We start from the raw sequence: 144,179 nt of genomic DNA, 5'->3' as shown, positions 1-144,179 counted from the left end.
CCGGCAGTGTAATAGATAACTTAAACATCAAAAATCAGGTAAATGACTACCCAGCAACTAAATCAAGATTAGTGTCATTACTTATATTTAAGAAAGTTGGAACTGAATTGAATAATATGTCACCGCATAATTCTCCATATTTCAAAATTGGGATGAACAAACCATATATTACTATTGATACGATTCATTTCATTGTTTGAACATTTCTCCAAAAAATGAAATATATTGTGGTAAGTTTTCAGTGTGATAGCAGTGTTTAATTATTAAAGTTGTAAGTTATCTCCCATAATGCATTGTGTATGTGAGTCATAATATGCACAGTGGTGTACACTTTTAATTTGTCTCACATAGGCTTATTTGTATATTTTTGTAATAGATATCTTTAACTTCGGCATTGAAGAGGTCTGCAACTATGTTGGCATTGTTAGTGAAGCAAGAATTTATCGCGTATGACGATATCGTGACTGTAGCAAAAGGTATATATGAAAATACATGGCAATATGCAAATAATCTTTATAGTGATATAGTATGGTTTATAGTGATATACATATAATTATATACGCTCATCAATATTTTATCCATAATCTATAGATATCATTGAAACAGTTCCTATTGGATGTGGTGACTTCGCAAATGCAACAATGGAACAGGTAAATCATATTACTTACTCTATCATTAACTAAAAGTTAATTACATACAGAATTTCAGTGCAAACCAAAACACAATCGTAAAAGGGCAGGGTAATCAGCTTAGGAGAGGTATCGTTCTAGCAAGCCTGTCAGTGCACAGCACAACTTGGTTGTCTCATAGTGAACAACATTGGTTATTATTGTATTGATTATATACGGGTATTCACCGGGGTTACGCAAGGCACTAACTGTTAGTGAAAATCACGGTCTTAAAAAACTTTCAAGAAAAACTCTTTGTAAGAAAATAACAACAAAAAGCCCTGATTACTCAGGATTGTATATTTGACACGAAATCTAAATTTTACACGGTCACATATACACTAGTTGAAAATTATGGTTAAATCTAACTATCACATTTCCACGTCTCAAACACTAGATCAACACTGCAAAACTACGACACCTTTGATTTCTGTAAATGTCAAAAAAACAACGCTTGATCATTGAAAATGTCAACAAAGACCCATTATGAAACATTATTAGTAAGTTAGTAAGTTGCCATTAGCGACCACTCCCCTCTGGATCAGTGAAAAACAGTGTGGCAAGCCATGTGGCTACTAGTATATTCATGGTAGATTCCTGGTGGAGTGGCACAGCGCACCGCTCATAAGTTTTCTAGGTAGAGTTTAAACCTTTACCAAAAATGGTACAGGTAAATCAGTAACATGAGAAATTGGGCAGCCAAAAACGCATTTAAACTTGTCTGAATCACGTTTACACTGAAAAAATCATGATATTACTTGACTATGGGTATGTCTTAAGTGGAGTGTATGCATGACCAAGTTGAAGTAAATATGTAAACTTTTGCTGTTAATTTATGTTTGATACAAAAGCTGTAAATATAGCGACAGTTTTCGAGATGAAAATCTAAACATTAGAAAAAAAAGGATAATATTTCTTTACATTCATCATATCCAGCATTGGTTACTACGTCGAGTAGGAAGACATCCCGCCCACTTAAGTATTATCAGTAGGAATATATGTTCGTAATTCGTGTGTGTATATTCTTTTCAGACTGAGAATATAACGAAAGATGTAATAATAATTCAAGACATGTTGTCCCAAGTTATCATGGCAAGAATGATACCCGGAAACAAAATTGTCAAGCTTACCTCTCGCTGCAGTACAATGGAATTTAAAAGCTCTACATTACACGATATACCTGATGTTATCGGAGTAGAAACTGGTACTTTCACAATACGACCGATTATCACTATGATACAAGACGAGGCTTGGTATATTGGCACTAGGGTACGTTGAATATGTAGTTTACCTATAAACTGGACACGTTAAACAGATATATGCTAAATTGCGCAAATTGATTTTAAAACTATTATTTTCCAGGTTATTACATATACTTTCAATCCATTTGTATGGGATGTTTCCGCGAGTAATGTGAATTCCCAAGTCATATCGTTGGATTTGTATTATCCGAATGGCTCCACCATCAAAGTTAGCAACCTGGAAAATCCAATTACAGTAACAACCACACACGATTCGGATGATACTGATGTACAACTGATCAACGTTGATGGCAGTTATAGCGGAACAGTCCATCACACGTTTTCACTTTCAGATGTCCGTTATGCTCTCAAAATATCTGTACAAATCGAGGGCAAAGTTGAAACGGTTTCCCTATATTTGAAATACTCAAATTTGAGCTTGGAATCTACATATGAGTATACTGCTACGGCTAATGTTATTGATACCTATGAGAACACTGCGCCTTGTTGTGCCGCTGAACGCCATACATTCTCGGCTGATTTCTTCATACCGGGTAACACATTCAGTCGGTCTGGGGTATACAAGATTATGATCACGAAGAACAGAAACGCAAGTAAGTATGGAATTCATTAGTGTCTTTGCGGACGAATTCGTAAAATGTGCGAGCGTTTCCACTTTTATATTTCAATCTCGAGGACTGGTCATTTTATTCATACATTGCATACAGATCACATCTATGGAAACGCAAGTTAAACAATTCGATACAAGATCATTGTTGGGCTAAAAATTCATAACATATTATTGTATTTCCGCCATTCCCGGGACCGGATCTTAGTTGTGTATTGATGAATTTTATTGTTCGGAGCAATATTTCCGACATGCCTCGACCGTTCATGTTCGAACTTCATATATAACGATACACCACGTCGCGCATATGCACATGCATCTGTTTAAAATTCAATTCAAAGTGGTCGAATAATGGATATGGAAGGTTAACATACGTCAGAAATCATGTGTTTAGGAAGTTCTAAACCGAATCTCGGTCGTTCGTGGATAGATCGAATTCAAACTTTGAACACACATTACGAACATCATTTTGCTTTTGTATTTTCCAAATCGATGTTAAAATGCATCACACGGCTTTTTCTGTGGAGCACATTCAAAATGACGGGCATTTATTAACGCATGCTGTTTTAGTACCATATTGTAAACGTCCAAATACTGATTGCAAATGAACATTACATCTAGATTTTACGTAATGTCACTCATATGTTCATTTATTTGTTCTGATTTAAAATAACCAACTCGTTTCAGTTTCGTGTATTAAGTCATTTCGTGACGTGATTTTTTACCTTTCTTTATATATATATGTATATACAGCCGATAGCATCAGCTTTCTTTATTCTATGGGATTATTATCATCAAGTTGTTCGTTCTGGGATGTTACTGATGACTCATGGAAGTCGAATGGATGTAGAGTAAGTATTTTTTGTTATAAAAGAACTTGGAAGTGTATCACAAAACGCTCATTTCAGCATGTTCAATAAGACTAATTCTCACACGATTTTTTTCTCTTTTTTCTTTACAGGTCAGCTCCCTATCAACAATGTCTGAAACTATATGTCTGTGTGACCATCTTACAAATTTCGCAACTATGGCATATGTTCCAGTCAACGAAATTCACTTTGATACTGTTTTTCTGAAATTCAAAACTCTTGACGAAAATGCAACAGTCTTTTGCACTGTCATATTCTTCATTGTTCTATATCTCCTAATGTCAGTGTATGCTCGAAGACAAGACAGAAACGACTTACTAAGAGTGAGTGTCTCACTGTCATATTGTCAAAATATTGTTTAATCACTGGTTGTTATATATTTTTGTGACTTTTTTGGGACTCAAACATTATGTAAATGATGACATATATTTCCTTACAGTGGAAAGCCTCTTCACTATTAGACAATAATCCCGATGACAAATACGTGTATGAAGTTACAGTATGTACTGGGTTACGACTTGGTGCTTCTACTAGATCAAATATTGCTTTCAGCCTTCATGGTGAAGAATCCGGGACAGGTGAACGCTGCCTAATGGATACTCGAAAAAAGGTATTAGTATTATTATTTTGCACTTCTACAGCGTTTAGCTGCGTTTGTATTTAATGCCATGAAACTTAGGAGGAAAGCAACCGAAATAATGTAAATAATTTAAATGTTTTGTATTTACTGTTTTGGTTCGATGGCCATGTATCAGTTATCCTACGTGAAGCTGGGATTGAGGTTTAAGACTTTAAAATTAATATTTCACTTCATCGATCGCAGTTCTATAGTTTAGCATATATAAACATATAAATGTGGTAGAACTCAAAATCTACTCTATGTACTTTTTATTAGAAGTTTCTGTCTGGAAGTGTTAATCGTTACAAACTCACAGTGCCAGAATGCTTGGGGGATTTGCTTTACTTACGAATCTGGCATGATTCATCAGGTCGTGGTAGCTATGCATCATGGTATTTAGAACGTGTCTATGTCACGGATATTCAAACAAATAAAACGTAAGTACTATAATACAAATATTGATCTCGGGTAAGGTCGGTAGTCATTGTTGATGCTCTTTAAGGGTTGACAAATCTGAATATCGACCGCGTTTGGTGTCTTCATGTGTTAGATTTTGTCCTTGCTCTAGTTTATAATGACATCACTAGTACAGGACCTTTTCTGGTAGTTGTTTCCCCGAATCTCTACAAGGTGTACAAGCTATCCTCGGGGGCGGAGCTACGTCACAAGACGTTCCACGTTGCTACGACGCGCACCACTGTATATGCATTTCTATGGGCTCTGTGCGCGCTGCTGTGGAACGCTGGTCGAGCCGGTGAAAATTCGAGAAAACAACACAAACTCAACTTTGAAGTAATCCCGAACAGCCAAATTTATATATGTTAGACACGTAGGGCTAATCTTGTTACACTGTTGAGAGGAGTCTCAACAATCATCCCAAAGTACCGTTTTCAGCGAGTTTTTGGCCTTTGTTTTCACCGCCGTGGGTTGCGAGGCGGTGAAAATGCCCGGATGTCCGCCCCCGAGGATTGGCGACCACCTCACGTATACATTTTGGAAGCATCGTTGATTACACATTACACGCGCGCACAAATATACATTCAAAGACACACTGCACTGGGCCACTCGTTATGTGACGTCACCAAAACCTGCGATGCCGTGCGAAATTGAAGTCTCAGCGTTAGCACCATGATGCAATGTTTCTACCTGTTTATAATATAGAGATGATCTAAACGCCGAGAAATCTCAACGCGAAAACGATCCATGTTAATACTAATCATAACATATGCGCACGTGCAGAATCCTATTTTAACGCTGAGACTATAATATGAACATATTTTGACCTGAACCTGATTGGCTGATATTGCTCTGAAGTATACTTATAAATAATATAACTTAGATTTAATATCATTAACATAATCTTTCAAATTTATATTCCAGTCTTATTCCTACTTTCGGTAACCCATTCTGGAAGATTATATATTTATAATGTACATACATACATTTCGTTTTTCTAGGTACCGTTTCCCCTGCGAGAAATGGCTAGCGGTTGACAAAGATGACGGAAGTGTTGTCCGTGGTTTACCAGTTGCAGGACAATACAACCTTGCTAAAATTGGTACTGTGCTTGGATGGGAGTGCCAAAAGAGTCTGACTGATGACCATTTATGGATTTCCCTGTTTCTTCGTCCACTGAAAGACAACTTTACGCGTTTACGACGTCTGTCATGTTGCCTCTGTTTGATATTCAGTGCCATGCTAACAAACGCGATGTATTACAAAACACGTGATGACGAAGAAGTACGAAGTGATTCAATATTGACTGAAATGTTGGGTCTGGTTTACGTTGCTACCATCAGTGCTCTTATTGTGTTGCCTGTTAACATGGTTATAGTGAAACTGTTTCGTAAATCTGGGAATGCCAAATGGCCATGGTGGGTTGCGTACATTGCGTGGACAATTACGATCATCGTCACTCTCGTCTCTGCGTTTTTCATCATTCTATACAGCATGGAATGGGGACCAATACAGTCTGAGGAGTGGTTGTTGTCGTTTATTACATCATATTTCGAATCAACCTGTCTTATAGATCCTATAAAAGTGAGTAGTATTGAGCCGAACGTCGATCTCATTTTGTACGTGTCCATTAGTACTAACTGCGTTGTTTATCAACATTAAACGACGCTGATTTTACTTGAAACTTCATAGTACATAACCTGATTTTTACTTTAATTTAATCTAATCGGTGGACATAACGTGTTCGATGGTATTCAAATTGACTGGGTCACCTGTAGCTTGAATAGTTATATTTTGCGCTAATATTCTCGCTAATGTATCGTATGTACTGATAATCGTTATGACAGAACAAAACTTTTTGGATATGCTTTTTAAAGCGAGAGGGTCGGCACCTGCGCACGCGTGGGATTTGAGTCCCAAGCGATAATAACAAAACACGCTAATAACGCAAAGGCTCAAGGGTAGACGCTTGTTTGTAAACAATGACACGCTATGGCCACCTGACGCATGCGCCGGTGAGGACTCCCCCGCTTCAAGTAAAGTAATAATGCATTATATTATTATACATCTGTCACCGTAACGCCATAAGTTACAGCGTGTCGTAATTTTGCGGTGTTGCACTGGGTATTTTCATCCTACCATATCAGGAAATGCGAACTCCAAATATGGAACGATTACGCGCGTAAGCATCCTCTAAGAATAAAAACAAACATGGCTGCCTCCAGGGTTTGACCGGACTCCACACAAAGAAGTTGGCTAAATCAGTTCTAAACGTTTCGGTTTTCGGCATTCCCATAGTGTATTCCTGGGAGGAAACGATGTATACTAGACAGTCCACGGTCGAATCGTCCTCCGCATACTTCTGCTGTACTGACTTCGTGCATAATTTGCAGTATCCTCGTAATAACCTCATAGTACATTATAGTTCATAGTACATTATAGTTCATAGTAATAACATTATTATTAACAACTGTATTTAATCTGATTAAGCGCATATTTACTAACGGAATAAATAACACTTATGCATGTTTTCATTTACTCGTATGTGGACTCTGTAAAAAAAGTTTATCCCGGATAATAAATTTGTACTAGAGCACGGGCATTTCATCAATGAGTTTTTGAAATCGAAGTCATATACGCCCTTGTACATTTTGCAGTTTGCATTTCGATAATGTAAACTGTTGGCAAATACGGCATCATATTTGTAGCTAATTTACATATTCTGGTACATATTCAAAATTGATACTATTTTGTCATCTTTCCATGTTCAAGGCTATCTTTATAGCTGTCGTTATTTCAATATGGACGAGAAAAGCTGACAATCTCGACGGCGTTCTAACACCGTCTAGTGACATGCGTGATGTGGAAGCTCCTGTAATGAATGTCTCTAGAGACGGTGAGTGATTGGATTTATAATTTACGATTTATTTTATACTGTTGACAAGCTTATATTTATAAAATTAAATGGATGACAATATTCCACCAGCCTTTGTTTTAATATTCTTACAGACGGACTGACTTCCATTAAGTGTAGTTCATATGTCTTGGATGAGGGAAAAACAAGTCTCATCAGACGTCGCCGTGACAACGAGAAAATGATGGATTATATCCTGCGAGTAATATTCGTATATACATTTTATGTGATGATACTGTTCCTTCAAAGTAGACAATATAGAAGTCCCGAAATGTTCTACGTGGTGAAATCGATCGACACAAGTTTGCAAAATTCCAATCCTAATAAGGTCAATAATTTCTATGTTTTGGTGATCATGTTATAACCGGATTTGATCTTTATGTCTCATTATTCTTAAAGCGGAGAGGTCGTCACCTGCACACGCGCGGGAATTGAGTTCCAAGCGACAATAGCGACGCTCGCTGAAAACGTAAAGGCTCATGTGTAGAGGCTTGATTTTTAACAACGACACGCTATGGTCGTTTGCCGCATGCGCAGATGACGACTCCCGCGTTTTAAAGCATTTGATACATCACTTACGTATTACATAAACAATTTCTTTCCTTGAAATTCAATATGCTTGTCTTTTATACTTAAGTGAATTGGTTACTATGAAGTGCGTTGTTCAATAATGACTGTTCGTATACAGTTTTCGTTGTTACGTTGTCTGATTAATCCATTGTGCAAAATATACGACATAATCAAATTTATCTTGTCAACAAAATTGTATGAGCTCTATATAACCCACTAAGTATATCTGGATATTACGTTTGTAATATTGCGATGAGAGAAACGACAAGCGAGGGCAGTCGAAATATTTGGCGGTATATAAAGACCAAGTGTAAGATTATGCTCGAATATTATTTGCCAAATATTATCATTTTTAGCAATAATAATTCGTATTAGTAATTGTACCAGGTGTCTCTGTTTTGATCAGTTAATAACACACCCATAATCACTATGAATATCGCTCAGTGTTATGTGATCCCGTTTCAATTAAATACTTAAACAGTTTATTCACTTTTGGATGGGATTTCAGGTTTTCTAGTGGCATATATAAGTCCTTGATTTAGCCAATAAGATTGCTAGACTCCAACTAACTGTTATAATGAAATGTGCTTGACACCTGAAGAATATAGACATATTTGATTGGTTGGTCTGGTCATAAAGCTTCAATTCATTGGCCAGAGATTTATTGTGTACAAACCTCTGATACAATACGATGATGTGTGACATCATTCGCCGTAGAAAAAAAACTTCAAATAAATCGACAGTATACGCCAAGGTTCTAGTCTGTGGAGACAGTAACTATTCTCTTTGTCAATAGTGTGCATGTAATAATGAATTTGTGACTAGTCTTGAGTAAAACATATCTAATATCTAGCTGCCCAATGATAATCTCATGTAAGCGCACATGCTTTCAATGATTGACAATTCATAGGGTAACCATGTACTTCGAATTAGAGTTCTGATTATTGCCATCACTAAAATTTGCATGACGTACAGTTAATTAATTACTTGAAATTATCGAGTCGCTGAGAAATCAATGTTCAACGTGTGAGACCTTCGGCACCCTGAGGAATTAAGTCGTTAGCGAGGATAACAACGCATGCTAAAAACGCAAAGGCCAACGAGTAGACGCTTGTTTGTAAACAACGACACGCTATGACCGTCTGCCGCATATGCAGGTGATTACTTCCTCGCTTTAAGGTTATTTGTGTATGCCAATATACCAACTGTTGAAAAGTGAAGCATCGTTTGGAGGTAATTGTGATCGATGTTTACTTTCTAGATTCAAACATTGGATGATTTCTGGGAATGGATTGACAAAGACATTGCACCATCACTGTACAATAATGAGTTGCCATGTGACATGTATCAGCATTTTGGACCTATCACTACTGGAAACACACATCTTTTTGGAGTACCAAGAATTTGGCAGATCAGAAATAAGCAATGTAAGTCAATCGATTCATTGCATTGTATTCAGATATAAACATACTATAAAGTCGTCTATATATTAAGAAATTATAGATATCCAATCGAAAAAAAAATAAAAAAATTCTGTCTTAGTATCAAAATACCACGTGAACCATTTAGAATATTTAGATATAGTTGTACGTATCAATTCCTATTTTGTATTATTTGCTTTCGTTTATTTGTAGCTGATTGTGACGTTGAAGATCAATTAACTGATTCGTTTGTTGGGAAGTGGAATACACTGCCACCTGGTCAAACCGAGTCACCATGGATGTACACAGATGAGAAATCACTGAAATTAACATCAGATTACGGGAACTATAGAAATGGTGGTTACGTGGCCTATCTTGGCACGACCTTGAACGATGCCCTCATCGTCACCCGTAATCTTTCAGATGCAAAGTGGCTAGATGGAAATACCAGTGCAGTACTTATGGAATTCATGCTCTACAACGTTGCTCATAAAATGTTCATTTTGGTCACATGTTCGTTTGAGTGTCTGGCTGTAGGAAAAATCAATTACTCTCGCCACATAAATCTGGTGAGACACATGGATGCTTCTGATACAAAGACATTATCTCTGTCTTTGCTGGTTAACTGGGTAATCCTATTCGGATTCACGTGTTATATGGCATACAGAAGCCTGCTAAGTATGGTACGTTTGAAACGACGGTTTTTCAGCAATTTGTGGAGGTGGTTGGAGTTGTGTACGGTCCTGGCATTGGTGACAACCTTTGGGTTGATGATTGCCTGTGAAGTTGTCACTATGAATATTACAAACAAAGGTGATGCAGGTCAGTGAAATGATTTATCAGATGAAGCGTTGGTCGTAATGTGAAATTAAGTTCTTTGATGTACGTTATTGTCAAAGAAGTTTTTTACAATTAGTATGCCAGTAATCAAGTCGAATAACATACATAACTCAACAGAACACTGGTCTTGGATCAACAATTGTGGCAGTACACAGCTATTTGATGCAATATGTATGCACAGTGCTAACTCTGGCATAACAACTCAGCATATGCACTGGTAGCCCTGGCATAGCAACTCGGCTAGTACCTGCTAATTTTGGATTACTATGCTCATATTCTCATAATGTTTGCTATATATAATAAAATTTAACGCATGGCATATTTTCATAATCTGATATTACCTATTCATAATAGTTATCCCTACTTTAGACATATGATGGAATCAGTTTTAAATATGTGTGTTTTTTTAGATAAATTTACTGCTTTATTCACCGTTTCCGGACTATATGATGGATACAATACAGTGATGGCTTTATTGATGTTTCTTTCCATTGTTCGATATCTTGAACTACTGAGGTTCAACAAACGACTGACGCTGCTTACAATGACTTTGAGGAATGCTCACGATGACATCAGAGGTTTCTTCATCTTCTTTCTACTTATCTTGACTGCATTTGCTCATATGGGATATGAAATGTTTGGATCATATATCGATGTATTCAGCACAATGGCTGGAGCCATGGGTTATTTGGTTACAGTAACAGTAGGCAGTCACCGTTACTTTAACACCATCATGACAGCGTTGGGGGCGTCTGGGAAGTTATTCCTCTTCATATTTGCTACTTTCAACATGACAGTGACTATCAATATCTTTGTGGGGATTATAATATCCGCATTCCAAGATGCAAAATCAGAAAATGAAAATCAAGAAAATAGCTTTGAGATGTTACAATATATGAAAGCCTGCTTGGAAGATACTCTGTACATGTACTTTAATATTGACATCTCTGCAACACGCCAGGATCCAGGTAAAACGCTTTCTTTCTACTGAGTATTTCTAGTACCTTCATCTCGCTCAAGAATTGTGTACGAACCTTCAAAAACACGTGGAATTAAGTATCACGTAGTATTTTTCAAAACATTTGCTGTATCGTTTATAGTCGGTCATGCAACAACCACTAGTCCACGAAACATATGATGTCTCATGTATACAACTGTAACAGAATAGTAATTCAGTTGTATCACTTGTAATGAAGTTAACTAGATACAGGTTTCAGAATCAAAATAATGAATGTAATTTTATTGGTGATAAAATATTGCTTACGAAGTCCTGATCGAGTTTTTTTACCAACATTTTTCTATTATATTCTTCCAGGAAAGAGTAAAACGAATGCGCAAAATGCAGACTCGTCAGACGAAGTTGGAGATCGTTTTAAAGACATGGAGACAAAGCTTGATAAAATAATCTATCAATTAGATAATATTGATTAAGTTATTATCATCACATGATCTCTCTATTGATTGATAAGAAGACCATTTGCTAAATCGATCAATTCAAAACATTGCCATGCGTTAAATACAGGACATAGCGGTTTAGAAATATTCATTTGCAAATTGCAAATATACCGAAGGTTTTATTATTGGAATTGTATTATTGTGCCCTACTTTACCCAACATCATCGTATAGTGAATATTTTTGTCCAAATTGTGACCAATGACGTCATTGTCATCAATTTTGGTAACTGTAAAAAAAACATTGAAATATAATAATAATAATAATAATGACTGGTAGCGTACTGTATTTAGTCAATCTGATTTTCATATTTCAGCTTTCTCAAAGACATTCTGTAAACATGTAAAATAGTCTCATTCTCATCAACATGTGTAGTTAAATATCACTATTTAATGAATATTGTCATTTTCATTTTATAATTGTATTTATTTTTTGAAACGTGCCACCTTGTGTGTTAGGATACGATCATGTTCGATACGCAGACTTGATTAGAATTACAGTGTATTTATATTTAACACTAATTATATACACGTTATCTGCACAAAATTATCAGCTTAAGATTTTACACACACATTTCGAATTTGTTTTCATAGAACTATGACATATGTTTGATCAACGTGATTTGTTTATTAACAAAACGCGTTTAAAGGAAGGGGTATGTAACATTGGCTACCTCTTAAACTGAACGATTGTCTTAATATTACGTTATTATCAAATTAATGTACCTATTTACTTGAAAGGCGTTACACCGGGCGTCATCTAGCACGACTGCAAAACGTCGCACTAAAATGTCTTCTAAATATGCTATTAGACGTGCATTCACTGTGTGTATGTATAGAAATTTTAGAGTTAAGTTGAAATAGCAAAAATAACGACATGCATGTAAAAAAACGTAAAAGCAATATTGCTATCTGATTAAAATAAAACACGTGCATAGTAGTGAAATATAGTGTCATAAAAACATATATGAAATATATTCAAATATATATATATATGTACATTGATATTTACGTGTTGTTGCAAAGAATATTTCATAAATGGGACATTGTATCTCTATCTTTGAATTTTCGTTTCTTTCACATGTTTCATTCACTTGATTCAAAGATGTATTATGTATGAATATATACACTTTATAATATAATTGTTATTTAATATTACTGTTATATTAAATTTGATTATGGTTTATCATAACCTATAACATTGTTTTCTGTAGCACACAAACTAGTATTCATTGAATGAACAGCACATATTTAGTGCACCGATTATGTTGGTTGATACCATCACTGCACATGCGTGATAACATATAATAAATATGTGAGTGTAATGTGCCCCAAAATACAATCATATTTGGCCACCACTTTTAATATTACAAAATCAACCTTTTATATGTTGATCCTTACTGCATCTTATTCAAATGATTTTTACTTGATTCGGTTCAAAATCGTTTGCTCTTGCTTAACAATGTATTCAATCAGAATAAATTCAAATACATGTTGTTATCTTATGTTGAATAAAATAAATTATGCACCACAAGTGTCGTGTTAACTTGTCAAATTGTTGACCAAACTTTCAAAAATACATTCCAGTGCGGTTACTATTGGTCTGCATTTTTTGTAATTTTGTATGAAATAATTGAATGTCTACATCATTATTAAGTTAACGCAACTCTCTCTGTCCCAATAGAGACAATACATTACTATATCGTTATTATCGAGTTGCATAGATTTACATTGGGCAGCATTACGATTATTGTATATAGTCTCGTAATTATAACCTTTCGACCGTATTAGTTATAAACATGTAGATGTCTTATTTGTATGTGTGGAAGTGAGATCGGAATTACGGTAGAGTGAAAGAACTCACGATTTAAGAGTTTTCACAACGGTCAACATCAGAAAATCTCCAGTGATACAGTAGTTAATGTTGAAAAAACATTCAACTAATAGCAACTTTGATGGTGTGAGTGGAAAGAAGGTGTGGTGTTTATTAAAAATTTCACATCGCTACAAAAGCTAGCAGGTCAGCAAGAATTCATTGGAAAAGAAAATATACCAAGTGACTATATATTTAGCTCAAAGAATGATGAAATTATTTCAATAGGGTATACGCTAAAAACATTGCAGCAGACCCAACAACAAATAACATCTAGCGAAACAGGAAACCAGAAGTAAGCAACCAAGATATACGACGTTTCATATTTATTTGTATGCAACATTTAAAACTAAACAGATATATAGTGGTAGGCACACAACTCAACTTCAAAATTAACACTGTAGCCAATCTAAGCCTCAACAATATTTTATAAAAGACTGGGCGAATTATTCAACAGCTGGGAGCAGTAATAGTCAATGACACACATAAACTATAACGTCTTTGTCACAAAGCAAAACAACTGCTCAATTAGGTATAAACACAGCGATTGACGTACACTTGCCAAAGTATAAATTCAACTCATAATATTAATGCTAGCAAGTTTGAGCTACATATGTGCAACAGAAACGCAAATAAAATCGATTTCGCAATAGTGTTTGATGGTAAACTAGTCCAGGACTGTACAATATCAAACATGTAGAGGCAAAAATAAATTCCCCACAAAATCACAAACTGTAAATAAATTCAAGGGGCTTATGTTATTTAATGGTGATTGTCACAAAGGACTTCATTATAACATTATATATGTTTGAATAACAGATAAAACAAAACTACCAAAGCATTGGCCTTTAAAAACAGTTAATCTGGACGATTTAACATAGTATATTTACTTGAGGTTGTAATGCCCATATGGCCAACAGTATAACATATTTCTACAAATACGTATATGTATACATATATAAATATGTTTATTTCAGATTTGTTATTTCAGTGCTTTTATATATTTTTGCTGCGTTAATCTCGTATCCAGTTACTTGTTCAATATTTGTTTCACATTTCATAATGATTTAAATAGATTCCATGATTGGTATAAGACTTGGTTTCCCAAGTCCAATCCCCAGAAGTGTAACGTTATCCCGTTCACTAAGAAACGCTTGACTCTCTGTCACCAGAAATCTCCGCTCCGTATATCCCTTCAAATTACCTCTTTGTCACAGCAATCTCAGAAAATATTCTTTTATCCCTCGTTGTATTTTATGAGTTGTTGAAAGCCGTTGGTATCTCAAATAAATAAATAAATAAATAAATAAATAAATAAATAAATAAATAAATAAATAAATAAATAAATAAATAAATAAATAAATAAATAAATAAATAAATAAATAAATAAATAAATAAATAAATAAATAAATAAATAAAAGTACTAACTGAATTTCTGCATGAATGCTGCAATGTTCGCAGCATGATTTTCGATAAATCATATCTTTTTGTTCTTACCGACATGCAATACAATTGTAATGAAATATTTTATTATTGTAAACATTGTGATGTTGAGCCTGGACGTGTTATTATCAAATTATTTGCTTATAATAACATTCCAAATCTGCCGACTAATAATTTCTCACAGTTTTTCTAAAAATACTGCATTCATGTTACTGCTTACCGCAGTCAGTTCTGGTGTTAACACATGTACACATACTGTGATTCAAAATTGATTTGTTGATGACTTTTTGCTTATTTAAATAGCAGAATTCGAAAACATCACGCATGGATGAATCTCTGTCACACGCAACTTAATATTACCGTAATTGGTATAGTACAGGTGTGATGGTTCAAATACCAAAATGGCAACAGTAACAAAAAGACTTCCCTGGCGGCGATGATAAAATACGAACACGGAACCAACAGATGAGGTTTCAACTGGTACTGGTATTATTATACTCTGCAAACATCAAGTACAATAACGCTGTAAAACTCCACTACTCCAATAACTAGATACTTAAACTCCAATACAATTCAACGAGATCCCCGATCTGAACTCAGTGCTGAACAACTCCCCTATATATACCCATACTGTCTATAAATAGACCATTACATCAGCATATATAATGAGTCTGGAACTTACTACACATTTCTAGAATGTTCCATTACCTTCTATTGCCTTCTACAGTGTCCTATTACCTATTCAACCAACTTCTAAAAATTCAACCCAGACACAGTACTATCAGGGGATAAATCTCTTTCTCTCGGGTTCTCCACACTTGCCAGGGGGGGAACTCGTCTCGTCTCTCTATCTCGTCCCCTTGAGGTACGGGATCGGGAAAGTCACTTTAACTTTACAGTCAAATAAGGCACACACAACGAAATACGTTTCAGCTCTCGTCTTAGTCGATCAATCCGAGCACTCTATAAGACACAGCGCCCTGGGGAAAAAATCCCCAAGACTCTCGCAAGGCTGACCCAAGACTAGCCCAAGACTGGACTGCCTCAAGGCTCGCCCCTGGACTCTCTCGGACTGCGTCTGTCGTGGAGTATTCGCCAAGACCAACTCAAACTCTCTTTATTCATTTTCAAAACTCTAACCAATTACAAAGCAGTAAAAAGACTCTAGGGCGTAACCTTCAATCATAAAGCCAATCACACTAAGTACTGAATACGTCATATCTTTTGATTAATCGTTCACTACATTAATAACTACGGTCGTCAGAATAGCGACGGTATCTTGTAATTAGTTCCAAACCACTGAGCCAAGTTCCGTCCAAAACTTCAAATAGGCCTAAACGATGACAGACATAACACAGCAATTCGCTAATAATCAACTAATTAAGTCGGTCAACAGATACGCGAAAACAAATTCATGACACATCCCTTCACCCAAACTGAGATATGCCTCTCGGCATTGCACGTTCACAAATCAAAGATACCGTCAGCCACTCATCGTCATACGGGTTAAATACAATACTAATAATAAAAAGTATAAATCAAAAAGAGTAAAACACACTAATTAAGTACAATGATTATAAAGTCTAAATACAATGGTTATAAAGTCACAAATATCAACGGTTATGAATAAAAAAAAACAAGGGAAAGGCTACCAATCGACTCGTTTTTCTCAAACAGGTCGCCGAGGGAAACCCTTCGCTGCACTGTCTCCGTTACTAAAGTTACAAACTCTATATCAAAAGGTCAAAAAAAACTAAGGCGTGGCGGTGTAACCAAGCGATCAGCCAATCGCTGCAGTCGACAGCATGATCACGTGATTACCAGGGATGCGTCTCTGGTTAAAGCATTGCAAAGCGGTAACTAATAAAGAATGAATAAAAAGCTATTAATCAAACTCCTGTCATATACGCTTATAAACTTCAACTGAACTCAAAAGTCGTTAATCTAAACAAAGTCATACGGCGTGGAAACAGAATGCAAAGACAAATTCGCTTTCATAACACATTACTCCTCTGGCAAAAAGACGGAAAAGCAAAACGATAGAAACTACTGAGTTACATATAATCCTGTCAATCATGAACAAAAGCTTGCGTTATCAAACAATACGTATATAAGCGCACCAAACTTTCACCCCAAAAAGACATTAAAAAACGTTACAAAGGTGCTCTCCACTCAAAAAAGCGTCAGAAGTATTCCGGAAACAACACATAAACAAAAACAACTCTTAAAACGTCGATATCTCTGTACTCGACAAATCTCAAAACTCTTAAAAAAAACACGTGGGGGCATCACTCTCCCCATCATAATCCGTACTCATTAACTCATTAAAACTCCATAAAACATCACACAACTCAAAACACTGTTTTGCAAATACTTGTCCACTGAAACGCGCTTAAATCGTTATAAAGGACCTCGAACGTCACTAAATATCATTTCAAAACAAAGATCTGGGCGCTTACATAACATACAATTCGACATCACTAAAAGAAACGGTAAAAACGATAGAAAAAACCAGCAATACATTACATTACTGAGCAATAGTGTTGGGATTGTGAAAAGAGTTCAATGTCCTTGAGTTACACAGTGTCAGTTACAGTGTCCAACGAGCGGTTCTCTAAGCAAATAGCTAAAGTCAAAGTCTATAAGCGTCTCTTCTCTTGTCATCGCGTTAGCCGGGTCGTTCTTTCATCTTCTTGTCTTTAATGTCGCTCAATTCTTAATTATACAGTCCTATCCGGTACTGGTCCTTCCGAAGGGGTTCTGAAATCTTCATCTCTTCAGCGTTGTACATCGGTGTCGTTCGGGTAAAGTCGTTAGTCTTCAAACGCAGTTTCCGAGTCGTCTCTGCCATCGCTGCTAGTTAGTTCGGTTCACAAGAAAGACACATCTTCGCCATTTCACTTTTCTTCACAGGATGTCAATGTGCGTAAGACGCAATGCCCAGGGTTCTCACACCACGTATCAGGGGATAAATCTCTTTCTCTCGGGTTCTCCACACTTGCCAGGGGGGGGGGGAACTCGTCTCGTCTCTCTATCTCGTCCCCTTGAGGTACGGGATCGGGAAAGTCACTTTAACTTTACAGTCAAATAAGGCACACACAACGAAATACGTTTCAGCTCTCGTCTTAGTCGATCAATCCGAGCACTCTATAAGACACAGCGCCCTGGGGAAAAAATCCCCAAGACTCTCGCAAGGCTGACCCAAGACTAGCCCAAGACTGGACTGCCTCAAGGCTCGCCCCTGGACTCTCTCGGACTGCGTCTGTCGTGGAGTATTCGCCAAGACCAACTCAAACTCTCTTTATTCATTTTCAAAACTCTAACCAATTACAAAGCAGTAAAAAGACTCTAGGGCGTAACCTTCAATCATAAAGCCAATCACACTAAGTACTGAATACGTCATATCTTTTGATTAATCGTTCACTACATTAATAACTACGGTCGTCAGAATAGCGACGGTATCTTGTAATTAGTTCCAAACCACTGAGCCAAGTTCCGTCAAAAACTTCAAATAGGCCTAAACGATGACAGACATAACACAGCAATTCGCTAATAATCAACTAATTAAGTCGGTCAACAGATACGCGAAAACAAATTCATGACAGTACGGTTCTCGAACATTCTCAGTCACACGGAAGTGGTAAACAAGTCGTATGCGACAATCTCAGAGTTGACATTTTGGATTTAACCACAGACTGACACCTTCGTCAAGATGTTTTTATCTGTCACCATAAAATTTGAAATACCAAAAGCAGGCATAATAAGAACTTTTATTCCAATAACACTAGTAAACAGCAGGACAGCAAGAGTTTTCGGGGCAATCGTCAACCATGGAAGTCTGATATTGTTTTTCACAGGTTTTCGTGGTTTATTATTAAAGATGTAAGGCTGAAGGTCATGACATAAGTACTGTAAAATACTTTATTTTCGCTTGGAATTAATTTTCTCTATTTTCGCTGAAGGAATGATTCAGTGAAAATAAAATCCAGCGAATATACCTTTTTTCCTATACTTTACATTCAACTTCTCAAAAATCAGTGAAAATATATTCCATACAAAACACCAATAAAGTCTTTTCAGCGAAAATTAATTCCAGCTAAAATAAAGTATTTCACAGTAGTTTATTAAAGTGCTGTTTCATTGTGGTATACTTATTGTGGCAACAGTGTTTCCGAAAGACCACAATCTTCTTGCTTGACGATGAACGATGACTCATTTCTATGAGATGGTTGCAAAAGGTAAGTACACTGATTTAGTCAAGGCCCTTGAGATTGTATTCCTATATCACTGGTAAAATAGTGATTCCCATGCTAATGTTAAATTGCCACTGGTTTGGAAAACCTGGGGTGCATTTGTACACAAGTTGTTTGTTTTTACACAAGAGTATTGTGACTAGCCCCATGACTAGCCCCATGTTGTTGAGATTCACAGTCAATTCGCCCCAATTCACATTCGTCCCAATTTACAATCGTTCTATTTCACATTCGTCACATTTTTTTGGTCAGCATTACAATCTTGCTGTTGACATCGACGTGTGGTATACGCTATGTCTCGTCGGTTTACGTTGCAGGTTAAGCCAACTGTTACTGACACGCTTGCTATATACCGCGAAATATGACTACCCAGCAACACAATACTGACTTGTATTTACCGTGGGGGTGGCAGGTCAATCGGGTCATTCGCGCCCAATTTTTCGCGCATAGTGTAATAATTTATATTAAATATAATACGCAGTGATTGGCTTTCGCAATGATTGGCAGAAACTTGTCTTTTTATCTGAGTTGAGAATCTAATGCTGTATGTGTCATTAACAATCTGGGAATACCATGTATAATTAAAATGATAGAAAGGATACGAGATATGTAATTTTATGCATAAATGATACACACTATTGGTCGCCTTTCGCGTTAAGTGTTATTTACGAAAATATTGTTCACAATTTTATAAACTGACTTAGAAATTTCCACCACCAATGCAAATTCACATAATTCTGTTTACTTTGCATGTATACTATGATTGCATATGTCAGTTATTACATACACACTCAAAATATTTATAATATAACCTGGACAAAAGAAAGCATTATTTTTCATGCCATGAGACGTTTCTCTTATCTGTGTAACTTCATAATTTAGTATGAGGTAGTATGTGTATGTAATCAAATATGCAGTCATAGTACACATGCAAAGTAAACAGAATTTTGTGAATTTGCATTGGTGGTGTGAATTTCCAAGCCAGTTTATAAAATTGTATTTTCGTAAATAATACTTAACGCAAAAGGCGTTTTCTCATTAGCGTGTATCATTACATATCTCATATACTTTGTATCATTATACATGGTATTCCCAGATTAACACATACAACATTAAATTCTGCAACTCACCGCGAAAGCCAATCATCGTGAAACTATTACACTATGCGCAAAAAAATGGGCGCGAGTGATCCGACTGACCTGCCATCCCCACGGTTAATACAAGTCAGTATGGTGTTGCTGGGTAGTCATATTTCGTGATATATAGCAAGCGTGTCAGTAACAGTTGGCCTAACCAGTTATTAGCGTATACCACACGTCGATGTCAATCCTTTGCACACAAACATATGAATTGACCCTGCCCAAGATCGTAATGCTGACCAAAAAAAAAAAATGGGACGAATGTGAATTGGGACGAATCGACTTGTGGGACGAATATGAATTGAGACGAATTGACTTGTGGGACGAATGTGTTGGGACGAATGTGAATAGCCTATTTTCCGCTTCGGTCGAGATCTCGCGAGACCGTTAAATTTGCCTATCAACCGGTTGCTTTGAATCAAAACAGCACTAAGTCGTGCGTGTGCCTAGTGTCGTAGGTTACATTTCTGAGTGATCTCTTTCACGTTTTCGACCATGGCTGACTTCAACAAGATGACTGTGCCACAGCTCAAAGACTTCCTTCGTAAATTCGGCGTTTCATCGTCCAACTATAAAAAGAATATCCTTCTTGCGATCGCTAAAGCTGTACACCATTTGAAGCTCGAGGAAGACCCTGATTTCTTACGCCATGATCCTAAAAATGACGTCGCTTCAAGACTTTTACCGATCCTCTGAAATTACCGGGCTACTCTAGTGATTTCGAGAATGTTCCAGAATTCGGCTTGTCCGATGTTTTCAATTATTTAATGTGTCATTGGTCCGACTATGACCGGAAGAAGCTCAGGCCCTATAAATCGTTCGAAGATTTCAAGTTGTTTGGCGATGTGGTTGACCTGCAGTACACGGCGATTTCCGGAACAAGTTCACTTGGTTCTTTCAAGTCGAAGGTAAAACCTACACAAAAAGATAAAATGTATCTCAAGAAATGCAGTTATGACTTGTGGTTCTTGATGGAGAAGGAGCACTCTGAAGTCGTAGCTGCCTATTGTGAATGTCCTGGAGGGTGAGTTACGTAAATAAGTGTCATGCATTTTTTAAACGTCGTGATAGTAATTACGCATCTAAATTTAGCACTGAATCGTTCACATACATTTTAGTTTACACTCGATGTATTTATTAAAAAACAACGCTGTCACGGTTCCATTGAAATCAATGTCTTAGAAATGCAAATGTGGATGCCATTTTATTTTTAAAATTGAATTGCATTTATGATTTATGTTGTTTCTACTCAACCCCATATCAATTATAAAGTGTTTCTCATGGGTTGCACTGATATTTTTTCTCTTAATGTTGAATTCAGTGTCGTATATCTGTAGCCTTTCACTGTTGGTTACGATTAATATTTTTCCATCAGCAGATCCTACCAAGACTGTTGATATGGTTATTGGATTATTGCCTCCTCCTCCCGCTGATTTACCGGCCCTTCAATGGGGACGTAAAAAAGAAAATAAGGCAAGAGAGATTTATAAACTCATTAAACGGAAAATACACAGACATATGAAAATGTGTGTACCTGGTCTTAGGGTGGATGAGAGTAAGCCATTTATAGGCTGTTCTGCTGATGGCGTGGTTACATGCTCATGTAAACCACATCATCAACCCAAACTACTTGAGATCAAGTGCCCATATGCATGCAGACTGGAGTCCCATAAGGATGCTGCCAAGAATAAAGGTTGCAAAGATGTAGCAGGAAGGTGGCAAGTTACCGAAACCTCACCATACTATGCGCAGATACAAGGTCAGCTCGGTATTTACAAACTTGCTGCGTGTGATCTTGTTATTTACACAAAACTGGGTATACAGATCATTACTGTTCCTTTCAATGAACAGTATTTTTCCAGCATGGTGCAAAAGTTGATTTGTTTTCTACAAGCAGTGTGTGCTGCCCAGACTCTTCGCTACTGCATGAGTTACTATGCTGTAGTATTCATGAAACGTTGTCAGCTTTTCATCACACAATATCCACTAGATACAAAATCAAATCCACTAATACGCATGTATAGTAACTGCACTAAAGCAACCAGTGCATGTGTGTATGAGTGAGTTTTATAGAAGGAATATTTTTATGTGTCACAAAAACAACATTTTATGATAAACCAGCGAACAACGTATTCACCAACACACAGTACTAAACAACAATATTAAAAATGACATGTACCCATTCATATGCATCTTCAAAACCCGGTGAATATACTCAAAATAGTGAAAATAAATGGTTTGCAGGAACTTTGGTCAACATTCTATTAACAATGTATTCTGGATACCAGTATTTGTATCATACATTTGCAGGTGAAACTCTGACTTGTTTGGTTAAAACATGTAATACATATTTACAAATTAAAAATAATCAATAACATATATTGAAAACTATTTGACTAAAACCTTATCCAAATTACATAGTTGAGCACACCGGTCTACTGTCTGATTCATAATTGTTTTGGAATTTAAAGGGAAAACACCCTGAAGAATTTTCAAGTATTTCAATCGCCCAATTGCCCTTTCTACATGGATGCGAGCACTTGCAATTCTCCTAGTTTTAGTCACAGCTGAGCTACTAAGTTGATTTCCATGAGCAAAAGGAGGATTATTTAGTGTTGCACCTTGCAAAGCCAACAGGTCGCGAATTAAAAAACCACGGTCAGCCATGACATCACCTGGCTTAATATAGTCCATAAAACTACTGCCTTGAACGATGCGCTTATCAGATACAGAGCCTGGCCACAAGTCTGACAAAGAGATTATTGTACCACATGGAGAGATTGCAATCAGGGGCTAGAAGGTGTTGTGAAGCTTGTATGATGACCAGGTTATCCTTTGTGATGATGGGAGGGATGTTTTTAGTACAACAAATTCTGTACAGTCTATTATGGCAATAGTTCTTTTAAAATTCCGGAATGCGTTTGGTAGTGATGCTCGGACATGATCCCTTAATGGCCACTTTATGAGAAACGCTAACTCCTTGCATAAAAACTCCACCAAGGTATTGCTATAACGGCTGGCAGTAGCATTGGAAACTCCAAAACAGTCAGCAAGATGCTCCACATCCATACCTCTCCTCAGTCGAACCAAAACCAGGACAAGTGTCTCATATGTAGAGAGTACTCTTCCATGACCATTGTCATTATTGACTGGATTGTCTTGAAATAAAATGTAAAACAAAAATTGAAATAAAGAATATGTACATTTTGGGAGTGGAAGATCAGTTAAATGTTTATAATTGCTTCTCATCCAACAAAAAAATGACATGATTCAGAGACTGTTTAATTTTTTTTCCATTGAGATTGATCAATACAACAAGAACAACAATTTTTAACATTAATTACAATGTATGAGAACAGTGATTTTTCTTTGAATTGATGTCATATTCTAAATGGATACTTACAGGAGTGTTTTCACCTTTCCATAGAGTCAGTCGTTTGCCTTTGGCCTTTATCCTTTCAAAGAAATACAATAGTATTTGCAAAGATGCCAGTCTTAGGGATAAAATATATATATTCATTTATAGACATGCAGTTGAAAACGGGTGCAGGTCAAAGATCTCAAACCTTGTTAATTTTGCCAAACACAAATAAAAACAAAACTACACAATTGTAATAAAATATTAAACATTGAACAGTGTTGTTCTTTTGCATGGCTTCTCCAGATGTGAGTAAATTCACTGTGACTGGTGTGCTATTCATTTTTTATTGACACATATTTATAAATAAGTAAATAATGTTACTTTATTTTTTCTAACGAAAATTTTACATATCATTATGCTACCTGGGTTTACAGTGTAGCTAACCAACTAATGGAGAATAAACAAATGAAATAAATAGTGGTGAAATAATACAAATCCGAAATTACCCTGCTTGCAAACACTAATAAATACCCACCAGTGTAAAATTTACAAGATTTATCATCTTTCTCAACATCTTTCAAAAACAGCTCTCTCTTCAGTAATTTTGTATTGCTCAGTGCCTTATCTGTATATACTTGGAGGTGTTCAAATGAAACACATTTGTCTGTGTACTGGCATCACACATCAAAGGCACATACTTCACAGGACTGCTACTTTCACCATTACTAGTAGTGTGGACAGCTTTTGGGGTTCCTAACAAATAACGAGAAATGGCCAATATTGCATAATTCACACCTTAGTTCATATGGATAATAGGAAACTGTCGACACTGTATGATAGACACAAGCATAAATACAAATAACAGAAAACTGTCAATATGGCTTATTGTGCACAACAAGCATGCTTTAAAAACACAAAGCTTGAAAACTCATCACTTTTCGATATAGAAGGGAAGTTAAATACAACTATTATTAAAATCCGGTATTATGAATATTAAATTGTACAAGTAGTAAATATTACAATTTATTTCTGCACTTAGAATTAGAACTAGTTCACTTACCAACAATCGGCTTGGCTCGTTGTCAGGAGAGGTATTCCCTAACTCTGTGGCAACATTGTTATTAAATGTGTAGCTATTCGCATTTAAATCCTTTTCAAATTCCGAGGTAACAGTAATGTCAGGAATCTGGTTTTCATCGGGATACTAATGATAAGATAATTTAAGAAGTACACTTGTGAGTTTCAAATAACAAAAAATGGACAATCCCATGCTAAACCACATTTTATTAAATAAATAAATAAAATACACGATCATAAAATTAAAACAATATTGATGGCATGAAAACAAACAGGGTAATGTTCCGATCAGTACAAATTGCAAGAGAAAGTTAAATGAAAGCTTAATGTACTCGCCGTATCAACAGACTTCAACGTCTTCCGGCGCTTCTCTTGCTTTGCCGCTCGGCGATTTCCTCTTCGTCGGTGCCGATCTAATCTTCCGCGACTCGAATATACGGCGTTCGACACCTCTCGCAGTCGCTGGTATTGGGTCTGGATGCGACTCCGTAGGACCTTTTCCTCCCACAAAGTGCATGGAACAAACGTAAGTGTCCTGGGTGTATGATTCTGTGTCGACCGAAACTGTCTGTCCGAGAACAGGCGCTGATCCATCGATCACACTTTTCAGACTGCGTTTTTGATTTAGGGAATCGCAAAAAAAAAAACACACCATTCATATAATCTTTGTACTGAAAGCGAGAATCACTCTTACATTCGCCGTAAGCGCACCGTTTGACTCCCATTGTAGTTTCAAAGGACAGATATTGTTTCGTGAAGAGGTTTACAATACGTAGGACAACGTGGTTGCTACCATATTGAACTGAAAGCTTGACCTGTATCACGCGACTCGACTGGTTGCTAAGGTGCGTGAACCGTGGTCACGCGTGATCTCGCAGCTTGCGAAAAATGGCTTATTGGGACGAATTGACTGAATCTCAACAACAGAGTATACATATAAGATGTTTGGTAGTAGTGTTAGCGTTTAAAACTCTAATTTGAGAGTGATCTCCCCGAAACTTCGATCCTTAGAAAAGCTGGGATGATTTATCAAGGTATAAAGTAACCGTTTTATAATTTTTTGAAAAATCAGGAAGAAAAAAAAATGAAACTTTCCTTTCTCCGCTACCTTAAGATCAAAATGGGTCATCAAAATTTGGCTTTCATTTAAAAAAATAACCCATAATTTTCAGTAATACTGACTTCGAAAATTATGATACATAAATAATTACATTCATACCAAACCTTTTTTACAAAGTATTTCATTTCTGATGGTTAAAATATCAGCAGATCGATCGTAGACCACAAGTGTTTATTTTCCTGTTTCGAGTCCGTTTATGATATAAACGAAGGCAGACGCTTGCTAACAACTGCTGGCACGGCAAAACGTTGCACATTGTGAATGTTTGAGCTTTACAACACAGTGAGTGTTCCCATACTCCCTCCCTTCATTGAGTTCCACAACACAGCCAGTGAGTGCTACCATTATATAACCCTTCATCGACTTTCACAACACGGCGTGTGTGTTTTCAAATTCCCCTACGCTTTATTAACATACACAGCACTTCTGCACGGCCAGTGAGTGTTGCAATCACCCCTCCCATCATTAGCATACACGTATGGCCAGTGAGTTCTCCCGTTCCTCCTCCCTTCATTGACATACACAATACAGCCAGTGAGGGCTCCCCCTCCCACCGGTGAGTGTTCCCATTCTCCCTCCTTTCATTGACTTTCACAACACAGCCAGTGAGTGCTACCATTATCCCTTCGCTTCACTGACTTACACAACACGGCCATTGAGCATTTTGGTGAATTTACATCTCTAAGCTTTCACAGCATAAACAGCTAGTGTTTCAATCAATCAATCAATCAATCAATCAATCAATCAACACATCCTCACACCTCGTCCTCCCTCATTGAGTTATACTTCTTACATGGCTTGTTATGCTACTTCCTGACATGTCATTTCTTTTAGTCCAGCCAAGATTTAATTTCCATGTATATCGTCACAGAAATTTGGCATGGCTAACCTGATAGTGGTTTTGAAATAACAAACTTACTCACATTGAAATTTGACTTTGAATACTTTCATATGAAAGATAAACTGGCTCCATTTGATGCAATATGTACCACATATAAAATTTCATTGGTCCTTTTATTATGTCCTCATTTGCTGAAGGGCATTTGATCAATCATACATTATTTATGTTTTCCTTTCCTTATCTATGTTACGAGTGCTTCCAAGGACTTAATCCCTCACAGTCATGTTGCCCGAGATTACTTCTTTACTTTTGTTTCGTGGTGTCCTTTGCAACTAGCAGTTTGCTATCCATGGGATGGTGATCGGTAGCTCCTTGTGGTGAGAAATGGTATATCTGGCCTATATACAGGGTATCGTCTTGTCTTCAGTGTCTTGTTTTTATTTTATGTTATTTGCCCTTGTATGATTGTGAATTAAAAATGACACCAGCATGAAGTTTACCCATTTGGATGACCATATCTGCCAAACGTTATGCCAATCTCATCAGTTTGTACATCACTCTGAAACACAATCTACATGGAGTTCGTCATCTCAACAGCAGGTAATGTATGGTTTGCCAAACATGGGACTGGTCGAAATACTCTTGCGTGAAGAACAAACAACTTATGCACAAATGCACCCCAGGCTTTCCAAACCACTGCCAATTTGACAGTAGCATGGGAATCACTATTGTACTAGGAGTATACATATAAGATGTTTGGTAGTAGTGTTAGCGTTTAAAACTCTAATTTGAGAGTGATCTCCCCGAAACTTCGATCCTTAGAAAAGCTGGGATGATTTATCAAGGTATAAAGTAACCGTTTTATAATTTTTTGAAAAATCAGGAAGAAAAAAAAATGAAACTTTCCTTTCTCCGCTACCTTAAGATCAAAATGGGTCATCAAAATTTGGCTTTCATTTAAAAAAATAACCCATAATTTTCAGTAATACTGACTTCGAAAATTATGATACATAAATAATTACATTCATACCAAACCTTTTTTACAAAGTATTTCATTTCTGATGGTTAAAATATCAGCAGATCGATCGTAGACCACAAGTGTTTATTTTCCTGTTTCGAGTCCGTTTATGATATAAACGAAGGCAGACGCTTGCTAACAACTGCTGGCACGGCAAAACGTTGCACATTGTGAATGTTTGAGCTTTACAACACAGTGAGTGTTCCCATACTCCCTCCCTTCATTGAGTTCCACAACACAGCCAGTGAGTGCTACCATTATATAACCCTTCATCGACTTTCACAACACGGCGTGTGTGTTTTCAAATTCCCCTACGCTTTATTAACATACACAGCACTTCTGCACGGCCAGTGAGTGTTGCAATCACCCCTCCCATCATTAGCATACACGTATGGCCAGTGAGTTCTCCCGTTCCTCCTCCCTTCATTGACATACACAATACAGCCAGTGAGGGCTCCCCCTCCCACCGGTGAGTGTTCCCATTCTCCCTCCTTTCATTGACTTTCACAACACAGCCAGTGAGTGCTACCATTATCCCTTCGCTTCACTGACTTACACAACACGGCCATTGAGCATTTTGGTGAATTTACATCTCTAAGCTTTCACAGCATAAACAGCTAGTGTTTCAATCAATCAATCAATCAATCAACACATCCTCACACCTCGTCCTCCCTCATTGAGTTATACTTCTTACATGGCTTGTTATGCTACTTCCTGACATGTCATTTCTTTTAGTCCAGCCAAGATTTAATTTCCATGTATATCGTCACAGAAATTTGGCATGGCTAACCTGATAGTGGTTTTGAAATAACAAACTTACTCACATTGAAATTTGACTTTGAATACTTTCATATGAAAGATAAACTGGCTCCATTTGATGCAATATGTACCACATATAAAATTTCATTGGTCCTTTTATTATGTCCTCATTTGCTGAAGGGCATTTGATCAATCATACATTATTTATGTTTTCCTTTCCTTATCTATGTTACGAGTGCTTCCAAGGACTTAATCCCTCACAGTCATGTTGCCCGAGATTACTTCTTTACTTTTGTTTCGTGGTGTCCTTTGCAACTAGCAGTTTGCTATCCATGGGATGGTGATCGGTAGCTCCTTGTGGTGAGAAATGGTATATCTGGCCTATATACAGGGTATCGTCTTGTCTTCAGTGTCTTGTTTTTATTTTATGTTATTTGCCCTTGTATGATTGTGAATTAAAAATGACACCAGCATGAAGTTTACCCATTTGGATGACCATATCTGCCAAACGTTATGCCAATCTCATCAGTTTGTACATCACTCTGAAACACAATCTACATGGAGTTCGTCATCTCAACAGCAGGTAATGTATGGTTTGCCAAACATGGGACTGGTCGAAATACTCTTGCGTGAAGAACAAACAACTTATGCACAAATGCACCCCAGGCTTTCCAAACCACTGCCAATTTGACAGTAGCATGGGAATCACTATTGTACTAGGAGTATACATATAAGATGTTTGGTAGTAGTGTTAGCGTTTAAAACTCTAATTTGAGAGTGATCTCCCCGAAACTTCGATCCTTAGAAAAGCTGGGATGATTTATCAAGGTATAAAGTAACCGTTTTATAATTTTTTGAAAAATCAGGAAGAAAAAAAAATGAAACTTTCCTTTCTCCGCTACCTTAAGATCAAAATGGGTCATCAAAATTTGGCTTTCATTTAAAAAAATAACCCATAATTTTCAGTAATACTGACTTCGAAAATTATGATACATAAATAATTACATTCATACCAAACCTTTTTTACAAAGTATTTCATTTCTGATGGTTAAAATATCAGCAGATCGATCGTAGACCACAAGTGTTTATTTTCCTGTTTCGAGTCCGTTTATGATATAAACGAAGGCAGACGCTTGCTAACAACTGCTGGCACGGCAAAACGTTGCACATTGTGAATGTTTGAGCTTTACAACACAGTGAGTGTTCCCATACTCCCTCCCTTCATTGAGTTCCACAACACAGCCAGTGAGTGCTACCATTATATAACCCTTCATCGACTTTCACAACACGGCGTGTGTGTTTTCAAATTCCCCTACGCTTTATTAACATACACAGCACTTCTGCACGGCCAGTGAGTGTTGCAATCACCCCTCCCATCATTAGCATACACGTATGGCCAGTGAGTTCTCCCGTTCCTCCTCCCTTCATTGACATACACAATACAGCCAGTGAGGGCTCCCCCTCCCACCGGTGAGTGTTCCCATTCTCCCTCCTTTCATTGACTTTCACAACACAGCCAGTGAGTGCTACCATTATCCCTTCGCTTCACTGACTTACACAACACGGCCATTGAGCATTTTGGTGAATTTACATCTCTAAGCTTTCACAGCATAAACAGCTAGTGTTTCAATCAATCAATCAATCAATCAACACATCCTCACACCTCGTCCTCCCTCATTGAGTTATACTTCTTACATGGCTTGTTATGCTACTTCCTGACATGTCATTTCTTTTAGTCCAGCCAAGATTTAATTTCCATGTATATCGTCACAGAAATTTGGCATGGCTAACCTGATAGTGGTTTTGAAATAACAAACTTACTCACATTGAAATTTGACTTTGAATACTTTCATATGAAAGATAAACTGGCTCCATTTGATGCAATATGTACCACATATAAAATTTCATTGGTCCTTTTATTATGTCCTCATTTGCTGAAGGGCATTTGATCAATCATACATTATTTATGTTTTCCTTTCCTTATCTATGTTACGAGTGCTTCCAAGGACTTAATCCCTCACAGTCATGTTGCCCGAGATTACTTCTTTACTTTTGTTTCGTGGTGTCCTTTGCAACTAGCAGTTTGCTATCCATGGGATGGTGATCGGTAGCTCCTTGTGGTGAGAAATGGTATATCTGGCCTATATACAGGGTATCGTCTTGTCTTCAGTGTCTTGTTTTTATTTTATGTTATTTGCCCTTGTATGATTGTGAATTAAAAATGACACCAGCATGAAGTTTACCCATTTGGATGACCATATCTGCCAAACGTTATGCCAATCTCATCAGTTTGTACATCACTCTGAAACACAATCTACATGGAGTTCGTCATCTCAACAGCAGGTAATGTATGGTTTGCCAAACATGGGACTGGTCGAAATACTCTTGCGTGAAGAACAAACAACTTATGCACAAATGCACCCCAGGCTTTCCAAACCACTGCCAATTTGACAGTAGCATGGGAATCACTATTGTACTAGGAGTATACATATAAGATGTTTGGTAGTAGTGTTAGCGTTTAAAACTCTAATTTGAGAGTGATCTCCCCGAAACTTCGATCCTTAGAAAAGCTGGGATGATTTATCAAGGTATAAAGTAACCGTTTTATAATTTTTTGAAAAATCAGGAAGAAAAAAAAATGAAACTTTCCTTTCTCCGCTACCTTAAGATCAAAATGGGTCATCAAAATTTGGCTTTCATTTAAAAAAATAACCCATAATTTTCAGTAATACTGACTTCGAAAATTATGATACATAAATAATTACATTCATACCAAACCTTTTTTACAAAGTATTTCATTTCTGATGGTTAAAATATCAGCAGATCGATCGTAGACCACAAGTGTTTATTTTCCTGTTTCGAGTCCGTTTATGATATAAACGAAGGCAGACGCTTGCTAACAACTGCTGGCACGGCAAAACGTTGCACATTGTGAATGTTTGAGCTTTACAACACAGTGAGTGTTCCCATACTCCCTCCCTTCATTGAGTTCCACAACACAGCCAGTGAGTGCTACCATTATATAACCCTTCATCGACTTTCACAACACGGCGTGTGTGTTTTCAAATTCCCCTACGCTTTATTAACATACACAGCACTTCTGCACGGCCAGTGAGTGTTGCAATCACCCCTCCCATCATTAGCATACACGTATGGCCAGTGAGTTCTCCCGTTCCTCCTCCCTTCATTGACATACACAATACAGCTAGTGAGGGCTCCCCCTCCCACCGGTGAGTGTTCCCATTCTCCCTCCTTTCATTGACTTTCACAACACAGCCAGTGAGTGCTACCATTATCCCTTCGCTTCACTGACTTACACAACACGGCCATTGAGCATTTTGGTGAATTTACATCTCTAAGCTTTCACAGCATAAACAGCTAGTGTTTCAATCAATCAATCAATCAATCAACACATCCTCACACCTCGTCCTCCCTCATTGAGTTATACTTCTTACATGGCTTGTTATGCTACTTCCTGACATGTCATTTCTTTTAGTCCAGCCAAGATTTAATTTCCATGTATATCGTCACAGAAATTTGGCATGGCTAACCTGATAGTGGTTTTGAAATAACAAACTTACTCACATTGAAATTTGACTTTGAATACTTTCATATGAAAGATAAACTGGCTCCATTTGATGCAATATGTACCACATATAAAATTTCATTGGTCCTTTTATTATGTCCTCATTTGCTGAAGGGCATTTGATCAATCATACATTATTTATGTTTTCCTTTCCTTATCTATGTTACGAGTGCTTCCAAGGACTTAATCCCTCACAGTCATGTTGCCCGAGATTACTTCTTTACTTTTGTTTCGTGGTGTCCTTTGCAACTAGCAGTTTGCTATCCATGGGATGGTGATCGGTAGCTCCTTGTGGTGAGAAATGGTATATCTGGCCTATATACAGGGTATCGTCTTGTCTTCAGTGTCTTGTTTTTATTTTATGTTATTTGCCCTTGTATGATTGTGAATTAAAAATGACACCAGCATGAAGTTTACCCATTTGGATGACCATATCTGCCAAACGTTATGCCAATCTCATCAGTTTGTACATCACTCTGAAACACAATCTACATGGAGTTCGTCATCTCAACAGCAGGTAATGTATGGTTTGCCAAACATGGGACTGGTCGAAATACTCTTGCGTGAAGAACAAACAACTTATGCACAAATGCACCCCAGGCTTTCCAAACCACTGCCAATTTGACAGTAGCATGGGAATCACTATTGTACTAGGAGTATACATATAAGATGTTTGGTAGTAGTGTTAGCGTTTAAAACTCTAATTTGAGAGTGATCTCCCCGAAACTTCGATCCTTAGAAAAGCTGGGATGATTTATCAAGGTATAAAGTAACCGTTTTATAATTTTTTGAAAAATCAGGAAGAAAAAAAAATGAAACTTTCCTTTCTCCGCTACCTTAAGATCAAAATGGGTCATCAAAATTTGGCTTTCATTTAAAAAAATAACCCATAATTTTCAGTAATACTGACTTCGAAAATTATGATACATAAATAATTACATTCATACCAAACCTTTTTTACAAAGTATTTCATTTCTGATGGTTAAAATATCAGCAGATCGATCGTAGACCACAAGTGTTTATTTTCCTGTTTCGAGTCCGTTTATGATATAAACGAAGGCAGACGCTTGCTAACAACTGCTGGCACGGCAAAACGTTGCACATTGTGAATGTTTGAGCTTTACAACACAGTGAGTGTTCCCATACTCCCTCCCTTCATTGAGTTCCACAACACAGCCAGTGAGTGCTACCATTATATAACCCTTCATCGACTTTCACAACACGGCGTGTGTGTTTTCAAATTCCCCTACGCTTTATTAACATACACAGCACTTCTGCACGGCCAGTGAGTGTTGCAATCACCCCTCCCATCATTAGCATACACGTATGGCCAGTGAGTTCTCCCGTTCCTCCTCCCTTCATTGACATACACAATACAGCCAGTGAGGGCTCCCCCTCCCACCGGTGAGTGTTCCCATTCTCCCTCCTTTCATTGACTTTCACAACACAGCCAGTGAGTGCTACCATTATCCCTTCGCTTCACTGACTTACACAACACGGCCATTGAGCATTTTGGTGAATTTACATCTCTAAGCTTTCACAGCATAAACAGCTAGTGTTTCAATCAATCAATCAATCAATCAACACATCCTCACACCTCGTCCTCCCTCATTGAGTTATACTTCTTACATGGCTTGTTATGCTACTTCCTGACATGTCATTTCTTTTAGTCCAGCCAAGATTTAATTTCCATGTATATCGTCACAGAAATTTGGCATGGCTAACCTGATAGTGGTTTTGAAATAACAAACTTACTCACATTGAAATTTGACTTTGAATACTTTCATATGAAAGATAAACTGGCTCCATTTGATGCAATATGTACCACATATAAAATTTCATTGGTCCTTTTATTATGTCCTCATTTGCTGAAGGGCATTTGATCAATCATACATTATTTATGTTTTCCTTTCCTTATCTATGTTACGAGTGCTTCCAAGGACTTAATCCCTCACAGTCATGTTGCCCGAGATTACTTCTTTACTTTTGTTTCGTGGTGTCCTTTGCAACTAGCAGTTTGCTATCCATGGGATGGTGATCGGTAGCTCCTTGTGGTGAGAAATGGTATATCTGGCCTATATACAGGGTATCGTCTTGTCTTCAGTGTCTTGTTTTTATTTTATGTTATTTGCCCTTGTATGATTGTGAATTAAAAATGACACCAGCATGAAGTTTACCCATTTGGATGACCATATCTGCCAAACGTTATGCCAATCTCATCAGTTTGTACATCACTCTGAAACACAATCTACATGGAGTTCGTCATCTCAACAGCAGGTAATGTATGGTTTGCCAAACATGGGACTGGTCGAAATACTCTTGCGTGAAGAACAAACAACTTATGCACAAATGCACCCCAGGCTTTCCAAACCACTGCCAATTTGACAGTAGCATGGGAATCACTATTGTACTAGGAGTATACATATAAGATGTTTGGTAGTAGTGTTAGCGTTTAAAACTCTAATTTGAGAGTGATCTCCCCGAAACTTCGATCCTTAGAAAAGCTGGGATGATTTATCAAGGTATAAAGTAACCGTTTTATAATTTTTTGAAAAATCAGGAAGAAAAAAAAATGAAACTTTCCTTTCTCCGCTACCTTAAGATCAAAATGGGTCATCAAAATTTGGCTTTCATTTAAAAAAATAACCCATAATTTTCAGTAATACTGACTTCGAAAATTATGATACATAAATAATTACATTCATACCAAACCTTTTTTACAAAGTATTTCATTTCTGATGGTTAAAATATCAGCAGATCGATCGTAGACCACAAGTGTTTATTTTCCTGTTTCGAGTCCGTTTATGATATAAACGAAGGCAGACGCTTGCTAACAACTGCTGGCACGGCAAAACGTTGCACATTGTGAATGTTTGAGCTTTACAACACAGTGAGTGTTCCCATACTCCCTCCCTTCATTGAGTTCCACAACACAGCCAGTGAGTGCTACCATTATATAACCCTTCATCGACTTTCACAACACGGCGTGTGTGTTTTCAAATTCCCCTACGCTTTATTAACATACACAGCACTTCTGCACGGCCAGTGAGTGTTGCAATCACCCCTCCCATCATTAGCATACACGTATGGCCAGTGAGTTCTCCCGTTCCTCCTCCCTTCATTGACATACACAATACAGCCAGTGAGGGCTCCCCCTCCCACCGGTGAGTGTTCCCATTCTCCCTCCTTTCATTGACTTTCACAACACAGCCAGTGAGTGCTACCATTATCCCTTCGCTTCACTGACTTACACAACACGGCCATTGAGCATTTTGGTGAATTTACATCTCTAAGCTTTCACAGCATAAACAGCTAGTGTTTCAATCAATCAATCAATCAATCAACACATCCTCACACCTCGTCCTCCCTCATTGAGTTATACTTCTTACATGGCTTGTTATGCTACTTCCTGACATGTCATTTCTTTTAGTCCAGCCAAGATTTAATTTCCATGTATATCGTCACAGAAATTTGGCATGGCTAACCTGATAGTGGTTTTGAAATAACAAACTTACTCACATTGAAATTTGACTTTGAATACTTTCATATGAAAGATAAACTGGCTCCATTTGATGCAATATGTACCACATATAAAATTTCATTGGTCCTTTTATTATGTCCTCATTTGCTGAAGGGCATTTGATCAATCATACATTATTTATGTTTTCCTTTCCTTATCTATGTTACGAGTGCTTCCAAGGACTTAATCCCTCACAGTCATGTTGCCCGAGATTACTTCTTTACTTTTGTTTCGTGGTGTCCTTTGCAACTAGCAGTTTGCTATCCATGGGATGGTGATCGGTAGCTCCTTGTGGTGAGAAATGGTATATCTGGCCTATATACAGGGTATCGTCTTGTCTTCAGTGTCTTGTTTTTATTTTATGTTATTTGCCCTTGTATGATTGTGAATTAAAAATGACACCAGCATGAAGTTTACCCATTTGGATGACCATATCTGCCAAACGTTATGCCAATCTCATCAGTTTGTACATCACTCTGAAACACAATCTACATGGAGTTCGTCATCTCAACAGCAGGTAATGTATGGTTTGCCAAACATGGGACTGGTCGAAATACTCTTGCGTGAAGAACAAACAACTTATGCACAAATGCACCCCAGGCTTTCCAAACCACTGCCAATTTGACAGTAGCATGGGAATCACTATTGTACTAGGAGTATACATATAAGATGTTTGGTAGTAGTGTTAGCGTTTAAAACTCTAATTTGAGAGTGATCTCCCCGAAACTTCGATCCTTAGAAAAGCTGGGATGATTTATCAAGGTATAAAGTAACCGTTTTATAATTTTTTGAAAAATCAGGAAGAAAAAAAAATGAAACTTTCCTTTCTCCGCTACCTTAAGATCAAAATGGGTCATCAAAATTTGGCTTTCATTTAAAAAAATAACCCATAATTTTCAGTAATACTGACTTCGAAAATTATGATACATAAATAATTACATTCATACCAAACCTTTTTTACAAAGTATTTCATTTCTGATGGTTAAAATATCAGCAGATCGATCGTAGACCACAAGTGTTTATTTTCCTGTTTCGAGTCCGTTTATGATATAAACGAAGGCAGACGCTTGCTAACAACTGCTGGCACGGCAAAACGTTGCACATTGTGAATGTTTGAGCTTTACAACACAGTGAGTGTTCCCATACTCCCTCCCTTCATTGAGTTCCACAACACAGCCAGTGAGTGCTACCATTATATAACCCTTCATCGACTTTCACAACACGGCGTGTGTGTTTTCAAATTCCCCTACGCTTTATTAACATACACAGCACTTCTGCACGGCCAGTGAGTGTTGCAATCACCCCTCCCATCATTAGCATACACGTATGGCCAGTGAGTTCTCCCGTTCCTCCTCCATTCATTGACATACACAATACAGCCAGTGAGGGCTCCCCCTCCCACCGGTGAGTGTTCCCATTCTCCCTCCTTTCATTGACTTTCACAACACAGCCAGTGAGTGCTACCATTATCCCTTCGCTTCACTGACTTACACAACACGGCCATTGAGCATTTTGGTGAATTTACATCTCTAAGCTTTCACAGCATAAACAGCTAGTGTTTCAATCAATCAATCAATCAACACATCCTCACACCTCGTCCTCCCTCATTGAGTTATACTTCTTACATGGCTTGTTATGCTACTTCCTGACATGTCATTTCTTTTAGTCCAGCCAAGATTTAATTTCCATGTATATCGTCACAGAAATTTGGCATGGCTAACCTGATAGTGGTTTTGAAATAACAAACTTACTCACATTGAAATTTGACTTTGAATACTTTCATATGAAAGATAAACTGGCTCCATTTGATGCAATATGTACCACATATAAAATTTCATTGGTCCTTTTATTATGTCCTCATTTGCTGAAGGACATTTGATCAATCATACATTATTTATGTTTTCCTTTCCTTATCTATGTTACGAGTGCTTCCAAGGACTTAATCCCTCACAGTCATGTTGCCCGAGATTACTTCTTTACTTTTGTTTCGTGGTGTCCTTTGCAACTAGCAGTTTGCTATCCATGGGATGGTGATCGGTAGCTCCTTGTGGTGAGAAATGGTATATCTGGCCTATATACAGGGTATCGTCTTGTCTTCAGTGTCTTGTTTTTATTTTATGTTATTTGCCCTTGTATGATTGTGAATTAAAAATGACACCAGCATGAAGTTTACCCATTTGGATGACCATATCTGCCAAACGTTATGCCAATCTCATCAGTTTGTACATCACTCTGAAACACAATCTACATGGAGTTCGTCATCTCAACAGCAGGTAATGTATGGTTTGCCAAACATGGGACTGGTCGAAATACTCTTGCGTGAAGAACAAACAACTTATGCACAAATGCACCCCAGGCTTTCCAAACCACTGCCAATTTGACAGTAGAATGGGAATCACTATTGTACTAGGAATCTAGGAATACAATCTTAAGGGCCTTGACTAAATCAGCGTACTTACCTTTTGCAACCAGATCTCGAAGCTAATTTGTAGCAATAAAATGAGTTCATCATCAAGCAAGAAGAACTGTGGTCTTTCGGAAACACTGTTGCCACAATAAGTATTCCACAATGAAACAACACTTTAATAAACTACTACTTACGTCATGGTCTTCAGCCTTACTTAAATAATAAACCACGAAAACCTGTGAAAAACAATATCAGACTTCCATGGTTTGCCTTGAAAACTACTGCTGCCCTGCCGTTTACTAGTGTTATTGGAATTAAAGTTTTTATTATGCCTGCATTTGGCATTTAAAATTATATGGTGACAGATCAAAACATCTTGATGAAGGTGTCAGTCTGTGGATAAATCCAAAAGGTCAACTCTGAGATTCATACTTCTTTAATATCATGAGAGATGTTTTTGAATTCTGCTATTTAAATGAGCAAACAGTCATCAACAAATCTAGAAGCTCAAGCAGTAACAAGAATGCAGTATATTTAGAAAAACTAAGAATATTGATCAGCAGATTTGAGTTTTATAATAAGCAAATATTTTTGATAATCACACGTTCTGGCTCAACATCACAATGTTTACAATAATAATTTGTTTCATTACATTTGTTTGATATTGCATGTCGGTAAGAACAAAAAGACATGCTGCGAACATTGCACTTTGTTACCATTTTAACGATTAAATACTCCGACGTTTTCTGCAAAAACAAGATTGCCTTTTTGAAAAATGAGATTGCCTAAAAATATTGACACGAATAGAGTTAGCTGCAACAAAATGTCATAAAAAACTTGATGTAAATATTGAGTTAGTATGTTTGATTATATGTATTGAACAAATAACTGGATATGTGATTAACACAGCATATTTCGCAATTATATATATATATATATAGCATTGAGCATTACAACCTCCAGTAAATACACTATGATAAATCGTACAAATATTGTCTGATTTTGAACGCCAATGCTTTAGTGGTTTTGTTTTATCTGTTATTCAAACATATATAATGTTATAATGAAGTCGTTTATGACAAACACCATTAAATCACACACGCCTCTTGAATTTATTTACAGTTTCTGATTTTGTGAGGCATTTATTTTTTGCCTCTACATTCGCTGTTCGATATTGTATTGTTTTGGACATTTGCCTGGTGTGCCATCAAACACTATTGCGAAATTGTTTTTATTTGCGTTTCTGTTGCACCTTTGTAGCTCAAACTTGCTAGCATTAATATTATGAGTTGAATTATCAGCTAAATATATAGTCACTTGGTATATTTTCTTTTCCAATGAATTCTTGCTGATGAATTCCACACCTTCTTTCCACTCACACCATCAAAGTTGCTATTAGTTGAATGGGTTTTTTTACGTTAACTACTGTATCACTGGATATTTTCTGATGTTGACCGTTGTGAAAACGCTAAAAATGTTAGTTCCCACTCTACCGTAATTCTGATCTCACTTAAATACACATACGAATATGAAATCTACGGGTTTATAACTAACATGGTAATAATTACAAGACTATATAAAATACTCGTAACGAACTCGTGGAGCGCTGCCCAATGTAAATCTATGCAACTCAATAATAACGATATAGTAATGTAACGTCTCTATGCAGTTTACCTGACAGGTATTTTAATTAGTTAATTAGGAAACCAAGATGACCTCCCTTGTCCACAAAACTATCTATTTTCGGAAAGCTTATTGTATGAAGTTTGAAATATGCACAAAAATTTGCTTTTTTGGTCAAAAGTGATTTAAAAAAAATTAGCTTCTAAACCATGCTTCTGTTTCCTGTCAAAATTGGTGTATGGGTACATCTGTTTACTATGAAGAAATTGCAGTCTTGAAAACTGTATACCAGTTGTAAATCTTGCAGGGCAGCAGCTCAAATTTCACTACTTCAAGTTTATGCATAAATTAACACTCAGACTAGTTGTCTGTACGATTGTTGTAACACTGTTCAACCAAAAACAATGCCCCAACGGCGTTCTGAAGATAAATACATTGTCAATCATTTGTGAACATTTCAAAACAAAAGGTCAAAGCGTCTAGGAGCTATTTTTTCAAAGTTCTGGGATGTGCACCAAAAAGGAGCTGAGATAATTGCTAATTTTGCATTACAATTCACTCAGTAAAAAGTTTGATAATGCTCATAATTAAAATGGCTGTAACAGTTCCAAATTTAAATGTATTATCGTTTTGTTAAAAGTTAAATATAGTGCATAATATGGAGATCCCGTCATTTCTTTTTTTCACCATGTTTCTTTTTTATTATTTATGTACAGCCTTGCTAAATCTTGCTGAGCATTCAAAATAGAGAATGTTTGCACCTGTTATCTATATTTTAAAATCGTTTTTTGAGTATGTTCCACTATTCATAATTCTCCAAAATTTTAACAGTCTATAGCCAAGACTGTTTGGATAATAAAAAGCAAAACAAACAAAATTCACTCCCAAGTGCCCTCGAACCTGCATCTATACCTTAACTTAATAATGATGTAGACATTCAATAATTCTAACAAAACAATTTGATACAAAATTACAAAGAATATGTTATCACCAATAAAATGACATTCATTAAAATGAAATGAAAATTCTGAAACCTATATCTAGTTAATTTCATCACAAGTGATACAGTTGAATTAGTATTCTGTTACAGTTGTATACATGAGACTATAAATGATACAGCAAATGTTTTGACGTGCTCGATAAAAATACTACGTGATACTGAATTCCACGTGTTTTGAAGGTTCGTACATAATTCTTGAACGAGATAAAGGCACTAGAAATACTCAGTTGAAAGAAAGCGTTTCACCTGGATCCTGGCGTGTTGCAGAGATGTCAATATTGAAGTACATGTACAGAGTATCTTCCAAGCAGGCTTTTATATAATGTAACATCTCAAAGCTATTTTCTTGATTTTCATTTTCTGTTTTTGCATCTTGGAATGCGGATATTATAATCCCCACGATGATATTGATAGTTACTGTCATGCTGAAAATGGCAAATAAGAAGAGGAATAACTTCCCAGACGCCCCCAACGCTGTCATGATGGTGTTAAAGTAACGGTGACTGCCAACTAGAACTGTAAACAAGTAACTTATGGTTCCAGCCATTGTGCTGAATACATCGATATATGATCCAAACATTTCAAATCCCATATGAGCGAATGCAGTCAAGATGAGCAGAAAAAAGATGAAGAAACCTCTGATGTCATCGCGAGCATTCCCCAAAGTTTGTTGAACGTCAGTAGTTGGAAGGAAACATCAATAAAGCCATCACTGTATTGTATCCATCATATAGTCCGGAAACGGTTAATAAAGCTGTAACTTTATCCAAAAAAACACATCTATAACACACATATACAACTGATTCCATCATATGTCTAAATTAAGGATAACTATTATGAATATGTAATATCAGATTATGAAAATATGAGCATAGTAATCCAAAATTTGCAGTAACAGTACTTAGCCGAGTAGCTATGCCAGGGCTACCAGTGCATATGCTGAGTTGTTATGCCAGAGTTAGCACTGTGCATACAGAGTGCATCAACTAGCTGTGTACTGCCACATGTATTGACACAGTACCAGTGTTCTGTCGAGTTACGTCTATTATTGGACTTGAACACTGACATACAAATAGTAGAAAACTTTGCTGACAAACGCCATAGAACTTATGATAATTTCACATTACGGCCAACGCTGCATCTGATAAATCATTTCACTGACGTGCATCATCCTTGTTTGTAATATTCATAGTGACAATTTCACAGGCAATCATCAACCCAATCTGATTAAAATCTGATGTAGTGGCTTTAATTATTTTGGCTATAAACTTATTTTAATTTTGTTATTACTTTTGTTATTAATGCCTTTTTATTTTATTATTTTACTTTGATTTTGATTTTGTGATTTTTTTTTTAATTCCGCCCTACATACATCTGACCCGATGCCTATGTAACGAGATTTCAACGAGACCCACTATCGACTATTTTAGTCAACGAATCACAGATCTCCTTCTATAGCGCACATGATGACGTCGCCGGGCAGAGTCAGATGGTAAACACACTCAAATAAAATGGTGGATTATACCGACGTTAGCGACCGAGAAAAACACGGCTTTTCGGTAAGTTTATCATTGTCAAATGCAACGAAAGTATTTTTTTATGTTTATATCGTGGCTCGAATGGTTCGTGTTTAGATTGTTATTTTGCGTAGTTATTCTGGGAGTGTCGATTTTGTTTCCACCAGTTCGACCGAACACCGGTGTCTTTTTCCAGTGGCTTGCCCTGGAGACAGGTGATGTTTTGTTGACGATCGAACCAAAATCTTCCACGGTATTGAAGCCGTAGCTGTAAATATTCATCAAATTGTATCAACATTTTGTACATTATACATCGCAATTGATCAGGAAATATTTTGTTTGCTCCAATTTTCCGCATCGATGCCGTGGGCCGGTGACCGTTATACAATTTAAAATCAGTTTGCATTGTTTACTATAGCTGTTTACAATGTTTTAATCATTACGATTTACTTATTTTTTCCTTCCATTCTAGATAATTATGCTCAGTGTTTGATGTAAAATTGAAGCGATGACTGAATAAACGAATCTTGGCTGGCGAAGATGTGTACACATTTGAAAAAAATATTCAATGTAATGACAAAAATTGTAAAATGCTGTGGAATTTCTTTTGTAAATAAAAATATACTAGCAATTTTCTATTAATGGTTTATTCAAGTGGGCAAAATATAATGTACAGAAAGATTGCCCGTAGAGTATCGCTACACTGAAAAGTACGCAACCGACAGCCTGTATAAAAAGGGGGCTGTGATTGGCTGTTACTTACGCGAGATTTGAACCCAAAAGTTGTCACCAATGCCAGGACAATACACAACTCCAACCATCTCCAAAACTTACTGCAAAACCGTCGTTTCAAACGTACCATACTCAGCTGGCTTATGTATGCCATATAACACGTGAATCCAAATAGGATTACCCAGTTAACCAGCAAAGACAGAGATAATGTCTTCGTATTAGAAGCATCCATGTGTCTCACCAGATTTATGTGGCGAGAGTAATTGATTTTCCTACAGCCAGACACTCAAAGGAACATGTGACCAAAATGAACATTTTATGAGCAACGTTGTAGAGCATGAATTCCATAAGTACTGCACTGGTATTTCCATCTAGCCACTTTGCATCTGAAAGATTACGGGTGACGATGAGGGCATCGTTCAAGGTCTTGCCAAGATAGGCCACGTAACCACCATTTCTATAGTTCCCGTAATCTGATGTTAATTTCAGTGATTTCTCATCTGTGTACATCCATGGTGACTCGGTTTGACCAGGTGGCAATGTATTCCATTTCCCAACAAACGAATCAGATAATTGATCTTCAACGTCACAATCAGCTACAAATAAAAAAAAGCAAATAATACAAAATAGGAATTAATACGCACAACTATATCTAAATATTGATGATTCACGTGCTATTTTGATACTAAGAAAGACTTTTTTCTTTTGGATATTGATAATTTCCTAATATACAGACGACTTTATAGTATGTGTATATCTGAATACAATGCAGTGAATTGATCCACATACATTGCTTATTTCTGATCTGCCAAATTCTTGGTACTTCAAAAAGATGTGTATTTCCAGTAGTGATAAGTCCAAAATGCTGATACATGTCACATGGCAACTCATTATTATACAGTGATGGTGCAATGTCTTTGTTCATCCATTCCCAGAAATGATCCAATGTATGAATCTAGAAAGCAAAACATCTATCACAATTACCCCGAAAACGATGCTTCATTCCTCAACAGTTGGTATATTGGCATATCCAAATAACTTTAAAGCGAGAAAGTCATCACCTGCGCATGCGCAGACGGCCATAGCGCGTCATTGTTTACAAACAAGCGTCTACCCGTTGACCTTTGCGTTTTCAGCATGCCCTGTTATCTTCGCTAACTACTTAATTCCCAGGCGTGCTAAGGTTCCGAAGGCCTCGCACGATAAACATTGATGTCAATCATCGAAAGTATGTGCGCTTAGATGAGATTATCATGGGGCAGCTAGATATTAGAAATATTTTACTCAAGACTAGTCACAAATTCATTATTACAGGCACACTATTAACAACAACGAGAATAGTTACTGTCTTTACAGACTAGAACCTTGGCGTAAACTGTCGATCTATTTGAAGTTTTTTTTTTTCGATGGCAAATGATACCACACATCAGCGTATTGTATCAGAGGTTTATACACAATAAGTCTATGGCCAATGAATTGAAGCTTTATTACCAGACCAACCAATCAAATATGTTGATATTCTTCAGGTGTCCAACACAATACATTTCATTATAACATGGTTAGTCGGAGTCTAGCAATCCTAATGGCTAAATCAAGGACTTGTATATGTCACTAGAAGACCTGAGATCCCATCCAAAAGTGAATAAACTGGCTTAAGTATCTAATTGAATCGGGATCACACAACAGTGAGCGTTATTCATAGTGATTGTGGGCGTGTGATTAACTGATCAAAACAGGGACACCTGGTACAATTACTAATACGAAATATTAATGCTAAACATGATAATATTTAGCAGATAATATTCGAGCATAATCTTACACTTATTATATACCGCCAAATATGTCAACTGCCGTTTCCACAGATGCTCGTACAGTTGTATCGTATCATCGCAATATTACAAACGTAATATCCAGATATACTTAGGCAAGTAGGTTATATAGAGCTCACGCAATTTTGCTGACAAGATAAATTTGATTATGGCGTATATTTTGCACAATGGATTAATCAGATAATGTTACTGACCATGAACATGTTATGGTCGTAACAACGAAAACTGTATACGAACGGCCATTATTGAACAACGCACTTCATAGTAACCAATTCACTTAAGTATAAAAGACAAGCTTATTGAATTTCAAGGAAAGACATTGATGATGTAATACAAGTAATGTATCCAATGAGGGGGAATCGTCATCTGCGAATGCGGCAAACGGCCATAGCGTGTCGTTGTTTACAAACAGGCGTCTACCCATGAGCCTTTGCGTTTTTAGCGTGCGTCGTTATCGTCGCTTGGAACTCAATTCCCGCGCGTGCGCAGGTGACGACCTCTCCGCTTTAAGAAGATGAGACATAGAGATCAAATCCAGTTATAACATGATTACCAAAACATAAAAATAATTGACCTTATTAGCATTGGTATTTTGCAAACTTGTGTCGATCGATTTCATCATGTAGAACATTTCGAGACTTATATAGTGTCTACTTTGAAGGAACAGTATCATCACATAAAATGTATATACGAATATTACTCGCAGAATATAATCCATCATTTTCTCGTTGTCACGGCGACGTCTGATGAAACTTGCTTTTCCCTCATCCAAGACATATGAACTACACTTAATGGTAGTCAGTCCGTCTGTAAGAATATTAAAACAAAGGCTGGTGGAATATTGTCATCCATTTAATTTTATAAATATAAGCTTGTCAACAGTAGAACAAAATAAATCGTAAATTATAAATCCAATCACTCACCGTCTCTAGAGACATTCATTACAGGGGCTTCCACATCACGCATGTCACTAGACGGTGTTAGAACGTCGTCGAGATTGTCAGCTTTTCTCGTCCATATTGAAATAACGACAGCTATAAAGATAGCCTAAATTTTGAGAAAGAATATGTAAATTAGCTACAAATATGATGCCGTGATTGCCAACCGTTTACATTATCGGGATACAAACTGCAAAATGTACAAGGGTGTATATGACTTCGATTTCAAAAACTCATTGATGAAATGCCCGTGCTCTAGTACAAAGTGCAATTTATTATCCGGGATAAACTCCACATACGAGTAAATGAAAACATGCATGAGTGTGATTTATTCCGTTAGTAAATATGCGCTTAATCAGATTAAATACAGTTGTTAATAATAATGTTATTACATTATAATGTAATATCAACTATAATGTACTATGAGGTTATTACGAGGATACTGCAAAGTTTGCACGAATTCAGTACAGCAGAAGTATGCGGAGGACGATTCGACCGTGGACTGTCTAGTATTCATCTTTTCCTCCCCGGAATACACCATAGGAATGTCGAAAATCAAAACGTTTAGAACAGATTTAGCGAACTTCTTTGTGTGGAGTCCGGTCAAACCCTGGGGGCAGCCATGTTTGTTTTTATTCTTAGAGGATGCTTACGCGCGTAATCGTTCCATGTTTGGAGTTCGCGTTTCTTAATATGGTAGAATGAAAATACCCAGTGCAATACCGCAGAATTACGGCACGCTGTAACTTATGGCGTTACGGTGACAGATATATATATAATAATATAATGTATTATTACCTTACTTAAAGCGGGGGAGTCGTCACCTGCGCATGCGCCAGGTGGCCATAGCGTGTCATTGTTTGCAAACAAGAGTCTACCCATGAGCCTTTGCGTTATTAGCGTGTGTTGTTATCATCGCTTGGGACTCAATTCCCACTCGTGCGCAGGTGCCGACCCTCCACCTTTAAAAAGCATATCTAGAAAGTTTCGTTCTGTCATAACGATTATCAGTACATACGATGCATTAGCGAGAATATTAGCGCAAAATATAACTATTCAAGCTATAGGTGACCCGGTCAATTTGAATACCATCGAACACGTTATGTCCACCAATTAGATTAAATGCAACATAACTTGTGTTAATTGGTTTACCCGCCAAGTGATTAAAGTAAAAATCCGGTTATGTACTATAAAGTTTCAAGTCAAATCAGGGTCGTTTAATGTTGATAAACAGCGCAGTTAGTACTAATGGACACGTGCAAAATGAGATTGACGTTCGGCTCAATACTACTCACTTTCATAGGATCTATAAAACAGGTTGATTCGAAATATGATGTGATAAACGACAACAACCACTCCTCAGACTGTATTGGTCCCCATTCCATGCTGTATAAAATGATGAAAAACGAAGAGACGAGAGTGACGATGATCGTAATTGTCCACGCATTGTCCACGCAATGTACACCATGGTCATTTGGCATTCCCAGATTTACGAAACAGTTTCACTACAACCATGTTAACAGGCAACACAATGAAAGCACTGATGGTAACAATGTAAACCAGACCCAACATTTCAGTCAATATTGAATCACTTCGTACTTCTTCGTCATCATTTGTTTTGTAAAACACAGCGTTTGTTAGCGTGACACTGAATATCAAACAGAGGCAACATGACAGACGCCGTAAACGCGTAAAGTTGTCTTTCAGTGGACGAAGAACATGACAGACGTCGTACAACCGCTAGCCATTTCTCGCAGGGGAAACGGTACCTAGAAAAACGAAATGTGTGTATGTACATTATAAATATATAATCTTCCAGAATGGATTACCGAAACTAGGAATAAGACTCGAATATAAATATAAATATGAAAGATAGGTTGTTAATGATATTAAATCCAAGTTATATTATTCATAATGACTGTGAAGTGTAGGTGTAGGTATGTACGTGTAGTATATGTATGTCATGTAAATGTTTAATATTTTCCAAGCAGTGTATGTGGCGTTATTTACTTGCACATGTAAAATAAAATTATTTGCATTCTGCTCTCTTTTAATTCACTTGTATGAACAACTTTGGAAAAATATGCATCGTGCAACATTGTGTAAAAAATGTTAAAGACCTTATAAAGCATATATATTTTTGTTTGTTTGTTTGTTGTGCATCACCCTCCAGTAATGGTTACTCTTTCCAACAAATGTAACAAAATCAAACAACACATGCCAAAGATGGTTCTACACATGTCAATATTTACCGAAAATATTGACAAATATGTGTGTGTGCATGTCACGATGTACTATCTATATTTTTTGTTTGAAGTTATTGCTCAAAGCATGAATGAGATAAGATACATGTCTAAAATAGAAATTGTCAAAAACAAAATGGCCACCAGGTGGTCTTTTTGAGTTGAATTTAAAAATCATGCATCAACTATTCATAATGACTAATTCATAATAACTAAGATTGATGTGAATTGGCATTTAAAAAAATCAATTTTAGTTTATTTTTAGTCATGAATATGTGTGTTTCAAGCAAAACATTGAGACATAATGGCAGCTCTCACTGATGTAACGAACACTGTTGCTTTGAAAATTACCAGTTTATCGACATGATTGCCATCCATATATACTATATAGCGTGATTTTTCTAGTGTATACATTGTAGATGATTGTTGTTGATTTTCTGATGTGGACAGGCCATTTAAAATATTATTAGCATGGAATTTGAACATTGATAGACACGAGTTTATAATTTACTAAACAATTACTTAGTCTGTATTATGAGTATTAGTGATATTATATTCGCTATTTAGTTATGTTATACATGTAACGTTCAGAGTTTTAAAAATGATGTTTGCTGCAAATTATGCTCATAAATAAATAAATAAGTATTATTTATTATTGAAAATTTAGGATTTCTGGGACAAGCACCAAACATTTACCATAGTTATCTAGCAAGATTACTAGCTTAGTTGGGCATAATTAGAAATGTTCATGTTATGGTTTTGATAGTTGAGTAATTAGTATTTAGTTTTATATTACAGGATTTAATAACCTGCGATGATCATCAATGCTGCTAAACTGTGATATTACTTTGATGATAACCAGAAACGTCTAACCTGGAATTATATCCACAGTAGTGAGTACAAATTTATTAGTAATTTTAAGGTCATTAGTCATTTTTTTTTATTGCTATATCATAATTGAATGGTGATCAAAAACATCTCTCGTACATTAAGACTGGGTGCTATTTTATGCAAGCTTATCTTTCTGTCAGCCTTGCCAATGTGCAAGGTTGGTCAAGGTATGTCTGAGATAGTTATTGTAAACATGCATAAAGAGTTCTACCGGTAACTCATAAGACTGCAATGTAACAATCTCTCCAGTGTGCTCTTCCATTGCACAGTACTCACAAGATGTTTTTAAATAATGATAATTTTTCAAACCACAATACAACACACATATATACAACCATAAAAATTACAATAAACAGAAAATGAAAAAAAAAATATTTTAATAATAACTTTAGTTCTAAGTATTCCCTGAGATACATACGAATTATATATTAATTGAAAACTCAAACCATTTGAAGTAGTGACAACAAATTTCAACTTGAGTCATCGTTCACAAAATAAATTTGTATATATTTTTTACGACAATGTTGATCAAGCCCTTGTAGCTAATAAGAAATTACTACAATTTTGTCAAAAATTAACAAAAAAAATATTAGCAAAAATACATGAATATATGCAAAAAAAAATGCACGAAAACATTATTGGGGAAAAAAGCTGATATTAATCATTTTCTGCCAATGATAATATATTCCAATACTATTATGGTGATTAGTCACAGTTGTTGTTTCATCACCACAAATAGGAAAGACTGTTTTTATGACAACATACATTATGCATATGATTTGCACTATTTCTACTAAACATAATACAGGAGAGATACAAGTAAAATTCTATAATCAGTGCTCTCAATTGGCACAAAAATCAATAAAAGCTCAAAAAAACTCTGTGCTGAGCGTAATATGACGCAGAAACGGGAAATATTTAAAATAATTGAAACTTTATCAGATTCAGAGAGGTGCTAATGTGTCATTTTATATAGTGAAACTATACTTACCTTACCCCAATCAATATTGATATCTGTATATTGATTGGTTTTAACGTAACTATGGCATAATGTAGTGAAATTTTATACAAAAAACCTGGTGATTAATTAAATCTGATCTTTTAGAGATGCACAATGTGAAAATAAGTATTAAAATTTGTTATACTAAAAGAAATATGTTACTGCAGCATAAGAAAACAATGTTGATTGAACATCTGTGGTTTGCAGTCTGTGATTTATCCTAGTCTGCCATGTGTTTAATTGTGACCACCTCTATATAATACTACCTGTCTATAGTGACCACTTTTAGGCAGTCTCAAGGTATAGCTTATGAGTACCTTGTCTATAAAAAAAACACCTATCTTATGTTGACCATTCTTTCAGTAATATTTTTTGACAAATTTTCCGTTGTTTAGAGAACAAACAACAAAATAAATTGTTGCAGTAGTACCATCTCATTTTACGTCGAATGTATGAATTGGTGATCCCAAAAAAATATAAAAATCAATATTAAGATCATTTTAATACAAGACTCTTGGATGTTCCTTATATGCAGAAAAAATGTCTCGTTGTAAATAGTAAAATGGTTTTCATTCTTGTGGCTGTTCCTGGAATGTTTGTTTGTTTGTGAACACTTCATAATCTTGCACAAGAAAATGATACTCCCCCATCAGAATATTTGCGACAGGATTGTTGTCATGTTTACCATAGGAATGTGGAAAGTTTGAATATGACTGTTTGTTTGTATGGCAGTTGCTTGATATGCACAAGTCAGCTCCACCTCCAAATATTGGTCCATACCTGTTAGAAATGTATGTAATAATTCATTTGACCATGACATTGATAATCAGTTTGGTTGTGATGAAGACATGGAAATCAGAAACATGCACAATACATTAAAAATGATGAAGAATTCCACAGAATCATAAGTTATCACGATCATTTCATGAAGTATCTATACAAGGAAAAACAAACAAGCTGCTTTCTGATTGGTCTAACTGGTTTTAGTGCTTGGTAGCCAATCAGGTGCCATCTTGTAAGTAGCTTTGCATTCACTCTCATTATACAGATTGCAACTGAACATTAATAGATCATTTTCTGTTCACTGCAAGATCCTGCGGTTATGCGTAAAATGCGTGGTCAATTTCAATGAAGTAAGGGTATTCAAATGCAATAATCCCCTGTCAAAGATCGGCCCTTCGATGTGAGCTATGAAATAATGAAATTCAAGTTCAAAATCAAATCCTTTGATTTTTGCGGCAGACGTACGGCGTGTGTCTTTCACGCAACTTGCAATCTCTCGCAGTTGAGCGAAAAATCAACTATTTGTATTAGATAATTACACTATATAAATACATACATATGCATGTGTGGGTAAACAGGTGTGTAGATATATACATCATCTATGTATCAGTAATAACAAAAACAATCATAGTCTTTACCAAAAATGATGAGGCAGTGCAAACCCAGGTCATAATACTGAAAACATTAGAGACTGTCTTCAGTGACACCTAATTTGGTACATTCTTATATATGAGGTATATTTTATTTTATTTTTTTAAATGTTTTTTTTGTGCCAGGCGACAGTTCCGAACATTGAATGTCACTGTTGTCTCTCCTGACTTTTATTTTGTATGTGCAAATTGCAAGTGCTAGTGCTGACACATGGTGCATTTTTGCCACAGAAGTCATATTCATATTTGGGACTACATGACAGGGCAGCCATCTTCCTATCAAATGGCAATTTAATGCACTATCTTGGCGTCAACCAGGCTCGGTCGAACACAAGCACCTGCGAGCCTTAACCAAGATTCCCCCAAAGTTGCATTTGTTAGTGAATGAATCTCGGCCAATGGAATTGGCCTTCCCATTGAGTCTGTGGCACACTCACCCAGGGTAGGGGTCAACCCTTTGATGTTCAGTCTATGGTAGGATTTGAACTCAGATCTACCGATCATAAGTCTGATGCGACAACCACTATGCTACCAGTGACAGGTTAGTTATATTTTATTTTAAATATCATCCCTTTTAAAAGTAGATCAACACAGTTCCAAAATATTTCTTGAAAATTGACAGATACTTTGTGCATAGATTATTGCCATATAATGTCACATGTAAAAACAAAAATGTTTGACATAAACATGATATTATTGGATGCACAATACATGCGAAAACATAAAACATTACCCATGCACTTAGAAAATTTAATTTGAAACACAAGATGACAAAACAATGTGTCAGAAACTTTGTTTTCAAAAAAAATATTCAAGACTGCAGAACACTCATTGTTCACTAATTTTGCCTTATACTTATGCCTAAAATAAAAAATATATATATGTAGGAAAAATATATAAAAATAAATAAATATATATATATGTATATAATGATAAATGGGCTTTATCAGCCAACAGAAGATGATATTGGGCTAATGAATTATTTTGGGATGACGTGACAGCCAAAGCGCCCTCCACTGGCCAAGAAGAAGTAGCTTGTGGGTACCGACAGTGAAATTGTCCGGTCTCTTTTTATGCCCCTTACAGACAAGCCAACTGATGAAGCTGGTCAGTAGAAATTATAAAAGTAAGGGCGAACAGTCTTTGGTTGAAATGCATGGGTTAAGTGTCAGTGTTTTATTTACATCCACATAGTTTTAAAGCTGCGTATATGTATACCAGTATGTGGCTCTTATTTTCAAACGCTCTAGGTGTGTTAACGAAATGCCTGAGAGACTGTTATAGCATGTAAACGCCCTCATGCAGCTTTACGTGGAAAATGCCCGGTGATGTTCCTGTTGTCACTCATACTACGTCATACACTGATCAACCAACCATGAGCGAAATGGGTCACCAATAAACAGGAAGTAGTAGTAGTTTGAGTGACAAGTTTACACTCTGTAAAATAATAATTTATAAGTCTTAACCCTTTCACCACCAGTTCCCTCTTTTCATCACAAATTCACAAAATAGTCACGTTTATAGTCTGTACTTTCTTTCAAAAGATTAGGACAAAAATAGCCACATTTTTTGATTAAAAACTGAAAATTGACTCAAATTATGTCTGTTGGCTGTAAAAATTAGGGTTCATTTCCAGAAATATTTAAGAATTTGGGTGAGGAAGTCTGGTGATGAAAAGGTTAAATAACATGGTGGCATATTTAAAAATTGAGCTGTTTTTAGAATACTAGTATATAACAGTAAAAATATAGTGAATTAATTAATTTAAAATAAATAATACAGAAGACTGAATAGGTTAACTTACCTGGCATGATGACAAACTGCCAACTTGTTATTATTAATTTTGTATTTTACTGGTGGTATTCCTTCTGTATTAACTAGACTAAACAAATATGTCCTGTTATGAATATATAATGAGATAGTGTTAGTTTGGAATGTCTCTATTTGAACACAGAGGGCGCCATTTGAGTTATGTTCAGTTTCAAACCATCTACCTTGTTATATGAATATATATATAGCATGCCAATAACACAAGGTATAACTCCCTTATGGTGGTTGAATAGACCATCATCCAGCTCACTGTGAGATTCTGCGTTAAGTATGAAATCGAATATTTTGACGGTCATAGACAATACCTGTGAGCGGGAGTTGAAGATATTGTTTGACATATGCGATGTCGACAGATTTTATCTAAACAGTAGTTGGGACCAGTGTTGACCACATTGAACTCATTGTATTGGTTGGCCTATTGCTAAGAAATGCTACTCCATGCGTAGAGTTTTTTGAAACCTTGAAAAATCATTGATTTGGAGTTGACAGAAAGTTGTAAGAGGGGGGGGGGGCAAGGTAGGTAGCTGGTACAGTTTTACAGGAAATAAAAAGGGATTTTTACAATTTACAAGGAAAAAAAGATTTTTTTACAGTTTACAGTGAAAATTGAATTTTGCAATGAATTGTGTCATCTAGTCATTTTACAGTTTCGAAAATGTAATTTCCCTGGATTATTCTTTACGACTTTTTTTATTTGGATGTAAATTTTTGTACGTACCGAGAAAAATGACACATATTTACAGTGTACAAAAAAATATTTGATTGATTACGTTGTACGTCTAGCCTGTGATTACAGAATTACGGAATTTATTTTTTCACTTTACGCTGTACGAACAAAAATTGCAGTTACGTTGAACGAAAATAACCCTTGCCCCCCCTCCCCCGCCCCTGTAAGGTTATATTATAACAATTCCATAGACCATATAGAATGACAACGCCAGTGGTGACATCATTTGCTATTAATAATCTTAACGGAAGTCTTTACAATTGGTTTAATGTCCTAAAGATTATAAGTCACTGTTTTTTTGTTTGTTTATTTTTAATAATTTTTTCGTGCCAGGCGACAGTTCTGGACATTGAGTGTCACTGTTGTCTCTCCTAAATTTGTTTTCTTTATGAGCACATTGCAAGTGCTAATGCTGACACCTAGTGTATTTTGCCACAGAAGTCATATTCATGACTACATAACAGGGCTGTGTGGCCATCTCTCTGTCAAATGGCAATTTGAATGCGCCATCCTGGCGTCAACCAGGCCTGGTCGAACACAAGCACCTGCGGACCTTAACCAAGGTTCCTCCAATGTTGCATTCGTTAGTGAATGAATCTCGGCCAGTGGAATTGGTCTTCCCATTGAGTCTGTTGCACACTCACCCAAGGGTAGGGGTCAACCCTTTGATGTTCAGCCTAAGTCACTGTTATGTGATTGGTCGTTTAGTGCAACTTCAGAGGGCAGGGTTTATGTTAAAAAATGTATCAACTTTATATGTTTTTAGTGAGTAGTAGAAGTAAACAGAAAAGAGTTTTAGTTTGCGTTGGTTGGCTTCAGCAGCCAGATAATGGAGAAGTTGTTACAAAGCAACAACAAGAAATGACAATTTTCATCATCACAGAACTGTTAAGGAATCATCTATCAAATGGTCTTAGAAACGATTGACTCATGTTTAGTAATCTAGAAACCAGGAAACTTTAAATATTAGTTTCTTATATACCTTTCTGATGCGAAATATTTTCCCCTAGAACCATCACCACTGCTCCATGGTATGTCAGTAAAACCACCACATATACACCCATCATTACCCTATCGTATAAAGACAGTGGAACAGGTCAGTCATTATCCCTGGATTAACAGCATGTCAAAAGGGGGCAGTATTTACATTCAGTGATTAGCAGAGCACACAAATACTGTAATAGATCCTGCTATAAGTCAAACAGGGTGGATGTGTGATACAGAAACCCTCATTTTATTCAAAATTGTTATCAAGATTTTTTGTCAATAAGAAAGGGTGTTAATTTCACCCGAAATTGTCAGAAACAAATTATGAAAAATGACATTAAAACAGGAAAAAAATGTTGCACAAACATTTTGTTAATAATTTCACTAAATTGTGCTATATTAGAAGTTTAATCTAAGTAATAGTTTCTGGTCTGAATTACCGTAGTTTGCATTTGGTTTATCTGTTCGAAGAAGAGATTGCATCATTTTGCTGCACATCCAGCCAATTCTGCCATACATGGTGATTTTAATTAACATAATACATTTACATTCAGGAAAAGGTAATGATAATAATAATAAATAATTTATAGATAATAATAATATAATAATTACAATTTATATAAATATAACTTTTTGTGCACTGATAAGGACCGTGAAAAATAGTTGGGTAGAGCTAACAGACATCAAAAAATGTGATTTGATTGGGATTTTGGATCTACCCCTGTGATCACAGACCCTTTAATTCATCCACCCCTAGATACCTGTATTATAATGTATGTCGGTGAGAAGCCATCGCAGTGATCATGAAAATTATCAGCACTATAACCATTCATGGAGGCTCTGTACAATAATCGCCATTCAACAATAGGATTACCATACCTAATAGCAAAAAAAATTATCTGCCTTTCAATATTTTTTGGAAATTCCCAAAATTTTAGTTTCCCTATTATGTGTAGTATTAAGTATGTCCCTAGCAATAAAATGGCAAAACATTTTACCATGACAACAATATTTTACCATGACAGCAATGTTTTACCATGACAACAATATTTTACCATGACAACAATGTTTTACCATGACAGCAATGTTTTACCATGACAGCAATGTTTTACCATGACAACAATGTTTTACCATGACAACAATGTTTTACCATGACAACAATGTTTTACCATGACAACAATATTTTACCATGACAACAATGTTTTACCATGACAACAATGTTTTACCATGACAACAATGTTTTACCATGACAACAATATTTTACCATGACAACAATGTTTTACCATGACAACAATATTTTACCATGACAACAATGTTTTACCATGACAACAATATTTTACCATGACAACAATATTTTACCATGACAACAATGTTTTACCATGACAACAATGTTTTACCATGACAACAATATTTTACCATGACAACAATGTTTTACCATGACAACAATATTTTACCATGACAACAATGTTTTACCATGACAACAATGTTTTACCATGACAACAATGTTTTACCATGACAACAATGATGTTCTACCATGATATTTTACTTTGACATTAAAGCATAAGGGTCATCATATGCGCATACGCGGGAATAGATTCCCAATCGACGATAACAACACACGTTAAAAAACGTAAAGGCCCAGGGGTAGACACTTGTTTGTAAACAATGACACGCTATGGCCATCTGACGCATGCGTAGGTGACGACTCCCCCACTTTAATGTCACAACAATGTTTCACCATGGCAACAATGTTTTCTCATAACAATAATCATTCTTCCATGGCAACATTGTTCATATATCATGCTATTCCATGACAACCATGATCCACCAAAGTGATGTTTCACCATGGCAACAATGTTTCAATGAAAAAAATGTTTGTATCATGTTTTACCAAGATAACCGTATTTCACCATGACAAAATTTAACTATGATAACAATGTTTCACCATGACAAGCATGTTTCACTATAACAATAACCATTTTTCCATGACGATGTTCTACTATGGTGTGTTCACCATGACTATGTTTTCCATAAACACCAAGTTTCACAGTGACAGTGTTTTCCCATGGTAACAATGTTTTACAATAATTTTATTCTTCCATAACAACAATGATATTACACTATGGTGTTTCACCATGGCAACATTATTTTACCATAACAATAATAATTTTTCCCATGACAACAATAATGTCCTACCCTGCCAATAATCATGTACTATTTTTATTCTAACAATAGTACGCAGTTATGTTTTTTTTTAAAATTCTATGGAGGACAGAATGTGCAATGTGGAGTGGACTATGTCTAACGATGACCTACCAGTTGTTAAGGTCACGTTGGTACTTTAATTTATCGTCATTTAAGAGCTTGGTTCCATAAAAGAATCTATTGCAAACTCTTGGCATCAAATATAAATCCTCTGTTGAGTCGAACTGCGTCGGCATGGCAGCAATGCGATACCTGAAACAAACACAAATGTAAACATTTGTAACGTTTTACGAAGATGTCAACCAAACAGAGTGTTTGAGTGATATTGACTGACACTGATGTGTTTTGACGGTGGCGACCGGGTCAAATTTGTAGAGTATTTAGATTTTGTCCACGATAAATATATACAAATATATGTTTTTTAAATAGCTTGCTTTGTGAGCGGTTTTTGAACACTACTGCTGGAGGTGTGATCAGAATACATCAGTCACGATATCTCAAAAGTTATAGTTACAACATGAAAAAAATCATGCAGGGAAAGTTTTAAAGATTTTTTACTATTTTGCTCAGTTCAGGGCTTCCTAAAGCAGTTGGATCAAGAGATAAATAATAAACAATTAGTATTTCAAGTGAAACTTAATTTCTGAACATTGAAAGCGCCCTCTAGTGCTGAAAACAAAAACGTAAATTCAAAATGGCAGCTCACACTGACGTAACGGTGTTACTTTAAAAATCATAGAACATACCAGTTTATAGAAACAATATGGTACTATATAGGGCAAGTTTTCTAGTGTATACTAGTGATCAGCTATTTTATTTACCAAGATAGACTTTGGCGATCAAAATGAAGTTACAGAAAAAAAAAATCAGCTTCATTCTCCTGATTGTTGGATCACTCTAGAGACAGTCTTCGGAAATATGGACCCCTTTTCAGACAGAGGTGGTGAATTTGGTACCCCTTTTGGTGGCTCATATATATATAGCACTTCAATGTGAGTACCAATGGGTAGGGGTGTGGAGTCCGGTCAAACCCTGATGGCAGCCATGTTTAATATTAGAGGCTGCTTACGCGCGTAATCATTCCACATTTGGAATTCGCATTTCCTTATATAATAGGATGAAAATACCCTGTAAAATACCACAAAATTACAGCACACTGTAACTTATGGCATTATAATAACAGATGTATAATAATAAAATTTACTCGTCCAAATAATGTCATATAACTGCGTTAAAAAATGTGAAAATGTGAGTGCCTTCCTTTTTTGGAAAAATGTGCATTATCAGCATTTACATCGCATTTAAACATTTTCCTTTGTTTACTTCAGATGCAGAAGTGCCACCAAATAAAAATAGAATCATGTCACTGTATGCAAATGTTCACACAGCATGAAAACTGCTGTTACCTCTCATTAAATTATTACTACATGCAAAGAAAAGATGTATAATACTAAGGTTATCTCGAGAATACCTAAAAGTATGCACTCAGGCAGTACAGTGTGAAACTTTCTTCATTTCAGGCTATATCTCTCATTAAATTATTACTACAAGCAGGAAAATAATACTAAACCCAAATGTGTAATAATAAACTAAGGCAGTATGGTAATGCATCAACCTCTGCTACGTGCCAGTCCATACAATCACAGTACTGCCTTTGTACATACTTTGCTGTATTCTCGTAATAACCCCACAGTATGTGTAAAGATTTGATGTGATTCGTCAAGACATGTCCCAGATATGACTCCAGAGAGTGTTTCCATACAATCACAGTACTGTCTTTGTACATACTTTGTGGTATTCTCGTAATAACCCCACAGTATGTGTAAAAATTTGATGTGATTCGTCAAGACATGTCCCAGATATGACTCCAGAAAATGTTTCACGATAAATATATACAAATATATGTTTTTTAAATAGCCTGGTTTGTGAGCAGTCTTTGAACACTACTGCATTCATTAAAACATCCATTAAAACAGTTCAGGAATAATTGTGAATAATTAAAGCAAAATTAGGTTGAAATAAGATATTAGTTCAAAACTCTTAAAGACATACAATTATGCATTTCTCAAGTTAGACCCCAACACCTAAAACTACTCCTCTGGGGGTTATACCTTCCTTTCTTGAAGCTTGGTTTAATTGTATCACAATATACTGCTCAGAAAGAATATTCACTGGGTTTAATTTTAGTGGATTTAAAGTTGCAGTCATGTCCACTATAGTTTTCAAATTCATTGGCTCATGAAGGAAACAATACATTATACTGGTAAATCTGAATAGTCACTGGTATTTTATCAATCAGGGTAAAATATTAAATGCAGCAAAATAAAAAGAACACCTTCAAAGATAGCAGGATCCATAGCACCAAGAGCCAAATGATTTCCAAGAATTTTCCAGATCTTTTATCAAACTTTCTTGCATTTTTCCAATTAAGTCATTTTGACCCTTAATTCAGGCCAACATCATCACCAAAGCTCATCAATTGGGGTAGAATCACTTTATAAAAAAAGACTATGCAGAGAAAACAGGCTTTTCTAAAATGAATTAATAAACAATGAAGAAATTTATTTATATTATCAGAGGTACATTACTTGGGGTTTGCAACTCGCATAGTACTGTATTATGACATCATGTCAAGATCCCATTCAAGTCTCATCTCGTAGATAGCGAGACTGAGGCTACGACCTTCTGACATGAAATGTATCCCCCGCCAGCACTATATACTGGGGCATAATTAAACCTCCATACCATATTACCTTTGTAGTGATAATTCCATTGGTACAGCACCAGTTGGCTCAACTTCCTCAGCAAACACTGAACTATCTATCAGTAATAACTTGACATGGTTGATTACACCAGACAGTTGCTGCAACCAATCAGAATACAAAACTCACAACTAAAAGTTTATAGAATAACCAATCAAAATTAAGATATAGAAACTAGCAACCAATCAGAATAGAGAAACAGGAGTTACTGACCAATCACAATAAAAAGTAGAAACTAACCAATTGTGAAAAATATATACCAACAGCATTAGAATAATTTGTATAAAAAGCAGCCATATTACAGATATCAAATGACTTACCTGGCCCACTTTCTTCCTGTCTTCATCTGACCATTCAATGGTATCTTTGTTAACATTGGCTTGCCGTTTAGCCCAAGACAAAACACATCGCCAAACATCATCTTCGTTTAAAGAAAACTGACAAGAAATGTATAATATCAGAGGTACATTACTTGGGGTTTGCAACTACGGTGACATGATACCAAGATCCCGTTACAATCTCGCTATCGCATAAGCGTTCCAACTCAGAAAAATGCGAATGCGCATGCCCGAGGTAACTAGGATACTGGGATGTCCAGGTGGATCAAAATAGCTGCCCACGATATGACGGATTACGAGAACTATATTTTCTGTACATTTTCGATGTATTACATTTTTCACTATGATAGTGACAAGAAAAGTTTTATTTTTTCATTACAAACCTTGAACATTGATATATTTCATGTCAGAAGGTCGTAGCCTCAGTCTCGCTATCTACGAGATGAGACTTGAATGGGATCTTGACATGATGTCATAATACAGTACTATGCGAGTTGCAAACCCCAAGTAATGTACCTCTGATAATATATATGAAAAGCTTTAGAATCAAAATTACAGTTGTATTAAATAACCAAGCTTTGTGACACTGAGTATGGCTTTTAGTAAAATATAGCAGCCTAGAAAGCACAGATAAACCCATACACAGACACTGACATTAATTTACAAGCACTTCATTGGGGGTGCTAATTGAAAACAAAATAATGTACAACAATAACTCTAAAATTTCATATTGCAGACTATCATAATTTTCTAAAGTTTCATCCATGACGGAATTGTGCTGTTGCTGCTACTCCAAAAGTACTTTCCTAATACCATGTGTTAAAACCAATGGAAAAATGAAAACGCCTAGCAAAGAATATCAAGTACATAGATGTACACAAAAAATAGTCACTTTTTTTCGAATTTCAAACAATCATTCATTTATGGTTTGAAAAACAAAAAATGTTAATTTAGTAGTTTGCAATACAAATGTATATATATGTAATTTTCAACTTTGATCTACTATGAGAGAATATTTTAGAACACTTGATAGATTCTGTACAAAACCGAGATGAGATGTTATCTCAGGCGCGAGTTGTTCTGCCGTGGTGTCCTTCGACGTGACAGGTCAAGAATGCCATTAACAATTCAGAATGTGGTATTACCATCAACAGAGATATCTTCTGAATATTGGCAATCACAAGAAACACACTGCAAAAACGACTTGCATTATTATCAAAAATAGAGTATGACCTGTTAGCGACAATTTTGATAATAAAAAATCTTTGAAAATTATACATTGAGCACAGAATTAATTTACAGATATGGTCGTTACATCTTACTTATTTAAAAAACGTACATCTAATTAATGCAACATCCAGTAATTTTCCTTTGTCCATATCAGGCACTGATTGCAATCTTACCTAATAGAATCTTCAGAGTTGTCAATCCAATTAGATTGCAAAAATACAGAGGGTGAACAGTGAATATCAGATTATGCATAATTAACATACTGGACATCCAGGCATTTTCACTGCCTGCCAAAAATCACTGGTGAAAACAAAGGATGATAACTCTCAGGAAACTGTACTTTGGGCTTGTATTGTTGAGATTACTTCTCTGAACATTGTAACAAGACTACCCCTACATCTTGACTTTAGCTGCTTTCACCAGCTGTTCAACTACCTTTCCATAGCAGCTCAAACAGACCCCTTTGAAATATCTACATGCCATTTTAGCAAATTTGATTTAAGACACGAATTAACATAATCCTAATTTAGCTTAATTTGGAGTCTCAACAATCTCTTTGTGAGAATATATTTTCTTTTAAATTAGCAACAACTTGAATTATCAAAATTATGCATTAGCTAGAATAATATGCTGAAGAGCCATGTTTTACAGTACATAAAACAGTGGTGTCTGTCTGTGCGTCTGAATGTTCTGTGACATAGCTCCGCCTTGCGAATAGAAAATTTCAGCATATGAATATTAATAGCAGCTCAATTTTGTTCACATATGAAAAGAGTGAACATTTTCAGGCTGACAGTACTCGCATGGAAACTGGTGTGAAGAATTTACTTACTTGGTCACTTTTTATCAGTTTGATTAGTGCCTCACGTGGTAAAAGTAAAAATTCCTCTGTTTTTGTGCATTCTGCAGCATTTTCTTCTATGAACTCACAACATCGTTCAATGATACCATGCAACATATCTGTATTACAACAATATGGAAACTACATTCAAATTGTGACAGCGCCACCAATTGACAATCTTGAAAAAAAACAGGGGTATTTACACTTTTCACCAATGGTGGTGCCATTCATGAAAGCCCTATTAAACTATGTCAGTGGTTGATTGATAATTATATTCACAATTATTATTCTTTTCGATACAATTATAAAACACTGCTTTCAAAACAAACCTAAGCCTAATGTAGTGAAAAATTCACTGTGGTTCACTCAGCCATAGTCACAGTGGCATTTTCAGAAATAATATATTTATAAATATTATGATAATATAATAACATTTTATTTGCCAATAAAGGTCTGAAAATTTCTTTTTTGTATTAAGATTATTAAGAAGTTTTCTCAATAAAGATTGCTCTAGATTGGAAACCTTCCCCCGAAACAGAAAATAAACATTTCCCTGTTCTGCTATATGTGAAATACTTTACTGTACTAGACACAATATGGCATAAAATAAATGTGTTAGGCATAGGTTTTAAATTGACGTGCATGATGACAAGAAGCACAACCTTTAGGGGGCAGAATATTGAATAGATTTTATTCAGATGATTTTGACAACCTGGGCATATGGTGCAGTGATTAGTGGATTCACCTTGTCAGGAGGTCAACTGCTTACTAAGAAGCAAAATTGGAGTACGAGTACATTCTGTCAAAACCACCAACCAATGTTGTATTAAGTGTGACAGAATAGCCTATCGAGCTATTGGTCCTATAAACTAACAGTCTAAGTTAAGTGCTAAGGGCATAATAAAACAAGTAACAGATTGTGCAATGATTAGCTCCTTTCTATCATGTATCAGGCACCAAATGAAACAAGCACATGTGTACTAGCGTTTTTTGAAAACATATTTAGGACATCACTGATGATAATGTCTACTGTATGCAGTAAAGTGTGCATAGAATGATACATTGCTTGTTCCTGTTCAGCCGTAAGTTTCTTCTTGGTGTTCCTAGTATAACTGGCAGTTTTCACCGTATCATCAATTTGTATTCTAGCCAGATTTGATGAAAAATTGGGTGATGATTTTACCTGATCAGAAAAAGCATGTTATATAGTTCAATCCAATTAAAATATTAAATAAAATATTAATATCTTTTTTATTTTTTTAACTATTCATATATATTTATATTTATTTTATTAATTCTAATTTTGTTAATTTTTTGACAGCAAAAGTTTTTGGGGTTTTCGCGACCAGACAACTACAAAAATTGGAATTAAAGAAATAAGTTTTAAAAATAAGAATAAAATCACCAAAAAAAAGAAATAATTAAAGAAAATAAGAAGACAATAAGGTCTTTTAGTCAGTTTTGTTACACTATTGGTTCCTTTTCTTTGAGATGAAACATACAAGAACTAAAAATGGTTTGTTTAGAACAAAAATACATTAATCAGATTTGATTATGAAGAGCACGCTGAACAGGTAAAATTGACATAGCACCCTCTAGTGGCAGTTACCTGTATTATGTTGGGATGAGCTCATTTGCATAGCTTTTGTCAGGAAGTGACAAGCGTTGTGATTGGTCAGTCCATCTATGATGTAACCATGACACAGTGACTGCAGATGTTCAATCCCAAGAAGCTGAGACACTGATAATAATTCAAACACATTGCAATCTTTCATTTGGATCTAAAGGTATGGAAAAAATTATGAAAAAAAATCATTTTTTGTTCAAATTTGTTTTCAAATTATCACATTATAAAATTAAAATTTAATGATTCTGAATAAAAGTCGAGGAGTTTTATAAAACTATGAACTGCAAAAGTTTTGGTGAAACATTTTGTAAGTTTTTCTATAATTTTTCTATAATTTCTGTGAAAATTTTGGACCAACTGGACATCATTTCATTATATTTAAATATCTTGATCAACATTTAAAAAAAAAAAATTGAATTATGCAGATAATTTTGCAAATATTGACAAAAGTTGACATTGACGTTCAATCAGATCAGCTTCTTTGGCTGTTACATCTATTACTGCTACCCTTGTGAATGTTTTATGAGTAAATACATAATGGAATCTACTATGAAATGACAATTAACAATGTGGGTGTATTGTGTAAACGATTCCAAACCACGTGCAACGTGATGCGTCATACGCTTATTGACAGCTGCCATTCGCATGCTGTGGTTTAAAAAAAAAACGTGTTTGTGAACATCGTTTACAATGATAATAGATAATAGATTGGTTTTTTTTTTGTCATTTATTGTTAAAAATTTGAAATCGTTTTTTAAAGAATAGGTGTGCCTTATTTGGAAAAAACGTTTCCAAAAAAAGGAAGTACGTAACTCTGCGTGCATGCTCGTACGAGTTCATGTGATGTACGTGATGATTTTATGTAATGTCATACAATACAAACGTGTAGATTTATGTAATACATTTCACATGTATACGTTCACGAAATGCAGCAGTTTGATTTGAGTATTGCTCGCTCATGATGTTGCACGTTTTCCAAAATCCACCGTTCATTTCTGTAATTACAAACAATAATGGGATTCTATTTTCAAACTTTAATGTCATCAATTAGCCCAGCTAATTACAATATCTAATTAAATATTTCTGTTATTTATTTTTCTCATCAAGTTTATAATGTGAAGAGGACTGCATACTCTATAATCAATGCTCCACATAGAAATTATAAATGACGTTGATTTTTAAAATGAGACGCGACAGAATAACAGAAATCATCATTTTGGTATTTTTCTGCAAATGTGCCACACAACAGTTTCCATCATCCCACGTCACTATTGTCTCCCCTACAAGTATTGACAGCACATATAATGCATTTTGCCACAGAATATGTATTCCATGTTTGAGACAACCACAATGTGAAGGGCTTTGTGAGCATTTTGCTATCATAATGGCATTATAGTAAGATGATGAGTTATCCCGGCGCCAACCAGGCCTGGTCTAAGAAAAGCATCTGCACACCCTAAACCAAGGCCGTCTGTCAGAGAATGAATCTCAGCTAGTGGCTTTGGCCTCCCTATTAAGTCTGTGTCATCCATCTAGAGTTTGGGGCAAACCTTTTTTTTATTGTAACCAAGGTAAGATTAAAGTAACAATCCTGAGTAGAATGCAAGAACCATTGTGCTACTGGCGATTGTTTTTGTACACTTTACAGAGCCTACAATAAATTAATGAGACTCAAAATGTATGAATGGCATGGGCAAACCTGTTAATATTATGAGGTTATTACAAGGATACCTCAAAATACGCACGAAGACAGTACAGCCAAAATCCAAAAAGTTTAGAACAGAATCAGCGAACATCTCTGTGTGGAGTCGGTCAAACCCTGGTGGCAGCCATGTTTGTTTTTATTATTAGAGGATGCTTATGCGCATTTCATTCCATATCTGGAATTAGCATTTCCTTACATGTTAGAATGAAAATACCCCGTAAAATACCGCAAAATTACGGCATGCTGTAACTTATGGCGTTACGGTGACAGATGTATGATAATATTATATACAAAGTGTACAACTTTTTGTAAATTAGTTTGAAGAACATCCCAAACTGACTTGAGAATGACTTGTCATTTTGACCAATGTGCAATCTGCTAATCAGAAATGTCAGTTGCATGCACTGTGGTGTGGCATAGCTGACAACAGTGCATGGCAGATTTGGAGGGACAGCAGAGGGCACCCCCGTAAAACCATTGTGAGGTATACAACATCCAACATCCCATAATGCAATGTGGCAATGACATTATTGTAAAGGAGCTCCCCTTCTAACTGAAAATACTGCATTCATCAATGGTTAAGAACTATCAATAATGCACAACCAATATGACATTGAGAACGGTCAATGACACATGGCACAATATAGTATATCTGTTGGGAACTGTCAATGACACATGGCACAATATAACATATCTGTTGAGAACTGTCAATGACACATGGCACAGTATAGCATATCTGTTGAGAGCTGTCAATGACACATGGCACAATATAGCTTATCTGTTTAGAACTGTCAATGACACATGGCACAATATAGCATATCTGTTGGGAACTGTCAATGACACATGGCACAATATAGCATATCTGTTGGGAACTGTTAATGACACATGGCACAATATAGCATATCTGTTGGGAACTGTCAATGACACATGGCACAATATAGCATATCTGTTGAGAACTGCCAACGACACGATATAGCATATCTGTTGGAAACTGTCAAAGACACATGGCACAATATAGCATATCTGTTTAGAACTGTCAATGACACATGACACAATATAGCATATCTGTTGGGAACTGTCAATGACACATGGCACAATATATCTGTTGAGAACGGTCAATGACACATGGCACAATATAGCATATCTGTTGGAAACTGTCAATGACACATGGCACAATATAGCATATCTGTTTAGAACTGTCAATGACACATGGCACAATATAGCATATCTGTTGAGAACTGTCAATGACACATGGCACAATATAGCATATCTGTTGGGAACTGTGAATGACACATGGCACAATATAGCATATCTGTTGGGAACTGTCAATGACACATGGCACAATATAGCATATCTGTTGAGAACTGTCAATGACACATGGCACAATATAGCATATCTGTTGAGAACTGTCAATGACACATGGCACAATATAACATATCTGTTGAGAACTGTCAATGACACATGGCACAGTATAGCATATCTGTTGAGAACTGTCAATGACACATGGCACAGTATAGCATATCTGTTGAGAGCTGTCAATGACACATGGCACAATATAGCTTATCTGTTTAGAACTGTCAATGACACATGGCACAATATAGCATATCTGTTGGGAACTGTCAATGACACATGGCACAATATAGCATATCTGTTGGGAACTGTCAATGACACATGGCACAATATAGCATATCTGTTGAGAACTGCCAACGACACGATATAGCATATCTGTTGGAAACTGTCAAAGACACATGGCACAATATAGCATATCTGTTTAGAACTGTGAATGACACATGGCACAATATAGCATATCTGTTTAGAACTGTCAATGACACATGGCACAATATAGCATATCTTTTGAGAACGGTTAATGACACATGGCACAATATAGCATATCTGTTGAGAACTGTCAATGACACATGGCACAATATAGCATATCTGTTGAGAACTGTCAATGACACATGGCACAATATAGCATATCTGTTGAGAACTGTCAATGACACATGGCACAATATAGCATATCTGTTGGGAACTGTGAATGACACATGGCACAATATAGCATATCTGTTGGGAACTGTCAATGACACATGACACAATATAGCATATCTGTTGAGAACTGTCAATGACACATGGCACAATATAGCATATCTGTTGGGAACTGTGAATGACACATGGCACAATATAGCATATCTGTTGGGAACTGTCAATGACACATGACACAATATAGCATATCTGTTGAGAATGGTCAATGACATATGGCACAATATAGCATATCTGTTGAGAACTGTCAATGACACATGGCACAATATAGCATATCTGTTGAGAACTGTCAATGACACATGGCACAATATAGCATATCTGTTGAGAATGGTCAATGACATATGGCACAATATAGCATATCTGTTGAGAACTGTCAATGACACATGGCACAATATAGCATATCTGTTGAGAACCGTCAATGACACATGGCACAATATAGCATATCTGTTGAGAATGGTCAATGACATATGGCACAATATATCTGTTGAGAACGGTCAATGACACATGGCACAATATAGCATATCTGTTGGAAACTGTCGAAGACACATGGCACAATATAGCATATCTGTTGAGAACTGTCAATGACATATGGCACAATATAGCATATCTGTTTAGAACTGTCAATGACACATGGCACAATATAGCATATCTGTTGAGAACTGTCAATGACACATGGCACAATATAGCATATCTGTTGAGAACTGTCAATGACACATGGCACAATATAGCATATCTGTTTAGAACTGTCAATGACACATGGCACAATATAGCATATCTGTTGGGAACTGTCAATGACACATGGCACAGTATAGCATATCTGTTTAGAACTGTCAATGACACATGACACAATATAGCATATCTGTTTAGAACTGTCAATGACACATGACACAATATAGCATATCTGTTGGGAACTGTCAATGACACATGGCACAATATATCTGTTGAGAACGGTCAATGACACATGGCACAATATAGCATATCTGTTGGAAACTGTCAATGACACATGGCACAATATAGCATATCTGTTTAGAACTGTCAATGACACATGGCACAATATAGCATATCTGTTGAGAACTGTCAATGACACATGGCACAATATAGCATATCTGTTTAGAACTGTCAATGACACATGGCACAATATAGCATATCTGTTTAGAACTGTCAATGACACATGGCACAATATAGCATATCTGTTGAGAACTGTCAATGACACATGGCACAATATAGCATATCTGTTGAGAACTGTCAATGACACATGACACAATATAGCATATCTGTTGAGAACGGTCAATGACACATGGCACAATATAGTATATCTGTTGGGAACTGTCAATGACACATGGCACAATATAACATATCTGTTGAGAACTGTCAATGACACATGGCACAGTATAGCATATCTGTTGAGAGCTGTCAATGACACATGGCACAATATAGCTTATCTGTTTAGAACTGTCAATGACACATGGCACAATATAGCATATCTGTTGGGAACTGTCAATGACACATGGCACAATATAGCATATCTGTTGGGAACTGTTAATGACACATGGCACAATATAGCATATCTGTTGGGAACTGTCAATGACACATGGCACAATATAGCATATCTGTTGAGAACTGCCAACGACACGATATAGCATATCTGTTGGAAACTGTCAAAGACACATGGCACAATATAGCATATCTGTTTAGAACTGTGAATGACACATGGCACAATATAGCATATCTGTTGAGAACTGTCAATGACACATGGCCCAATATAGCATATCTGTTTAGAACTGTCAATGACACATGGCACAATATAGCATATCTGTTGAGAACTGTCAATGACACATGGCACAATATAGCATATCTGTTGAGAACTGTCAATGACACATGGCACAATATAGCATATCTGTTGAAAACTGTCAATGACACATGACACAATATAGCATATCTGTTGAGAACGGTCAATGACACATGGCACAATATAGCATATCTGTTGGAAACTGTCGAAGACACATGGCACAATATAGCATATCTGTTGAGAACTGTCAATGACATATGGCACAATATAGCATATCTGTTTAGAACTGTCAATGACACATGGCACAATATAGCATATCTGTTGAGAACTGTCAATGACACATGGCACAATATAGCATATCTGTTGAGAACTGTCCATGACACATGGCACAATATAGCATATCTGTTGAGAACTGTCAATGACACATGACACAATATAGCATATCTGTTGAGAACTGTCAATGACACGATATAGCATATCTGTTGGAAACTGTCAAAGACACGTGGCACAATATAGCATATCTGTTGAGAACTGTGAATGACACATGGCACAATATAGCATATCTGTTGAGAACTGTCAATGACACATGGCACAATATAGCATATCTGTTGAGAACTGTCAATGACACATGGCACAATATAACATATCTGTTGAGAACTGTGAATGACACAATATAGCATATCTGTTGGAAACTGTCAAAGACACATGGCACAATATAGCATATCTGTTTAGAACTGTCAATGACACATGGCACAATATAGCATATCTGTTGAGAACTGTCAATGACACGTGGCACAATATAGCATATCTGTTGAAAACTGTCAATGACACGATATAGCATATCTGTTGGAAATTGTCAAAGACACGTGGCACAATATAGCATATCTGTTGGGAACTGTCAATGACACATGACACAATATAGCATATCTGTTGGGAACTGTTAATGACACATGGCACAATATAGCATATCTGTTGGGAACTGTCAATGACACATGGCACAATATAGCATATCTGTTGAGAACTGCCAACGACACGATATAGCATATCTGTTGGAAACTGTCAAAGACACATGGCAAAATATAGCATATCTGTTGAGAACTGTCAATGACACATGGCACAATATAGCATATCTGTTGAGAACTGTCAATGACACATGGCACAATATAGCATATCTGTTGAGAACTGTCAATGACACATGGCACAATATAACATATCTGTTGAGAACTGTCAATGACACAATATAGCATATCTCTTGGAAACTGTCAAAGACACATGGCACAATATAGCATATCTGTTTAGAACTGTGAATGACACATGGCACAATATAGCATATCTGTTGAGAACTGTCAATGACACATGGCACAATATAGCATATCTGTTGAGAACTGTCAATGACACGTGGCACAATATAGCATATCTGTTGAGAACTGTGAATGACACAATATAGCATATCTCTTGGAAACTGTCGAAGACACATAGCACAATATAGCATATATGTATCTGTTGAGAACTGTCAATGACACATGGCACAATATAACATATCTGTTGAGAACTGTGAATGACACGATATAGCATATCTCTTGGAAACTGTCGAAGACACATGGCACAATATAGCATATATGTATCTGTTGAGAACTGTCAATGACACATGGCACAATATAGCATATCTGTTGAGAACTGCCAATGACACGATATAGCATATCTGTTGGAAACTGTCAAAGACACATGGCACAATATAGCATATCTGTTTAGAACTGTCAATGACACATGGCACAATATAGCATATCTGTTGAGAACTGTCAATGACACATGGCACAATATAGCATATATGTTGAGAACGGTCAATAACACGATATAGCATATCTGTTTAGAACTGTCAATAACACATGGCACGATATAGCATATCTGTTTAGAACTGTCAATAACACATGGCACAATATAGCATATCTGTTTAGAACTGTCAATAACACATGGCACAATATAGCATATCTGTTGAGAACTGTCAATAACACATGACACAATATAGCATATCTGTTTAGAACTGTCAATGACACATGGCACAATATAGCATATCTGTTGAGAACTGTCAATGACACATGGCACAATATAGCATATATGTTGAGAACGGTCAATAACACGATATAGCATATCTGTTGAGAGCTGTCAATGACACATGGCACAATATAGCATATCTGTTGAGAACTGTGAATGACACAATATAGCATATCTCTTGGAAACTGTCAATGACACATGGCACAATATAGCATATCTGTTGAGAACTGTCAATGACACATGGCACAATATAGCATATCTGTTGAGAACTGTGAATGACACAATATAGCATATCTCTTGGAAACTGTCGAAGACACATAGCACAATATAGCATATATGTATCTGTTGAGAACTGTCAATGACACATGGCACAATATAGCATATCTGTTGAGAACTGTCAATGACACGTGGCACAGTATAGTGTATCTGTTGAGAACTGTCAATGACACATACTTTTTATGATGTTGGCATTTTCAAATAAACAAACAATATCTGACTGTGATTATGTTTATCAATTATTGTGCCTACAAATACATGTATGCGTTATTTGTTGATGTGTTGAAGACTTTAGAAAACCATGGATCCTAGCCTAGAATTTGAATTACAAGTACCTGATTTATGTGTACCGATAAAATGTAGACATTTTAAAAGCACCAACAATTGTTCGTGTTTTGCTGAGTGACCAAATTCAAATCTGAGATATCTGAACATTGACTTTGTAATCGTAAAAACAAGTACCAGTAATCCCATCAACGTTTTTGAATAAAATCGTGAAACAAAATCATATGCATCAGTAATCTACCATGAAAGATGTCAATGCCAAGGTTAAATGAAATAACCCAAGAATGCCTAAGAAACAGTTGATGACATGTCTAATGTTGTTTTTTGAGACAATTCTCAACCAGTCAATCAAGGGTCATCAGAATGTGAACAAACCAGCATACATTTTTATACCATTATGTCTTGTTATTGTACCTACCTTCAACAAAATTGTTTAAAGGATGTCTAATAATTAGACACATGAAAATAAAACAAAGATGGCCGTCAGTCAGCCATTTTTAATCAACTAACCAAACAAATCATGTGTGATATCCATACCTAGTTTGACCCGGCATGCATGAGAAACAGTTGATGAGTTTTAGGAGGGAGAGGGGGAAATGGCCACCAGTCAGTCAAAGATCACAATTAAATGAAATGAAACAAAAAACAAATTAGCATGCATGTTTTTCATTATCATTTTCTGTGTACCCACCTTTGAATAAAATCAGTCATGGCATGTCCAAGAAATAATGTCAGACAAAAGAACAAATGCACAGACTAACAACAAGATGATTATTTGGCTTGTAAACAACAAACTTATAAAACACATCTCCTCCACCAGCAAATGAAAGTAAGTTGATTCACAATTTTATTAAATGTGATAACAAAGTTTATCAAGGAACGATAATGCAGTTAGTGAATTCTCACATATAGTTGTACATAGTACATATAGTTGCCATGGAAACAACTGAACTGAATGAACTGCACGAGGCCATCAGATACGACTCTCTCTATCATGAAATGTATACTTAATTAAATAATAGATACAAAAATGAAATCTTCATACTTCTTTTCAGTGGTTAGAATTTTACAAAGGGCGGTGGGGTTTTTTGTGACATAGCGTCTTCAATAAGGGTGTCATATAAAATACAAAATAGTTGTAACACAAAATCCAAAAGCGTACTGTGTGATAAAAATCATCTTTTAGTTTCTATTCATTACATAATTTGTTAACAACAAAATGGCCGCTCTGAGTAAACAGTAAGACACACAGACATATTTTTGCCATCTCTTACTTTCATTATTACAGATTCATGCCATCAGGATGCAGAAATCAAAAACAAAATATAAGTCAATGAAAAATTTTTCCAGATACAGAGTCTGAAATGTCATAGAAAATTGTCTGAATTGTCAGTTTTACAGTGGGTTCTATGGCGACATAATATTTATACATATCTAAAAAATTTGCTTGATGACATAGAATGAAAAAGTCGTCTATAATCTATATTAATATTGTTAAAACATTTAAAAAATTGACATAATTTAGTAAATTTTCGATATGATACTTATATATAAAATGTTAAGTTTTCTCCTGCATATATGTGCAGTAACATGCTCAGTTGTACAAAATTTGAGTTCTGCTTTGAATAGTGAAAAAATGTGCATGTATCCCACAATGCATTTACAATTTGCTATCTACTACCCTGTACCTTCAAGTAAACAGTTATAGACACACAGACTTACAGAAAAGAAAAATGGAATCCATGTCATGACATAAGTACATGCTGGGATTTGATTGGCTGTCGCAGGCACCAATTTAAGGAAGGTGATTGGTTAGATGAGATGTTACAGTTATATTATAAACCAATTTGTGACTTTTTCTGAAATTCTGTGTCACATGACATGTGGACACATCTGTAACTGCACAGACGGAATCTTCCAACTTGATCCCAATGGGACTTTAAATCAGTGAACATCACAATATAAGTACGTGCTTAAAAGCAGTCATCTCGTCAAGTTGTATACGATGTGGGTTCCATATAATTGTTTATATTTACACAAAAATTAAATGTTGCGCAAAAAAAAATAATGGTATTCTGATTTTTTCGTTAATTTTTACTGGTGTGGCAATGCTGGTTTATACCATCAAATATGAAGAATAATAAGAGTCAAATGGAACCAATTATTTCCATCTCATTAGTCATTAAACCAGGAATAGCTAACCTCTTTTCACACCGATCGATACGTCTGAGTCATCTCTGAGAAACTACCAACAATAGACGAAGAGAATTCTTTACAAATACTGACGGGAAAATCTGTGTTACCAGCTGACGGCAAAAAATAAATGCTTATCATTACTTGTGAGTTTATGGATTGCTTTACTTCATCACATTTCTTTTCATTTTTAAAAGCAGCGTTTATCGACGTTGTGTGCGGTTTTATCCAGTAGAATAACTGAAGTATGAATAGTTTACGGAAAATACCACTGCGACATTAGCTTGTCACTTTATTTCCTAGTCTCGTCAAATGAAGGCGGAAATTAATATCCCAAGTTCAAAAAGAAAAGAAAAAACAGTAGTGAAAAGTCAATATCAATTAAATCGCGGTTATTCAAGATTTTTCAGTTATACGTAGTAATTTATGTTAGATATTAAAAAATCAGATTCATTTTGCAAAATATACGAGTATAAAAATAGTGGGCAAAGATGAGTAACTCTGCAGCTGTCTGGAAAGGAGAATTATCAGAATCTAAATAGGTTTGTGACATGGATAATTGAACCAATTTGTGGCCCTCTAATTGCATTGCGAATAATGGTACAAAATGTGATTGGCATCCGCGACTCTTTGTCAGTCTATTACAGATATACAATTGATTGACAAAAATGTAACTAGAACTAATTTGAATATGGGAGAATGGACGGTAACATTGTTATCGACGAAGACAACTCAGTCTGACATCTAAACTCTGGGTAGCATGTCAGCTGCCAATAATATGTTTGCTTTTTAATTACTCCAACTAATGTTGGTTGTTTAATTACTCCAACCAATGTTTTTTTTATTATTTCAATTAATATTTGTTTGTTAATTACTCCGACCAATGTTTTTTTTTTAATTACTCCAACCAATATTTGTTTGATAATTATTGCCACTACTGTTTTGTTGTTTAATTACTCTAACCAATGCTTGGTTTTTAACTACTCCAACAACTGATTGTTTGTTTGTTAATTATTCCCACTACTGTTTTATTTTTTTTATTTTAATACTTCAATAAAGTTTTTTTTTTGTTATTTTAACTATTCTTTTAAATTATGTGTTTGTTGAACAAAAAAATTAAAACAAGGTACTGATGCAAAACAGAATGTGCAAAATAGATACAAGATTATGATTTCCTGTAAACCATTAGACCATTTTCACTGGGTTTTAGGTTCATGAACTTGACAGGGAAACAATAATTTCTGTTGTAATTTTACATGTTTACATAGATTTAATTTTGACAAATTTAATTATCAGCAAAATTAAAACCCAGTGAATCATTAATGTCTCCATATTAATTTTTTTAAACTTTTAATTTTTACACATTTTTCATGTTTTTTTCTATAATTTCTTTGTTAATTTTAAATCAAATGGACTTCAGTGCTCGGGGAGAAAAAATACTTTAAACAAAATAAACTTTCAATCGAGTAATTGAAGCTGCACAAATTATGTTACATTTTCTCATACTAATTTTTATTGTATCTTTGAAAAAAACATAATTACTATTTTAGGCCAAACTTTCACAGTTTTTTTTCATTCATAAGAAACATAATTACATTTTCATGACAAATTTTTCAGTTCCGTTTTTCATTGTAATTTAACAAAGAATAATTAGTATTTTATCCTTTTATTTGAAAGTTGAGTAAATTCGCAAAATAAAAATTTCAGAAAGTGTCATCAGACACTGAGAGAGAAATATATGGAATCTAACAGTACACATTTTCACTGTGTATATACCGGTATATGTATAAGAAAATAACCATTCCACCACCAGCTCCCTCTTTTCATTACAAATTAAAAAAAAATAGTCCTGTTTATAGTCTGCACTTTCCTTCAAAAAATTGGGACAAAACTAGCCAAATTTTTTGAGTAAAAATTGAAAATTGGCTCAAACTTTGTCTGTTGGCTCCAAATTTGGGGTTAATTCCCAGAAATATTGAATAAGATAAAAATTTGGGTGAGAAAGTAATATCGTATTGTAATATTTTCTTTCAACCTTTTAAAAGCCTAGGTCAACTTTGGCAACCTTTTAGAAATGTAATACCTTTTATCACACCTCGTATTGCAAGATTTAGCGATTCAATTTTCACATTTATATTTATTTTTCACTCTGTTGTTAATTCTGGATCGGATGGACATAACATCCTATTGACTTGATCAATTTTTTTGAAAAATTATGATGATTATTTATTTATTATCAGCAAAATTCATGAATTTGAAAGGCAGGGAAAACCCAGTGAAAAACATAAAAATAGTAAAATTAAATGCCAGTGAAAATAAATGGTTTTACTGTAACAGTAACGAAAATGACATCTGTCATATATTGAAAAAAAATACTCATTTATTTATTATTTAACAATTTATTTAATTTTTGCAATGCTTTTCAATAATTGGTATTTTACGGGTAGGTTTTGTCTAGCAACATACTGAAGTTTGAAACCAACAAAGTGAAAAATCCTTGAGTTTAAGTGCACTCAGAAAGTTTTCACTTGATTCTTGAAAACCGACTGAAATAGAACTGATACCAATCAAGAACACACAATAAACATGACATGTTAGAAAGGTCAAGCCAGGGCTCAAACGAGCAGCATCACACGATATCTGTACCAACATGTTTTTAACGGAATATTTATTCAAGCTTCAACAGTTGGGGTTCAATTGTATTTTGAATTAAAGAAAACTGATCTGTGTATATAATAATTAATTTTTCCATCTTATACACTTGTCGTTTAATGTACACAGCACGAGATAGGAAATCCACTCAGTGAATAGAGTGCAATGTACGCTGCTGGGACATTGTTATTACATATGAATATTTCTAACATAGTGGTGCAGAGAATGAGCCATTGTATTTCTGATAATTGAGCACCAAATCCGCTCTGACAATACATTTCCATGCCACACATAAAAATTGCATATGCTACACCCACCAGAAATTGTTAAAGAATTTCCCTCGTGAATTCCGTCATTAGGTCAAATTCCGTCATTAGGTCAAATTTCCTTTTCAAAGCAGTTTGTAATCATAAATTTTAAATTTTTTTTGCAGATAATATATTTTAACAGTTTTGTAAAAAAACAATTATATTTATACAATGCAGGACACAAATAATTATAATTTTTACTTTAAAAACAATTTAACCTTTTCACCACCAGTTCCCTCTTTTCATCACAAATTCACAAAATAGTCCCATTTATAGTCTGCACTTTCCTTCAGAAGACTAGGACAAAAATAACCAAGTATTTTGAGTAAAAACTGTAAATTGACTCAAATTTTGTCTGTTGGCTCCAAAATCAGGGTTCATTTCCCAATATATTGAAGATTATGAGAACAAATTTGGGCGAGAAAGTTGGGTGGTGAAAAGGGTAATAACAAAACTGATTCTCCAAGGTTTCAATATTTGTCTACACATTACAATAAAATATTCAAATATGAAATAGCTCTGTAATGAAAAAAAAATATTTAAACAATTCTTGTTACTGGTCCATGTAAATTAAAAATGTTAACATCCAATTTGTGGTGAATTGGTTTTCAAAAATAATAAAAAAACTTGCATCTGTTTTGAAAAAAAAAACCTTTGATCTTAGGGCTTTGAGAAAATTATTGAAAAGCGAATATAAAAATGAAATGACCCCGAATTTGATAAAAATAATTAGCTTATTTGCAATATTTATATTTATGTGTACTGCCCAAATAAACATAATATCTACTCCCCTACAGGTGTAATTTAAATTGAATTAAAATTTGTGAAAAACATGGGTGAACAAATAAAAACTGCAGTTTTATTAGTTGCTGCATATTACCTAATTCACTAATTTGAATTATTTAAATATAATATAAATCACAAAAAATATTGGTTTTTGTATCACAAATCCTTTCGACCAAAACAAAAATTTACAGAGGGAAGGGAGATATTAGAAGTTATGTCCTCTTGTGGCCAGCATAGCTCAGCATTCTGGGTGATCTCTTTCAAATATCAGTTATCTCCTTCCTTTGTGTTAACCCAAAACTGACAAATGTAATTAAGGCAATTGCTAATTTAGTGAGTGTAAACAGAGAACATCATCAATAAGCAGTGCTTCGTGATGTCCCCTTTTTCTTGTAACAATATTTATTTATTTTATTTTTTATATTTTGTGCATACCGGTAATGTATTAACTGCAGATGGAGACAAGAAAATAAAATTATTGTCATTGTCATTGACAGATGTAAGAGCTACCTGCAAAAGATGGGTGGGGTGTAAGTAAATGGTAGCATATAATTTTGTATTGTCTCGCAGTTTTCTAGTTTATGCCATTACTATCTAGTTACTACTACTAATTTTGTATTATTTATCGTCTAAATCAGTCAAATGTCGGTAGAGTTTGACTGATGACATGCAGGAGAAACTTTTGTAACAGAAATCCATGCAAGACAATAAGATATAATGCAATTATAATCTAGTACCATACCAATCACCACATTTTTTCATACCACATCTTACATCAAACAACTCTTTAATAAGCATTGCCAGGAAGCACAGAATATTCATTATTATTAATAATGATTCTAGAAATAAATATGTTGAATTATGATTGTGTGAGTTTTTTTTCCTCTGGCAAGGCTATACTATCTGTGTAGCGGTCTTTAATATAGTGGGAAACAAATGTGTTTGTGATTTCAAATAACATGCTACAAGGAAATGATCAATGGCGGCTCTGTCGCTGAACGGCAATGAGTCGCCCAGAGCATATAGATTGTGCATTTACATACGCATGCCGAATGGTTTCCAAAACGGAGTGAGGCCTCCACATGGCAAATGAATATTAGAGACTGAATGTTCTTGTGAATGTTAATGACTGTGCAGCTAGTTGTGTTGCACACTGCCTTAATAGGGAGGACAGCATCTAGGGTAACTATTTCCATTCCCAGGTAAAGCAAATGTTGGGGTACCTCTAACTGAGACCTTCCCAAGGTGAGTTGCTTACAAACCCCAGTGACTGCAGGAATGGCAGTGAAAACTGGAAATATTCAGGGTACGCTCCTGAGATGGATGTTGGAGAAACCAGTGATCTTTCTAAAGACTCACAGAGATGCCTTTGGCATGTACCGGTAGTTGAACTACCATTGCCACGCATACCTTTGTTAACAAAAGTCAAAACAGAAGAACTTTGGTCCCCGTACCCTCAGCCGTAAACTTTGGGAACGGTTGGCTGACAGGTTACATTGGTTGTGTGAGCGCCCTTCGGAAAGTCTTTCAGTTTGACAGTGGGACCATCCTGAACTTATCAAACAGGTTCAGGGTTTGTATATCCAACACAGGCCTCAGCTCACTTGATGCCTTGGAACAAGGAACAAGCGTAAAAGCAGGATCAGGTTCCATAAAAAATGATGATCGGCAATCAAGGCTGCGGTCCTCGTCTGGACTACCCACATTTTCTCTGAATCCCTTAGCAATTGGAACGGTACCTTCGGCATCCGAGGAGGTTGAGAAAGAAACATTTTGTAGCTGTTTTCTATCACTGAGAGTTGGTAACTGACCTCGCCATTATACTGCACAAAACTGTAAGTCAACAGGAATGAAGAGTAGAGGTGACAAGCGCAGGATCTTGGTATGCACTGACCAGGTCCATATTGTAGGTGTTAATTACATCAATACTGATAGGTTTCTAGGTTGGAACTGATCCTGTAGCAGATCTCCATAATGCTGTGTGTGTAACATATGCAGTGTGGTGAGCCCTTCATAATAATAATAATAATAATAATAAGTATGCACTTATATAGCGCCATATATCCAAAATAAATGTTCATAGGCGCTTTACAAGACAAAAAATAAATAAAAATATTAAATCATGGAGAGCATGCAAACTGCGATGCAGGCTGTATGGAAGAGTAGGGAAACTGTATCAATCTGTAAGGGGTCCGAGTGGACTCCATATGCAGGTGTGATGCTGGGCGAGTTTGAAAATAAATCAGATGAAATTATGCCAGGAGACTGTGCGATTCTGGATGCTGTGTCAAGTATTAACACCATATTAAATGGGTTACAAACAACAAAAGACACGTGTGTGGCTAGTAGGACGGTATCCATGCCGATTGACAAATATTGAATTAGAATCTGGAAAAATTTCTTGGCCTGTTGGGATGGGATGGAATGTAAGTTGAATCAAATCAACATACAAGCTGCTTTCTGATTGGTCAGACTGTTGAGTGATAGAGTTCGGTGGCCAATCAGGCACGATCTTACAAATAGCTTCGCATTGACTTTGAGTGTGTACAATATGAGAAGAGCCTATCCTATCAAAATTCTTGTCCCAGTATCATGTTTGTATTATTTGTCATTTGATTCAAATGATATCTAAATAATGAGTAAACAAGTCATTGAAAATGACACAGTCCCCGTTAATTTTTTGAAAGTTCTCTTTGTGCTTGTCATATTAAAGCAGAGGGGTTGTAGCAAGCGTGTCCAAGTGGCGTATACAACAGATTGTTTATTTACATCAAAACACGTGTTCCGTGTAGTAGTAATATGGCCAAAAATAAAAACAGTCGTTATTCGGCCATATTTGATCTGATTATGAAACACACTGATATGTATGATGTATGTGCCAAATACGAATGAAAATGGTACATAAATTGTGGAAATATGGTAGTAAGGCCAAAAAGTCAGATGGCTGTCAATCGGCCATCCTTGACCAGATTTTGAAACAAATTGTCATCCTAATATGTATGTGCCAAATTTGAATGAAAACTGACAGAGCACGTCTAAGATACCGCATAAAAACAAAAAAACATGTTGCCTGCCAGTCGACCATCTTTGATCCAATTGCGAAATAAATCGCCATGGACATGTATCCTAACATGTATAATCTATGTACCAAGTTTGAATGACAACTGACATAGCATGTCCAAAATACAACATTTTCAAAAAACGAGATAGCTGCCAGTCGGCCATTTTGAATTGAATCGCTAAACCACTGCATGTGCACATGTCCCACATAAGGTACTAGGCACATGCAAAGAATGAACGGAATCGGTCCACACGATTCTGAAATATGACTCTGGACAGACTGACGCACGGACGGACGGACGGACGGACACACGGACGCATGGACGGACAGACTCACGGACGATCGGGGACATGTATTCTAACATGTATGATCTATGTATTAAATTTGAATGAAAACTGACAAAGCATGTCCAAAATACAACATTTTCAAAAAACAAGAGGGCTGCCAGTCGGCCATCTTTGATCCAATTGTGAAATAAATCGTCATGGACATGTATCCTAACATGTTTAATCTATGTATTAAGTTTGAATGAAAACTGACAAAGCATGTCCAAAATACAACATTTTCAAAAAACAAGATGGCTGCCAGTCGGCCATCTTTGATCCAATTGTGAAATAAATCGTCATGGACATGTATCCTAACATGTTTAATCTATGTACCAAGTTTGAATGAAGACTGACAAAGCATGTCCAAAATACAACATTTTCAAAAAACAAGATGGCTGCCAGTCGGCCATTTTGAATCGAATCGCTAAACCACTGCATGTGCATATGTCCCACATAAAGTACTAGACACATGCAAAGAATGTACAGAATCGGTCCAAGGGATTCTGAGATATGACTCCGGACGGACGCACGGACGGAGACCGAATTATAAGTCCCCGGGGACTAATAAATGGCCTTCAACAACATTAACAAGTTGAATTTTTTGCACAAACTCAAATTTTAAACAGCAAAAATGAAATCAGGTTTGTTAATGATGAAACAGAAATAATTGTTATAGCTATGGTACTGTTTGTTCTTGAACCAAGTAAATGAAAGTTTCTGCATAGGGAACCATTTTAAGTGAAAATGTGTTTTTAAATAAACCGATTATTGGCAAATGTTCATGAGTGATGCAGCATCGTATATAAAGGAAAGTTAAATACAATTATGAGATCAGAATGTAATTTTCGGTGCATAGTTGAGTGGAAATCAGTCAATTTTGCAATTAAAGCCTTCTACCATTGGTTCATTTGGTAATAATAATACATTAGGCTATCATCAAAAATTTAGCAAGTGACAAGGGGTGTAGAAAATGTAGATATGATAGTACTAGTAAGTGACAGGCAAGAAATTTATTGTCATTTTAGCAAATTAGGAATGCTTGCACTGAGACCAGAGGGGGATTGGAATTTTAAATTTCAGTATAAAATAAGTTTTTGATGTACGTAGTATTACTTATTAGGTTTTCTTTTCACAAATTCTGATTAACCGCTGAAACCAATTATGCATTTTCAGGATTGCGTGACCGTACTTCAACCCTCCAAACATGAGTACTGCAAAGCCCATGGGAATTCGTCAGTGTTAAATGCCAATTTTTCCATTATGTGTGTTGATGGTTCGAGTAACAGTAACTATGAATATATTTTTGGTTGTCTACAGCACTTCACTTTATTTCGTAAATATAATATTAACAATTTTGAGGTCATAAGAATACCCTAAAGATCATGTAAACATACAATCCTCACTCAAGTAAAAAAAAAATGTAATAAACTTTTAAAGAGATATTTTTCAGAATTTACTAACATCTTAAGATAATTAAATAATGTATAATGTATGGAGAGACATTAATAAACATATTAAATAATAAAAACGATCGCATAATTAAAGACATTTCAAAACACATTTATACTTGCTTTATGCTTAGGGAGCAAAAAATCAAACAATAACTTCAGTACCAGCTGCCTCAAAAAAAACCCCCACAAAACACAGATTTACATTTATTTACATTATATTACAATTATTCATTTATCTCTTACTGTGAGATATGTATTTATTTCATACATTTACAGTATTTTTAGTATTTCCTTTTATTTTCATTTTTTTTATTATTACATGTTTTTGACTTTATTGTATTTTATGTCAAGATCTCAAATGGGATACGATAGCAATAAAGAATTACTTACTTACTTACTTACTTACTTACTGTATATGGGAGATGGGGAATGTTTGCTATTTCTTGTTTTCTGTTCTCAATTATAGTGTTTATAACTTTCAAAAAATTCCAGAGCACTGTCAGAATTATTCCGTGGGAAAAGTCAGTGTTTCAGTATCTGATTTGTACAACTTATATAAGTATACAAGTAAGACTTCTAGATAACAAAACATAAAACCATCATTTGATGATATTGGCACAGTGTTCACCTGTATTGCAATGCACCAGTGGAAAAAAAATACATTCAATTAATTAATTATGCAAATGAGATTAAATAATATGCATGATACATGTAAAAATGAGAAGAATATCAAACTAAATAAAATTAGCCATAATTTAAGGTAGAATGCTAGATATGCTTATATTTTTTTAGTTTTGTGTAAATATTAGTCTATAATTAAATATCTATGTAGGTGATATGCCATGAAGAAATTGGGAAGTCTCATCTTGTGTGTTCCATGCGAGCTTCTATTGAATGTTTAAAATGTTGAATAATTGCTACAACCAAGCAATAGCATCACATAGCACAGTGATTGCTTGGAAACAATTGACTGCATTTTTAAATCAATTTAGTGTGATTACTGTGATTACAAAAACTGTAAAACACACATGCTTTGAGCATAAGAAATACACAAGTAAACGCTTTTGAGATGAGCACCATTTCCCAGAATCATTTATTTGCATTTAGGCCAGACTTTTTTTATTCGCGAGTTTTTATAAGGCAATTTTTTTGAGGAGGGCGGAAAAAAAATAAAATTTATTCTTTTTTTTCCATTAGATTTGTGTAATTCTCAAAGAATTGTAAGTGAGATCATTGATCGGAGAGAAGAAATGAAATAAAATTGTATTCCATGTATAACCTTGTTTCTCATCTGCGAGAGACTTCGGTACTTTGATCATGATACTCCCACGAAAATGCGACTTGGATTTGTTATGCGGCGGGCGGTAAAAAAAATAACGATAAAAATAATATTTTTTTAGCATTTTTTTGCGCGAGAAATTACGCTGAAATAAAATTATATTTTTATTTCATTTTCGGCTCCTGTTCATTCGACGAGTTCGCGAAACAAGGGATAATAAAAGTCTGACCTTAGTATTTCTAAAAAATTTACGTTCGTCTTGCAATTTTGTGATCAATTGGCAGTTCGCACCACTATGCATCTTAATATTAAATCCTCAATTTACATCATGATAGGCTGTTGTACATGTTATCAGTAACTGGTTGGCAAGGATTGGACGTTCGCACATGAAGATAAAATAACGGTGTTATTCGCTGCTGTTGTTATTAAATGTACATGTATGTGTTCCTGTCAATAAAACAACATATGGACAATGTTATTATGTGCTAGCGTTGATCATAATTACTATCGCACTGTTGCATGGTGGTTAATAGCAAAAATGTAAACGTATGGAGTCACAATGCAATGTCTTACAGATGAAAAAAAATCAAAAACAATCCACATAAGTAGCTCGTTTCATTAAAACAAAATGCGGCAATATAATTAAAATAAAAAAAATGACTGAAAAAAAGTTGTCAGAGACTTTAACAGATTGTAGACAATTTTGATTGCAAAAGAAAGAAAACAAAATGGTAAATTTGTTAAAATAAGATTGATTACATTTTTGCAATAAATATAGGATTTGCATTTTTTTTTTGTAAATTTTACCCGATAGCAAAAAGCTGGCAATTCACCAACCGTAAAAATATTCCATTACGCAGAATTTAATAGCATGTAAGAAAGCAACAATAGAAAATGACACTACCAGTTGAAATACTAATCATGATTCGTTTTGACGGGCCGCAATAACGAGAGATTTAAAGGGGGCAGATGCAAAATGGAATTGACGCCGTAGGAAGTGGAAAATATCTAATCTCAGTAGGGTAACAATAACAATGTCAATTTCGAGCTGATTGTCTGCTGCTCTTAGAGCTGATTAAGCCCTCCATACCCGCTGTCATACCAGACAACTATTTCAATTATATCAACAAAACGCCATTAATGGTGAAGCCGAGACTCCATCACAAAGTATACCTTGTCACTTCACAGACTTCATCAAAAACCATGTCCTGTCTACTTACTTTAAGATGATTAGATTTGATATTTTGTAAAAAGAAATTTTTCATATTTTAAAGGGACAGTAGTCGTCACGCTATCTGTACATTGCATGGAACCCATGTAGTATGACCACCGAACTTCATCTCCCCATGGAGGAAATTTTGCAAGTGTAGCTATGGCTGTCAACGTTTTAAGCACTCCAAAGTTCTGATACAAAATTTGGCAATTTTCCAAGACAAACCTGATTTGTGATGATTCATCTTTTCTCGAATTAAAGCAATTTAAAGCATAGTATTCACAGGTTTTCATTGTAATTTGCATATATTATGATTTTAAAAATCAATATCAATCACTATTATAGTAACAATGATTATTCAATAATAGATCATTACTAACAATTTAAAAAGTAATTACCAGGCTATAGTAATTTCAGTAATGCAAATATTTTCTTTTATGCGTTTACTTTTCAAAATAAAAATATCGGAAATGGTGATAAATTACTTGTCAGTTTCACTTCTCATAGATTGATCAACAATAAATGTCAGTTTACTATTACTGTCAATTTCTTGCTCAGATGTACCCGGAACACACAAACATTTTTTTATGATACATATACAGGTATTCCAAACGATACTAAAAATTATTTGGTATGGCCGGCAATGTTTATTTATTGTTTATACGTCAGTTTAAATTCTCTAAAAAATCTCGTAATCCGACAAACTTAATGACTTGAATTTCTAACCATCATAATCCATTTCTTAAATTTTATTTTCAGTAATAATTATAGCGGCTGGTTTCAAAAATGTTATTGCGTATCAGAGACATCGTGCAGTGTTTTGTTCGATATGGGTTCTACACAACAATACACAATGCATGCAAAGAAAAACACATTGTTCTTTTACACAAAAATTAAAAATGTGCTATGCAATAACTGCGGTTTACCAAACATTTTGGTAAATGACACAAATGGCTATGTAAAATTAACTTTTATTTCATTATGCAAATAATAAAACACATTTCTCAGTACAGTACTCACGAAAGGGAATAATACATTATCTTAAAACGAGTGAGAGATGTACAGCTCTCCAATAATTGATTAATCTCTCTACGCCTATTGTAGTAAGTCCTTCCCGTGACTAATTGAACTTCTCAAATCCATTAGCTGGATTTACACATAATTTACCGACTTAAAAACCAGACAAAAAAAAACCTTTAACTCAGCTGGAAAAAAATTATTACTGTAGAATAGTCTTCACACAGTAGGTCCCTATTTGTAATCTAATTACAACAAGTTATTACATCCCACGGCCATGAACAGTTTATTTTATGAATCATTAAATCTCTATTACATGATTGCCACAAGCACCTTCAATCATAAGTTAACTGGGTGTCACATGATCACTTAATTTGCATACACAAGTCACATGACTCATCAAGTGCATATCAAGATTATCAAGGACAGAACATTGAACAATCGTTCGTTGATAATCAGATTATTGGCACGGTGTCCATCTGTCCAATGCACCAGTGGGAGAAATACATTTTAATAATTAATTATGCAAATAAGATTATTAATATGGTTGATGGACAAATGAGAAGAATACTAAACCAAACAAAATAAGCCACTAATTTACGGTAGAAATGATATGCTAGTCATGCTTTTATATTTTTAGCAGTAGCGATGTTTTGCGTCAAAATTTGTCTATAATTAAATGATTCATTATTAATCAACAGTACGTGAAAGTTATTTTGTTCACTGTCAATCAGTTTTTTTGAGAAAAACTGTCAAATAATATGCTCAAAATAAAAACCCAGTTTGTCATTAAAAAATGTCAAATATTTAAGATATCTAGACATGAATGTGACACTACCATAAAAATTAAATTAATTTGCAGAAAAGTTTTAAACTTGTATCCTTTTAGTTTGTGCTGTGACTTCTTATGCATAAGATGGCACAGAATATAAAAAAAAAAAAAAAGATGGCACAGAAATCATTAAATCAATAGATTTTGAGGCAAAAATAAAGTATGTTGCAAAAATTGACATTTGCGTAAGGTTTATAGAAATTAAGTTCACAATCTACTTTCCCAGTAATCCCATCCTAAGAACACAACCCTCTTCACCAGTAATGATTTCACTAAAACACGAACACAAATCTTCGATTCACGACATAAATGAAACCATGGGCAATTGACCTTTAACCTTTTGAGCGCTCATTTTTTCCCTGCTCAAATTTGTTCAGAATTTCTGTAATTTTCACTGAATTAATCCTAATTATGAACTAAAAAAACAAAATGCGACACTACTTCAAGGTTGTGATCAAGGAATTTGAAATTTGAACATTTTATGTGCGAAAAGAGCAGACTATAAATAAAACTATCATGTGGATGTTGCCTGAAGTTGACTTTGGTGTTTAAAGGGTTTTGGACAATGAATACAGATTGAAACATTTTCTTAAAAAACACAGACAAATCAAATCTTGCTGAACTTTCTTCTTTCTTTTTCATTAATTTAATTTTTTTTTATTTTTATCATATTTTTTTCAAAATTATATTTTTAATTATAGTTTTTAATTTTCTTAAAGATTTGAACAAACTCCAGAGAAAATCTTGTTTGTGAGATCTTGAATAACCAGATTAGGAAACCAATCAGAGAAGGTCTTGTATACAGTGATTATGCCATTTGTCCAATAAATGCTGTATATAAAGCCTTCTCTGATTGGTCATTGAAGTTTGCGAGAGTTGTACAAAATTTGTTTCTATAGAGGTTGTTCAGATCTGTGTGCTTTCGAGTTCAGGCAATTACAAAAAATTAAATTTAAAGTATAATAATAAAATTACACACCATAAAAAATAATTAATATTTAGTAAGGCTTCTGATTGCAGACCTTGATGTGTTAACTTAATTCAACATTAATAAATTCCTAACCTTATTAACTAGCCAGTGTCTGCATTGTTCCACACTCCTTGGTATTAAAACACGTACTTTTAAAAACCAAATTGTAGTAGCTATAAAGCACTGACGTGGCTAATCTCATAAGTGGTATTACTCCCTCTGTAGAAAAATATTCAGGCTGTTCTAATAGTCACTTACCTTCCCTGTATATATGAAATACAGTACGTCACCAAATAACTCAGGATCCAGATCTGGTAAGGGTAACCTGGTCACATCGTCGTCATTATTCGAATGAAGGAAATCATGAAAGAGCTGGCATCTGGCGTTAAGTATTAATTTATGTGCATAATATAATACCTAATAAAAAAAAAATAACAACATTTTTTAATATTTATTATATATTTTTTCATGCAAAAGTTTTCAATTATTGTTTTGTTATGTGTAAATATGTTGATAGTGTTGATATTTTGCTACAAAAACAATATTTCATGTTTGGTATAGCATGACGTCCTATGCTATCATAACGGCATAATAGCAATTTAACATGTTATACTGATGTCAACCAGGCCTGGTTGAACACAAGCACATGCGGACATGAACCAAGGTTCCCTCAAAGTCGCATTTTGTCCTTGGTCACATGATTGAAGAAAAAAAAAGATCTCAGTGGATTTAATTTCAAATTGAGAAATTATAAAGCGTTGGAACACAGAAAGACACAAAAATGTCAGTATTTTTATGCAGTATCGCATCGGTCGATACCATCACCATACTAAATAGTACTCTTATAATAAAATCTTAATATACGAGTTTGATATGAGAATATGCAAGAAGGCAGTATGGTGATCATTTCGACTGACATGCTGCAGAGGTGGATGTGATCCCATACCGCCTGAATGCAGACTTTGTGGTATTCTCGTGATAACTTCATTATTACACATATTTCCCTGGAAATGTCAGCGACTACTATTTATGTTTACGCAATTGTTTGTGTTCAGTGACGTGATTCTATTTCAGCCACATTCTTGTTGCATCAGATGTAAACAAAGGAAAATGTTGGAATCTGATGTAAAAATACGACATACATTTTTCAAATGGAAAATACATCCCTCAGACTTTCTGGCTGGCATGTACCTGAAAGTATTTAATTGAAATATCCCCTAAAATTACAAGACCAGTATATCTCTCAAAACACAAGACAGGTACACCCCCCCAATTACAAAAGTGGTACATCCCTCACAATACAAGAATGGTACATCCCACACAATACAAGAATGGTACATCCCTTAAATACAAGAATGGTACATCCCATGAAATGCAAGAATGGTACATCCCTTAAATACAAGAATGGTACATCCCATGAAATGCAAGAATGGTACATCCCTTAAATACAAGAATGGTACATCCCACGAAATACAAGACTGGTACATCCCTCAAAATAAAAGGCTGGCACGCCTTCAAATAACTAGACTGGTATATGCTCTCAAATTACAAAACTGGTACATCCCTCAAAATACCAGGCTAGCATGTCCCTCATAACGGAAGACTGGTATACCTGTCAAAATAGTAAATAAACTAATATGTCCCTCAAAATATATGACTGGACTGACCCTCAAAATCTTTTTCAGGGATTTCAGGAGCAAATATAGAAAAAAAAAGAAGAGAACTCTGTCCCTTCCAACTTCTACCCTTCCCCCCTCCAGAACAATTAAAGATAGTTGATTCTCTGTTGACAGACTTATTGATGTAACACTACAAGACATTCTATTAATCCTGGGGGAGACAACGAGCAGAGAGGTGCCAGGAAAATCTTATTATAACCGAAAACTGCCAAAGTAATGATATATATGTAAATTGCATCCAACCCTATGGACTCATTATATTTTATAAGAAAGATGACCTACATGAGGAGGTCTTGGATCCCCCAACTTTGCAATAATTTGTATGTTTACAACAAATGTCATTATAAATCAAATAAATGAGCCTGGAAGTCTAAAAAACAGTAGAGCAACTATCACCATTGGAAATTCACTGAAAGGCGAAAAACACTGCGAGAAATGATAAAGCAGCGTAAAAGGAAAGTTAAGATTCCATTTTACGATGTTATAATGACAAAATTGAATTGTGCATTTGTGGTAAATGTAATAAGCCTAGCGAGTATATTGACGAATATTTAGTCAGACGTGAGCCGCAGGCTTGACAACTCTTGATAGAGCTGCAACATGACCTTTAAAACTCATTCATCATGAAATGTACATTTTATTATATTTGATGAGTTTATGACAACTTTCCATAATTTGAACTTTTTTTCAAGTAACATCGTTTTAAATCATTATAACCTGGATATTAGCATGTACTCGCTGTAAACAATAACTGAAGTAGCAGTATATTTTCGTATTTGAAGTACAATCATAGAGTAACTATCGTTCGCATAATTTAGAAGAGCACCTGTTACGTTTTCTGAATCCTTTTTATTTTATGTCATTGTTCATAAAATCTAACATAAAAGTATGGTTCACAAACTATTTTTCAAACAGAAAATAGGTCAGCCATGAAAATGGTGCTTTTTTCAGCTATTTGGTTTTTAATGTTTATGATAAATCATAATTTAGTTTTTATGTGAATGCAGGATGGATACATACGGCTGACATGTTACTGTAAATGCATTATTAACCTTTCTACCATCGGTTCCCTCTTTTCATCACAAATTCATAAAATAGTCCCATCTATAGTCTGCACTTTCCTTCAGAAGATTGGGACGAAAATACCCTAATTTTTTTGAGTGAAAACTGAACATTGGCTCAAATTTTGTCTGTTGGGTTCATTTCCAGAAATATTGAAAAATATGAGAAAAAAGTGCAGAAAAATTTGGGCGAGAAAGTCTGTTGGTGAAGAGGTTGATTTCTGCTGATAAGTGAAATCAGCTAAATTAAATCCGCATAAACATGTGAAACACAATCCCTCATCAACAAATTTGTTGTTGGGGGACTTCGTGTGAAATAAGAATAGTACTCATTGTTTCTCAGTGAAATTGCTCGAAACGTAAAAAAAATAAAAATCAATGGTTTTAAAAGATACAATGTTTGTTTAAAAAAATTAAAAAAAACCAAAGCAATAAAGAAATAATATTTTGGCATTTGTCATATTAGAGATAATATTTCTTTCCAATCTGTTTGTTTCATAAAAAACAGTAATAACATTTTTCTGAATATGTCTTTTAATTATTGTGCCAGGACTCCACAATCACCAATGACAATAACAACTATGAAATGACGACTGAAATTCTCCATAAGCTTGGCAAATACAAATCTAATAAAAATAATTCTAGCTATTACTAGTATTTCTGAAACTAGTAGTCAAAAACAACTGCACATTCAGAAAAACCAAAGCTAAATCGAGTTCAACGAAAAAATACATCATTGGAAAAATGAAGATAGGCCATATATTCCTTTCGTTCGTTCGTCCGATCTTATATGTCACTGTAGCATCAAGAGAAATACAGAATATTTTTATATTTGACATCGGATAATTACCGTTTGGCTAATACATATAAGCCTCAGAAAATTTGGTGTTCACTGTTTGATAATTTTGTTGCTAAAAAAAATCAGGTAGGTAAGATAAATGAATACACATCATTTGACAGAAATGCATCATGGGATTGCGTTCAATTTGTCAGCAGCAAAAGAAACAACAATGAACCCTGGGAAAACAATTAATAATTACAAAACACATTTCATGGAATTCAAATACAAGCGGAAACGAAAATAACCCAATGAATAAAACATTTTTTGTTATTTTCAACATAAAAGACCTTGCAGACAAAAGAGCGAAATTGACAGCAGCACTTACGCAAATGAACAAGTTCGCGGTGATGAATAAAACTCCAGAGTATCATTTATTGTCATAATAATGAGTGGACAGACAAAAGATTCCAAACGACGCAGCAGGCAATTGAGACTCTCCAAAAAAGTGGGTTAAAAGAGTGCAAGAGGTAACGAGACAATACTAGATGCGTATCGCAGATTGAGACTCGACATGGTCCTAGGTCTAATACTGTATATTAGCTCCATCTTCCAATTGCTTAACAAACTCATTACATTGCTAATTGGAATATTAACAATCATAAAACGTGAGTTAATAAAAGCCAACATAATTCAATTCAACTCAATTTAATTTGTATAGAGTCGCGTCTCTAGCCCGGTCGCCTTCATGTAATATTCATTGCTTTCTTCAATGTGTTTTCTGTTTGTAATTGCTAACGGTTTGAATCAAATTGTATGTGAAGCTGTCACCTTTATCTATCACAACACCTATATACTTAAGTATGCACAACATGTTTTATATTTAACAAGATTTTTAAATAATGTTGAACTCAACATGTACATCAAAGCTGGGTAAGGAATGTTTATACTTATAAACATGCTTATAAAATTTATATACCCAACTATTTCCCTTTCAAAATCAGCAAAAAATATTAGATAGTGCTCATGCATAAATTAGAATGCGTTAGAACTGCCTTTGGCACTGCATACGCTAATTCATGCTAATTCATTGTTCTATGATTTAAGTTTATGAAGAGTTTATAACATGCCCGACCTCATCTGACCTTGGTGTATAATCCAGGTCCAAAAATTTGTACATATTTTACATAGTGACTTCTCTTGTTATGTTCCACATGACTTTCACAGTTTTTTACACATTCTATAAATTTTGTGTTCAACAATCTGTTTTACATGTTTTACATTCTCCTTTTCATGTTTTACATTCTGTTTTTCATGTTTCACGTTGTTTTTCATGTTTTACATTCTGTTTTTTTATGTTTCACATTTTGTTTTTCGTGTTTCACATTTTGTTTTTCATGTTTCACATTCTGTTTTTCATGTTTTATATTCTGTTTTTAATGTTTCACAATAATATTTTATGGATTAAAATTCTGTGATATTCACAGAAAAACATAAATGGTTAAATTGAGATGAGCAATTGAAAAATATGAAATATGAATGTTGATCATCAAGTGTCTGTACTCACCTCTTCATTACCGACAACAAACACAACATCAGCAGTGGTTTTATCATTCATCAATTTTTCCAAATCTTTTTGTAGACCAGGCAAGCCATTACATGCATATTTGTTATCACTGGGAAACCAATATGAATCAGCCAATCTCATCCCCATGGCAACCAATTCACATGCTGTAAAAAGTATCAGATGATGCAATACTGTTTTTATTTGATCTTTCAACCCCATTGTCAGTTTGAGCCACCTTCTGCAACTAAGTGTTGATGTCAGCTTAATTTCACAACTCAAATGTCAATCAGAAGTAAAAGGGATTCAAATTTGTATACAGTTATATATATTGCCATACACCCAGTAACACATACCCAGGGTAAGAGTGCCATATACCCAGAAACCTATACCCTGGGTAAGAGTGCCATATACCCAGAAACCTATACCCTGGGTAAGAGTGCCATATACCCAGTAACACATACCCAGGGTAAGAGTGCCATATACCCAGAAACCTATACCCTGGGTAAGAGTGCCATATACCCAGTAACACATACCCAGGGTAAGAGTGACATATACCCAGAAACCTATACCATGGGTAAGAGTGACATATACCAAGCAACCTATACCCAGGGTAAAAGTGCCATATACCCAGAAACCTATACCCTGGGTAAGAGTGACATATACCAAGCAACCTATACCCAGGGTAAGAGTGACATATACCAAGCAACCTATACCCAGGGTAAGAGTGCCATATACCCAGAAACCTATACCCTGGGTAAGAGTGACATATACCAAGCAACCCATACCCTGGGTAAGAGTGCCATATACCCAGTAACCTATACCCAGGGTAAGAGTGCCATATACCCAGAAACCTATACCCTGGGTAAGAGTGCCATATACCCAGAAACCTATACCATGGGTAAGAGTGACATATACCAAGCAACCTATACCCAGGGTAAGAGTGCCATATACCCAGAAACCTATACCCTGGGTAAGAGTGACATATACCAAGCAACCTATACCCAGAGTAAGAGTGACATATACCAAGCAACCTATACCCAGGGTAAGAGTGTCATATACCCAGAAACCTATACCCTGGGTAAGAGTGACATATACCAAGCAACCCATACCCTGGGTAAGAGTGCCATATACCCAGAAACCTATACCCTGGGTAAGAGTGACATATACCAAGCAACCTATACCCAGGGTAAGAGTGCCATATACCCAGAAACCTATACCCTGGGTAAGAGTGACATATACCAAGCAACCTATACCCAGGGTAAGAGTGCCATATACCCAGAAACCTATACCCTGGGTAAGAGTGACATATACCAAGCAACCTATACCCAGGGTAAGAGTGCCATATACCCAGAAACCTATACCCTGGGTAAGAGTGACATATACCAAGCAACCTATACCCAGGGTAAGAGTGCCATATACCCAGAAACCTATACCCTGGGTAAGAGTGACATATACCAAGCAACCCATACCCTGGGTAAGAGTGCCATATACCCAGAAAACTATACCCTGGGTAAGAGTGACATATACCAAGCAATCTATACCCAGGGTAAGAGTGACATATACCAAGCAACCCATATATTGTGTGGGAGTGCCACACATTCACCAACCTCAACCTGGAGTGAGAGAAATATGGACTCTCCAATCCACATTACAGATGTGAGTGTCACATACAGTACTTAATAACCATACCCCTAGTGATAGTGCCAGACTTACCAACCCATACCCCTAGTGATAGTGCCAGACTTACCAACCCATACCCCTAGTGAAAGTGCCAGACTTACCAACCCATACCCCTAGTGATAGTGCCAGACTTACCAACCCATACCCCAAGTGATAGTGCCACAGACTTACCAACCCATACCCCTGGTGATAGTGCTAGACTTACCAACCCATACACCTAGTGATAGTGCCAGACTTACCAACCCATACCTCTAGTGATAGTGCCACAGACTTACCAACCCATACCCCTAGTGAAAGTGCCAGACTTACCAACCCATACCCCTAGTGATAGTGCCAGACTTACCAACCCATACCCCTAGTGAAAGTGCCAGACTTACCAACCCATACCCCTAGTGATAGTGCCAGACTTACCAACCCATACCCCTAGTGATAGTGCCACAGACTTACCAACCCATACCCCTAGTGATAGTGCCACAGACTTACCAACCCATACCCCTAGTGATAGTGCCAGACTTACCAACCCATACCCCTAGTGATAGTGCCAGACTTACCAACCCATACCCCTAGTGATAGTGCAACAGACTTACTAACCCATACCCCTGGTGATAGTGTCAGATTTACCAACCCATACCCCTAGTGATAGTGCCAGACATACCAACCCATACCCCTAATGATAGTGCAACAGACTTACCAACCCATACCCCTGGTGATAGTGTCAGATTTACCAACCCATACACCGAGTGATAGTGCCAGACATACCAACCCATACCCCTAGTGATAGTGCAACAGACTTACCAACCCATACCCCTAGTGATAGTGCCAGACTTACCAACCCATACCCCTAGTGATAGTGCCAGACTTACCAACCCATACCCCTAGTGATAGTGCCACAGACTTACCAACCCATACCCCTAGTGAAAGTGCCAGACTTACCAACCCATACCCCTAGTGATAGTGCAACAGACTTACCAACCCATACCCCTGGTGATAGTGCTAGACTTACCAACCCATACACCTAGTGATAGTGCCAGACTTACCAACCCATACCCCTAGTGATAGTGTCAGATTTACCAACCCATACCCCTAGTGAAAGTGCCAGACTCACCAACCCATACCCCTAGTGATAGAGCCAGACATACCAACCCTTACCTCTAGTGATAGTGCCACAGACATACCAACCCATACCCCTAGTGATAGTGTCAGATTTACCAACCCATACCCCTAGTGATAGTGCCAGACATACCAACCCATACCCCTAGTGATAGTGTCAGATTTACCAACTCATACCCCTAGTGAAAGTGCCAGACTCACCAACCCATACCCCTAGTGATAGTGCCACAGACATACCAACCCATACCTCTAGTGATAGTGCCATAGACTTACCAACCCATACCCCTAGTGATAGTGCCACAGACTTACCAACCCATACCCCTAGTGATAGTGCCACAGACTTACCAACCCATACCCCTAGTGTTAGTGCCATAGACTTACCAACCCATACCTCTAGTGATAGTGCAACAGACTTACCAACCCATACCCCTAGTGATAGTGCCACAGACTTACCAACCCATACCCCTAGTGATAGTGCCAGACTTACCAACCCATACCCCTAGTGATAGTGCCACAGACTTACCAACCCATACCCCTAGTGATAGTGCCACAGACTTACCAACCCATACCCCTAGTGATAGTGCCATAGACTTACCAACCCATACCTCTAGTGATAGTGCCACAGACTTACCAACCCATACCCCTAGTGAAAGTGCCAGACTTACCAACCCATACCCCTAGTGATAGTGCCAGACTTACCAACCCATACCCCTAGTGATAGTGCCAGACTTACCAACCCATGCCCCTAGTGATAGAGCCACAGACTTACCAACCCATACCCCTGGTGATAGTACTAGACTTACAAACCCATACACCTAGTGATAGTGCCAGACTTACCAACCCATACCTCTAGTGATAGTGCCACAGACTTACCAACCCATACCCCTAGTGAAAGTGCCAGACTTACCAACCCATACCCCTAGTGATAGTGCCAGACTTACCAACCCATACCCCTAGTGATAGTGCCAGACTTACCAACCCATACCCCTAGTGATAGTGCCACAGACTTACCAACCCATACCCCTAGTGAAAGTGCCAGACTTACCAACCCATACCCCTAGTGAAAGTGCCAGACTCACCAACCCATACCCCTAGTGATAGTGCCACAGACTTACCAACCCATACCCCTAGTGATAGTGCCAGACTTACCAACCCATACCCCTAGTGAAAGTGCCAGACTTACCAACCCATACCCCTAGTGATAGTGCCAGACTCACCAACCCATACCCCTAGTGATAGTGCCACAGACTTACCAACCCATGCCCATAGTAATAGTGCCAAAGACTTACCAACTAATACCCCTAGTGATAGTGCAACAGACTTACCAACCCATACCCCTAGTGATAGTGCCACAGACATACCAACCCATGCCCATAGTAATAGTGCCAAAGACTTACCAACTCATTCCCCTAGTGATAGTGCCAGACTTACCAACCCATACCCCTAGTGATAGTGCCAGACTTACCAACCCATACCCCTAGTGATAGTGCCAGACTTACCAACCCATACCCCTAGTGATAGTGTAATAGACTTACCAACCCACACCCGTAGTGATAGTGCCAGACTTACAAACCCATACCCCTGGTGATAGTGCCAGACTTACCAACCCATACCCCTAGTGATAGTGCAAGACTTACCAACCCATACCCCTAGTGATAGTGCCATAGACTTACCAACCCATACCCCTAGTGATAGTGCCACAGACTTACCAACCCATACCCCTAGTGATAGTGCCACAGACTTACCAATCCATACCCCTAGTGATAGTGCCATAGACTTACCAACCCATACCTCTAGCGATAGTGCCACAGACTTACCAACCCATACCCCTAGTGAAAGTGCCAGACTTACCAACCCATACCTCTAGTGATAGTGCCAGACTTACCAACCCATACCCCTAGTGATAGTGCCACAGACTTACCAACCCATACCCCTGGTGATAGTGCTAGACTTACCAACCCATACCCCTAGTGAAAGTGCCAGACTCACCAACCCATACCCCTAGTGATAGTGCCACAGACATACCAACCCATACCTCTAGTGATAGTGCCACAGACATACCAACCCATACCCCTAGTGATAGTGTCAGATTTACCAACCCATACCCCTAGTGATAGTGCCAGACATACCAACCCATACCCCTAGTGATAGTGTCAGATTTACCAACCCATACCCCTAGTGAAAGTGCCAGACTCACCAACCCATACCCCTAGTGATAGTGCCACAGACATACCAACCCATACCTCTAGTGATAGTGCCACAGACTTACCAACCCATATCCCTAGTGATAGTGCAACAGACTTAGCAACCCATACCCCTAGTGGTAGTGCCATAGACTTACCAACCCATACCCCTAGTGATAGTGCCACAGACTTACCAACCCATACCCCTAGTGATAGTGCCACAGACTTACCAACCCATACCCCTAGTGATAGTGCCATAGACTTACCAACCCATACCTCTAGTGATAGTGCAACAGACTTACCAACCCATACCCCTAGTGATAGTGCCACAGACTTACCAACCCATACCCCTAGTGATAGTGCCAGACTTACCAACCCATACCCCTAGTGATAGTGCCACAGACTTACCAACCCATACACCTAGTGATAGTGCCACAGACTTACCAACCCATACCCCTAGTGATAGTGCCATAGACTTACCAACCCATACCTCTAGTGATAGTGCCACAGACTTACCAACCCATACCCCTAGTGAAAGTGCCAGACTTACCAACCCATACCCCTAGTGATAGTGCCAGACTTACCAACCCATACCCCTAGTGATAGTGCCAGACTTACTAACCCATACCCCTAGTGATAGAGCCACAGACTTACCAACCCATACCCCTGGTGATAGTGCTAGACTTACAAACCCATACACCTAGTGATAGTGCCAGACTTACCAACCCATACCTCTAGTGATAGTGCCACAGACTTACCAACCCATACCCCTAGTGAAAGTGCCAGACTTACAAACCCATACCCCTAGTGATAGTGCCAGACTTACCAACCCATACCCCTAGTGATAGTGCCAGACTTACCAACCCATACCCCTAGTGATAGTGCCACAGACTTACCAACCCATACCCCTAGTGAAAGTGCCAGACTTACCAACCCATACCCCTAGTGAAAGTGCCAGACTCACCAACCCATACCCCTAGTGATAGTGCCACAGACTTACCAACCCATACCCCTAGTGATAGTGCCACAGACTTACCAACCCATGCCCATAGTAATAGTGCCAAAGACTTACCAACTCATTCCCCTAGTGATAGTGCCAGACTTACCAACCCATACCCCTAGTGATAGTGCCAGACTTACCAACCCATACCCCTAGTGATAGTGCCAGACTTACCAACCCATACACCTAGTGATAGTGCCACAGACTTACCAACCCATGCCCCTAGTGAAAGTGCCAGACTTACCAACCCATACCCCTAGTGAAAGTGCCAGACTCACCAACCCATACCCCTAGTGATAGTGCCACAGACTTACCAACCCATACCCCTAGTGATAGTGCCAGACTTACCAACCCATACCCCTAGTGAAAGTGCCAGACTTACCAACCCATACCCCTAGTGATAGTGCCAGACTCACCAACCCATACCCCTAGTGATAGTGCCACAGACTTACCAACCCATGCCCATAGTAATAGTGCCAAAGACTTACCAACTCATACCCCTAGTGATAGTGCAACAGACTTACCAACCCATACCCCTAGTGATAGTGCCACAGACTTACCAACCCATACCCCTAGTGATAGTGCCAGACTTACCAACCCATACCCCTAGTGATAGTGCCAGACTTACCAACCCATACACCTAGTGATAGTGCCACAGACTTACCAACCCATACCCCTAGTGAAAGTGCCAGACTTACCAACCCATACCCCTAGTGAAAGTGCCAGACTCACCAACCCATACCCCTAGTGATAGTGCCACAGACTTACCAACCCATACCCCTAGTGATAGTGCCAGACTTACCAACCCATACCCCTAGTGAAAGTGCCAGACTTACCAACCCATACCCCTAGTGATAGTGCCAGACTCACCAACCCATACCCCTAGTGATAGTGCCACAGACTTACCAACCCATGCCCATAGTAATAGTGCCAAAGACTTACCAACTCATACCCCTAGTGATAGTGCAACAGACTTACCAACCCATACCCCTAGTGATAGTGCCACAGACTTACCAACCCATGCCCATAGTAATAGTGCCAAAGACTTACCAACTCATTCCCCTAGTGATAGTGCCAGACTTACCAACCCATACCCCTAGTGATAGTGCCAGACTTACCAACCCATGCCCCTAGTGATAGAGCCACAGATTTACCAACCCATACCCCTGGTGATAGTACTAGACTTACAAACCCATACACCTAGTGATAGTGCCAGACTTACCAACCCATACCTCTAGTGATAGTGCCACAGACTTACCAACCCATACCCCTAGTGAAAGTGCCAGACTTACCAACCCATACCCCTAGTGATAGTGCCAGACTTACCAACCCATACCCCTAGTGATAGTGCCAGACTTACCAACCCATACCCCTAGTGATAGTGCCACAGACTTACCAACCCATACCCCTAGTGAAAGTGCCAGACTTACCAACCCATACCCCTAGTGAAAGTGCCAGACTCACCAACCCATACCCCTAGTGATAGTGCCACAGACTTACCAACCCATACCCCTAGTGAAAGTGCCAGACTTACCAACCCATACCCCTAGTGAAAGTGCCAGACTTACCAACCCATACCCCTAGTGATAGTGCCAGACTCACCAACCCATACCCCTAGTGATAGTGCCACAGACTTACCAACCCATGCCCATAGTAATAGTGCTAAAGACTTACCAACTAATACCCCTAGTGATAGTGCAACAGACTTACCAACCCATACCCCTAGTGATAGTGCCACAGACTTACCAACCCATGCCCATAGTAATAGTGCCAAAGACTTACCAACTCATTCCCCTAGTGATAGTGCCAGACTTACCAACCCATACCCCTAGTGATAGTGCCAGACTTACCAACCCATACCCCTAGTGATAGTGCCAGACTTACCAACCCATAGCCCTAGTGATAGTGCCAGACTTACCAACCCATACACCTAGTGATAGTGCCACAGACTTACCAACCCATACCCCTAGTGAAAGTGCCAGACTTACCAACCCATACCCCTAGTGAAAGTGCCAGACTCACCAACCCATACCCCTAGTGATAGTGCCACAGACTTACCAACCCATACCCCTAGTGATAGTGCCAGACTTACCAACCCATACCCCTAGTGAAAGTGCCAGACTTACCAACCCATACCCCTAGTGATAGTGCCAGACTCACCAACCCATACCCCTAGTGATAGTGCCACAGACTTACCAACCCATGCCCATAGTAATAGTGCCAAAGACTTACCAACTCATACCCCTAGTGATAGTGCAACAGACTTACCAACCCATACCCCTAGTGATAGTGCCACAGACTTACCAACCCATACCCCTAGTGATAGTGCCAGACTTACCAACCCATACCCCTAGTGATAGTGCCAGACTTACCAACCCATACACCTAGTGATAGTGCCACAGACTTACCAACCCATACCCCTAGTGAAAGTGCCAGACTTACCAACCCATACCCCTAGTGAAAGTGCCAGACTCACCAACCCATACCCCTAGTGATAGTGCCACAGACTTACCAACCCATACCCCTAGTGATAGTGCCAGACTTACCAACCCATACCCCTAGTGAAAGTGCCAGACTTACCAACCCATACCCCTAGTGATAGTGCCAGACTCACCAACCCATACCCCTAGTGATAGTGCCACAGACTTACCAACCCATGCCCATAGTAATAGTGCCAAAGACTTACCAACTCATACCCCTAGTGATAGTGCAACAGACTTACCAACCCATACCCCTAGTGATAGTGCCACAGACTTACCAACCCATGCCCATAGTAATAGTGCCAAAGACTTACCAACTCATTCCCCTAGTGATAGTGCCAGACTTACCAACCCATACCCCTAGTGATAGTGCCAGACTTACCAACCCATGCCCCTAGTGATAGAGCCACAGATTTACCAACCCATACCCCTGGTGATAGTACTAGACTTACAAACCCATACACCTAGTGATAGTGCCAGACTTACCAACCCATACCTCTAGTGATAGTGCCACAGACTTACCAACCCATACCCCTAGTGAAAGTGCCAGACTTACCAACCCATACCCCTAGTGATAGTGCCAGACTTACCAACCCATACCCCTAGTGATAGTGCCAGACTTACCAACCCATACCCCTAGTGATAGTGCCACAGACTTACCAACCCATACCCCTAGTGAAAGTGCCAGACTTACCAACCCATACCCCTAGTGAAAGTGCCAGACTCACCAACCCATACCCCTAGTGATAGTGCCACAGACTTACCAACCCATACCCCTAGTGATAGTGCCAGACTTACCAACCCATACCCCTAGTGAAAGTGCCAGACTTACCAACCCATACCCCTAGTGATAGTGCCAGACTCACCAACCCATACCCCTAGTGATAGTGCCACAGACTTACCAACCCATGCCCATAGTAATAGTGCTAAAGACTTACCAACTAATACCCCTAGTGATAGTGCAACAGACTTACCAACCCATACCCCTAGTGATAGTGCCACAGACTTACCAACCCATGCCCATAGTAATAGTGCCAAAGACTTACCAACTCATTCCCCTAGTGATAGTGCCAGACTTACCAACCCATACCCCTAGTGATAGTGCCAGACTTACCAACCCATACCCCTAGTGATAGTGCCAGACTTACCAACCCATACCCCTAGTGATAGTGTAATAGACTTACCAACCCACACCCGTAGTGATAGTGCCAGACTTACAAACCCATACCCCTGGTGATAGTGCCAGACTTACCAACCCATACCCCTAGTGATAGTGCAAGACTTACCAACCCATACCCCTAGTGATAGTGCCATAGACTTACCAACCCATACCCCTAGTGATAGTGCCACAGACTTACCAACCCATACCCCTAGTGATAGTGCCACAGACTTACCAATCCATACCCCTAGTGATAGTGCCATAGACTTACCAACCCATACCTCTAGCGATAGTGCCACAGACTTACCAACCCATACCCCTAGTGAAAGTGCCAGACTTACCAACCCATACCCCTAGTGATAGTGCCAGACTTACCAACCCATACCCCTAGTGATAGTGCCACAGACTTACCAACCCATACCCCTGGTGATAGTGCTAGACTTACCAACCCATACCCCTAGTGAAAGTGCCAGACTCACCAACCCATACCCCTAGTGATAGTGCCACAGACATACCAACCCATACCTCTAGTGATAGTGCCACAGACATACCAACCCACACCCCTAGTGATAGTGTCAGATTTACCAACCCATACCCCTAGTGATAGTGCCAGACATACCAACCCATACCCCTAGTGATAGTGTCAGATTTACCAACCCATACCCCTAGTGAAAGTGCCAGACTCACCAACCCATACCCCTAGTGATAGTGCCACAGACATACCAACCCATACCTCTAGTGATAGTGCCACAGACTTACCAACCCATATCCCTAGTGATAGTGCAACAGACTTAGCAACCCATACCCCTAGTGGTAGTGCCATAGACTTACCAACCCATACCCCTAGTGATAGTGCCACAGACTTACCAACCCATACCCCTAGTGATAGTGCCACAGACTTACCAACCCATACCCCTAGTGATAGTGCCATAGACTTACCAACCCATACCTCTAGTGATAGTGCAACAGACTTACCAACCCATACCCCTAGTGATAGTGCCACAGACTTACCAACCCATACCCCTAGTGATAGTGCCAGACTTACCAACCCATACCCCTAGTGATAGTGCCACAGACTTACCAACCCATACACCTAGTGATAGTGCCACAGACTTACCAACCCATACCCCTAGTGATAGTGCCATAGACTTACCAACCCATACCTCTAGTGATAGTGCCACAGACTTACCAACCCATACCCCTAGTGAAAGTGCCAGACTTACCAACCCATACCCCTAGTGATAGTGCCAGACTTACCAACCCATACCCCTAGTGATAGTGCCAGACTTACTAACCCATACCCCTAGTGATAGAGCCACAGACTTACCAACCCATACCCCTGGTGATAGTGCTAGACTTACAAACCCATACACCTAGTGATAGTGCCAGACTTACCAACCCATACCTCTAGTGATAGTGCCACAGACTTACCAACCCATACCCCTAGTGAAAGTGCCAGACTTACAAACCCATACCCCTAGTGATAGTGCCAGACTTACCAACCCATACCCCTAGTGATAGTGCCAGACTTACCAACCCATACCCCTAGTGATAGTGCCACAGACTTACCAACCCATACCCCTAGTGAAAGTGCCAGACTTACCAACCCATACCCCTAGTGAAAGTGCCAGACTCACCAACCCATACCCCTAGTGATAGTGCCACAGACTTACCAACCCATACCCCTAGTGATAGTGCCACAGACTTACCAACCCATGCCCATAGTAATAGTGCCAAAGACTTACCAACTCATTCCCCTAGTGATAGTGCCAGACTTACCAACCCATACCCCTAGTGATAGTGCCAGACTTACCAACCCATACCCCTAGTGATAGTGCCAGACTTACCAACCCATACACCTAGTGATAGTGCCACAGACTTACCAACCCATACCCCTAGTGAAAGTGCCAGACTTACCAACCCATACCCCTAGTGAAAGTGCCAGACTCACCAACCCATACCCCTAGTGATAGTGCCACAGACTTACCAACCCATACCCCTAGTGATAGTGCCAGAATTACCAACCCATACCCCTAGTGAAAGTGCCAGACTTACCAACCCATACCCCTAGTGATAGTGCCAGACTCACCAACCCATACCCCTAGTGATAGTGCCACAGACTTACCAACCCATGCCCATAGTAATAGTGCCAAAGACTTACCAACTCATACCCCTAGTGATAGTGCAACAGACTTACCAACCCATACCCCTAGTGATAGTGCCACAGACTTACCAACCCATACCCCTAGTGATAGTGCCAGACTTACCAACCCATACCCCTAGTGATAGTGCCAGACTTACCAACCCATACACCTAGTGATAGTGCCACAGACTTACCAACCCATACCCCTAGTGAAAGTGCCAGACTTACCAACCCATACCCCTAGTGAAAGTGCCAGACTCACCAACCCATACCCCTAGTGATAGTGCCACAGACTTACCAACCCATACCCCTAGTGATAGTGCCAGACTTACCAACCCATACCCCTAGTGAAAGTGCCAGACTTACCAACCCATACCCCTAGTGATAGTGCCAGACTCACCAACCCATACCCCTAGTGATAGTGCCACAGACTTACCAACCCATGCCCATAGTAATAGTGCCAAAGACTTACCAACTCATACCCCTAGTGATAGTGCAACAGACTTACCAACCCATACCCCTAGTGATAGTGCCACAGACTTACCAACCCATGCCCATAGTAATAGTGCCAAAGACTTACCAACTCATTCCCCTAGTGATAGTGCCATAGACTTACCAACCCACACCCGTAGTGATAGTGCTAGACTTACAAACCCATACCCCTGGTGATAGTGCCAGACTTACCAACCCATACCCCTAGTGATAGTGCAAGACTTACCAACCCATACCCCTAGTGATAGTGCCATAGACTTACCAACCCATACCCCTAGTGATAGTGCCACAGACTTACCAACCCATACCCCTAGTGATAGTGCCACAGACTTACCAATCCATACCCCTAGTGATAGTGCCATAGACTTACCAACCCATACCTCTAGCGATAGTGCCACAGACTTACCAACCCATACCCCTAGTGAAAGTGCCAGACTTACCAACCCATACCCCTAGTGATACTGCCAGACTTACCAACCCATACCCCTAGTGATAGTGCCACAGACTTACCAACCCATACCCCTGGTGATAGTGCTAGACTTACCAACCCATACACCTAGTGATAGTGCCAGACTTACCAACTCATACCTCTAGTGATAGTGCCAGACTTATCAACCCATACCCCTAGTGAAAGTGCCAGACTTACCAACCCATACCCCTAGTGATAGTGCCAGACTTACCAACCCATACCCCTAGTGAAAGTGCCAGACTTACCAACCCATACCCCTAGTGATAGTGCCAGACTTACCAACCCATACCCCTAGTGATAGTGCCACAGACTTACCAACCCATACCCCTAGTGATAGTGCCACAGACTTACCAACCCATACCCCTAGTGATAGTGCCAGACTTACCAACCCATACCCCTAGTGATAGTGCCAGACTAACCAACCCATACCCCTAGTGATAGTGCAACAGACTTACCAACCCATACCCCTGGTGATAGTGTCAGATTTACAAACCCATACCCCTAGTGATAGTGCCAGACATACCAACCCATACCCCTAATGATAGTGCAACAGACTTACCAACCCATACCCCTGGTGATAGTGTCAGATTTACCAACCCATACCCCGAGTGATAGTGCCAGACATACCAACCCATACCCCTAGTGATAGTGCAACAGACTTACCAACCCATACCCCTAGTGATAGTGCCACAGACTTACCAACCCATACCCCTAGTGATAGTGCCACAGACTTACCAACAACCCATACCCCTAGTGATAGTGCCAGACTTACCAACCCATACCCCTAGTGATAGTGCCAGACTTACCAACCCATACCCCTAGTGATAGTGCCACAGACTTACCAACCCATACCCCTAGTGAAAGTGCCAGACTTACCAACCCATACCCCTAGTGATAGTGCCAGACTTACCAACCCATACCCCTAGTGATAGTGCAACAGACTTACCAACCCATACCCCTGGTGATAGTGCTAGACTTACCAACCCATACACCTAGTGATAGTGCCAGACATACCAACCCATACCCCTAGTGATAGTGTCAGATTTACCAACCCATACCCCTAGTGATAGTGCCAGACATACCAACCCATACCCCTAGTGATAGTGTCAGATTTACCAACCCATACCCCTAGTGAAAGTGCCAGACTTACCAACCCATACACCTAGTGATAGTGCCAGACATACCAACCCATACCCCTAGTGATAGTGTCAGATTTACCAACCCATACCCCTAGTGATAGTGCCACAGACATACCAACCCATACCTCTAGTGATAGTGCCACAGACTTACCAACCCATATCCCTAGTGATAGTGCAACAGACTTACCAACCCATACCCCTAGTGATAGTGCCATAGACTTACCAACCCATACCCCTAGTGATAGTGCCACAGACTTACCAATCCATACCCCTAGTGATAGTGCCACAGACTTACCAACCCATACCCCTAGTGATAGTGCCATAGACTTACCAACCCATACCTCTAGTGATAGTGCAACAGACGTACCAACCCATACCCCTAGTGATAGTGCCACAGACTTACCAACCCATACCCCTAGTGATAGTGTCAGACTTACCAACCCATACCCCTAGTGATAGTGCCACAGACTTACCAACCCATACCCCTAGTGATAGTGCCACAGACTTACCAACCCATACCCCTAGTGATAGTGCCATAGACTTACCAACCCATACCTCTAGTGATAGTGCCACAGACTTACCAACCCATACCCCTAGTGAAAGTGTCAGACTTACCAACCCATACCCCTAGTGATAGTGCCAGACTTACCAACCCATACCCCTAGTGACAGTGCCACAGACTTACCAACCCATACCCCTGGTGATAGTGCTAGACTTACCAACTCATACACCTAGTGATAGTGCCAGACTTACCAACCCATACCTCTAGTGATAGTGCCACAGACTTACCAACCCATACCCCTAGTGAAAGTGCCAGACTTACCAACCCATACCCCTAGTGATAGTGCCAGACTTACCAACCCATACCCCTAGTGATAGTGCCAGACTTACCAACCCATACCCCTAGTGATAGTGCTACAGACTTACCAACCCATACCCCTAGTGAAAGTGCCAGACTTACCAACCCATACCCCTAGTGAAAGTGCCACAGACTTACCAACCCATACCCCTAGTGATAGTGCCAGACTTACCAACCCATACCCCTAGTGAAAGTGCCAGACTTACCAACCCATACCCCTAGTGATAGTGCCAGACTCACCAACCCATACCCCTAGTGATAGTGCCACAGACTTACCAACCCATGCCCATAGTAATAGTGCCAAAGACTTACCAACTCATACCCCTAGTGATAGTGCAACAGACTTACCAACCCATACCCCTAGTGATAGTGCCACAGACTTACCAACCCATGCCCATAGTAATAGTGCCAAAGACTTACCAACTCATTCCCCTAGTGATAGTGCCAGACTTACCAACCCATACCCCTAGTGATAGTGCCAGACTTACCAACCCATACCCCTAGTGATAGTGCCAGACTTACCAACCCATACCCCTAGTAATAGTGTAATAGACTTACCAACCCACACCCCTAGTGATAGTGCCAGACTTACAAACCCATACCCCTGGTGATAGTGCCAGACTTACCAACCCATACCCCTAGTGATAGTGCAAGACTTACCAACCCATACCCCTAGCAATATTGCCAGACTCACCAACCCGTACCCCGAGTGATAGTGCCATAGACTTACCAACCCACTGAGAGTCCCACTGACTCATGAAACCATACTCTGGGTGAGAGTCCCACTGACTCATTTATCCATACCCTGGGCGAGAGTCTCACTGACTCATTAACCCATACCCTGGATACCCTGGGTGAGAGTCCCACTGACTCATTAACTCATACCCTGGGTGAGAGTCTCACTGACTCATTTATCCATACCCTGGGTAAGAGTCCCACTGACTCATTTACCCATACCTGGTTGAGAGTCCCAATGTCTCATTAACCCATACCCTGGGTGAGAGTCTCACTGACTCTTTCACCCATACCCTGGATGAGAGTCCCACTGACTCATTTACCCATACCCTGGGTGAGAGTCCCACTGACTCATTTATCCATACCCTGGGTAAGAGTCCCACTGACTCATTTACCCATACCCTGGTTGAGAGTCCCAATGTCTCATTAACCCATACCCTGGGTGAGAGTCTCACTGACTCTTTCACCCATACCCTGGATGAGAGTCCCACTGACTCATTTACCCATACCCTGGGTGAGAGTCCCACTGACTCATTTACCCATACCCTGGGTGAGAGTCCCACTGACTCATTTACCCATACCCTGAGTGAGAGTCCCACTGACTCATTTACCCATACCCTGGGTGAGAGTCCCACTGACTCATTAACCCATACTCTGGGTGAGAGTCCCACTGACTCATTAATCCATACATTGGGTGAGAGTCCCACTGACTCATTTACCCATACCCTGGATACCCTGGGTGAGAGTCCCATTGACTCATTTACCCATACCCTTGGTGAAAGTCCCACTGACTCATTAAACCATACCCTGGGTGAGATTCCCACTGACTCATTAACCAGTACCCCAGGTGAGAGTCCCATTGACTCATTTCCCCATACCCTGGGTGAGAGTCCCACTGACTCATTTACCCATACCCTAGGTGAGAGTCCCACTGACTCATTAACCCATACCCTAGGTGAGAGTCCCATTGACTCTTTTACCCATACCCTGGGTGAGAGTCCCACTGACTCATTTACCCATACCCTGGGTGAGAGTCCCACTGACTTATTTACCCATACCTTAGGTGAGAGTCCCACCGACTCATTTACCCATACCCTAGATACCTTGGGTGAAAGTCCCATTGACTCATTAAACCATACCCTGGGTGAGATTCCCACTGACTCATTAACCAGTACCCCAGGTGAGAGTCCCATTGACTCATTTCCCCATACCCTGGGTGAGAGTCCCACTGACTCATTTACCCATACCCTAGGTGAGAGTCCCACTGACTCATTAACCCATACCCTAGGTGAGAGTCCCATTGACTCTTTTACCCATACCCTGGGTGAGAGTCCCACTGACTCATTTACCCATACCCTGGGTGAGAGTCCCACTGACTTATTTACCCATACCTTAGGTGAGAGTCCCACCGACTCATTTACCCATACCCTAGATACCTTGGGTGAAAGTCCCATTGACTCATTAACCCATACCCTGGGTGAGAGTCCCACTGACTCATTAAACCATAGCCTGGGTGAGATTCCCACTGACTCATTAACCAGTACCCTAGGTGAGAGTCCGACTGACTCATTTACCCATACCCTGGGTGAGAGTCCCACTGACTCATTTACCCATACCCTGGGTGAGATTCCCACTGACTCATTTACCCATACCCTGGGTGAGAGTCCGACTGACTCATTAACCCATACCCTGGGTGAGAGTCCCACTGACTCATTTACCCATACCCTGGGTGAGATTCCCACTGACTCATTAACCAGTACCCTAGGTGAGAGTCCGACTGACTCATTTACCCATACCCTAGGTGAGAGTCCCACTGACTCATTTACCCATACCCTGGGTGAGATTCCCACTGACTCAATAACCAGTACCCTAGGTGAGAGTCCGACTGACTCATTAACCAGTACCCTAGGTGAGAGTCCCACTGACTCATTTACCCATACCCTGGGTGAGAGTCCCACTGACTCATTTACCCATACCCTGGGTGAGATTCCCACTGACTCATTAACCAGTACCCTAGGTGAGAGTCCGACTGACTCATTTACCCATACCCTGGGTGAGATTCCCACTGACTCATTAACCAGTACCCTAGGTGAGAGTCGGACTAACTCATTAACCAGTACCCTAGGTGAGAGTCCCACTGACTCATTTACCCATACCCTGGGTGAGAGTCCCACTGACTCATTTACCCATACCCTGGGTGAGATTCCCACTGACTCATTAACCAGTACCCTAGGTGAGAGTCCGACTGACTCATTTACCCATACCCTGGGTGAGAGTCCCACTGACTCATTTACCCATACCCTGGGTGAGATTCCCACTGACTCATTAACCAGTACCCTAGGTGAGAGTCCGACTGACTCATTAACCCATACCCTGGGTGAGAGTCCCACTGACTCATTTACCCATACCCTGGGTGAGATTCCCACTGACTCATTAACCAGTACCCTAGGTGAGAGTCCGACTGACTCATTTACCCATACCCTAGGTGAGAGTCCCACTGACTCATTTACCCATACCCTGGGTGAGATTCCCACTGACTCAATAACCAGTACCCTAGGTGAGAGTCCGACTGACTCATTAACCAGTACCCTAGGTGAGAGTCCCACTGACTCATTAACCCATACCCTAGGTGAGAGTCCGACTGACTCATTTACCCATACCCTAGGTGAGAGTCCCACTGACTCATTAACCAGTACCCTAGGTGAGAGTCCGACTGACTCATTAACCCATACCCTGGGTGAGAGTCCCACTGACTCATTTACCCATACCCTGGGTGAGATTCCCACTGACTCATTAACCAGTACCCTAGGTGAGAGTCCGACTGACTCATTTACCCATACCCTAGGTGAGAGTCCCACTGACTCATTTACCCATACCCTGGGTGAGATTCCCACTGACTCAATAACCAGTACCCTAGGTGAGAGTCCGACTGACTCATTAACCAGTACCCTAGGTGAGAGTCCCACTGACTCATTTACCCATACCCTAGGTGAGAGTCCCACTGACTCATTAACCCATACCCTAGGTGAGAGTCCCATTGACTCTTTTACCCATACCCTGGGTGAGAGTCCCACTGACTCATTTACCCATACCCTAGGTGAGAGTCCCACTGACTCATTTACCCATACCCTGGGTGAGAGTCCCACTGACTTATTTACCCATACCTTAGGTGAGAGTCCCACCGACTCATTTACCCATACCCTAGATACCTTGGGTGAGAGTCCCATTGACTCATTAACCCATACCCTGGGTGAGAGTCCCACTGACTCATTAAACCATAGCCTGGGTGAGATTCCCACTGACTCATTAACCAGTACCCTAGGTGAGAGTCCGACTGACTCATTTACCCATACCCTGGGTGAGAGTCCCACTGACTCATTTACCCATACCCTGGGTGAGATTCCCACTGACTCATTTACCCATACCCTGGGTGAGAGTCCGACTGACTCATTAACCCATACCCTGGGTGAGAGTCCCACTGACTCATTTACCCATACCCTGGGTGAGATTCCCACTGACTCATTAACCAGTACCCTAGGTGAGAGTCCGACTGACTCATTTACCCATACCCTAGGTGAGAGTCCCACTGACTCATTTACCCATACCCTGGGTGAGATTCCCACTGACTCAATAACCAGTACCCTAGGTGAGAGTCCGACTGACTCATTAACCAGTACCCTAGGTGAGAGTCCCACTGACTCATTTACCCATACCCTGGGTGAGAGTCCCACTGACTCATTTACCCATACCCTGGGTGAGATTCCCACTGACTCATTAACCAGTACCCTAGGTGAGAGTCCGACTGACTCATTTACCCATACCCTGGGTGAGATTCCCACTGACTCATTAACCAGTACCCTAGGTGAGAGTCGGACTAACTCATTAACCAGTACCCTAGGTGAGAGTCCCTCTGACTCATTTACCCATACCCTGGGTGAGAGTCCCACTGACTCATTTACCCATACCCTGGGTGAGATTCCCACTGACTCATTAACCAGTACCCTAGGTGAGAGTCCGACTGACTCATTTACCCATACCCTGGGTGAGAGTCCCACTGACTCATTTACCCATACCCTGGGTGAGATTCCCACTGACTCATTAACCAGTACCCTAGGTGAGAGTCCGACTGACTCATTAACCCATACCCTGGGTGAGAGTCCCACTGACTCATTTACCCATACCCTGGGTGAGATTCCCACTGACTCATTAACCAGTACCCTAGGTGAGAGTCCGACTGACTCATTTACCCATACCCTAGGTGAGAGTCCCACTGACTCATTTACCCATACCCTGGGTGAGATTCCCACTGACTCAATAACCAGTACCCTAGGTGAGAGTCCGACTGACTCATTAACCAGTACCCTAGGTGAGAGTCCCACTGACTCATTAACCCATACCCTAGGTGAGAGTCCGACTGACTCATTTACCCATACCCTAGGTGAGAGTCCCACTGACTCATTAACCAGTACCCTAGGTGAGAGTCCAACTGACTCATTTACCCATACCCTGGGTGAGAGTCCGACTGACTCATTTACCCATACCCTGGGTGAGATTCCCACTGACTCATTAACCAGTACCCTAGGTGAGAGTCCGACTGACTCATTTACCCATACCCTGGGTGAGAGTCCGACTGACTCATTTACCCATACCCTGGGTGAGAGTCCCATTGACTCATTAAACCATACCCTGGGTGAGATTCCCACTGACTCATTAACCAGTACCCTAGGTGAGAGTCCGACTGACTCATTTACCCATACCGTTGGTGAGAGTCCCCCTGACTCATTCACCTATACCCTGGATGAGAATACCAGACTCTTGACACTCATTTGACCATAAATAAACTGTCTGTATACTTTATTCAGGAATTAAGTGGAAGCAGAATTACTGTGGGATGATTCGGCAAGGGCACATTGTCTTTGGGTACTTCCACTTCATCACATGCATTAAAATAGAAAAAATCAACAAAATACAATTTAATGTAATTGATACGTAATTCATTCATAGACTTAAATATATCTTTTTTTTTCCCAATGGTCAGAGATCAAATCGTACACTAGGCTACACAATAGTTCATGCATGTCTGAAACTGCACACATCTGACAGGAAATCTTTTGATCAGTCTCGGCTACAACTTACAGGAAAGAATTTAGTAGCGGGCCCCTGTAGTTCTAATTCCCATGACACGACAAGCCAATTTTACAATAACAGCGAATGAAAAAAAAAATAACCCCATTTGCCCTATAGGCCAGTTAAGCCGTTACAACCTGTCTAGCTGATCTTGATAAGAGTAAGTGAGATCATGCAATTACTCATCTCGGCATGTTAAATTGAAAACTCACTTGCCCAATGGCTAGCGGATACTTTTAAAAAATTGCGTTTTTTATCAGATTAACCCCCAGCAACTTTACATACTGTATCAAATGTTCAACGGGGGAAACAAACGACAAAGTGGCACAGATATGGTACATAGTGCAAGCCCAGGGAATGACAGTTGTCTCTTCATAACGATTTTCAATGCTGAAGCATTACAGGGAAAAGACTAAGCCATTATGTGCTACAATGAGTGAATTCTAAATATCACAGCATGCCCACTATCAATATTCACACTAAGTGCTGTGTTACACTGTACAACAATGCTTATTACGGCCCTATTATGTAGCGTATAATGTCTTCTATTGTCTCTCTCAAACGAAGGAGGAGAAAGCTTAATTAGTCATTGAAGTCAATGAATAGAGTGGATAGCTGCGAATGGAGTGGTGCAGATATCTTTTAATACCAATCCACACAGTTGCATACTATGTATGCATGCAGAGTTACTGGGTAGATGCATAAAATAAAAAGGGTGGGGATGTTCTCTTTTTATTTAGATACATTGTACAATAGATTTCTCCAGGAAAAAAAAAATATTTTTTTTTTTTTCATGATTTGTTTTTCTACACCTTAGGACTTGCATGTTTCTACGAATATTCCATAATTTACAGAAAACACATGTGCACAAAACTGATGTTCTCTCTTACATGGCAGACTATAATAATTTCATTTCTGCATTGTAATAAAGCTGTTATCTCATAGTACACTGCAACTTATAGAGTTAAGAACCTGCATTAAAACTTACAAAGTTGAGCACTAAATGTAAAAATTTTATTGTCAACGCAATTATTCAGTACAACTGATCACGAGCATAATGGTTGCTGCATCAGACTCATCTTCAGTAAACCAGAGTCCAAATCTCACTGTGTTAAAAGATGTAATTCCAATATGGCATCCGTATTTAAAAAGGATCTGTTTATTATGAACAAGTTCTGCCATCATACACTTCTGAGATTTGTACACCAAGCATGAATTCGACCAGGAAAATGTTATATAATAGGAATATAATAAGAATGTACAAGCATACAACAAAGTATACAATTAGACGACACATAGTCGCATAATCCAGCTATACAATCTATCACAATACTGTAAGAAATTGAAATTTTCACTGCTGGAAATATTTGCCATTTTGGGATATTATGACATTTGGGAAGACAAAATTGTCATTGCTACAAAATTTCAAGATTTTCACTGGAGTATCTTTATGTTAATTTATCACAAAAAAAACAACAACAAATTCCAGCACCAACAGATTTACTTGATTCTAAGATCTGAATGCGATACAGCTGCAGTGGGGAATGCATGGCAAAACAATAATAATTAACAAATCTTAAAGTTAATCACTGGTAGCATAATGGTTGTCACATCAGATTCATGATCGGTAGACCCAAGTTCAAATCCTTCCTAAGGATGAACCTCAAAACAGGTCGACAGGGTGAGTATGCCATGGACTCAATGGGAGCGCCAATTGACCAAGTTCATTCACTAATGAATGCGACTTTGGGGGAAGGTTCTTAAGCAGGTGTTTGTGTTCGGCTGAGCCCGGTTGCCATTTGATAGGGAGATTAGCCACACAGCCCTGTCATGTAGTCCCAAACATGGGGACAGTAACAGTGACTGTCGCCTGGCACAAAAACATTTAAAAAAAAAAAAAAATCTCAAAGTTCATTTTCAAATAAGCAGTTGTGAATTCCAGTTATATAACATGATCTAAAGATTTTAATACCACAAAGCTTCACACTGCATGGGTCTGCAGCAGTAATTAACAAATCCTGAAGGTTGCATCCATGCTGTGTATAATCTCTAGAAAACCTCTCACATGACCTTTGAATTTTGTATAGTTCATGAGAAATCTTATTCAACAGAATCCTGAAATCAAATTTAGAAGTGTCTCCTAAAATAAAGTAAAATTGGAAGTGAAGACTAGCTTCAGCATTTCAATTTTCCAGGATATGCTGCCAAATCGACCGAAAATATCACTTTCCAAGGTGATCACATTAATCTATGGGGGTGTTCTGCATATTCTGCAACTGCAAATTCTTTTTTTCAACCAAACAGTCATAAATTAGTAAATAACTCCAATTCCATTCTACCTATTTTATAAATAAACTTGAACTGTATTATGTCGCGTATAATGTCTTCTATTGTCTCTCTCAAACGAAGGAGGAGAAAGCTTAATTGGTCATTGAAGTCAATGAAAAGAGTGGATAGCTGTGAATGGAGTGGTGTGTGGTCAGTGTTTTTGGTAAAGGTGATAAGGTGAATGGTACTGAAGACCTTCACATTTATTATCTGTGTTTACAACATACATATAAGTACAACTTTATCTGCAATGTGTACTTCCACTCTTTCCCAAAGGGGATTCTTAGTTTTTGAAATCCAGCCAGACTGGTAAAAACTAAGACTTACATGCCCCATTGTTAACATTTTCTATGGTCTTGAAAATACAACAATACTGTATAGGGGGTAATTATTCACAGGGTTTTAATTTAGCTTATTTCGCTGACTGGAAAATGTAAAATTTAGCATAGAACACATTATCTAAATGACGAAACCGTGAATTTAAAACCCACTGAATATGCCTGAAATGGTAAATCAGTGAAATTTAAACCCAGTGAAAATTAATCATTTTACAGTATTATATAAAGTTGAATGCCATTCTCCTCCAATGGCAATTGAAAACAATTTACAGATGCATGGCAGTAAATCGACCAATGGCTGAGGAGAACCTGGAAAGTCTCATGAATAATGGACATTACCAAATGAATTCCAAAGCCACTTTTTGCTACTTTTTTAGATTTGAATAAAGTGCGAGTCCAGGTTTCCAGCATAAATGTTTAATTAAGATTTTATAAATTCTATAAAAAATACATTCCTTCATGAAATTTACTGTAATTTTTTCGAACAGTTAATATTTTACAAGAATAGTTATTTAATATAATTTCATTTAAACACCAGACCATTAATATTATCTTATAGATTACATGTGGTTTTTGACAATTCACTGAAAATATATCTTGCATGTGTTATTACAAATAGCATGGAGAAATCCATTGTATTTAAATAGAAAAAGAACATCCCAATTATTTTCCTTTGATGCATCTGCTCTAGATCAGTTGTACTGAATAATTGCATTGACAATTAAATTTTTACATTTAGTACTCAACTTTGTAAGTTTTAATGCAAAGTTTCTGCAGCTTCTAAACTCTATTGCAGTGTACTATGAGATAACAGTTTTATTACCGTGCAGAAATGAAATTATTATAGTCTGCCATGTAAGAGAGAACGTCAGTTTTGTGCACATGTGTTTTCTGTAAATTATGGAATATTTGTAGAAACATGCAAGCCCTAAGCTGCAGAAAAACAAATCATGAAAAAAAAAAATTTTTTTTATTTGCCTGGAGAAATCCATTGTATCTAAATAAAAAGAGAACATCTCGCCCTTTTCATTTTATGCATCTACCCAGTAACTCTGCATGCATACATAGTATGCATCTGTGTGGATTGGTATTAAAAGATATCTGCACCACTCCATTCACAGCTATCCACTCTATTCATTGACTTCAATGACTAATTAGGACTTCTCCTCCTTCATTTACAAGAGAAAATAGAAAACATTACACATTGCGTTTCAAGTTCATGTATATAACAGGTCAAGTGTATACTGGTAAGGGACGACGTCAATTATTGCAATTGAAGTTATTCACTAATTTTGACTGTTTGATTGAAAAAAGAATTTAAATTTGCATTCCCACAATGCATTGTATGCAGAACACCCCATAGGTTATCGTGATCACCATAGAAAGCGGTAAGTTTAGTCAATATTGCGACAAATTCTGAAAAAATTGAAACACTGAAGCTTGTACTTGCCTTTAAATCAATTTTATTCGATTGTTCAAATGTAGCTATTATGAAACAGTCAAATTCTGGCCAAAGGTTAGGTTCATTTGTCGTTATCTTTGATTCCAAGTTGAAAGTTACATGTACATAGCAGTTATTAATGCAATGTAGCTGCAGTTTTTTAGTCATACATTCCAAAGCACTTGGTTGAACAAAATCGATAAAATGCAGCAAAAAAATTATAACCTGTTGTTCAAGAGGAACACCAATTCTGTGTGAAGGTATTTTCTGTAAGTACCGGTAAGGGTAAATAAGCAATCTGAGCATGGTTATAAGTTGTGCAGAAAAGGAAAATCTGGTCCTCATTAAAGATATTAATGCTCACTAATATTGAGTTTTTTGTATTATTTTATGAATATAACTATTTTTAATCACTTGAACATTTTGGCTGCATTTTATTAATTTGGTTGGTGACAAAAAAAAATGAAAATAGTTCATAAATGTGTAAATTAACACAATTTGTATGGATGTTTGGCAAAATTAAAGTTCGGGGAAATCCATCATACCTGAATGCAAATAAACTTAAATCCAAACTTTTTTTTTTATGTATCTATACCCAGTAACGCAGTACACTTACAATGTGCATAGACTGCAACTGTAAACAGCTTAAAGGACGGCAGTTGTCCCGACGCGTCCTGTTCGATATGAGACTCCTAGCAACGTATACAACGCTTGTAACATACTGTAGAATACTTTATTTTCGCTTGGAATTAAATTTCGCTGAAGGGAATGATTCAGTGAAAATAAAATCCAGCGAATATACATTTTTTCCTATGTTTTACATTCAAATCAGTGAAAATAAATTCCATACAAAATGCTTAAAAAGTGTTTTCAGCGAAAATTAATTCCAGCTAAAATAAAGTATTCTACAGTACATTGTTTGTTTACATGAAATACGAACACGAGCTGCGCGCGATGACTGTCGCCCATTAAACTTCAAGGGTTGAGGGGAAATGAAACCAATCAGCATACATATATTGGAACCGGGTTGCCTGGTTCAATAGATGCACCTTTAGGTGTACAGCTACACAAGCAATGCAGTTGACTCACTAACTTGGTGTTAGATTTTCTATATGTGTGTGTCTCACAATTAATCGTTATGAGTGCGATCTTAACCGCATATGTCACCCCACAACTGCAAACCCTTATTTTTATCCACCTTTGATTTTATGATTGAAGTGCAACCTCAGGGGTCTACATTTGTGCATTTGGTCATAGGTCATTTGCTGCATTGGGGAAGTTGACCAAGGTCAAGACGCTTTCACTTTTTGTAAAAATTGCATTGCATTTTTACGTACGTCGGGGGACTGACCCACATAAATAACGGACCTTAAAGACGACCGTATATTTAACCGCGACACGGTACCTGTAATTCCGATACCGAAAATAGACAACCTTGCCTAAAACGGACGTGATTATTAACGGGGTATACAAGTAAATACGACTTTATTTTGACCAGTATTTGCAACCAGCGCCCGCTGCATTTGTGAACTTTGACATTGAGTTCATCGGTATCATGTATTTTTCGCCCCATGCTCCCAAACTGGTACAATTCGAAGATGCAATGCATACACAGAATACAGCCAACCATCAATACATACACACTCTACTGTAAACATTAGAGAATCTTACCTAAAACTTTGAATTGCAATGGCGCTTCTGGATAAAAACATTGCCGTAAATGAGAATAATTTTGCGACAATTTTGACTATTCGCCTGATTTCTATTTACTGTCTGTCAAATATTGTCATATTGTGATACACTTCTCACAAAGTCATTAAGTTTTTTTACAATGATAATCGACTTTAGTTCCGTTTGTAAAGTACTTGGTCAGTATGCGAAATGTCGCAAATGTGTAGTCGTAAAAGTCAAGGTGTTTTGCCTTGACCTGCGGTTGATACCAGTAGAAAAACAACAGTAAGTCCGACAGCGGTCATAGAGGGACTATCTAGAAATGCAGTGACCAGCCACCTCGGCTAGACCATTCAACCTTACTCCATTCCTTTCATTTTTGTTCCACGAAAATTTAAATAACCAACCAGAAATACGACGATATTTGTCTTTTTACACCTGTTCATAGGAGACGAGTGATCAATTATTGTTACCGGAATGTCTATATAAAGCTAGAATTTGAAGAAAATTTCATAAAAGTGGGAAAAAATATTGAATTTACCAAAAGGGAGACTCGTGATTCACAAAAATCCTTGGAATACAACAAGATAGCATGTGGAAATAGCTGTTTTAGCTCAAACCTTTCTCGAGCGATGTTTTCTTTCAATAATCACGAATGTAACCGTGATTTTACGTACGTTTAGTTTCAAAGAAGGAGCCATATACACATAATCAAGACACTGATGGTCGACTTCCTTGTTCAACAGAATTTAGAAAGTCACTGGCAATAAGTCGAAGAAAACACAGATTTGATCGCCATTAGTAGCTTACTATATAACACCAGGCAAAATTATTGGACTTCTACAAGATTATTTTCATAGGGCTGATTTTCAAGAAGTTACGAAACTTTGATCATGGTACTATTATTTGAATTTTCAGCCTAAATGTGAACCGTAATTCAGTACTGCTTACTTCGCTGAATGGAAAATGCGCTAAATTAAAACCCAGTGAATATGTAAAATTGAGCATAGAACACATTATCTAAATGATAAAACCGTGAATTTATACCCACTGAATATGCCTGAAATGCTCAATCAGTGAAATTTAAACCCAGTGAAAATTAGTCATTTTACAGATATATAGAAGATAATATTTGGTAATCGTAGTCCTAAATAACTATTAAAAATAGCTAAAGTCATTTTACAGTATCACAGTCACGCACGCCATCATTCTGGGAAAGAGTACGTTGTTGTGATAATAATACGTGACGCCGTACGTATTACAAATTTGGGAATTTTTTTTTTTTGTAGATCCGGAATTGTATTATCTCGGTATTTTTTTTTCACGGGTCAAATAGTAGCAATAGGCGTCAGTGGGCTACCAGTAATGGAAGTGATTTCGACTGGTCAATCCGCGTTGGAAACTGTAACTTAAATATATACGTTATCTCAACGTTAAAGCGCGGTGGTCGTCTCGCAGCGCGTGTTTGAATTTCATATAAATAAACAATGTATTTTACACGCGTTGTATACGTCGCTATGAGTCCCATATCGAACAGGACGCGGCAAGACGACCACCGCCCTTTAAAATAATGCGTCATGTCATGTGTATTGATGTATGGCTAAAACTTACTAAACATTTATATATTGACAAATATCCGCGAAATGTTGCACACATACGTTTAGCCCCCTATGGGCAACCATACACGAATGAATGCGTATCACATAGTCAGAGGTAATCGTTACACAGTCACGTGACTACAGCCGATACAGTGTGTCACCTTATCGCGATTCATAATTTCCACTTAGTTCTCGGCGCTGTCTGGTCGCTATGGCAACTGATCTCTGAGAGCATCCCCGCTATTGAAAAGATGTTTCTCTGTACGGGCTGTGTTAATTTGATGGTTGTATTTACTGTGTTAATAATGACGAGTTAAGTGGCGTTGTTACAAGGAAAATAACCTACGGCTACCCTAGCTCGTTTTATTGAACTCTTCCCGTTGGAACACGTTGCTATTATATCCCATTTCTATATACCAGCATTTTGACGTGAATTGACGCCGTGGATGTATGGGGAATTATCCAGAGCGTTGTTGGAGGAACTCAGAAAACAAAATAATTACTTGCATACGGAATAATAACAAAAATGCATATACAAAAATTGGGGAGTGACATGTTGATTGCATGGATAGGGACAATTACCCGTCGTCTATCTTAATGCATTAATCCACCCGCACCACCCGTAGAATACACGAATGCTGTAAAGAAAATAATAAATTTAGTTTGATAAGTGAAATATTGAGTGGATCCCCACAGTTATTAATATAACACTCTGTCCAAGCCTGTGGGCGTATTATGCATTCGGAAGCGCGTTTTCGCGCCATTATTGGATAATATAAACGTGTTCGGGGCTTTACGTGACATTTCTGCTCATCATGATAGCGCTTGTACTTCTCATTTTCAATATGTACATACATTACGTATTGTGTGAACTACGTTCATGGTTAAATCCTAGATCGTCTCTATTGTGTACGGTTATATCACTAATACGTGCAGTGCATTGCTCAGTCAATATTTGTAAAATACATACAATGGTTTCGCTGTTAATATTTCGGCCAATATATCATTAGCCTTTTCACGGCCAGACTTTCTCGCCCAAATTTGTCTGCACTTTTTTTCGTTATATTCTTCAATATTGCTGGAAATGAACCCTGATTTGGGGGCCAACAGACACAATTTTAGTCAATTTTCAGTTTTTACTCAAAAATTGGCTATTTTTTCCCCAATCTTCTGAAGGAACGTGCTGACTATTAACGGGAATATTTTGTGGATTTGTGATTAAAAGAGGGAACTGATGATGAAACGGTTAGAAGAATCTCTTTTGGTTTCGCTCTACAATTAAGGTGGCTCAATACAATTTCATGAAAGCCATTTTTGTATAGGATTTTTTTATACTTGCTTATTGGTACAAGGACATATGGGGGAAATTGAAATATAGACCTAATATATGAGATAAACGTGATAATACTTTAGATGGATTACAGAGTCAAAAAGGTAAAAAATTACCAGTTCAATTGAAAAATTATGGCGACTTTTTTTAACTTGAGGTAATGAAATTGAACTACGTTTTGTAAAAATAAAAAAATGAGGAATACGGGCCTATTTTTAAAAAAATATAGCAGTCACAGTAATTTACCATATGCTCACACCCGGGCGATACTCAGGACTTGTCACGGTGTTCTCGCGTGAACACTGTATTAAGTAAACTTAAACCATAAACCCATCTTTCCTGTGGTCTATGCTTAAACTCACCATTACATGTAATGTGGAAACTAGAAAAGTAAGGTTATTTCACACATAGAACCCGTGAGTCGTGTACTCACAAATAAAAAGAGTGGTTTGTATAGATTCTCAAATATTGAACAATGTCACCACGGAAGTCATAAAAATAAAACCAATAAAATAAATATTCAACTATACTGGTATTGCGTGTGGCGTTGTTTGCATTAGCACATGGGGAGAGATCCCCACCAAATGTATCAGTCCGTATATATATTTCAAAACTGTTTCCTTTCTCCACATTTTCCACTCACAAATGTGGCTGGCTTGGTAATTCGGGCAATCATATTCTACAAAATACGAAATCAGGCAATGACGATTTATGTTTTCTTAAATGCGATTGGTTGAACTGTGCGTGTAAACAGAGTTAGACAGATGCGTCGAAATATTAATAATTAAAAATTAGAGAAAGATCCATAAAATGCTCTAAATGCACCAAAATATTAGCGGGAAAATTGCGTTAAATGCTATTAAAATGGCAAAAAAGAGTAACAGATGAAATGTTTTTTTTAATTAAAATTCATTGAAACAAATACAATCGTTTATATACACGTATTTTTAAATTCTTGAGAGAAAATCGACCACTTTATCTGCGAGACTTTTTTCACTTACATGTAAAGTTTAGGTTGCAAAACAGTCAGTCATGGAAATACACGAATACCTACATTTATGTCATTCGTGTCGTTAACAGAAAGACAAGAGATGAAGCTGGAGATTGGATATAATGGCGAGAATATAACGAAATGCCGATTAACAATTCACTTAACTTAATCGGGGCTAGAATAGGATACTTAACAACAAGCACAATTCACAAAATATTAAACTAATGGAATCACTTTCCGTCGTCGAAACAAATTTAAATGCAGAATGTTGTTACATGTACTTCTGTTCAATGTATAGTGTTTGACTGTGGTGGATATTTCCCACACCACTTACACACGTTTAGTGGACAACAACTCGCAAATAAGAGTAATCTATGGTTCCGAGATAGAAGTTTTTGTGCGACTCGGACACCATGGAATAGTTTAACGAGTTCATCTCCGCTTTAACATAGGTCACTGAGAGAAAACAGTAAAACTGCTAGTACGATAAATATATTTACTCAAAGATATTTTGCAATGAGGATAATTATGTCAAGAAATTACTTGATTTTGAGACTCCGAGACAAAAAAATGATTTATTAATAGTGCATTAGTGCATAATGGCGTCATAGTACAAAGGCACGAATTCTCACATAACGCTATATCGTGAGCACGTTTGCAACTATCACGGGCACCGAGGCATCAACCACGTTTCTGGCGAAACCACGCACGTTAATGGCTGTATATAAGAATAGCGATCCCCGCGAGTACCTTTTCAACTGTCTTTTCATGCGTTTGTCCTTTATTTTTCCCTTCTGTGTGGATTTTCTAAAACGCGGGTATTGTATTCTATGTGCGTACAATACATTATACATAAAAATATTGCCGTTGGCAGTGATGCCGGTAAAATTACTTTGCTTTGTACACACGTAGCACGTTGACACTCACCGTGACCCCAGCTATGCCAAAAGAACGGCCTTAACACACCAAACATTGTCAGAATACAGAATATTAGGAAACGATGATTTAAATATTCCACACATATTAAAAGTTGTTTCAATATTGCAGTTTTAAAAACAATTACAAAAAATGCCGCAATGATCTAAGTTATAGATAATACAGTTACATTAAAAGAATGTCTAACTGCAATTCTCTCTAAGGGATCGAGAAATTTTCCACGTACATGTATCCCCTAATTTTAGAATTTGCTAGAAAATTACGCCATAATCGATACTATGCGACGGCAATAAATCGATCCACGCAGAAACATGCGTATAAATAAAATTGAAATTATGTTGTTTATGCTACAGGTCAGTTCTCTGTCACAACATTCGACTGTGTCGAGTACAACAATGAATTATTTGGCGTTGTACTTATTTCAATAACTACGTTTATTGTAGTGTCACGGGCGACAGCGGCGTCTGTTTATGGTGATATTGGCCTCCAGCTTACTAATTCACATGCTTTGACGTGTTTGGTAAACCTAAATAGCTTGGACGTTATGTATACACGTTTTTATAAAAAAAATCGTAAAAAATATAGTAATTGCTAATCGCCCGGCGCTTTCTGTCAACCTCATTCCCTCAACTGTGAGGGACTGTGCGTCAACTCATAACGACGAAGTTGGACTTGATGTAACACCCTGATTCCATGACACATTATTGAATGTTAACACATTCCTCCGATCACGAAAAGAGATTGTAGCAATATATTGCATTCTATAGTTATGTTGCAAAGTCAAAACAAAGTAATGTTGTTATTGCATATTTTACCAACAACGGACGTCGGGCATTTTATTGTAATATCCGCAATTATCGGTATTTTCATTCTGGCTTATCCCCTTCCTGTCCACCAGTGCTTGTTTAGACGTTACAGCTTCGCCAGTCTGCGCCAGCCTCCGCATATCCCCCGCCGATGTGCCTGCCATACAATCAGCTTCAATTCACTTACAATTACGTGTGAATATCTTCACCACCTATTGGACATTGCCTTTCATTCAAACCAGATTCGCACACCGAGGGAGGTGTGTGGGGGTAGTTTATATATAAAAGACGCGTTATAAACATTCAGTTGAATTCGGTGGGAATTAGCGCTTGACTGACAGGCTGCTATCTCATCTATTCCATCCGGTGCCCGTCATATGGGACACGCGTATGGTATTCGATGTATATTCGAAAAAGCACTACTTGAAGCGAAATGTCACTTGTTTATACCTGTTGTAAGCAAATCAATAAAAAAAAAAAATATTCATTCAATCATAAGGTGTTAAATGATTTGGGGCGTATTTGTGGTAGCAGGGAGCCGCGAACATCTAATCACGAGTTCAGTAGCCCACAAATAACATTCTTTATACGAATTCTGTCTGTTTGTATAAGTAACAAAATATCCGACCATTTTTAAAAAAATATATTTGAACTTAAGATTTACACGTAACATTTAATGCTGGCTATAAACATATGGCTAAGGCTATGGTCTGAGAGCGTTCACCATACTGAACATCGGTTGACCGGTTGAGGTCTTGTTTTACCGACATATATGAACTACTAGTAAGTTAAAAAATGGGAAACCGGCTTTATTCGTCAACTTGAGTTATCCGTAGTGTAACTTAACCTTAGGATGCGGTTACGCCGTCCATGCTATGTTTGTGTACACGTAACCAGTACAAGGCAGTCGAAACAAATCGAGCCAATCGCTTTTACATACATTCCCACAAAATTCCTTTATTCGGGGACTTGGTAGCTGTAATAGTGGTTCGGATTATGTTCACTGTATGTTAGACAGTTCCAGGGGTCATGGAGGACAGCGAGAGCGTAAGTTGGTAGAGGGCAATGAGGGGTCACGTGATTGGGCGGAGAATCAAGTGGGATTAAAATGGACCAATTATTATACTTGACATTGAAACGAATTCATTTAGTAAACTACTTGACTTAGAACGAGATCAAATGTATTTTGTGTTTTATTTAGAAGTTGAAAATTAAGTGGCAAGACCATTAGTGGTAGTGAGGGTTGGGTAGGTAGTTGCAGTCCGGCGGGACGTTCGAGTGGACATTTTACAAGTTGCGACCGGGGTTTCGTTTTATGAATCATATCGATTCCATATATTTCTGTTACTAACTTCTTTTTACATGTAGTCTGTTTTTGGTTGTCTTTAAACTATTAACCATTGTAATTTGATTAATTTTTATCTGTAATTTTTGCTGTTGTTGTAACCTTTAACCTCCCTCAGTAGGTTGTTATGAGTTAATAAATTGTTGTTGTTGTTGTTGATTCATGGGCTTTCCATGCCTTGGTTATGCGTGTTCTTCTCGGGCCAGGGGCGTAAAGATTTATTTACGGCTCAGACCAATGACAAATATTATAAGATTCAGACTGAGTATAGGGATTAGTGTATCATTGGAAAATGGTCACGATCACTAAAAACAAATAAACCGTTTTTGCTTATATTGCGTCTTGTATTTTGTATATATTGCATAACTTTTACATTTGCGGGAATGGATTTAACGCGATCTACACTTCCTCTTGTCATGCAGGTAAAAATATCAACTAGTGTCTATTTTTACCTCAATGGTCGTATACATATATAAACACCCCGTGATGTCAGAGGTTCTAATTCATAAAGAGCACACTCTTTCGTTTACAGGTAAAAGAATGGCTATACGATCTGGATCGTTTTTTTAATGCAACTATACTTAAACTATATTGAGTGTCCTGTTTTTTTCCGTGCATTGTATCGTTATATTGCGGTGCCCACATTAATGAGGACTAAGTCGGACTTTTTCCTGACAAGATTATTGCGCTGTTTGTTTAACTCTTCGCTGTTCAATGGCCGCTAGAATACATTGTTGGCTTAGTATGTTTGCGCATACTTTTACTTTCATGGGATTTTGTCAATGGATTGTCAATCAGTGGGAGGCCCATTAGTAAATAGAATGGTCAATTTGGTGCTAAATGCCCTCAACTCAATGTTAAACGTCTGATTGGCAGTTCAATTGGACGCGCATGTCATTATGCGTCTTCTATCTACCATTTCATTAACATTGGCCTCGACTTGAATTCCTGCCTTCACTCCATGGTGCCCTCCGTTCACTTTATCCACGTCACGGTTTAACTATTTTGAAAAAAACATGTTCCGTTTTCTTTACTGTCCTGCGTGAGTGCCTCTTAGTAGAAGCACAAGGGGACTGTATCGATTCCCGGTACTAGGTAGGCACGTCACATCCGGCCTTCTCTTATGCCAGGAAACCAACCCAATAAGCAACCTTGGTAATGTCTCCTTGAAAAGAAGGAGCAGAAACCCACCACATCCAGAAAGACACGCACGTCCCGGTCGAGACGATCTGCGGAGTAGGGCCACTCTAAAAGGCGCTAACTGCTGTGCAGACAACTGGACCCAGTTTAACTCAGCAATTTCCGTGCGTAACCCAATTATGCTACCTAGTCAGATCGTTGACGAGTGAGCTGAAAATAATTCCCCCATTGACTGGCGCGTATATATCAACAAAAGATGAAACTCCAAATGGAAATGTATAATACCCCGGATATTAAAATTGACAGACATTTCTTGAAAAATATTAGACATATCTCTCAATAGTTATGATTATGAAACGCTTTATCGACAATTCAGGTCATTCCAGGGTAAAGTAAAAAAAAAATCGTTTATTGACTGTAATTAATATTATCGTATACACACTGAAATAATTCTATTTCGCTTGATTATGCGTTGCCATGGTAACAATTTAAGATTCAAAAATGGATGAACAACAAGGGTTGTGTAATGAACCCTGGCGAGCGTGCTGAAATTCTGACATTGGTAATTATAACCACTGTATACTAATATATGCCGTCTACAGCCAAAGGGTCAAAGGGTAGTGTACCAACCATGTGTGCCTTTCACCGCACCCTGGGGGGTATAACCATCAAGTAAACAGTGGGAGGGACAGTTTGTAGCACCACCCATACACTTACACTCACCCCCAGCAATGTTACACCATATGTGACAGGTTCAAGGTCTCAAAGATCCGAACAGACTAACACTCCTTGTAAACCATCAGCTGCCATATCGGTGTCCGTTTTCTAGGCATTCACGCACGGCATGAACAGACAAACAACAATTCTCTTTATTTTTTATTATTTTTATTAAATATTATTTGTAAAAGTCAGATCGAAATCGTAAATAGAGTAAATGAATGAATAAATGCATAAAGTAAATGTAGTTCGTTTTTCTATTAACACCAAGGCCACTTTCAAGTAGATTCCTATAATAGCGAATTGAATCGTCACGAACATACAAAACAACCAATTCTACTGATTGCCACAACCATTCAATAGTTCCAACCAAGGTAGTTCATTAGCTGTATAATTAAATACGGCTATCTTTATCAACCCATATACCCATCTCTATCATCCAATATACTCATCTCTATCAACCCATATACCCATCTCTATCAACCCATATACTCATCTCTATCAACCCATATACCCATCTCTATCATCCAATATACTCATCTCTATCAACCCATATACCCATCTCTATCATCCAATATACTCATCTCTATCAACCCATATACCCATCTCTATCATCCAATATACTCATCTCTATCAACCCTTATACTCATCTCTATCAACCCATATACTCATCTCTATCAACCCATATACTCATCTCTATCAATCCATATACTCATCTCTGTCAACCCATATACTCATCTCTATCAACCCATATACTCATTTCTATCAACCCATATACTCATCGCTATCAACCCATAAACTCATTTCCAACAACCCATATACTCATCTCTATCAACAAATATACTCATCTCTATCAACCCATTTAATCAACTCTTTCAACACATATACTCATCTCTGTCAATCCATTTACGCATCTCTATCAACCCATTTACTCATCTCTATCAACATATTTACTCAACTCTATCAATACATTTACGCATCTCTATCAACCCATTTACTCTACTCTATCAAACCCATTTACTCATCTCTATCAACCCATTTACTCATCTCTATCAACCTATTTAATCAACTCTTTCAACACATATACTCAACTCTATCAACCCATTTACCCATCTCTATCAACCTATTTAATCAACTCTTTCAACACATATACTCAACTCTATCATTACATTTACGCATCTCTATCAACCCATTTACTCAACTCTATCAACACATATACTCAACTCCATCAACCCATTTACTCAACTCTGTCAAACCCATTTACTCATCTCTATCACCCCATTTACTCATCTCTATCAACCTATTTAATCAACTCTTTCAACACATATACTCAACTCTATCAACCCATTTACCCATCTCTATCAACCTATTTAATCAACTCTTTCAACACATATACTCAACTCTATCATTACATTTACGCATCTTTATCAACCCATTTACTCTACTCTATCAACCCTATTTACTCATCTCTATCAACCCATTTACTCAACTCTATCAACCCATTTACTCAACTCTATCAACCAATTTACTTATCTCTATCAACCCATTTACTCATCTCTATCAACCTATTTAATCAACTCTTTCAACACATATACTCAACTCTATCAATACATTTACGCATCTCTATCAACCCATTTACTCTACTCTATCAACCCCATTTACTCATCTCTATCAACCCATTTACTCAACCCTATCAACCCATTTACTCAACTCTATCAATACATTTACGCATCTCTATCAACCCATTTACTCTACTCTATCAACCCCATTTACTCATCTCTATCAACCCATATACTCAACTCTATCAACCCATTTACTCAACTCTATCAACCCATATACTCAACTCTATCAATACATTTACGCATCTCTATCAACCCATTTACTCTACTCTATCAACCCCATTTACGCATCTCTATCAACCCATTTACTCTACTCTATCAACCCCATTTACTCATCTCTATCAACCCATTTACTCTACTCTATCAACCCCATTTACTCATCTCTATCAACCCATATACTCAACTCTATCAACCCATTTACTCATCTCTATCAACCAATTTACTCAACTCTATCAACCCATTTACTCAACTCTATCAACCAATTTACTTATCTCTATCAACCCATTTACTCATCTCTATCAACCTATTTAATCAACTCTTTCAACACATATACTCAACTCTATCAATACATTTACGCATCTCTATCAACCCATATACTCAACTCTATCAACCCATTTACTCATCTCTATCAACCAATTTACTCAACTCTATCAACCCATTTACTCAACTCTATCAACCAATTTACTTATCTCAATCAACCCATTTACTCATCTCTATCAACCCATTTACTCATCTCTATCAACCTATTTAATCAACTCTTTCAACACATATACTCAACTCTATCAACCCATTTACTCATCTCTATCAACCCATTTAATCAACTCTTTCAACACATATACTCAACTCTATCATTACATTTACGCATCTCTATCAACCCATTTACTCTACTCTATCAACCCCATTTACTCATCTCTATCAACCTATTTAATCAACTCTTTCAACACATATACTCAACTCTATCATTACATTTACTCATCTCTATCAACCCATTTACTCAACTCTATCAACCAATTTACTTATCTCTATCAACCTATTTACTCAACTCTATCATTACATTTACTCATCTCTATCAACCCATTTACTCAACTCTATCAACCAATTTACGCAACTCTATCCACCCATTTACTCATCTCTATCAACCCATTTACACATTTCTATCAACCTGTTCAATGCTGTCGGCTCATATATCCATTGATAACGACATACATTCAATAGAGCAACTCTTATAGTCACTGATGACCACGTATATGTTTACCACTGGTGTACTCAGTGATACCAACCCGATGCGATATTGCTACCAGATTACACTGTATTTCATTGGTATTTTACCAACAAATACAAATGTTACCGGCTCATACATCACTTGTTTATAACTTTTGTTAGTGTTAGTCAGTATTACCAACCAATGTATTCAGTTCTACCAACCAATGTAGTCAGTATTACCAACCAATGTAGTCAGTAATATCAAACAATGCAGTCAGTATTACCATGGAATGTAGTCAGTAATACCAACCAATGTAGTCAGAAATACCAACCAATGTAGTCAGTAATATCAACCAATGTAGTCAGTATTACCATCCAATGTAGTCAGTAATACCAACCAATGTAGACAGTAATACCAACAAATATAGTCATAAATACCAACCAATGTAGTGAGTATTACCAACAAATGTAGTAATTAATACCAACCAATGTAGTCAGTAATACCAACCAATGTAGTCAGTAATACCAACCAATGTAGTCAGCAATACCAACCAATGTAGTCAGTAATATCAACCAATGTAGTCAGTATTACCATCCAATGTAGTCAGTAATACCAACCAATGTAGACAGTAATACCAACAAATATAGTCATAAATACCAACCAATGTAGTGAGTATTACCAACAAATGTAGTCATTAATACCAACCAATGTAGTCAGTAATACCAACCAATGTAGTCAGTAATACCGACCAATGTAGTCAGCAATACCAACCAATGTAGTCAGTATTACCAACCAATGTAGTCAGTAATACCAACAAATATAGTCAGAAATACCAATCAATATAGTCAGTATTACCAACCAATGTAGTCAGTAATACCAACCAATGTGGTCAGTATTACCAACCAATGTAGTCAGTATTACCAACCAATGTAGTCAGTATTACCAACCAATGTAGTCAGTAATACCAACCAATGTAGTCAGTAATACCAACAAATATAGTCAGAAATACCAACAAATGGAGTCAATATTACCAACCAATGTAGTCAGTAATACCAACCAATGTAATCAGTAATACCAACCAATGTAGTCAGTAATACCAACCAATGTAGTCAGTAATACCAACCAATGTAGTCAGTAATACCAACAAATATAGCCAGAAATACCAACAAATGGAGTCAATATTACCAACCAATGTAGTCAGTAATACCAACCAATGTAATCAGTAATACCAACCAATGTGGTCAGTAATACCAACCAATGTAGTCAGTATTACCAACCAATGTAGTCAGTAATACCAACCAATGTAGTCAGTATTACCATCAAATGTAGTCAGTAATACCAACCAATGTAGTCAGCAATATCAACCAATGTAGTCAGTAATACCAACCAATGTGGTCAGTAATACCAACCAATGTGGTCAGTATTACCAACCAATGTAGTCAATATTACCAACCAATATAGTCAGCAATACCAACCAATGTGGTCAGTATTACCAACCAATGTAGTCAGTAATATCAACCAATGTAGTCAGTATTACCATCCAATGTAGTCAGTAATGCCAACCAATGTAGTCAGTATTACCAACCACCGTAGTCAGTAACACCAACCAATGTAGTCAGCAATACCAACCAATGGAGTCAATATTACCAACCAATATAGTCAGCAATACCAACCAATGTGGTCAGTATTACCAACCACTTTAGTCAGTAATATCAACCAATGTAGTCAGTATTACCATCCAATGTAGTCAGTAATGCCAACCAATGTAGTCAGTATTACCAACCAACGTAGTCAGTAATACCAACCAATGTAGTCAGTAATACCAACCAATGTAGTCTGCAATGTCAACCAATGTAATCAGTATTACCATCCAATGTAGTCAGTAATACCAACCAATGTAGTCAGTAATACCAACAAATATAGTCAGAAATACCAACCAATGTAGTCTGCAATGTCAACCAATGTAGTCAGTAATACCAACCAATGTAGTCAGTAATACCAACCAATGTAGTCAGTAATACCAACAAATATAGTCAGAAATACCAACCAATGTAGCCAGTAAAACTAACCAATGTAGTCAGTAATACCACATAATGTAGTCAGTAATACCAACTAATGTAGTCAGTATTACCAACCAGTGTAGTCAGTAAAACTAACCAATGTAGTCAGTAATACCACATAATGTAGTCAGTAATACCAACTAATGTAGTCAGTAATACCAACCAGTGTAGTCAGTAATACCAGCCAATGTAGTCAGTAATACCAACCAATGTAGTCAGTAATAACAACCAATGTAGTCAGTAAAACTAACCAATGTAGTCAGTAATACCAACCAATGTAGTCAGTAATACCAACTAATGTAGTCAGTAATACCAACCAGTGTAGTCAGTAATACCAGCCAATGTAGTCAGTAATAGCAACCAATGTAGTCAGTAATAACAACCAATGTAGTCAGTAATACCAACCAGTGTAGTCAGTAATACCAGCCAATGTAGTCAGTAATACCAACCAATGTAGTCAGTAATAACAACCAATGTAGTCAGTAATACCAACCAATGCAGTCAGCAATACCAAACAATGTAGTCAGGAATACCAACAAATATAGTCAGAAATACCAAACAATGGAGTCAATATTACCAACCAATGTAGTCAGGAATACCAACCAATGTAGTCAGTAATACCAACCAATGTAGTCAGTAATACCAACCAATGTAGTCAGTATTACCAACCAATGTGGTCAGTAATACCAATTAATGTGGTCAGAAATACCAACCAATGGAGTCGGTAATACCAACCAATGTAGTCAGTAATACCAACCAATGTAGTCAGTATTACCATCCAATGTAGTCAGTAATACCAATCAATGTAGTCTGCAATGTCAACCAATGTAGTCAGTAATACCAACCAATGTAGTCAGTATTACCAACCAATGTAGTCAGTATTACCATCCAATGTGGTCAGTATTACCAACCAATGTAGTCAGAAATACCAACAAATATAGTCAGAAATACCAACAAATGGAGTCAATATTACCAACCAATGTAGTCAGTAATACCAACCAATGTAATCAGTAATACCAACCAATGTAGTCAGTAATACCAACCAATGTAGTCAGTAATACCAACCAATGTAGTCAGCAATATCAACCAATGTAGTCAGTAATACCAACCAATGTAGTCAGTATTACCAACCAATGTAGTCAGTATTACCAACCAATGTAGTCAGTAATAACAACCAATGTAGTCACCAATATCAACCAATGTAGTCAGTATTACCATCCAATGTGGTCAATATTACCAACCAATGTAGTCAGAAATACCAACCAATGTAGTCAGTAATACCAACCAATGGAATCATTAATACCAACCAATGTAGTCAGTAATACCAACCAATGTAGTCAGTAACACTAACCAATGTAGTCAGTAATACCAACCAATGTGTTCAGTATTACCAACCAATGTAGTCAATAATACCAACAAATATAGTCAGAAATACCAACCAATGGAGTCAATATTACCAACCAATGTAGTCAGCAATATCAACCAATGTAGTCAATATTACCAACCAATGTAGTCAGTAATACCAACAAATATAGTCAGAAATACCAACAAATGGAGTCAATATTACCAACCAATGTAGTCAGTAATACCAACCAATGTAATCAGTAATACCAACCAATGTAGTCAGTAATACCAACCAATGTAGTCAGTAATACCAACCAATGTAGTCAGCAATATCAACCAATGTAGTCAGTAATACCAACCAATGTAGTCCGTATTACCAACCAATGTAGTCAGTATTACCAACCAATGTAGTCAGTAATAACAACCAATGTAGTCAGCAATATCAACCAATGTAGTCAGTATTACCATCCAATGTGGTCAATATTACCAACCAATGTAGTCAGAAATACCAACCAATGTAGTCAGTAATACCAACCAATGGAATCATTAATACCAACCAATGTAGTCAGTAATACCAACCAATGTAATCAGTAACACTAACCAATGTAGTCAGTAATACCAACCAATGTGTTCAGTATTACCAACCAATGTAGTCAATAATACCAACAAATATAGTCAGCAATACCAACCAATGTAGTCAGTAATACCAACCAATGTAGTCAGTATTACCATCCAATGTAGTCAGTAATACCAAACAATGTAGTCAGTATTACCAACCAATGTAGTCAGTAATACCAACAAATATAGTCAGAAATACCAACCAATATAGTCAGTAATACCAACCAATGTAGTCAGTAACACTAACCAATGTAGTCAGTAATACCAACCAATGTGTTCAGTATTACCAACCAATATAGTCAGTAATACCAACCAATGTAGTCAGTAACACTAACCAATGTAGTCAGTAATACCAACCAATGTGTTCAGTATTACCAACCAATGTAGTCAATAATACCAACAAATATAGTCAGCAATACCAACCAATGTAGTCAGTAATACCAACCAATGTAGTCAGTATTACCATCCAATGTAGTCAGTAATACCAAACAATGTAGTCAGTATTACCAACCAATGTAGTCAGTAATACCAACAAATATAGTCAGAAATACCAACCAATATAGTCAGTAATACCAACCAATGTAGTCAGTAACACTAACCAATGTAGTCAGTAATACCAACCAATGTGTTCAGTATTACCAACCAATATAGTCAGTAATACCAACCAATGTAGTCAGTAACACTAACCAATGTAGTCAGTAATACCAACCAATGTGTTCAGTATTACCAACCAATGTAGTCAATAATACCAACAAATATAGTCAGCAATACCAACCAATGTAGTCAGTAATACGAACCAATGTAGTCAGTAATATCAACCAATGTAGTCAGTATTACCATCCAATGTAGTCAGTAATACCAACCAATGTAGTCAGTAATACCAACCAATGTAGTCAGTAATACCAACCAATGTAGTCAGTAATACCAACCAATGTGGTCAGTATTACCAACCAATGTAGTCAGTATTACCAACCAATGTAGTCAGTAATACCAACCAATGTAGTCAGTAATACCAACCAATGAAGTCAGTAATACCAACCAATGTAGTCAGTATTACCATCCAATGTAGTCAGTAATACCAAACAATGTAGTCAGTATTACCAACCAATGTAGTCAGTAATACCAACAAATATAGTCAGAAATACCAACCAATGGAGTCAATATTACCATCCAATGTGGTCAATATTACCAACCAATGTAGTCAGAAATACCAACCAATGTAGTCAGTAATACCAACCAATGGAATCATTAATACCAACCAATGTAGTCAGTAATACCAACCAATGTAGTCAGTAACACTAACCAATGTAGTCAGTAATACCAACCAATGTGTTCAGTATTACCAACCAATGTAGTCAATAATACCAACAAATATAGTCAGCAATACCAACCAATGTAGTCAGTAATACCAACCAATGTAGTCAGTATTACCATCCAATGTAGTCAGTAATACCAAACAATGTAGTCAGTATTACCAACCAATGTAGTCAGTAATACCAACAAATATAGTCAGAAATACCAACCAATGGAGTCAATATTACCAACCAATGTAGTCAGCAATACGAACCAATGTAGTCAGTAATACCAACCAGTGTAGTCAGTATTACGAACCAATGTAGTCAGTAATACCAACCAATGAAGTCAGTAATACCAACCAATGTAGTCAGTATTACCAACCAATGTGGTCAGTATTACCAACCAATGTAGTCAGTATTACCAACCAATGTAGTCAGTAATACCAACCAATGTAGTCAGTAATACCAACCAATGAAGTCAGTAATACCAACCAATGTAGTCAGTATTACCATCCAATGTAGTCAGTAATACCAAACAATGTAGTCAGTATTACCAACCAATGTAGTCAGTAATACCAACAAATATAGTCAGAAATACCAACCAATGGAGTCAATATTACCATCCAATGTGGTCAATATTACCAACCAATGTAGTCAGAAATACCAACCAATGTAGTCAGTAATACCAACCAATGGAATCATTAATACCAACCAATGTAGTCAGTAATACCAACCAATGTAGTCAGTAACACTAACCAATGTAGTCAGTAATACCAACCAATGTGTTCAGTATTACCAACCAATGTAGTCAATAATACCAACAAATATAGTCAGCAATACCAACCAATGTAGTCAGTAATACCAACCAATGTAGTCAGTATTACCATCCAATGTAGTCAGTAATACCAAACAATGTAGTCAGTATTACCAACCAATGTAGTCAGTAATACCAACAAATATAGTCAGAAATACCAACCAATGGAGTCAATATTACCAACCAATGTAGTCAGAAATACCAACCAATGTAGTCAGTAATACCAACCAATGGAATCATTAATACCAACCAATATAGTCAGTAATACCAACCAATGTAGTCAGTAACACTAACCAATGTAGTCAGTAATACCAACCAATGTGTTCAGTATTACCAACCAATGTAGTCAATAATACCAACAAATATAGTCAGCAATACCAACCAATGTAGTCAGTAATACCAACCAATGTAGTCAGTAATACCAACCAATGTAGTCAGTATTACCAATCAATGTAGTCAGTATTACCATCCAATGTAGTCAGTAATACCAACCAATGTAGTCAGTAATACCAACCAATGTAGTCAGTAATACCAACCAATGTAGTCAGTAATACCAACCAATGTAGTCAGTAATACCAACCAATGTAGTCAGTAATACCAACCAATGTAGTCAGTAATACCAACCAATGTGGTCAGTATTACCAACCAATGTAGTCAGTATTACCAACCAATGTTGTCAGTAATACCAACCAATGTAGTCAGTAATACCAACCAATGTAGTCAGCAATACGAACCAATGTAGTCAGTAATACCAACCAATGTAGTCAGTATTACCATCCAATGTAGTCAGTATTACCATCCAATGTAGTCAGTAATACCAACCAATGTAGTCAGTAATACCAACCAATGTAGTCAGTAATACCAACCAATGTAGTCAGTAATACCAACCAATGTGGTCAGTATTACCAACCAATGTAGTCAGTATTACCAACCAATGTTGTCAGTAATACCAACCAATGTAGTCAGTAATACCAACCAATGAAGTCAGTAATACCAACCAATGTAGTCAGTATTACCATCCAATGTAGTCAGTAATACCAAACAATGTAGTCAGTATTACCATCCAATGTAGTCAGTAATACCAACCAATGTAGTCAGTAATACCAACCAATGTAGTCAGTATTACCATCCAATGTAGTCAGTAATACCAACCAATGTAGTCAGTATTACCATCCAATGTAGTCAGTAATACCAACCAATGTAGTCAGTAATACCAACCAATGTAGTCAGTAATACCAACCAATGTAGTCAGTAATACCAACCAATGTGGTCAGTATTACCAACCAATGTAGTCAGTATTACCAACCAATGTAGTCAGTAATACCAACCAATGTAGTCAGTAATACCAACCAATGTAGTCAGTATTACCATCCAATGTAGTCAGTAATACCAAACAATGTAGTCAGTATTACCAACCAATGTAGTCAGTAATACCAACAAATATAGTCAGAAATACCAACCAATGGAGTCAATATTACCAACCAATGTAGTCAGCAATACCAACCAATGTAGTCAGTAATACCAACCAATGTAGTCAGTTTTACCAACCAATGTAGTCAGTAATACCAACCAATGTAGTCAGTAATACCAACCAATGTAGTCAGTATTACCAACCAATGTAGTCAGTAATACCAATCAATGTGGTCAGTATTACCAACCAATGTAGTCAGTAACACCAACCAATGTAGTCAGTAATACCAACCAATGTAGTCAGTAATACCAACCAATGTAGTCAGTATTACCAACCAATGTAGTCAGTAATACCAATCAATGTGGTCAGTATTACCAACCAATGTAGTCAGTAATACCAACAAATATAGTCAGCAATACCAACCAATGTAGTCAGTAATACCAACCAATGTAGTCATTGATACCAACCAATGTAGTCAGTAACACCAACCAATGTAGTCAGTAATACCAATCAATGTGGTCAGTATTACCAACCAATGTAGTCAGTAATACCAACAAATATAGTCAGCAATACCAACCAATGTAGTCAGTAATACCAACCAATGTAGTGAGTAATACCAACCAATGTGGTCAGTATTACCAACCAATGTAGTCAGCAATACCAACCAATGTAGTCAGTAATACCAACCAATGTAGTCATTGATACCAACCAATGTAGTCAGTAACACCAACCAATGTAGTCAGTAATACCAACAAATATAGTCAGCAATACCAACCAATGTAGTCAGTAATACCAACCAATGTAGTCAGTAATACCAACAAATATAGTCAGCAATACCAACCAATTTTAGTCAGTAATACCAACCAATGTAGTCATTGATACCAACCAATGTAGTCAGTAACACCAACCAATGTAGTCAGTAATACCAATCAATGTGGTCAGTATTACCAACCAATGTAGTCAGTAATACCAACAAATATAGTCAGCAATACCAACCAATGTAGTCAGTAATACCAACCAATGCAGTCAGTAATACCAACCAATGCAGTCAGTAATACCAACCAATGTAGTCAGTAATACCAACCAATGTAGTCAGTAATACCAACCAATGTAGTGAGTAATACCAACCAATGTGGTCAGTATTACCAACCAATGTAGTCAGCAATACCAACCAATGCAGTCAGCAATACCAACCAATGTAGTCAGTAATACCAACAAATATAGTCAGCAATGTCAACCAATGTCGTCAGTAATACCAACAATATAGTCAGCAATACCAACCAATGTAGTCAGTAATACCAACCAATGTAGTGAGTAATACCAACCAATGGAGTCAATATTACCAACCAATGTAGTCAGTATTACCAACCAATGTAATCAATATTACCAACCAATGTAGTCAGTAATACCAACCAATGTGGTCAGTATTATCAACCAATGTAGTCAGTAATACCAACAAATATAGTCAGCAATGTCAACCAATGTCGTCAGTAATACCAACAATATAGTCAGAAATACCAACCAATGTAATCAATATTACCAACCAATGTAGTCAGTAATACCAACCAATGTGGTCAGTATTATCAACCAATGTAGTCAGTAATACCAACAAATATAGTCAGCAATGTCAACCAATGTCGTCAGTAATACCAACAATATAGTCAGAAATACCAACCAATGTAGTCAGTATTACCAACCAATGTAGTCAGTATTACCATCCAATGTAGTCAGTAATACCAACCAATGTAGTCAGTATTACCAACCAATGTAATCAATATTACCAACCAATGTAGTCAGTAATACCAACCAATGTGGTCAGTATTATCAACCAATGTAGTCAGTATTACCATCCAATGTAGTCAGTAATACCAACCAATGTAGTCAGTATTACCAACCAATGTAATCAATATTACCAACCAATGTAGTCAGCAATACCAATCTATGTAGTCAGTAATACCAACCAATGTAGTCAGTAATACCAACAAATATAGTCAGAAATACCAACCAATGGAGTCAATATTACCAACCAATGTAGTCAGCAATACCAACCAATGTAGTCAGTAATACCAACCAGTGTAGTCATTAATACCAACCAATGTAGTCAGCAATACCAAACAATGTAGTCAGTATTACCAACCAATGTAGTTAGTAATACCAACAAATATAGTCAGAAATACCAACCAATGGAGTCAATATTACCAACCAATGTAGTCAGCAATACCAACCAATGTAGTCAGTAATACCAACCAATGTAGTCAGTAATACCAACCAATGTAGTCAATAATACCAACCAATGGAGTCAATATTACCAACCAATGTAGTCAGCAATACCAACCAACGTAGTCAGTAATACCATCCAATGTAGTCAGTAATACCAACCAATGTAGTCAGTAATACCAACCAATGTAGTCAGCAATGTCAACCAATGTAGTCAGTAATACCAACCAATGTAGTCAGTATTACCAACCAATGTAGTCAGCAATGTCAACCAATGTGGTCAGTATTACCAACCAATGTAGTCAGTAATACCAACCAATGTAGTCAGTAATACCAACCAATGTAGTCAGTAATACCAACCAATGTAGTCAGCAATGTCAACCAATGTAGTCAGTAATACCAACCAATGTAGTCAGTATTACCAACCAATGTGGTCAGTATTACCAACTAATGTAGTCAGAAATACCAACCAATGTAGTCAGTATTACTAACCGATGTAGTCAGTATTACTAACCGATGTAGTCAGTAATACCAACAAATATAGTCAGAAATACCAACCAATCGAGTCAATATTACCAACCAATGTAGTCAGCAATACCAACCAATGTAATCAGTAATACCAACCAATGTAGTCAGTAATACCAACCAATGTAGTCAGTAATACCAACCAATGTAGTCAGTAATACCAACCAATGTAGTCAGTATTACCATCCAATGTAGTCAGTAATACCAACCAATGTAGTCAGCAATATCAACCAATGTAGTCAGTAATACCAACCAATGTGGTCAGTAATACCAACCAATGTGGTCAGTATTACCAACCAATGTAGTCAATATTACCAACCAATATAGTCAGTATTACCATCCAATGTAGTCAGTAATACCAACCAATGTAGTCAGCAATATCAACCAATGTAGTCAGTAATACCAACCAATGTGGTCAGTAATACCAACCAATGTGGTCAGCAATACCAACCAATGTGGTCAGTAATACCAACCAATGTGGTCAGTAATACCAACCAATGTGGTCAATATTACCAACCAATGTAGTCAGTATTACGAACCAATGGAGTCAATATTACCAACCAATGTAGTCAGTAATACCAACCAATGTAGTCAGTATTACCAACCAATGTAGTCAGTATTACCATCCAATGTGGTCAGTATTACCAACCAATGTAGTCAGAAATACCAACCAATGTAGTCAGTATTACTAACCGATGTAGTCAGTAATACCAACAAATATAGTCAGAAATACCAACAAATGGAGTCAATATTACCAACCAATGTAGTCAGTAATACCAACCAATGTGGTCAGTATTACGAACCAATGGAGTCAGTAATACCAACCAGTGTAGTCATTAATACCAACCAATGTAGTCAGCAATACCAAACAATGTAGTCAGTATTACCAACCAATGTAGTCAGTAATACCAACCAGTGTAGTCAGTAATACCAACCAATGTAGTCAGTAATACCAACCAATGCAGTCAGCAATACCAACCAATGTAGTCAGGAATACCAACAAATATAGTCAGAAATACCAACCAATGGAGTCAATATTACCAACCAATATAGTCAGTATTACCATCCAATGTAGTCAGTAATACCAACCAATGTAGTCAGCAATATCAACCAATGTAGTCAGTAATACCAACCAATGTAGTCAGCAATACCAAACAATGTAGTCAGTAATACCAACCAATGTGGTCAGTAATACCAACCAATGTGGTCAGTAATACCAACCAATGTAGTCAGTAATACCAACCAATGCAGTCAGCAATACCAACCAATGTAGCCAGGAATACCAACAAATATAGTCAGTATTACCAACCAATGTAGTCAGTATTACCAACCAATGTAGTCAGTATTACCAACCAATGTAGTCAGTAATACCAACCAGTGTAGTCAGTAATACCAACCAATGTAGTCAGTAATACCAACCAATGTAGTCAGTAATACCAACCAATGTAGTCAGTAATACCAACCAGTGTAGTCAGTAATACCAACCAATGTAGTCAGTAATACCAACCAATGTAGTCAGTAATACCAACCAGTGTAGTCAGTAATACCAACCAATGTAGTCAGTAATACCAACCAATGTAGTCAGTAATACCAACCAATGTAGTCAGTAATACCAACCAATGTAGTCAGTAATACCAACCAATGGAGTCAATATTACCAACCAATATAGTCAGTATTACCATCCAATGTAGTCAGTATTACCAAACAATGTAGTCAGTATTACCAACCAATGTAGTCAGTATTACCAACCAATGTAGTCAGTATTACCAACCAATGTAGTCAGTATTACCAACCAATGTAGTCAGTATTACCAACCAATGGAGTCAATATTACCAACCAATATAGTCAGTATTACCATCCAATGTAGTCAGTATTACCAAACAATGTAGTCAGTATTACCAACCAATGTAGTCAGTATTACCAACCAATGTAGTCAGTAATACCAACCAGTGTAGTCAGTAATACCAACCAATGTAGTCAGTAATACCAACCAATGTAGTCAGTAATACCAACCAATGTAGTCAGTAATACCAACCAGTGTAGTCAGTAATACCAACCAATGTAGTCAGTAATACCAACCAATGTAGTCAGTAATACCAACCAATGTAGTCAGTAATACCAACCAATGCAGTCAGCAATACCAACCAATGTAGCCAGGAATACCAACAAATATAGTCAGAAATACCAACCAATGGAGTCAATATTACCAACCAATGTAGTCAGTAATACCAACCAATGTAGTCAGTAATACCAACCAATGTAGTCAGTAATACCAACCAATGTGGTCAGTAATACCAACCAATGTAGTCAGTTTTACCAACCAATGTAGTCAGTAATACCAACCAATGTAGTCAGTAATACCAACCAATGTAGTCAGTAATACCAACCAATGGAGTCGGTAATACCAACCAATGTAGTCAGTAATACCAACCAATGTAGTCAGTATTACCAACGAATGTGGTCAGTAATACCAACCAATGTAGTCAGAAATACCAACCAATGGAGTCAGTAATACCAACCAATGTAGTCAGTGTTACCAACCAACTATAGATCGTTCAGTTTAGATATGTGTGGGGCTATATATTAGCTGATCATTCAACGTAACGGGATATGCGTGAATTGATAGCCATAACCGGTGAAGAAGTCGATACTCCCGTAGTCTGAATGCAAACCAGTGAATACTTAGATGGTAAAAGAAATCTTGTAATTT

The 144,179-nt window shown here is 37.4% G+C and overlaps 3 protein-coding genes and 2 pseudogenes across 3 annotated transcripts; 2 read left to right on the top strand and 3 right to left on the bottom strand.

Moving 5' to 3' along the window:
- Positions 1-3,316: 3,316 nt before the first annotated feature.
- Positions 3,317-11,657, top strand: LOC144343224 (polycystin-1-like protein 2). The gene is made up of 11 exons (XM_078005927.2): positions 3,317-3,388; positions 3,499-3,729; positions 3,846-4,016; positions 4,302-4,462; positions 5,483-6,065; positions 7,254-7,377; positions 7,491-7,597; positions 9,227-9,392; positions 9,600-10,208; positions 10,637-11,194; positions 11,542-11,657. Exons 1-11 carry the CDS (start codon positions 3,317-3,319, stop codon positions 11,655-11,657), a joined length of 2,898 nt encoding a protein of 965 aa, XP_077862053.2.
- Positions 11,658-21,318: 9,661 nt separating this feature from the next.
- Positions 21,319-22,316, top strand: LOC144358877 (uncharacterized; annotated as a pseudogene).
- A 458-nt stretch (positions 22,317-22,774) lies between these two features.
- On the bottom strand, positions 22,775-25,341 carry LOC102810070 (uncharacterized; annotated as a pseudogene).
- A 17,852-nt stretch (positions 25,342-43,193) lies between these two features.
- On the bottom strand, positions 43,194-47,099 carry LOC146729057 (polycystin-2-like). Its single transcript, XM_085495777.1, has 5 exons — positions 47,010-47,099; positions 45,700-45,823; positions 45,477-45,583; positions 43,737-43,902; positions 43,194-43,543 (listed from the first exon to the last, which is right to left on the bottom strand). The coding sequence occupies exons 1-5, from the start codon at positions 47,097-47,099 to the stop codon at positions 43,194-43,196; spliced, it is 837 nt and encodes a 278-aa protein (XP_085351903.1).
- A 2,109-nt stretch (positions 47,100-49,208) lies between these two features.
- LOC102803595 (BTB/POZ domain-containing protein 9-like) lies at positions 49,209-119,562 on the bottom strand. The gene is made up of 12 exons (XM_085495776.1): positions 119,500-119,562; positions 93,146-93,309; positions 88,319-88,477; positions 63,811-63,982; positions 62,193-62,320; positions 60,113-60,229; positions 59,784-59,893; positions 57,142-57,282; positions 55,587-55,704; positions 54,821-54,909; positions 53,086-53,178; positions 49,209-50,628 (listed from the first exon to the last, which is right to left on the bottom strand). The coding sequence occupies exons 2-12, from the start codon at positions 93,290-93,292 to the stop codon at positions 50,418-50,420; spliced, it is 1,485 nt and encodes a 494-aa protein (XP_085351902.1). The 5' UTR covers positions 93,293-93,309; positions 119,500-119,562; the 3' UTR covers positions 49,209-50,417.
- Positions 119,563-144,179: the final 24,617 nt, after the last annotated feature.

Source organism: Saccoglossus kowalevskii, chromosome 22 (genome assembly GCF_978046115.1).
Source record: "Saccoglossus kowalevskii chromosome 22, keSacKowa6.1, whole genome shotgun sequence".
Taxonomy (NCBI): domain Eukaryota; kingdom Metazoa; phylum Hemichordata; class Enteropneusta; family Harrimaniidae; genus Saccoglossus; species Saccoglossus kowalevskii.
Note: the sequence above shows the minus strand (reverse complement) of the source record. Positions and strands in the feature narration are given on the sequence as shown.

Bases quoted from the DNA above. Each gene is read 5' to 3' on its own strand.
- LOC144343224 (XM_078005927.2), top strand. From the start codon at position 3,317: ATGGGATTATTATCATCAAGTTGTTCGTTCTGGGATGTTACTGATGAC. The intron at 3,730-3,845 runs GTGAGTGTCTCA...ATTTCCTTACAG, and splicing joins ACAGAAACGACTTACTAAGA to TGGAAAGCCTCTTCACTATT. The intron at 7,378-7,490 runs GTGAGTGATTGG...ATATTCTTACAG, and splicing joins AATGAATGTCTCTAGAGACG to ACGGACTGACTTCCATTAAG.
- LOC146729057 (XM_085495777.1), bottom strand. From the start codon at position 47,099: ATGGAATGGGGACCAATACAGTCTGAGGAGTGGTTGTTGTCGTTTATC. The intron at 45,824-47,009 runs GTGAGTAGTATT...CTCAAAATTTAG, and splicing joins GTTTTATAGATCCTATGAAA to GCTATCTTTATAGCTGTCGT. The intron at 43,903-45,476 runs GTAATATTCGTA...TTTGCTTTCTAG, and splicing joins TGATGGATTATATTCTGCGA to ATTCATACATTGGATCATTT.
- LOC102803595 (XM_085495776.1), bottom strand. From the start codon at position 93,292: ATGGGGATGAGATTGGCTGATTCATATTGGTTTCCCAGTGATAACAAA. The intron at 55,705-57,141 runs GTAGGTCATCGT...TTTTGCTATTAG, and splicing joins CAACGTGACCTTAACAACTG to GTATGGTAATCCTATTGTTG. The intron at 53,179-54,820 runs GTATATAAGAAA...TATTCATAACAG, and splicing joins AAATATTTCGCATCAGAAAG to GACATATTTGTTTAGTCTAG.